At 41.1% G+C, this 144,179-nt stretch overlaps 1 protein-coding gene across 2 annotated transcripts; it reads right to left on the minus strand.

Annotated features, from left to right (window-relative positions):
* Positions 1-867: 867 nt before the first annotated feature.
* On the minus strand, positions 868-91,418 carry LOC126259946 (uncharacterized). 2 transcript variants are annotated; one of them, XM_049957049.1, is made up of 5 exons: positions 91,387-91,418; positions 41,801-41,860; positions 37,425-37,729; positions 26,371-26,456; positions 868-1,155 (listed from the first exon to the last, which is right to left on the minus strand). In XM_049957049.1, the coding sequence occupies exons 1-4, from the start codon at positions 91,401-91,403 to the stop codon at positions 26,389-26,391; spliced, it is 450 nt and encodes a 149-aa protein (XP_049813006.1). In that variant the 5' UTR covers positions 91,404-91,418; the 3' UTR covers positions 868-1,155; positions 26,371-26,388. The 2 variants fall into 2 exon arrangements, with proteins under 2 accessions (XP_049813006.1, XP_049813005.1); XM_049957048.1 differs by lacking the exon at positions 91,387-91,418 and adding an exon at positions 42,170-42,309.
* Positions 91,419-144,179: the final 52,761 nt, after the last annotated feature.

Consider the following 144,179-nt stretch of genomic DNA (forward strand, 5'->3'; position numbering starts at 1 on the left):
GCACACCTCTCGCAGTGTTGTCTTGTGCCTTTGTGAAGATCACAGCTGTTGTGGTTTGAAAGCTGCTCCAGAAGGCACTGCTTCCTCAGCTCATCACCACTACTGACAATCATGGACTTCATCATATAGCCACCATTACACATTGTTACTGAAGGACATTGTACTCATGTGATGACCTGTTCCTCTACAGCTGTACCTAGTTAGTTCATTGTCAACAAATGAACTGTTGTTAATACAGTACATGCATGACACCCTTGGCACACCACTCGGCCAAGGCTTACTATGAGTAGGGAGCATAGCCTATGCCTCATTTGATACTGGTTTGTAAGTAGACTTTTGCAGGATACTTGTCATCTATCTTCAGTTATCTGTCAGTTTAGGTTTTTTAACATTTTTGTGACACACTCGCATGTATCTAATTGAGCAGTATTTTAGGACTTTTATCTGAGTAGTTTGTATCCAATCTCTATTGTAGACTGACAGCATTTTCACAGTATCCTAGCAATTAACCAATGCCTACCACCTGCTCTACCTACAACTGAGCATATGTTATCATTCCATTTCATAGTCCCACAAATTGTTACATTTTCGTGTTTGTATGGGAAGACTGTTTCTAGTCGTGACACACTGATATTTTAGTCATTTCATCATTTTGTGAAGTGTGCAGTTGCATATTTCTGTACATTTAAAGCAAGCTGCAGAAAAAAATGTGATGTCAGTATTAACGTTATTTCTGTCTGCCAGTGCCAGACCATTAATATACAAAATGAGGGTTGCCTGTTAACCACAGCTCTTTATTATATGAAATTAATCTATTTGAAATTGTTGTAATACTGATATAATTTTGACATTTTCTCTGATGTTCCCACATGCAACAGAAAAGTTACAAATTATGAACACTTCAGGGTCACATGAAACAGCAGCACGTTCTCTTTATCTAGTACACAATGCAATAAGATTACAGAGGAAAGATGAAGTGCTATTTTAGACATGTAATTGATATACTGAAAGTAATAATGACAGCACACAAAATAACTTGTGAAGGCACTGAAAAATAAAGTGTTCTTGAGATGAAATCTGCATGCTCAAATGAAGCATTTTCTTGTACGGAGTGACTCCAGCACTTGTGTCAGCTAGCTCCTGCCATCCAGACACCTATAAGAGAAATCGCTGTTATAATATTCATCAATACCTTGAAATTCATCTAGCTAAAGGGAAAAAAATAAGTGACAAATGAAAAGACTTTGGAAAGCAGTCACGAAGTGATTCTTCAACTTCTCATGTTCATGGCTGAACAGACAGATGTTAGTGTCCAAATGAGCACAATATTTTGGCAGGCAGCCATGTTTCCATCATCAGATGCACTGACTAAGTGAGTGCCTATGAGATGGTGTGGCACTTTTACCTCCCCCTGTGTCTGCCCCCAGTAGCTGAGTGGTCAGTGCAACAGACTGTCCATCCTAAGGGCCCGGGTTCGATTCCCGGCTGGGTCGGAGATTTTCTCTGCTCAGGGACTTGGTGCTGTGTTGTCCTAATCATCACCATTTCATCCCCATCGACACACGAGTTGCTGAAGTGGCGTCAAATTGAAAGACTTGCACCAGGCGAGTGGTCTACCTGACGGGAGACCCTCGTCACACAACATTAAATTAAACCATCCCCTCTCCCACCTCCCTCCGACTGCCACTCTGTGTGAGGTCCGCACCCATCTACTACCATTACTCCCCATCCAACAGACTCCTCACTCCGTTGTGGTTTGAGGACAGGGATGCATGCTGACAGCATTTCCACTTTGGCTCTGCTTGCCTCCACTGTCAGTTTGTTGTGTTATATCTCCTTCCTCTTCTTAGGAAAACTAAAAAGGGAACTGTCCAATACAACATAACAAAACTTGCCCTGAAACTTTCACTGAAAGAAACACAATGTCAACATGTTAACTACTAAGACAGACTGCAAGTATTTTTTTTAAATGTTGAAAATTGCCAAATTCGCAGCTTGCCGGGCAGCTGGAGTAATGAACACCCCTACTGTAGCTGTAGCAGGCAGCACATGCATAACATGGCTGGCAGACATCCCTGAATGACGGCACATCAGTAAACATATAACATGGTGCAACATGCTCATAATCTATAAAGTGAATATCAGTTTCCATTGATAGTTTCAGTGACACAGTTGTGTTGCTTGAGGCTTTCCTGATGGACATGTTGTATATGTGGTTCTCGGGCGAGACGTCGGATGTCATAGTGAAAACTCCACAATATTTCATCAGCGCAACTGGCCGACATCTTCAGGTGCGTCGAACACACTGCTAAGGCAGGACCAGAGCCCATTACTTATGCCAGTCTTAGGCAGGAAGTGCGCATGCGCTATTGGCCATCGAATTTGGCACCTCCACGCATGCGCACTTCCTGCCTAAGACAGCAGAATTCAGGGAACATAATTCCAATAAAGAAAACTTAGAATAAGGATAAACTGGTAAACCAGGTAAAAGTATAAAACACGTTAAATGTGTAGCTCATGAAATCTTGCATTAACCTCTTAGGCAGGAAGTGCGCATGCGCTATTGGCCATCGAATTTGGCGCCTCCACGCATGCGCACTTCCTGCCTAAGACTGGCATAAATAGGGGGCTCTGGTCCTGCCTTAGCAGTGTGTTCTTCGCACCTGAAGATGTCGGCCAGTTACGCTGATGAAATATTGTGGAGTTTTCACTATGACATCTGACGTCTTGCTCGAGAACCATATATACAATGACACTGTTGTTCACAGTTACTATTTGCTTTAATTTGCAGCTCATTTAATATCCATAATAATTAGCAGTTGCTTTTGCAGTATTGGTAAGTGTTAACAATGAAGGCAAAACTGAATTAATTTTCTTTGTATATGCTTGCCAGTAGTATCTGTCTTTGTGTAGGTTCCAGAGTTTCACGGTAATGAGGTATCTTATTAATATTTTCAATCTCACAAAGATAAAATAAGAAGAATGTGGTATGCAGTTGAAATCACCGACTTCACCTGAAGACCTACAAACTTATTATTTAGTAGTTAATTCGTGGACATTTGTTAGAGTGATTTCAACAGTCCATTAGGAATTGTGAAAACAACAGAAGAAAGATGAAGTAACTCTGATGATTCTGTGAATTGTGATTCGAATGATGATTGTTGTGCTAATTAAAGTGCAGAGCAAAAATACAGTACCTTCCGATCCCAGGAAAATATGAAGAGTGATAGCTTCCAGTGACAAAGAAAAGGTTGTGAACGTTTCAGTTAAACAAAGGAAGGACAAAATGCTTCATGTTAAGCTGCCTGTAAAGCCAGTTTTGTTTCATCAAATCTGAAGTAAATTGCATAAACGGAAGAAAGATTCACACACAATACAAAATATGCACCAAAATGAAATTCACTAAAGTGTGGAAGAAAAACTGTTCGAAAGATTTAGAACTGCTCAGGAGAGTCAATGCACCATTACCGAGGGAGGTGTATGACACTGGGCACAATGAATTGCAAGTGAGTAGAACATTAGTGGTTTCCAGGCTTCTTTGACCTGCTTAAACAGATTCAGGAAATTATATGGAAAAGGAACTTGCAAAATTATGAAGTTTACCTCAAGTAAACATGTGGAGGAAAGTTCATTAATAGGTAATAATATAGAGAAATTCATAACTGATCTGAAGAAAAAAATTATCGTTATCCCATAAGAGCTGTGTATAAAGCTAGACAATCATGTTACATGCAAACAGCAATTATCATTTCAAGTGAAAAAAAGAGAGAGAGAGAGAGAGAAAGATGGATTCTCTTGTGCAGTTGATGAATGCTATGAGACATTTATATACAAAAATATCAGAGATAAGCACCGGTTTATTATTGTTTCCACAGCTTTACACTGTGTCTATTTGCAGCAACCTCAATGTAAATCAGGGCCAAAACTTTTAAAAAAGAACTGTCTAATTGCAAAAATCTTGAAAAAATGGGAGAACATAATGTTAAATACTAAATCCAAAATGTCTTCTTGCCAGTTGCAGATAGTAATTCTTTGTTTTTGTTAAACTCTTGGTGTGGGAATAACAACATCTCTGCCTTTAGGAGGAGGATGAAAAGACGAACTGTAATTCGGATTCCACCCAGAATTAATAGTGTGATTCAGCCCATCAATAAAGATATTTTTTGACCGTGTAAAGGTTTCTTCATAAAATTGTCAGACAATATAATTTATGATATAATCTATGTCATTTCAGGTTTATCAGTGCAAAAGTATGTTAAACTTCAGTCACTTGTACATTGTCAGTTTGTATCAACTATGCTTTGTATGCTACACAATATGCAGAACAATGGGCATGACCATTTCTCACTCCATCCCAATTCTGTCTAAATAAAACTAGCAGTTACTGTGAAGTTCCTGAATGCACTAAATTTTCTTTTGTGAAGCATGCCTTGAATAAGGAAAATATTTGTTTTTGTCATCAAATACACACTTCGCAGTTTTGTAATGATTACAGGGAATAAACAAGCAACTGTTTCATTAAAATATACATTATTAAAAAATTATCATAAGAACTATGCTACAGAATTTTTTATAAAATATTTAATATCAGCAATTAATGGAAGTAAGTTATCTGCAATGTTCCTTAATACACTGCCACGGTTTTGTTTCCTCTGTCAGTTACTTGTGTAACAATTACATCTGCAACAGTTTAGCTGTTGATATGAACTGCAAGTTGTTCAAAAAAATTAATGATTTGAGATATTTCTGACATGTGTTAAGTGTTTAAAATTCCTATGTGTGCACTTCAGACTTTGCGCTACATGGTGTTACATTCTCATGTCACTGCTGTCTCTGCTTATTTTCCGTCTCATGCACTAGGCAGGAAGGGCTTTACAAACCTCTGCTATAAGCAGTTCTTCATGTAAAAAATACTTACAGTGCACCCTAGCAACTAAAATTCTGACAGTGCATTTCTTTCAGTGTATTATTCCTGTGTGAAAAATTTCAGGGTAAGTTTTGACATGTTAGATTCCACCATTCCTTTGTAAGTGCACATTCCCAGGCCTTATCAGGTGTACTGGTATGAAATGAGTGTTAAGATACAAATGTGTCGATGGGGAACATTTGTTGTGAATGAGCCTTAATTTTTTTTTGATTGGTTGGTATGACATCTGTCAAAGATATTTAGTATACATCCAGTCATGGAACAAAAAACATCATATGTTTTCATCGTGTTAACAATGTCGAATTTTGTACCAGAAAGTGATGATTTGCGGTAAGCACTAATTTTTTGTTTTCATTTGAAAAAAAAGTGCTGCAGAGTCGCATCGAAAGCTTGTCGAGGCATATGGTGATCATGCTCTATCAGAAGCAACATGCAAAATATGGTTTCAATGGTTCAGAAATAATGATTTTATGTAAGAAATGAAGAACGTGGAAGATCACCAAAAAAGTTCAAAGACGCTGAATTGCAAGCATATTGGATGGAGATGATACTTTGAGTCAGAAGCAAATGGCAGCAATGCTAAATGTTACACAACAAACAATTTCTGACAAAGCTATGGGAAAGATCCAAAAGTGTGGAAAATCGGTGCCACATGAGTTGAATGAAAGACAGATGGAAAACCGAAAAACCATTTGTCAAATTTTGCTTCAAAGACATGAAAGAAATCAATTGTGCATCGAATTGTTACTAGCGATGAAAAATGGATTTATTTTAAGAATCCTAAATGGGAAAAATCATGGGTTAATCCGGGACAACCATCAACATCGACTGCAAAACCATATCGATTCGGCAAGTAGACAATGCTCTGTGTTTGGTGGAATCAGAAAGGTGTGGTGTATCATGAGCTTCTAAAACCCGGTGAAACTGTGAATACTAATTGCTACAGACAACAAATGATCAATTTGAACTATGCATTGATAAAAAAAGACCAGAATGGGCCAGAAGACATGGCAAAGTAATTTTTTTACACGACAATGCACCTGCACACAAAGCAAAACTTGTTCAGGATACAATCAAAACACTTGGCTGGGAGCTGATACCCCACCCGCCGTATTCACCAGACTGGCCCCTTCCAACTACCATTTGTTTTCATCAATGGGACACTCACTGGCTGAGGAACACTTCGATTCCTACGAAGAAGTTGAAAATTGGGTTTCTGATTGGTTTGCTTCAAAAGACGAACATTTCTATTGGCGTGGTGTCCACAAATTGCCAGAAAGGTGGTCAAAATGTATAGAAAGCAATGGTCAGTACTTTGAATAAAATGTGTTTACTTTTCAATTCAAAATTAGTGTCAGACATCAGTGTCAGCATGTGATTATGGCCTTAATCTATTCCAAGTAGCACTGATAGGCAGTGTTCTGAGGCGCTGACTTGCGAGGATGCTGCAGTCTGTTGGGGTATTGTTGTTCACGACAACAATTTTTGACAGTATACAAGGGGGGGGGGGGGGGGGAGGACCAAAAGTAACCAGAATCGTAATGCTGCACATTGTGTACTTGTAGTAGCAGGTTGCGCCGCCAGAGGGTTGTAGTAGGAGCTCTGCTGAGTCATTCTGCCACGTGGCGTCACCCAACAGTGAGAAGTATGGTTTCTTTGGCAGTTCTTTGAGTGTACGTACAGTGCAGACGTGATACGAGGAAATGGCTAGTTCTTACGAACAACGTGCGGCAGTGAAGTTTTGTTTCTTGCTCGGCAAGAATGCAGCAGAAACTGTTGCGATGATTCAAACAGCCTACAAAGACCATGGTCTTAGTAAAACGCAAGTGTATGAATGGTTTTCTTGGTTTAAAAAGGGAGAAATTGTGGTTGAGGATCAGCCCTGTTCCAGTCGACCTTCAACTGCTCGAAGTGAAGACAACATCAACAAAATCCACGGTCTCATCAGTGAAGATCGACACAGGACAATCAACCAACTCGAGAACTTGTCCGGGTTGTCCTGGAGCTCAATTCAGCACATCTTGACCTTTGATTTGAGGATGCGTAGAGTGGCGGCAAAATTCGTGCCAAAGCTTCTGGAGATCAAAGGGATCATCGCGTTCAAGCCTGTCTTGAAATGAAGGACGCGTTCAAAGATGATCCACATTGTTTCAACAAAATCATTACAGGTGATGAGTCATGGTGCTATGGGTACGATCCAGAAAGTAAACAACAGTCATCACAATGGAAGTCACCTGGCTCACCTTGACCAAAAAAACCTCGACAAGTGAAATTGAATGTGAAAATGATGTTGACCTGTTTTTTTGACATCAAAGGTATCGTACACTCTGAATTTGTCCCTGAAAACCAGACAGTAAATCAACAATTCTATTTGGAGGTTATGAAATGGCTTCGCAGAAGTTTGTCGCAAAAACGTCTGGCTTTGTGGGATTCTGGCATGTGGTTCCTGCATCACAACAATGCTCCCGCACACATGGCTCTCAGCTTTCACCAGTTTTTGGCCTCAATGAAGACGACTACCTTGACCCATGTGCCCTATTCACCGGATTTAGCACCCTCGGACTTCTTCCTATTCCCGAGGATGAAAAAAGACTTGAGAGGGAAGCGTTTTACGGATGTGGAAGATGTAAAACGCAATGTCATGAAAGTGCTAGCAGGTATCAAAGAGGACGAATTTAAAAGGTGTTTTGAACACTGGACTGAACATTTGGACAAGTGTATTAATGCTAATGGAGAGTACTTCGAAGGAGATTAAGGTTGTATTTGAAAACAATAAAGTATATGCTTTCTAGAAATAAATTCTGGTTATTTTTGGGTCCCCCCTCGTACACTGTGTGTCCTATGTATGTAGTGCCACATTATCAGGGAATCTGATAGACTCTACACTTTGATAATCTGAGGCTGTCCATGATTCTACCATGCATTACCACTGTTTTAGCAGGTGGGCAGAGGACAGTCTTCATTTGGTGTTTGCAGAAAATTAGCCCTATCTTTCTGGATAATGCATCACAAAATGGAAAAAATGTAATGGTTACATCCTCCTGAGGTTCCTCTTCTGTTCCGCCAGTTGTACAATCATGAGGATGTAGGACTCTCCAAATTTGCTACTCAGTGTTGACATTCTTACAGAACACTGTCCTCAGGTGCTCAAGTTCTTAGTTGAGACTTTCATTTTCAGAGACGTTGCAAGCCCTATGCATCAATGTTTCGAGCACTCCATTCCTGTATGCCATGTGGTGGCATCTTTCTGTGTGTGGGTGTATGTTGGCGTGCGTCTTATTATGGTACACACTCTGACCCAAATTCTTTCTGGTATCCCAGCCCAACAAGTTCAAAAGCCCACTTGAATGCACGGGCCTAGACAACAGCTGCTAGGCAGCATTCCTGTCACCTCCTCAGTGCTAGGTGCAGGCTATGCTCCACGTGCGGCCATGCTATAAAGCTAGCAGTGCAGGGGTCCTGACCTCAGTTGTGTTCCAACTGTGCTCTCATACTGTTCATTGAACTAAGTGTTGCTTGGTTCTTGATGTTGCTACGTCTAGGCTCTCAATTCGATTCACTCTCCAAATTTGTCATTCTGCCGTGCTGTCTTCGTTCTTCATCCATTACTGTCCATGGTTTTCAGTGACTCACGGTCAATGCACTCAGCCAGTATTTTCTGATCATGTCCATTTCCAGTTACTGTAATATACTTCTTTTTACCTGGGGATCCAGGAAGGGGAGCATTGTATCCACTTCAACTTCCATGGCATGCTTTATGTTGTGATATATGGAATTGAGATGTATGAGGAAATCATTCAGCTTGTGTCTTCCACGTGACCATATGACAAAGGTGTCATTGACATACCAGAAAAAACAGGCTGGTTTCCACTGGGCAGGTACCAGGACTTCCTCCCTGAAATATTCCAAACACATCTTGGAAACAACTGGTGAAAGTGGACTCCTTATGGATATTCCTTCCATCTGCTCATAGTAAACACCATTGAAAAAAAAAAGTATGTTGACATCAATACATACCTAAAAAGGTTGGTCTCTTTATGTCAAATTTCTGGCTCATGAGTTCCAAGGATTCTTGTAAAGGCACACTGGTGAAAAGAAGTACAATGTCAAAGCTGGCAATGATGTTGGAACCCTTAAGCTTAAAGTTATCACGGTACCCAACAAAATCCAGAGAGTCATGAATATGATGTGAACATTTCTCATAGAAAGGGCTACGCATATCCTTCAAGTCTTTAGTGACCGAGTACAACAGGACACCAACGTTGCTAACAACAGGGCATAAAACACCCTGTCCTTGTTAACCTTTGGAAGTCCTTGAAGTCTTGGTGAAACTGGTGCTTTCAGTTGCTTCTTAACAACTCTGTCTGGTAAACTGGATTTTTTTAATAAGTGCCACGATCTTCATCTCCATTCTCTTGGTAGGATCAGTATCAATTTTCCAGTATGTACTGTCTTCTGGCAGGCTGCACATCTTTTCAATGTAATCCTGGTGAGACAGGATCACAGTTATAGCGCCTATATCAGCTGGCAAAACCGCAGTATCTGGATCTCCTTTTAGTTCCTGTATGGCCACCAACTCCCTGCTAGAGGTATTTGGTTTCATAGGCTTTGTTTGCTTGAGAGTGTGACAGGTTTTTTGACATACTTCTTCAGGTAGGAGCTGTGCAGCTACCTGTTACACTGCACTGATGATGTCCCTAGTAGTGCGGGTTTAGGAGCTGGTGCAAAATTGAGTCTTTTCTTAAGAAGTGAAACCTCTTCTTCATCCAGTTGCTTCGCTGTGGGATTGAAGATAGCTTGCAGGGGGCATTATAGCTACTCTCTGATATGCTCTTCAATTGTGATGGTTGACATCTGATGGCCTTTCTTCGTGTAGAACCTGCTGTGGCCTGGGTGAAACTGCCAATCCATTCCCACATTCAGGAACTGAACTAGTAAACCAACTGTAGATTTACTTTGAATAAGTTTGGTTAAAGCATTCTCCCTCCCTTACCATGGCTAGGCAACCATTCTTCAGACTGCTGCTGAGTTGATGTAATGTATTACCTTTGCAAAATTCAGCACCACACATTCTTCACAGCACCTCACAAGGAATGAAAGGCACTAAGCAAATGGCTCCTTTGATGCTGCAGCTGGTCAAGTCATTTCATGCTGTGATACATCCCCTCCTCTTACAGATATGTGATGTGATTCTTTAACTTCTCCCAGCATAATTCATGATGAAATAGTTCACAAGTGAAAAGCCAGATGTCAGTGTCCAGCCATCACAATATTTCAGCAAATGGCCATGTTGCCCTGCCCGGACAGCAGACAAAACACTCTCAGCATGTCGCCCTAGGCACGAAACACAAACAGAATGACAAATCAGCAGGAGGGGGAGAAGATGTTGGGAGTGGACCTCACATGGAGTAGCAGTTCAGAGGGAGGGGGCAAAGAGATAAAAGCACCACGGAATCTCATTGGAACTCAGTTCACTAATGCATCTATGATGACAATGTGGTCATTTGTTGAAATTTTGTGCCTGGTGGACACTGACATCTTTTGTTCACCTATGAACTATTACATTGTTAAAGCACTCATGCTTTACACTGTTTTGAAGGCAATTGTTTTGCAGATGTAATTTTATATTCTCATGGTGACTGTAATTTTATAGTTATATTGCTTTCAAGTAAATCTGGATACATGGAGTTGCATACAGGAGAGAATACAGATTTGCAGGTTTTGATTGGTTGTATTAAGGCAGGTGAAGATGATGTTATCTAGCTTTAAAATCAATACCATGTAAAACTGCTACCAATGAATACAGCTGAAGAAAAAATCTTTCATCCAGATATCAGTCTTGTAATGATTTGATTTCTCCTGTTTGACATTTTACTAGTCTGCAGTGAATATTTCTTTGTGTGTCAGAGCCCTGAAATGATAATATGTGGCACATTCAGGCTGACAATTATTGAACCATATGTAAAAAACATAAATTAATTGTGAACTTGGAGATTTAAACATTTTATTTAACATGTAAACATCACTACAGATATTCAGACTTAAGTTATGACATATTTGATATGCCTGCCATCATTGGTGATGATGTGGCACAGGCAAATAGTGAAATTCTGCATGACGCACTGAAGTGCCAGAACATCAGTGCGGTCAATGACATCCTGAATCACTACTTTCAGCACATGAATGGTTTTAGGGTTATTGCTGCACACCTTGTCTTTAATATAGCCCCACAAAAAGGAGTCACATGTGGTCAGATCACACGTCGACGTGGCATAGTGCTTCAATAGTGCTGGGATACGTAAGGTGCTGATAAGGGACTTAGACTCTGCAGGCTCAGGATGCAACAGTTTGATAAAATTCCAAAGCATAGTGCCGCAATGTCCGCTGAGCGCCTAGCGACTCGGTGACGCAACCCGTCCAACCTGGCTCGGTGCCACGCGATAAGACCGTCACACCAGCGGGCGCGCACAGGGTCTCTTTGGGTAATGGGGATCGTCTTCCAAAACCTTCACATACTATTTGGTAGTCATGGTGCCATTAAGGAATATTACACCGATTATTCTGTGATTGGACATTGCACACTACACAGTCACCCGTTGAGGGTGAAAAGACTTCTCAATTGCAAACTGTGGATTTTCAGTCCCCCAAATGTGCCAATTTTTCTTTTTGATGAACCCAACCAAATGAAAGTGAGCTTTGTTCTAAACCAAACAATAATGTGCATACTAATTCCCTTAATGGCCAACCATGCAGTTTGAACATCCTCACACAAACCTTTCGAACGTTATGATGATTTTATTTCATATAGTACAGTAATTGTCACCCTGTCTAATGCTGCTGGGGCTGCTTCAAAATATGTGAAAATTTTACTTTGAAATCTTTTTTCCCCCCCTCTGTGTATAATTTTATGAAGACTAGAAAAGTTAAATCAGAACAGTATTTATTAAACACTCTGAATTAAACAAATCTGTGTGTTAACTCAGTGAGTACAGAACTGCATTAACATGAACATGTCAGTGCAGTAACAGCAAACATGAGTGCATTTAAACCATTATATCAATACAAATGAACTGAAAATGTAATATATTTGGAACTTCCTCAGTAATTTAATAATAATGAAGGACAGCATATGAGAAAATGTAAATAGACTATTAAAAATATGTGGAAAGCGATTTGATACAGACTGTGATAGGCACCAACAAAGTGTACAGAACTATCACAGTGGTAGTACCTATGATAATGATACATCAAGAGGTGTGGAATAAGGCACATGTACCAGTGTGCAAATAAAATGATAGTAATGATATTAATTAGGATTATCGGATTGTGAGACTAAAGTTACAACCAACATGAAGAAAAATTATGATATTGCAGCAGCGGAGATAATGCAGTGCCTAGCATCCTTAAAGCAGAAAGGAAAGACAGCATGTTAAGTAGAATACAGACGCAATTTGATTGGAAGTGAACATTGCTGCTGTAAGAAGTGCTGATCCAAATATCCATATGATTCGTTTGCGATAATCTGGTAGAGGTTAGAGTGATTGGACCTACAGCTATGGTTGTGGTTACATTTAGTTATAGCAACAACAATGAAATTGCAATCTGAAGTGCATGACCAAAGAATATCAGGAGCTTCTATAAAACTTTTAAACAAAGCTTTCAAACTTACCAACCACCTAATTTGTGGTTCAAAAATGAAGATGAAGGATTAGTCCTAAACAACCAAGAAAATCATAAAATATTAGCAAGCTACTTTAAGAAACTGTCAAACTGTGAGGAACCCAGTGTTATAACTTCAAGTTGAACAAATATATTTCAAGGAAGATGCAATACATGAAAGTCACAGATCAAGTAAACAGAGTAAGACGTGTATACACTTTAACAGTCAAATCATAACTGAGTCCGAGTCTAGCGGCCACTGGCTGGCTGGCCGCTTAGGTGGCGCTGCTGCTGCATGGCTGGCAGACAGCGCCGCATGTAGAGGACGCGCGTAACTGCACAGCGGCACTTTGAAAGATTGGCGAGTCACAACACTTTTCTCCCCTTTGAAGTTTTTGCACAGGTCTTGATGGAGGTGGCCTGTAGATTGATAACGTCCATAGGTGTTGTTTGACTGGCCGTAAAGTCTCGAAGAGGAGGCTTCCCGTACAGACGGAAGTGTCCCCGATGATAATGGGTCGAGATGACAGGAGACGTGGGGGTCAAATCTGCTGGGGCCCCATGCACCAATCTGCCAGTTGTGGCAAGTCCTGTTGTTATAACAGGAGACATGTGCAATGTGTCCGTGTCCATAGGAGAAGGAGGCGAATAGAGTTACTCCGACAGATGATAGTCATCTGGTTCCTGCATGGGTATGTCTCCTGGTGGCATCAGTTCTTGTGCTGGCACGGATATGATGGTGAGAGGACTGTGTTGTGAGTAATGAGAGATTCCAGTATCCCGAGCATCAGGTAGAGCCGAAGGTGGTGTAGCGGCATCCAGAACAGGCGTTGCCGGCACACGAGGCCGAAGCTGGCCCGAATGATGCACTGCAACACCCGTGTCCATCTGGATTTCATACAGGCGTTGGCCATGGTGTTGTAAGATGCGGCCAGGACTCCATTTTTGCCGCCTGCCATATCCCCGTACCCATACAAGGTCATCGGCGGTGAAGCGGCCAAGTGAAGGCACCCGCGGCCATGAGGTGGAAGCCGTAGAAGATGAAGTAACGTGCGGGGCTGTCGGCCATGTAAAAGCTCAGCCGGGCTGTGGTCGCCCATGGGGGTGAAACGGTAAGAAGCCAGAAATTGGAGAAGCGCATCATCAGCAGCAGAAGAAGTCAGGAGTTTCCTAATCTGAGCCTTAAATGTGTGGACCAGTCATTCAGCCTCACCGTTTGTCTGTGGGTGGAATGGAGGGGCCGTGACATGCATGACGCCATGATGGGCACAAAAATCTGCAAAATCGGAAGAGGCAAATTGCGGACCATTATCAGTAACAAGAGTAGAGGGAAGGCCTTCCAAAGACAAAATGCGAGCTAGAGCATTGGTGGTCGATGCCGGGCCAGTACACATGACGGCGCGCCAGAGATTTTGTGCGAGAGACAACCCAGTGCCCTCAGTGAAGGAGGCGCAAGACCAAAGCACGCAAAGACGCAGGTACCACAACACGCGGTGAAGCATTTTCGGTGGAAAGGAGGATAACATCATCCCTAGCCGTGAGGCGGTAACGCAATGCGTAGTAGTTCCACAACGGATCAGAAGTCTTAGTGGATGGACGATCTGGCCAACCCTTCTGAATACAGCGTAAAACCCGGGAGAGGGTAGGGTCAGAACCTGTAGCAGCCACCAGCCAGTTCCTGGTGATGGGGAACCCGTCCACAACCCGCTGCTCGGCAACATCCAGGTGGAAACACAAAAGCTCATCCCTATCAAATGCCAGATCAGGACCCATGGGAAGGCAAGACAGTGCATCAGCATTCGCATGTTGAGCCGTCGGCCGGAAATGAATCTCATAATTGAAACGAGACAAGTAAAGAGCCTAACGCTGGAGGTGGTGTGCAGCCTTGTCGGGAAGGGACGATGATGGATGAAACAAGGAAACAAGTGGTTTGTGATCTGTAACAAGATGAAATTTGGATCCATAGAGAAAAACACCAAACTTATGAAGAGCATAAATAATGGCCAAAGCTTCTTTTTCAATTTGAGAATACTTTTGTTGGGCATCCGTGAGTGTTTTGGAGGCGTAAGCAATGGGTTGTTCAGAACCATCAGAAAAACGGTGTGCAAGGACTGCACAGACCCTGTATTGAGAGGCGTCTGTGGCAAGAACAAGGTGTTGGCCAGGTCAATAAGTAGCCAGGCATGGGGCCTGTTTCAGCATAGTCTCCAATTTCTGGAAAGCCGCATCGCATGATGCAGACCAGTGAAAAGGCACGTTTTTATGCAACAGGCAATGCAACGGCTGAGCCACTGAAACAGCAGACGGTAAAAACTTGTGATAGTATGCTATTTTCCCCAAGAAGGCCTGCAGTTCCTGCAAGGTGAGGAAGGGCATTGATCGCAGTGACAGTTTGCTGAAGCAGACGAATACCATTCCGAGAGAGTTGAAACCCCAAGTATGTGATAGATGCCTCAAAAAATTTTGATTTCTGAAGATTACACTTAAGACCATCAGTCTGTAAGACATGAAAAAGTGTGCAGAGATTTTGAAGATGTTCATCAGTGGTGGAGCCAGTGACAACAATGTCGTCCTGGAAATTTATACACCCAGGGACAGTGAGCAATAATTGTTCCTAGAATCGCTGAAAGAGAGCAGGGACGCTGGCAACCCCGAATGGCAATCGTTGGTATTGATAGAGGCCGAAAGGCGTGTTAAGGACCAGAAGCTGCATGTGAACATCTCGACCAAGTATTTGGACAGTGAGGAATAACTTCCCTGAAAGGGAAGAAGTACAATTGACAGACAATCGTTGGTATTGATAGAGGCTGAAAGGCGCATTAAGGACCAGAAACTGCCGGGAAGCAGTGTCGAGAGGAAGTTGATGATAAGCTTCTGACAGGTCAAATTTAGAAAAATACTGGCATCCAGCAAGTTTAGTGAACAATTCTTCGGGTCGAGGCATAGGGTAAGTGTCGATAAGGCACTGAGCATTTACAGTGGCTCTGAAATGAGATGAATATCACCATTTGGCTTAGCAACGACAATGACAGGAGAGGACCACTCACTGGAAGTGATAGGAAGCAAGACCCCTGAAGCAGTGAGACGATCCAGCTCCCGTTTGACCTGATCACAAAGGGCCACAGGAATGGGCTGAGCCCGAAAAAAACTTAGGCTGAGCAGTGGGTTTGAGCATGGTATGAGCCTCAAAGTCATTTGCACAGCCTAACCCAGGAGAAAGAAGGGACGAAAATGTGGTCGACAAGGAATCCAATTGAGCATAAAGAATAGCACCAGAGAAGATATTGACAGAGTCATCTATGGAGAACCCAAAAACGCGAAAGGCATGGAAACCAAAAAGATTCTCCGCGTTACTATGGTCGACCACAAATATGGGAACAGTGCGAACGACAGATTTGTAAGATACCTCAGCATCAAATTGTCCCAAGAGAGAAATCTTCTGTTTATTGTAAGTCCATAATTGCTTAGTGACAGGTGACAGGATTGGAGAACCCAACTGAAGATACGTCTGAGAATTGATGATAGTGGCAGCAGAACCAGTATCCACCTGCATGAGAACATCTCGACCAAGTATTTCGACAGTGAGGAATGTCTTCCCTGAAAGGGAAGAAATACAATTGACAGACAACACAGAATCAGAATCAGTGTCATGTTTATGAACATCATGTATGCAGTTGGATATGCAAATGGATGACACATGATCCTTTTTTTTTGCATTTGTTACACACGGCCCAATGTTGTGGACAATCTTCTCGTGAATGTTTCATAAAACACTGTGGACATAAAGGAAGTTGTCGTGGGTTTTGCTGCAGTTTCTTAGAGGTTTGTTTACAGTTAGACCGAGGCTGCACTTGGGAGCATACTGCAGCCACATCGGCTGGCGGGGACACGCCACACGCTTCGTCAACATCACACAGAGGTTGTATTTCCCCGACGTCGCCCCATGCCTCTATTTGCACTCCAGCAGCGTGAGAAATTTCAAAAGACTGAGCAATGGATAGGTTTTCATCTAGAGTCGGATTTGCCAACTGGAGAGCACGTTGCCCAACTCCTTTGTCGGATGCTGATCGGATAATAGCATCCCTTACCATGGAATCAGTGTAGGATTCTTTGTGAACTTCAGTAACAAATTGACACTTTCTACTGAGGGGTGAAGTTCAGCAGCCCAAGTGTGACAGGATTGATTCGGTTGTTTTTGACAATGATAAAAGGCAACATGATAGGCTACCACATGCATTTGCTATTGAAAATAGATGGACAGAAATGAGCACATTTCAGCAACGAACAAAGACGCAGGATCTTTCAAAGGAGCCAATTGCGACAACAACTGATACATTTGACGTGAAATCCATGAAAGGAACAGAGATTTACATGTTTGTTCATCCGCGACATGAAATGCCAAAAAGTGCTGTCGAAGACGTTTTTCGTAATCAGACCAGCCTTCCGCCGTCTCGTTGTAAGGAGGAAAAGGAGGTAGAGACGATGACGAGAGACGCCCCGCATTTGATGCCGCAACGAAATCACAAATCGCATTTGTGAGAAGCGTTTGCTGTTCTTTGAGACCTTGCAATAGTTGCTCTAAAGTAGCCATGGAAACATGTGGGTAAGCGATGGAAAAGAAAAATCACTACCTCGTCACCAATTGTTGTAACTTCAAGTTGAACAAATATATTTCAAGGAAGACACAATACATGAAAGTCACAGATCAAGTAAACAGAGTAAGATGTGCGTACACTTTAACAGTCAAATCATAACTGAATCCGAGTCTAGCGCCCGCTGGCCGTTTAGGTGGCGCTGCTGCTGCATGGCTGGCAGACAGCGCTGCATGTAGGGGACGCACGTAACTGCACGGCAGCAGTTTGAAAGATCGGCGAGTCACAACACACATAGCAAAATTTCTAGGATTAAATCCAGGATGCACTTATACAAACTCAGAACTCCCCATACCCCAGCATGGAAGCAATCCAAAATACCAGTAAAGATTTGAGAAATGATAAGGCTTCCAGGTAGAATTTTAGAATATGTTTTTTGCTCGAGTATCATGTTGTTTTTGGAAACCCAGAATCTACTATGTAGGAATCAACATGGATTTCAGAAACAGCGATCGTGTGAGACCCAACTCGCTTTATTTGTTCATGAGACCCAGAAAATATTAGATACAGGCTCCCAGGTAGATGCTATTTTTCTTGACTTCCGGAAGGCGTTCGATACAGTTCCGCACTGTTGCCTGATAAACAAAGTAAGAGCCTAAGGAATATCAGACCAGCTGTGTGGCTGGATTGAAGAGTTTTTAGCAAACAGAACACAGCATGTTGTTATCAATGGAGAGACGTCTACAGACGTTAAGGTAACCTCTGGCGTGCCACAGGGGAGTGTTATGGGACCTTTGCTTTTCACAATATATATAAATGACCTAGTAGATAGTGTTGGAAGTTCCATGCGGCTTTTCGCGGATGATGCTGTAGTATACAGAGAAGTTGCAGCATTAGAAAATTGTAGCGAAATGCAGGAAGATCTGCAGCAGATAGGCACTTGGTGCAGGGAGTGGCAACTGTCCCTTAACATAGACAAATGTAATGTATTGTGAATACATAGAAAGAAGGATCCTTTATTGTATGATTATATGATAGCGGAACAAACACTGGTAGCAGTTACTTCTGTAAAATATCTGGGAGTATGCGTGCGGAACGATTTGAAGTGGAATGATCATATAAAATTAATTGTTGGTAAGGCGGGTACCACGTTGAGATTCATTGGGAGAGTGCTTAGAAAATGTAGTCCATCAACAAAGGAGGTGGCTTACAAAACACTCGTTCGACCTATACTTGAGTATTGCTCATCAGTGTGGGATCCATACCAGATCGGGTTGACGGAGGAGATAGAGAAGATCCAAAGAAGAGCGGCGCGTTTCGTCACAGGGTTATTTGGTAACCGTGATAGCATTACAGAGATGTTTAATAAACTCAAGTGGCAGACTCTGCAAGAGAGGCGCTCTGCATCGCGGTGTAGCTTGCTCGCCAGGTTTCGAGAGGGTGCGTTTCTGCATGAGGTATCGAATATATTGCTTCCCCCTACTTACACCTCCCGAGGAGATCACGAATGTAAAATTAGAGAGATTAGAGCGCGCACGGAGGCTTTCAGACAGTGGTTCTTCCCGCGAACCATACGCGACTGTAACAGGAAAGGGAGGTAATGATAGTGGCACGTAAAGTGCCCTTCGCCACACACCGTTGGGTGGCTTGCGGAGTATAAATGTAGATGTAGATGTAGATGAGACTCAGTAACCGCTGAAATGTGGAACTTTGCATGTGCTGCAACAGTCAAGACACTACACGGAATTTTCCACAATATCTGGAAAACAGAAGCTACACAAGAAGATTGGAAAAAATCATTGTTCACCCAATCCAAAAAAGGAGATAAAACTGATTGCAACAAGTGTAGGGGAATTTTTGTCCTTCCACTGATTTACAAAATTCTTTCAAAATCATTACAAAACAGAGAGGAAGCCAACTGGATCACCAGTTGGGAGAGTACCATGAAGGAATTAGGAAAGGACAATCCTGTGCGGAATAAATTTGAAATCTGAAATGTATAAGCAGATGGAGAAGAATGAGAACTGAAAGCATTTATATTACATTTGTAGAATTCAAAACAAGCGTATGATATGATTGATAGGAGAACATTATTCAACACCTTAAAAGAGTTTGGAGCTGACAACAGATCAGTGGGAATCATACAATGAAGAGCCAAAGAAACTGTTACACCAGCCTAATATCAAGTAGGACCCCTGCAAGCATGCAGAAGCGCCACAACACAACTTGGCATAGACTCGACTAATGTCTGAAGTACTCCTGGTCGAACTGACACCATGAGTCCTGCATGGTTGTCCATAAATCCATAAGAGTACGAGGGGATGGAGATATATTCTGAACAGCATGTTGCAAAGCATCCCAGAAATGCTCAATAATGTTCATGTCTGAGGAATTTGGTGGTCAGAAGAAGTGTTTAAATTGAGAAGAGTGTTCCTGGGGCCACTCTGTGGCAATCCTGGATGTGTGGGGTGTCACATTGTCCTGCTGTAATTGCCCCAGTCCATCAGCATGTATAACGGATGTGAATGGATGAAGGTTATCAGGCAGGATTCTTACGTAAGTATCACCTGTCAGAGTCATATCTAGATGTGTATGGGGTTCCATATCACTCTTAACTCCACACACCACACACTGTTACAGAGACCCCACCTGCTTGAACAGTCTCCTACTGACATTCAGGGTCCAACGGTTCATGAGGTTGTCTCCGTATCTGTGCACATCCATCTGCTCAATAAATTTGAAACGAGACCTATCTGACCAGGCAACATGCTTCCAGTTAATGTTGGTGTTGACAGGCCCAGGAGAGGTGTAAAGCTTTGTGCCGTGCCATCATCAAGGGTACATGAGCGGGCTTTCGGCTCCAAAAGCCCATATTGTTGAATGGTTCGCACATTGACACTTGTTGATGGCCCAGCACTGAATTCTGCAGCAGTCTGCAGAAGGGTTGCACTTTGTCACGTTGAACGATTCTCTTTAGTCATTGTTGGTCCATGTCGGAGATTTGATGTTTTACTGGGTTCCTGATATTCACGGTACACTCATGAAATGGCCGTATGGGAAAATCCCCACTTCATCACTAACTCGGAGATGCTCCCATCACTCGTGTGCCAACTATAACACCATGTTCAGAATCACTTAACTCTTGATAACCTGCCATTTCAACAGCTGTAACCAATCTAACAACTGCACCATGCACTTGTTGTCTTATATAGGCATTGCCAATCTCAGTGCCATATTCTGGCTGTTTACATATCTCTGTATTTGAATAAACATGCATATACCAGTTTCTTTGGTGCGTCAATGTGAAAGGCACATTATCAAATACAAAATGCAAAATTAAATTTTTAGCTGAAACCTCCAATGCTTTTGAAATCAAAACTGTTGTAAGACAAGGAACTGGAGTGTCCCCACTGATGTTTATTTGTGCACTAGAAAAGATATCAAAGAATGGAGGGAATGAACAGAAGAAGCAGAAATTTAAAAAATCATAATTAGAAGAAACGAGGATAATATAAGTTTTGATTTTTTGGTTTTTGCAGGTGATCTTGCCACCTTAGCTGAATCTATAGAAGATGCAACAATGCAGACACATCTCCTACAAGAGACAGCTTCTTTTTTAGTTATTTATTTATTTTGATCCAACATCAACTGATTGCAAAAAAAAATTTCTTTGTCCCAGTCTCCTGGATAAGTCAGAGCCTTACTTACTAGAGTTACATATTATTGCCTGGCATTATTATCTACACAACTATTTCTAAATTTAGCTGAGAAAACGATGTTGAATACGTAAAACCAATTTGCTATTGGAATACATAGATTAAGGAATTTACAGTTTGTGACACAGATTTAGGTCTGAGATTCAAATATTTACAGTTTGTGACTCAGTCTAGGATCTGAGATTCATATATTTTTAGATAGATGGTCTTCCATCATGTTAGTGTGCTAAATTTAGAAACTCATCTATTGAATATACAGGACTGTTTAGGAGCCATAATTTTAATTTCTTTTTTAGTTCTGTAATAGGCAGTTTGCAGATATTAGAATGGAAGCAATTGAGTAGTTTTATGCCTGCATAGTGAGGGCTTTTCTCATAAAGTGTTGTTCTATTGAGAGATGTTGTGGGGTCTCTCTCTATCTCTAGTGTTGTGATAATATACAAGAGTGAGTCAAATGAAAACCTTAAATTTGTAATAACAAATCGAAATTTCACACCGTTATCCTGTAAGTTGGTAAGCATGCTACAAACAGCATGCAGAATGGCCTGTAGGTGGTAGCATAGTGCAGATGCACACATACCGTCGCAGTATCAGTATAAAGATGGCCGCACCACTTGGGGCTTGCACCAGGGAAGAACAGTGTTCTGTTATTCGGTTTTTGCGTAGTGAAGGTGTGAAACCTATTGAAATTCATTGACGAATGAAGGTTCAGTACAGTGATGCATGTCTGTCATAGCAGCAAGTCTACAAATGGAGTACAAAGTTCGCAAATGGTGTCTTCAGTGGAAGATGCTCCTCGTCCCGGTCAGGCACAACAAGTTGTGACTCCACAGAACATTGCAACAGTTGAAGCCATAGTGAAGGAAAGCCGCCAAGTGACACTGAATGACATTGCAGCATGTTTACAGAATAGTCATGGGTCAACACACCACATTGTGCATGATGTGCTCCAGTTTCACAAAGTGTCTGCAAGATGCGTGCCATGGCAGCTGACTTCTGAAATGAGAGAATGACCTGTTGATGCTTGTGAAGAACTTCTTCAGCACTTTGAACGAGAAGGTCATGGCTTTCTTGCAAGATTCGTTACTGGGGATGAAACCTGGGTTCACTTCCACCAACCGGAAACGAAGAGAGCGAGCAAGGAATGGCGCCATTCCTCATCACCAAAACCAAAGAAGTTTCGAACAGAACCATCAGCAGGGAAGGTTATGCAGACTCTCTTTTGGGATGAAAAAGGTGTCATTTTGGAGCATACATGCCTATAAGGACCACTGTCACCAGTGCATCATATACAGATCTCCTAAAAAATCATCTGTGGCCTGCAATCAAATCAAAGCGACGTGGACTGCTGTCAGCAGGTGTCCTTTTGCAACATAACAATGCTTGGCCCCACACAGCCCGTACAACAGTTGCAACAATCACAGACCTGCATTTTGAGTGTCTTCCTCATCCACCATACTCACCAGACCTTGCACCAAGTGATTTCCATATGTTTGGACCACTCATAGACACAATGGGAGGAAAGAAGTTCCATTCTGATGAAGAGGTATGCCACACGATGCATGAGTGGTTGCACGGACTACCAAAAGAATTTTTTTCTAAAGGAATTTATGCACTTTGTAAGCACTGGAGGACTTGCATTGAGCATGGGGGAGATTATATTGAAAAGTGATACAGCTTTATACCACTTCTGCACAATAAACAATATTTTAAAAAATATTTAAGGTTTTCATTTGACTCGCTCTCGTATTTCTTTATTAAGTGTATTGTTACTGTTTGCTGCCATAATGATTATCTTAAGTACATATAGGTTATGAACAGTTAGTATTTTAAATTCTTTAAACAAATTTCTGCAGGACTCCTGGCACATTCCCTTCCCATAATTCTAAGTGCCTTCTTTTGTAGGATAAGTACACTTTTCACATTACCTTTGCTGATGGAGCCCCATACCTCTATCCTATAGCTTAGATGGGATTCAAATAGTGAAATAGTGCGAAATATATTTGCCTCAGAGTGGTAATGCTATTCGTATATACATAGTCCTGCTTCAAAAGCAGTGTGTATATTGTCTATTTCCAACAAAGGCCTACTTAGCCTAAAGCTCACTTTCTGACAGTCTTTTTGTTCTGCCTCTCTGCAACTCAGCATCTCTGCTATATGGTGAGTAGCACTATCATTTTCATAATACTGTTACATTCCATCGTGGATTTTTCCATTGCTTGACTTTGAAAGAAAAGAGTATATGACAGATGGAAGGAGGTTCTGAAATATATGGAGACTGATTATGGAAGAATAAAAAAGGCTACCAAATTTAAATATCCAGGTGAAATAATACAACCAAATGCTCTGGACAAAGAAGCTAACGTAGAAGGGGCAAGGAAAATCATATCAATTAACAAAAAACCTGTATAACAAAACTGGAAAATTCTGGCACTTCACCAATTTCATTAGACCAGAAAGCCTTTACATTCCGGAATCGCTTTCATCAAATACAGTGAAACAATTAAATGAAACAGAAAAGAAGGAAAGGAAAACTACTGCAGAAAACCTTGGGAGCAAAATATGTCACTGGAAAATGGACATTAAGAAGGAAGGAAGATGTTTATAAAATAACAGAACAATACTAGACTTTATGAAGAAGAAAAATTATTTTCTATGAATGCCTAAAACAACTAGACACAAACATCAATGGCATGGACCAAAGAATTTAAAGCAGACCTGAGAAAAGTGGAAATAATGGAGAAAGAAATAGGAGAAAGAGAAAAGTTCAAAGCAAAAGGTTTCAGGGGTTTCCAGGAGAAAACAAAGTAAAAAAGGAGGTGCAGTATGGACAGAAGAGAGATGAGAAAAACATAGGCCAAGAATGAAGAACTATTGGAAATAAATAAAGGAGGAAAGAAAGAAGACATTAGTCACTTTCTGGCAGATTAAAACTGTGTGCTGGACTGAAAATCAAGCTCGGGACCTTTGCCTTTTGCGGGCAAGTGCCTACCAGCTGAGCTATCCAAGCACGGCTCATGACTGATCCTCACAGCTTCAGTTCTGCCACTGCCTTATCTCCTACCGTTGCCCACGAGAGGCAAAGGTCCTGAGTTCAAGTCTCAATTTGGCACACAGTTTTAATCTGCCAGGAAGATTCATATCACCGCACACTCCGCTGCAGAGTGAAAATTTCATTCTGAAGACATTAGTTATTTTGTGTAATCATTAGTAGGCCAAATCAAAACTAATAAAAAAGAAGTAGAAGGCAACCAGTTAAACAGTATGGGCTATGTTACTTTAGAATAACAGGGGAGCATAGCATAATTGAGAATAACAGTACACTACATTTTTACTTGCAGAACAAGTAACAGACCAAAGAAGGATCAAAGCTAGGAGACACACAAAGGAAGATTTGTGTAGAATGACATCAGACGTAATTACTGTAATGAAAATGACAAAAAAATTTTCTATAAGATAATGATGTGGAGAAGGAAACAAACAAAACCAGGCAGGAGAGAGAGAGAGAGAGAGAGAGTAAACTTCAACAAAGACTCAGTTAACTGCTAAAAAAAATTAACACAATAGAAATCTAGCAGTGGGTAGAGAAATTCAAATGATGAGTGAATTAAAATGAAATAAGGATGTCATACAAACATAATTAATAGAAAAATAGGTTAATATGGTACAAAATCTTCAAAACATTTATGTATTCACGAACAAATGTGGACAGAGAAAACTGATTTTTAAAAAACTTTGCATCAGGAAGAAACTGAAATCATCATGATACGCAAGATGTTCAAAAGAAATCACACAAGTATGAAGTTAAAATTGCCAATGGACAAAATAGCTGCCAAGCCTAAATCAAATATCTCGTGCACAATTATCAATGTAAACAATGTAAAAATTAAGTATATAGTAGACAAGGTAATCAAAAATATTGCCCACCAAATCATTTCCCCCTTTTTGATATAAAATAGAGTCCAATAGCAGGTAAATAAGGTATTTTCTTACAAGATCATAATTAAAGGTATTCTTACATCTTCTGAATTAACTGAGTCTTTGTAATTAATCTCATGCCTGAATATATGTATGATGAAGATGTGTTAGAATATCTATTCCAGACCATCATAGATAATCACTTCATGTAATTATCACAAGGTTTTGTGGAGTAACTATGAAGAGACCCAAGAAACTAATTCTTTAGAACATTGTTGAATGAAAATAAGCACAATATTTCATTGTACAAATTTGTTTGTGGCTTGGCATGAGACGAAATGCAATAGTGACAGCTTAAGTATTTAATATGCTGCACTGTGTGTGAGTGTGGCGTAGTTCCAGTTCTCATCATTTATGTACAACTAACATTTTGAAGGTGCTACCTCGATTATTAAATCTTGTCTGAACATATTGTGTAGTTTTGTGCAAATAACTTAATTATTTCAATTTGCAGCCTTGATTTTTCTGTTGATGTTCTTCACTTTACTGTCTACTGCATTTAATAAATTTCCATTAAAAATACCAACTACTTGTGAATTATCAATCATGATCCTTGCATTTAATCACTGGTCATTATATTTTCCTCTGTGACATCATGTTGCATCCTAATTCTTGTTTTACAAACGATGATGTAAATTTAACTTTATTGTCCAAATGACTAATTCTGACTTAGTGTGTGTGCCTCTGAAAATTTTAGGAAGTTTTTGTATAAACTGATTGAGCTTTTTAGTATGTAGCTAAAGCAATATGATGTATCATGTTATAACAACAATGCAGTTTTACTGATGACATCTTTGGCATTGGCAGTAAACATAAGCAGTGACATGTCCTTTGGAAAGGAATTTGAAATTGTTGTTTCAACAAAAATTTAATCTAGTTTTCTGTGGGTGGACTCGGGTTTTAGCATGAGTAATTGCTTTTGTGTTATGGTTACATGTATCTCTGCTATTTCATTTTCTTCTTCTTTTTAAGGAGGGTAAGTCATTTTGAATAGCAAGCCACACCTAATGGTGGCCGCTGCATTGAGCACACAGTTTATGGTAACACAGAACTGGCAACATTGGTTATCTCTTAGCTTCAGAAACCTTGGTGTGCTAAATGTGTGCATGGCCAAAACTGGGGCTGTGTTTACTGAAGTTCTTGCTATTTACTATGCGGTATTATGGGAAGGGAGGTGCTATAAAGTACAATTAAACATTTTGTAAATTTGAAATTGAAATTGTAAATGTGTGGTGTATGCAGTGGGCCAGGCTGCTTCATCATACAATTTGCTACAGAGAAATTTTACACAATACAGTACAGTCCCTGAAGAGAAACTCAACTTTCACTATTGACTACTATATTGTTACTTCACTAAGGTTTTTAGTGATTAAAAATAAAACACTAGCTTCAGGAATCTCATGCTTAGTACTGATTCAGTGTTAGACAGCTGAGATGTCAAGGGTTGTGCATGTACTGTCCTGAAAAACTCTTCCAAAGACAACATTGAGTGACTTACCAGTGCCTGCCAAGAAAGCTAATGCAGCAAATTCGGCAACGGAGATGGCAGAACGGAGCGCGGAGAACAGCGCTCACCACCCGCATCTGCAACATGTGGCTGTATAAAGACAGGGTATGAACAGAATGGCGCTACAGCAGTCTTTAATGTTTTCAGGAGACTCGAGGAAAAGGCAAATGTAATTTTGTAAGAGGGAAACTCTTATACTTGTGTTCAGTAATATAATTGTTGCAACAAAAACTCTGAGCAACTGAAAGAGTGACGATCACGACATTCAGCCATGTGGTAGAAGAGACCAGACCAGAAGTGGCTGACTGCAGCTACTGCCCTGCTGCTTCACCCAGCACATTGTGAAAATGAATGAGAACAAAGTCCAACTTTCAACTGCCAGCAGACAGTGTGCTAAGGTCATATGTAAGATATTCATTTTGTACAAATATGAGTAGTTCAGGGTATAGTGTTTCAAAATATTAATTGAAACACCACCATCTTTTCCTGTCTTAGTGAAGTCAGGTGAGGAAGAATCAATTACTTGAATGTACACTGATAAGTATTTATCTATGTATTAAGGAAATATGTTTTGTTTGTTACAGTCAAGTGCACAAGTTTGTGACAGTGTGGTCCAGTGGTTATTTATGGATGTAGCCTGCAGCAGTGAATGTTATTACTAGGAGTCAGCCAATGGCCACTACTCAGGAAAAGGCCATGACTGCACTGTCAAGAACCTTGAAGCACATAATAATACTGAAATGAAACTATTTTGCAAATAAAATATTTTCATTTCTGTATCATTTCTTGAGGAGTTCACATGAAATATGTGCTAAGTCAATATGTTGTTATGGAGTTACTGCCCATCTCTATTAAGATATTTACTGAAATAAATCTTCAGCAGAAAAAAGTAATCAGTGAATGGAAATATTTTGAATCTGGAATTTTTATTAATCCACTAATTCCTCAGAAAGTATTTCAACATTAAAACAAGTAAACTGAATTCATGTGTCCATGAAAAAGAAAAGCAATGCTTAAATTACATTAATATCCCTGCAAGAAATATAAAAAAAATTAGTTGAACATGTAATATTTATGGCAAAGACTGTAATTGACTTTACAGATTTCTGGCATGATTTTGTTTAGCTAAAATGAGCATTTGAAATCATGAATTTTGAAATTACCCAAGTCAAACAGTTCATTTCTGAATGGTAACATGAATTGGCTACAAGATAAAAGTTAACAGAAATATAATATTCCTGTTTTACTAAACATCAAGGAAAAAAGAGTAAGATATAATTATGTTTATGGTGTTGCTACTGGGGACATGATCCTGCATATAAATTAAGCCATATCCATTCTGATATAGAGAAAATTTACAACAGAATTTAGCAGCAACACTACAAGGTGATAAACAACCCCTTGTCATACTAACATTGCCTAACAGTACAAAGAAACGACATTAATATGAAGAGGAAAAGATAAGTGACATACCAGTTGTGCAATGATCTGGAATTGCATCAAGATTAATATTTAATTATTTTTGGATGTCATATGAAAGTTTCAAGAAATTGCATCAACTAATCAAAGGGAGCATTGAGAAGTTCACCATGAATTGGGGGAAACCAATAAAGAAGAGGGAAAAACTTGGCATTTGTTTGGATTAAGTTTCAAACTTTATGGTCTTCTTGTGCCTCACTTAGGAGTAACATAAATTATTATATTTCATCGAAATTTCAAATGCATGGTGTTCTGCAGGTTCCATATATCTGCTAAATATTTTTAAAACAACACTTCTAAGTTGCATACAAATTATTTATTATTTGAGTGGTGTTCAGGACTAGCATTTAATGAGGAAACTGATTCCCAGGAGACCTTAGTGTTCTATTAATGTGCCAATGGTATGGCCAGGGTGGGTGTTATACCAGCTGGTCATGGGAGCAATATCAATGTATGCTGTGGAGTACCACATTGTGTCGATACAGGACAAATTTGTCTTGTACTGAAACTAGCATGAAGTGTTGATTTTAGCTTGTGATTTTCACAAATTTTAATGCTTTTATATGGTTATATTTTCCCACTTTTCTTCCTGACGAAAGTAACACTTACAGTTGGTAGGTGTTATACATGATACCAGACTGGATGTGGATAGTGCTAGTGTAAGTTTCTTCATGATGAGCTAGTCCACAAAAATTCTGATCAAATAATATATAATGTACATGCAGATTAAAGGTATTGTTTTAAAAATGTCATAGCTATTATTTTCTATTTTGCCTTGCTGCATTGGTAACACCAGTTCCCGTAAGATCACTGAAGTTAAACGCTGTCGGGCTTGGCTAGCACTTGGATGTGTGACCATTCTGATCTTCCAAGTGCTGTTGGCAAGCAGTGTGTGCTCATCCCTTGTGAGGCCACTTGATTGAGTAGCAGCAGCTCTGGTCACAAAAACTGATAACAGCTGGGAGAGCGCTGTGGTGATCACATGCCCTCCATACCCACATGCAGTGATGCCTATCAGCTGAAGATGACACGGTGGTTGGATGGCCCATTGGGCCTTCTGAGGCCCGTTCAGTAAGTTCAATTATACAACTGTCCTTAACAATGATGTAACAGTGGTAGCACATTAAAATTTCTTACCAGGCACACTAATGGCTATGGATTTTTCACCTTGTTTGTGATAAGTTAAATGTCAGTATTCACATATACTACATCACTGTGTTAGTTTTATGACCAATTGGTTGGCATTAAAAATAGTACATCAGAGTCTTGAAAAAACCTATAGATGCTTCAATATCAAGCAGCACAACTGGGATATGGTAGTCAGGTTTCAGGATCTGAGCACATTTTCTATGAGGGCCATTTACACTCAGGTGAAAAAAGCCCTGCGATATCTCCTAGTATCATGTCGGACCTCCTTTTGTCCAGCATAGTACAGCAACTCGATGTGGCATGGACTCAACAAGCCGTTGGAAGTCCTCAGCAAACATACTGAGCCGTGCTGTCTCTATAGCCATCCATAACTGTGAAAGTATTGCTGGTGCAGAATTTTTTGCATGAGCTGACTTCTCGATTATGTCCCATAAATGTCCTGAGTCCATGAACAAACTAATTTCCTGGTTGTACAATAATAGACTATTACTAAATAAAAGCAAAACTGCATGTATGCTATTCAGTACCTCCAAAAATCACCCTTCCTCTATCACATATTAATAAGTGATGCAGTATTAGAATAAGTCAAGGAAATATAAAATTTATTGAGAAATAGACAGATAATAAGTCAATAATTTACAATGGAATATTCACAGAGAAAAGCTGGTCAAAAGACTGAGCAGTGTCTGCCTCACTTTTCAAATTCCTTAGTCAGTCCTTTGATGTTGCAACACAAAAGACAGTTTATTTTTCATTACAACATTCAACTATCTATTATCACATCACAATCTGGAGGTCACTATGTAGGAAAAACAGTGTGATGCAAAAGAGGCTCACAAAGGTAATGAAACAAGTGTTTCCTCAAACACCCACTAAGCCAATGTTCAGGGAATTAAAAATATCATCTGCGCCCTGTATTTCTATATAAGAGACAGTGACATTTGTTAACAATATCCTCCATTTGTTTCGGACCAACATGTCTACTCACAATGATAATACACGTTCCACTCATCTTACAAGCCAAAGAGTGACCAGAAATATAGTTCGGGTAATAAATATAGGCAGTATATTCTGTAATAAATTACCTCTATCATTTCAAGAAAACAGTAACACACTTACAAATGAAGTTAAGAGCATTATACTACACACTTTTTTATTCAAGGCCAGTTTTGCTGCCAGTTTGTGACTGAAGAGTGTTCTTTGTTAATACCAAATGAAGGATTTATGTTCTTCTCTCATTAGACCCTTTTCTTCTTCTTTTTGGCTGAGGAATTAATCGACAAAAGTTAGTAAAACTATTTCTGTTGCATGTTGTATATCACTTTGTTTGCATACAAAAGCTCACATCTGGTCATATTGCTGATGGATTACATTGTTCGCATGTTTTCCACTTTTTAAGTTGGCATAATTAATGCTGAGCAAATATGTGCTGAAAGCTACTTGTACGGAATAGTTGGTGTAAAATATAACCCAAACCTAGCATTTGTCTAGGAGCATGTGATGAACTTCAAAACATATACCCTAAAATTGGACAATAGACTATTAAAGCTAATTGTATAAAGCAGATGATCCTAGATTAGCACAAATTAATGAACTGGTATCAATCTGAACTTGGAAAGCAGTGTTGTATGAACGTTAATCTCAGATTATTATGTTGCAAACTATGATCAAATTTGAGTAGCAATATTTTGTTGGTCAAGTCAAGTTCAGTTGCAGTAATCAGTACACAAGCTAGTAGCACTACAAATGAACGGAATTGTTTTGGCAAAAATATAAATTCAAAAGAAGGAAACAATAAATAAGTTGTTCTTAATACTCCCATTCAGTGTTCAGTTTATTCACCATTGACCACTTACAGCGGAATAGGTCTGAATATTAAATACACAATTAACAATAACTTTACAGTAAAGTTTTTACAATTTAATTCCTTTTCTTTTAGGAATATTCTTATATACTACTGTCAATGATTATTTCAAAATATTCTGTTATCTAATAAAATGGGTGTTTGAGTAACCAGTCACAAATCTTATGTTTGAAAATATTACTGGTCAGTGACCGAGCAGATGCTGAAAGTTTATTGAAGAGTTTGCAGTCTTTGTGAGTCGGTGTCTTGGTATGTCAAAGTCCAGTGTGCCTCTGGTGTTGTGGGGATGTATGTTCTCTCTGGTCTCGAACTCATTTAAGTTGCTTTTGACATAAAGCAGTGCTGTATAGATGTATGGATTCACAACAGCTGATATCATGTGCTTGGGCTTAACTTTGCTCATTATTCTGATTACTTTTTCTTGAATTTTCAAAATTTCAGTGACAAAGCATAACAATATGCCATAGGAAATGTGTGATTGAAATAGGCCAAAATATACCACCTTTAGATACTCATCAGTGACTACATCTGTCAGTCTCCAGATGAGATAACACAATCTTACTATTCTCTTGCAGATATGGCTAATGTGTTCCTCCCAGTTTAATTTTGAATCAATGTGGAATCCTAACAATTTTACTGATTTGCTTTCAACAGCTGTCGTTAAACCCAAAATTAGTTCTTGTGTTTTATCAGGATTACATAGGATTTCATTAGAAGAAAACCAATTCACTACTAGTTCTAGTTTTTCCTGTGTTCCTTAATGCAGTTCTGTTGTGTCATGGTGTGTATTGAGCAATGTTGTGTCATCTGCATAACACACAATTGAATTTGCTCCTACATGGTAAGGTAAGTCATTAATTGCAATGATGAACAAGAAAGGACCTAGGACCAAGCCCTGAGGCACTCCAGTCTGAACTTCCTTCAGTGAGGAGCAACTATTTTTAATTGATACAAACTGTCTCCTGTTACTTAAGTATGATTCAATTACATCTAAAGATGGTTTGTGTATGCCATAAAATTTCAGTTTTGCAAGTAGGGTGTTAGATGGTATGCAGACGAAGGCTTTGCTAAGATCACAAAGTACAACTGATACTAGATCCTTATTTTCGAATGCAGTTAACACCTGGTTAACAACTTCAGTGACAGCAGTAGTGGTATTTTTACCATGTTGATATGCAAACTGTCTGTTGGCGAGGAGACCATGCTTTTCAAAATAGTTATTTGGTTGACTGTACATTAGATATTCAAAAACTTTAGAGAAAATTGGGACAATAGAAACTGGTTGATAGTTTTGGGGCAGATGCTTATCTCCCTTTTTAAAGACTGGTATCACTTTAGCAGTTTTGAGCGCATCTGGGAAAACTCCAGATTCTAAACACATATTAAAAATGAAAGAAAGAGGTTGACAGATAAGGTGTATTATTTTTTTCCATTACATAGTTAGAAAACCAATAACAGTCCATACCTTTGGAGTTGGTGAACCTTGCCACAGCTTTTACATTATCCTCTGGGGTGACAACATTCCAGTGGAAAGTATACCTTCTATGGGGCACAGCACCAAGATGATCTAGTGCACAAGTGCCATTTTGCTTGATTTTGTTTTTCAGCTCACTCACTGAGGTTAGGAAGTAATTATTTACTTCTTCTGGGACCAGCATTGCATCTTGTGTATGGGTTTGTGAATTATATTGGTTGATGATATCCCATGCTGCTTTACATTTGTTTGGAGCACTTTCAATGTAATGTTCACGTCCCTGTTTTTTGGCCAAGGACAGTTTGTCTTTGTAGATTTTTTTACATTCTAGATAAGCTCTATAAGAAGTATTATCTAGCTCAGGTCCTTGTTTACAAGATTTTTTATATATTCTGTACAGTCTGAGCATCTCCTCCCTAGTGAGAGCTAGCTCATCTGTATACCATTTTAGCTGTTTGTTTTTCTGTTTATGCTTAGGGCTACTTTTGATTAATGGTGAGCAGGAGGACCATAACTCTGTGAGAAGTTGTTAAACACCATTTCACCAGCACCCTTCTCAGGTTGTGTGTTGTACACAAATTCCCAGTTAATATCAGATAATCTGTCAATAAATAAATTAATATATTCATCTTTCTGTCCTCTTACCCATGTGGCATCAGACTTGATTCTGACTGATTTGTCTAATTTAGACAACTGATCACAGCAGAATGTTAAAATCAATGGTTCATGATCAGCTAGGGCTCCACTGGCAAGTCTGACAGCATACATATCTCTAGAAAAATTTACTGAAATATTATCTAAGCACGCATTATCCCGTGTTGGTGTGTAATTTGTACATTGTAAATTTAGTGATCTTAAGATATTAAAAAAATGTTCTAGTAACAAGTTCACCACTGTTGGCCATTTCAGTGTTGAAATCACCACAGATAATTAGTTTTATTTTAGATTTTAGTATTCTCCTCATAAGCAGCACAAATCTTTCGAAAAATGTATTTACATCTCCTCCTGGTGATCTATATAAGCTAACAATTACAGTATTCTCTGCGTTTCGTCTTATACAGCTAAATTCTCCATCTAGTTCTGCACAGTAAGAGCCAACATCTATTTTGGTAAACATTATACTATCTTTAACAACATATTGCTAATGTTTGAATTTTTCTTTTTTTTCTCTTCTTTTTGCTCTATGAGTGAGGCTAAGAAGAATATCAACAATGGAGTAATGAATACAGATAAAAACTGCTCCCATAATATTTCATGGTGATGACTCATAATTACTGTGAAAAAGTTTAAAAGCATTTCATAGGCACTTAGTGACCAAGTGAAGTGTAGAAATTCAAACTATTTTTAGTTGAGTATATGGATTTTGACAGTAGCCAGTAATGTATATGCATTAATGTATAGAAATGATAACTCAATAAGCAATTTTATGTTTGTTAACAAAGTCAAAAATGAAGTTTCTGTCAGTGGCTCATTTATATGCTGGACTCTGGTTCCTGAAGGTCTGTGATTCAATTGCAGGCTGGCCATGATCTTTTTCCCCCCATGTGGCACTTATCACTTCTTTTGCATCTGGCAGTGTTTGTCAGTGTGCCAAATTCTGAGCTGCACCATGGTTCGGAGTCCACATTAAACTGTAAACCCCCTATATCTAGATGGGTAAGTCTGTTCAGTTATAAATGCATATCTTTGTCACTCTTTGTGCCAACAGCTTCCTTACTGTTGAAGACTAATGGCTTTAAAATCTTTGAACTATTGAACTTGTGTTCACACAGACAGTTGCCTAAATCCATAGTCAACAATATGTAATGTGTATGTTTTCACCATGTCCAGCAAATTTGTGGAAGACTTACGTGATTCCATGGTTGCCTACAGTTTGTGTTCACAGTCAAAATGGCTGCGCCACATAATGGCCAACAGCAGGTGGCAGTGAATTATCAGCAGCCAAATGAGTATTCTCTAAGATACTGGCTACAAAGATAAATGTGACAAAACTAAGTTTTGAAGCCACATTGCCTGAATATACCATTAGCATCCTGAGCATACCTGTATTTATTGCATAGCACTCTGTGTTCGTGAGCCTTAAGCACAGAGAATTATATTGTTTCTTTTAATTTACTTTACAGATATCTGACTATTTCAGTCTTTTTCTGGCATAGATAAGCTGTTTCTACTTCATTTCATCCCTCTTTACAACAAGGAACTTTTGTCAGAACATCCACTGTGATATACTTTGTTGATGTACGGTAAGTGGAATATCTGTGACTTGACCACAGACTTTAGTGTGTTCTTAGCTTCGATGTAAAACAGACATGTACCTTATATTGTGTATATATTTGTATAATAAAGCATTATTATCATTCCATAGTGTGTCACACCTCACACCTTCAATAATAAATACTGTGAACCTACAATACATGATAATGCCAGTTATCAAAGAGTGATAATCACATCACTGGCTAATTCAGTTATACTACCAACCATGTCTTACACTAATTTATTACATCAACATTGAACCTCATTCAGTTGATGCAATATAGTGAATTTTTGAACTGGGTTCATTTTCTGAATAACATCAAAAGTGATCCCCAGTTAATGACATTGAAGGAACAGGCCATTAATAGCCTGGGATTAAATGAAAACAGTCCCTCATGTCCCCAGAATCTGAACTGGCAGGTGCATCAAGATACACACAAACTATCCTGAGAAAGGATAATCAGAAAGTTTCCAAAACCAGCTTTAAATCATGACTCTTGGAATACACTACTACCTCTCACATATCACTCACACAGGAATCACGAGGGCAATACTGGACCAACTAAAGCATGCACCTGAATGGAACGAGAAGAAGCCTTAACAACTGGTACAATGGCAAGTACCCTCTGCCATGCATATCAAAGGAGTTTCCAGACTACAGATGTAGACATAGATAAAAACATATAAAGTAGATCTACTGTATAAAATGGCTGTCTTTCAGTATCTACTCCAGTCACTGCTATGTAAAATTACATGCAGGCTAACAAAGTTCTAGGCTGTGCACAGAAAAAGTGTATACTATTTTGATTATAAAGTAGTGCTGATTGGAGGTAGGGTGTTCAGGAAAATGGAGACAGATGTGGGCGAGGTAGCTAAGTATACTACCTCCAATTTGTGTTTTTTTGTTGTGTGATGGAGGAGGAAAAGTCGAGTGTGTCCATGCGCTTGACTGTTGGAGCTGGTCTATTCAGCAGCTCAGTAAGAGGATGTATGGAGACATAGGAGAGATGAGTTTGATGATTCTATTTAGGCACTGCTCAGTGAAGGTTCTTATTTGTCTTCATTGTAGGACAGTGACTAAACCCTTGCCAATATAAAAGAACCAGCATAATTGATCACAAACAATATGTAAGGCAAACAAACCTAAATTGTGTAGCAATAGCAAAGACCACAGTAATTTCAATCGTCTTTGTCAAACTAATACCAGCATAAACTGTACATTCAGTTTGGGAGTTTAGAACCAGTTCCAGAATGTGAATTCTACAATGAATAAAAAGTGTAAGTTCTAGATTCCAGGAGGGCAAGATCCCTCCTTTCCCTCCTCTCTCTGTCTCTCCCCTCCCTGTGGATGCCTGTGGACCGGACTGAGCTAAATACGTTTCGTAAGACCTACCTCTCCCTAGTAAGGAGACATTTGTTCCCTTTTTTCAGTTACTAGATGGAGCCACTCTTGTAACAAATGCTGAGTTAGGTACCAAGCGACACAAGTGGCCACTTGCAGAGGCAAGCTGAGAGGGATGCGAAGCTGAGTAGCGCACCAGGGGACCCAAGTAAAAGATCTGTATACAGTGTGTATCACAATTAGTAGTGAAAACTAGCAGAGGTGAAAAAGTATCAACAAAAAGGGGGGAAAGAGGGGATCAGATGAAAAGTCACTTGTGAGGAAAAATGTTCTCATGTCAGCCCTGCATATTGTAATTAGTAATGAAAATTAACAAAGGTGAACATATAAGAGGTGGAGGGGCAGCACTAAATCATATTTCATTAGTGTGGGAAAATGTTATTAAACTGGCCGTGCTTGACATGCCAAGTTAACCAATGCAATGAAATTGTAAAACGTACATTCCACAATTGATATTTGATCTGTTACGGCTTTGCACTGATTGACAATAAAATAGTGAAAAAGGAATTGAATTGTTATTGCTAGCAATGCAACTTTTGACTGCCTTATCCATGTTTTAATACTGCAGCCTGGTCCTATTTGAACTTGCTCAATGTCTTCAAGGCTTGGTATCAATCTATAATTTTTACCCTGTATACTTTTTTCCATTACCAAATTGACTATCCCTTGCTGCATCAAGATATGATCAGCACCTCTCAATTATGATTTGATCTACACATCTGGTCTCCAGCATTATGTTGTAGCACAACATTTCCAACACTTTTGTTCTCTTCTGTCTAATCTGTAAACTGTTTATTGTGCAGTTCCTTAGATACCCTCAGGATGCTTAACTGATAAAATCAGAAAATACAAATGTAGCAAACTATGTAGGCAGAAGGGATACATGTGTCTAAAAAATGAGACTGGCATCATACAAAAAGGGACTACTGAACTGTGTACTTTTTGCTATATTGTAAGCATGTGTTAATGCCAATAAAGGGGCTAAGTAAGCAACAGTGAAGATTAAGGAAGATGGGGAGAGGTCAGGTGGGGGAGTAGACAAAGTTGCATTTTTCCCTGGGAGACGAGGAACAGGGAGGGGGGAGGGGGAGGAGTTCTTATTATTTAGCACATACCAAAATACTCAACTGTTCAAGTGATATCAGTTGCCCAAAACCCTATTTCGATCCTTAAACTGTATCTGAAATATGATGGGTGTTCTGACTTCATTTTGATCCTTAAATCAAATCTGAAATATGATGGGTGTTCTGACTTCTCACTCTACTTCTATATTTCCACATAATTTAAGGATGTTTCAAGGCCAGAGAACACTGGTCTTCTGGTGTCAAAGTGTGGAAATGCTGGCTGTGCAAAATATAAGAAACTACCATCTGAATTAAACGCAAGCTGTGTGAACAGTGAAATGGTTTGAAACATGGGCTTACCGACAGGCAGTGGGGGCTCAGGCTGCAGGGAGCGGCGGCAGGGCTGTCGCACAAGGTCGGGCTGCTTTCCGCTATCATCGTCAGCACCTGCATCCTGCTCAGCCATGACGTGCAGTGCTGTGACGCAGATGGCAGCACCTGCCAACATGGTGGCCACCAGCAGCTCGGCCGTCGCCTCCACTGTGACACGCAGCATCGCCATGGCACCAGGGCTGTGCGTCATGCGCCGCAGTGCCAACAGTGGCAGTAGTGCCAACCATAGCACAGCATCACCCACAGCAACCGGGTCTCGAGCACTCTTGGCACTGTACTCACAACAATACACTCGTGTTGCAAGGAATTTTATAATAATAAGTCTAGCACTCTGCACTGGCATGATCCCAGCAAATCTCTACACTATGGTGACCAAATGTCCTTTATTTGATGGGATCATCCCTTATTTAGTTGAAGTGTCCTGTTGTCCTGACAAAATCTGTGAGGGACATATATCATCCTATTTTTCATTAACTGTTGTGTTTATTTTGAAATAACATGTTTTAACTAGTGTGTAGCACAACCAAATGGAGACTAAGGAAAAAGAATAAGGAAAATACACTTTCTGATGAAACCGAACTGAATGGGCATGGTTTTTGCAGTTCCTCAATTGATACTATGTAATGCTTTCACATGATGAGCACTTCATCATTTCTCCTTTCTTTGCGATTTGCCCATTGCTTCAGATCCCCACATGTAGGTTTACTCTGATAGTGTCACAGATTACATTACTTGATGTGATATATTGCAAAATTTTCACAGAAATGCCAAAAAGAAAGTTGTGTTTACTTGCAAAATTAAAAACCGAATTTCCATTCTTAAATTAGAACAGTGAAGTGAAAAATTTGCATGTTGTGTAAAAACACTTTTTCAACCAACCGTGAGGTTGGTCTGATGTTGTGCAATACATTTTTTGAAGAAACACAAGCTAGCTGTTTCAAGTAAAACCTTATCAGAAAGTTTTAGTTACTAAACGTGAGAATGGCTCGATTATGAATGATGAACAAAAGTGTCTTCGTGCTGAGGAATGTTTAGTAGCTTTCCACACAGTGAAACGTTACTGTTCCCTCAGTTCAAGGAACTGCACTGCTGCAGTCACCAGCAATCAATCATTTGAGATGAAATTCACCTACTCCAAAACAAAGTGAGCATTTATAATAGTATATGTGTTGGCTCCATATGCATTGCATCAAGTTTGTGAGGAGGTGAAAGATGAGAAGTACATTTCAGTGATTTTGATCACTTTTAACCACAAAAGTGTAAAACTGATACCAGTTCTTGTTAGATATTTTGTACCAAGTAAGGGGATTCAAGTAACAGTAACTGATTTCCAGAATACTTGACGGCTAATGTTGTAACAAACCTTACCATGGAAGTTCTTAATAAATTCCATCTGAATGATGAAATGGTTGTATTTTGTGGTAACAACTGCAATCACAAACTTTGGAGCTCCAGAAAGAAATGGACAAAACAATATTTTTACTGAACTTAAACCTTTGCTGAAAAGTAACATTCATGGTGTAGGTTATGCAGCACACACAGTGTGTAATGCAGTACAGTGATAAACCACTGTAAAGAAAATTTTCAGTATTTTCTCATTAACACTACATATGTATTGGCTGTTAACAGAATTATCAGTATTTACGAGGGAGTAAAATCTTACTTTTCCTGTCAAGAAGAATGTCCTACTATTTTAAACTCATTCTTTAGTGAACCTCAATCATTGTTTTTATTCAGAGCCAATTCAAAATGCTTTCCTCAACAATGAAAACTATTGAAACAGCAGATATATCAGTAAATGAAGTTCTGGAGATGTTAACTATGTTGATAAGGAATGTGAAGATCAGGAAGGAGGAAAATGTTAAAAATATGAAAATTCAGTCTCCAATAAGAACAGTGCAAGAAGGTGGCTTACTGAAAGATTCTGATTTGATTTCTTGGATGTTTCAGGTTAATTTTATGACATTAACTGACTATATTGAAATATAGGCTAACCAATCTCATGTGCTGAAACCATTTAGCTGGGTTTAGCTCAAATATCTTTTTCTATTCAAGTTCAGAAAAGTCTTAAAAATTCGGCAGATTTTGATGAAAAACTTCTGAAAGAAATACATGAAGACGAACTTTTTGAGGAATCAAATCATGTTAAAATGTATCTGAAATGAAAAACCAGATTTAAAAACAACAATGTAGGAAAAGATAGATTGTTACTTACCATAAAGAAGACACATTAAGATGCAGACAGGCACATTTAAAAGACACTTATATAAAGCATTCAGCCACAACCTTAATCAGCAAAAGAGAAACACACTGCATTCATATCCACAAACGAGAAAACCTCGTGCACATATGACTGCAAACTCTGCAGCTTGGGCCAGAATGCAACTATCACATGGGATGCAAGCAGAAGTTTGCAGGAGTCAGGGAACGAGAAGGGACAGTAGTGTATGGGTGGGGGTAGAGATTAACTCTGTCTGACAGTGTGTGCTGGGACTAGAATGCCAACAGGCTTTGAGGCAGGGAGGCAGGGAGGCAGGGAAGTGGGGAAAAATTTCATTTCCATTCCACAAGTATTTATAAAATTTCATATCACTTGGTCCAAGGCAAATGACTTTGTTAATTCACATGTTAGTGTGTAATTTACATGATCTGTAAACTGTATGTGTGTGACTAGGCCTGGAACTGTTAAGCGAGCATAGATATGAACAGATGGCACTCTCTTCAGTGTGGGAATGGTTTCAGCAGTGTTTCACAGCCCCTGAAATAAATCTTACCACTTCCTAAGTGTGAATGCATACCTCTACGCTACACTATGTACACTGAGTGCTTGGATCTGGAATTCTTTTCTAGGAAGCAAAAGCACATAATTTGAACACATTTTAAACTAAAGAGGGTCATAAGCAGGCTGAACAAAAATAGCAATTGTCCTCATTGTAAAGATCTGTTCAAAACACTTGGGATTTTAAATACACCATATGAATGCCTTTATCAGTCAACCAGTTAATGCACATATAAAATAACCTTGATACTTAAACAAACAGCTCTGTCTATAATCACAGAACAAGATCTAGACTGACATTACTTTTACCAAGAAGGTACAAATATAGAAAAAATAGCTTTTTCTGTAAAGGAATAAAATTACACAAGAATTGCCTATGAAGATTAAAATATTACTAAAAAATAGTTATTTAAAATGTGCTAATTACCTATTAAGTAATACAGGTTTGCAGAAAAATTTAGCAGAAATATTTAGTAATAAAACATCTGTTACATCACATCACACTTGTGCAATATAAACCTCACACCTAACCTCTGCTATGGATAATACTAAGATCTTATTCACTTTGTGGGAATTTCACCCACTATGGAAGGAAACTGCATCAGTTTTTTCAAGCAAGCAATTGGGAAGTGGTGGTACACGAAATAGAAACCAAACATAATCTTGGAGCTAATGTAAACTGATAGCATGTGTGTAGTGTCAGCAGTGGTTGGTACTGAGCAATGAGTAAACTGCGAACTGCTAGGTATTTGCATTATGGAACAATCTCTGTACAAGACTGTACAGACAAGAGAGTTTCGTACACTGCAGATAAACTGAACATGGTTGCACTGTTTTAAACAGAGTGAGCTTGTATTCAGGAGAATGGAAGCATTTACCCCCATCCAGACATTCTGGTCTAGGTTTTCTTTGGTTTCCCTAAATTTCTTCTGGCAAATATCAGGATATTTCCTGCTATATGGCCATGTCCGACTACAAGTCCTCTGTCTGTGAAGATAGACTTGTAAGTATGTAAATGTCTGTATACATGAATTATGGTTTTTTAGCTTTAGCATGTCAGTTGCCATGAGGGCACAGGCTGTCACGGCACAGTCTCAAGCCTCATGCCGCGGCATGAGCTGAAGTCAGACATCCACCACTCTGTGACCAGCATTAAATGAGCCATGCGAATGTCGAGTGTTTGTAAAAGTGATTCATGGATGAATATTACTACTACTACTACTACTGCTGCTGCTGTTGTTAGTACTGCTAGCCATTTGCCACTGCACATGAACATCTTCTATCCATGCACTGATATAATGACAATATTGTGTCCACTGATATTGAGGAGGTATAGTGGTATGAGAATAATGACTGATAATTGCATAGCACTGACCTTTCCAGTCGCATAAGAGAAGGAGCTGTTGGGCCTATGCTGATGCCATCTGTATGAAACATTAATTATTTACTGCTGGTTCATTACTCTAGAATAATTTGAGTTTGGATTCATTAAAACCATCATTTTTCAGTGCTGCAATTGTTAAAGTTTTTGTGTATTGCTAGGACATGTTGCCTGGATACTCACAATTTCTTTATGGACTGCACCACTGGGGCAACGGCGTTCTTCATCCTTGCCCAGCGCAAACTGTAACATCAATGTAATGGTCCATCAAGGTGGTCCTCAGGGTACACTACAATAACTGCACTAATTTTGTATCCTTACAACTATCACATTGAACCTACTGATAAATCACAAACTTTTTTCAGTGTTGACATTTCAATGATCAAAAAATCTGGGAATCATTGAGCAAACTAAATTACTGAATAAGTAATTCATTGCATGATAATTAAATAGCAGTTAATAGCAAAAAACATGGTAATAAATTTCAAATGTGTTCAGAATTAAGGATCTTAAATACTTTCACAATCAATCATCAGCATAAAACAGCAGTACCAGGTTATTCCCATAGAAGATACGTAGGTCTGAACAGCTCTCCCATAAATCATATCCACTAAGAAATTGGATGAGACATTCAAAACAGCATTTTGATGCTTGCTCTTTTTTTTTAACGATACAGACTTTTCAGTGATTTATACTCGCCTCTTTTAATATTATCAAAGTTCCCTGGTTGATACACATACATTTTCTCTTTAAAAAAAAAAAAAACTGAGTAATGTTGGCCTTACATCAAATTGCCTTACACACCAATAATTTTGAACGCCTTATACATCAATAGTGTTGAATACCTACATCGAACAGAGCTCTCATTGTGTCAAATCTTGCTACATGTCTCAACATAGTTATTTAACGTTGTACAGCCTTTTCCCATCAATCAAGCTTCATATCAAGCCTCTACACTATCTGTATTCAATTTTGTGGCAAAACCATAGATTTTCAATTATCTTTCTGTTTTAACTTTGTAAGCTAGCTGCCACGTTTTATTTTTCTTCAGAGAATTCACTTCTTCTTCCACAGCTTTCTTCTATCCTTCAGAATTTTCTGACTGCATTGCTTCGTTATAACTCCTTGATGTCTCACAAAGAAGACTTATTCTCGGTTTATGGGATGAACCTGCACAGTAACACGAAGGTTTCTTCAGATTTTGTCATTCAAGTAAATTGTGGCTTCCTTTGTCTTCATTTCTTTCTTCCAAGTTGCACTCAACTTGTATCTCAGCATCATGCCAATGGCTGCTAAAGTGAGCGTCATTTACGACGGCGGCCGAGTTTAGGTTTGTTCTGCGCATATGACGTCACAAAACACAGTCAGCCAATGAACAGAGAACGACGTTGCCAGAGCTCGACTGCAGTGCAGAGCACGCACGAGTGTCTTCAGTTTTAGAAACGTTCAGTCATAAATAAAGTAATTGAACAAAAGCAATGTCTCGATAGCAGACTTTCTATAAAAGAAAGTTTGGAAAAGGCATTCTTTATAACAACTGCTTCATATTCTATTAATTAATTAAACCAAACAAGCAATAAGCCTCCTAATTCAGGCGATAGCAAGGACATTCATTCTCACTAACCGCTTTTTCGCAATAAAGAACAGCAGTAATTGTTTATTTCCCATTGTACTTCGACGAAACGTAAGTGAATCATAGTCATACCAACAGTATTTGTAGGTATTTTGCGTGATTCTGTAAAGATCTCCAGGAACGCTGTTGAATGATGAGCAGCATTAGTGTAATAGTTATAGTCTTTGGCTGCTACACAAAAGGTTCAGAGTTCAAATCTTGTTCGATGGATGATGTTTTCTTTATTTAAAAACAATATCGAAGTGTCTTACTTCATGAATTTTATTCGTTTGAATGTAATTTTTTGAAATTTCTAGTGGCAACTAAAATTGACCATACGGAAAGTATACGCAGTTAACTTTTACCTCTGCAAGCTCTTCTAAATTTCGTGCAATGGTTTACTACATTTAATGCTGCACAATAACTGTGTTGAACATCGAAACAAAATTAAGTCATCTATGGGGGGAAGGTATCAGTCAAGAAGATGTCTAAAAATCAAATTTTTGGGCCAAATAGTTTTTGTGAAATCGAATGATAAGTGTGCCAAAGCAGTCTGAACACCATGTGTCTGCACAGGCGAGCAGTGCAGTGATGACAAAATCGCGCACAGCGTGGAATGCGGGGAGCACGTCTCTGAAGCAGCGAGAGGGTTAATGCGGCCGTGTTGGTTTTACTTCATAAATTGCGCGCTCCCCCCTAACGTAAGTTGATACTATGGCCCTGCTTCTCTTGGCGCGTGAAACTGGCAATGCAGCAGTCTCCCGCGTCTGGGCGAGCATGCGCGAACCGCCAAGATTAAAGAATTGATCTATAACCCTTTCATGACTCATCACTTATAATTATGTCTTGGTTCATCTTTGGCAAGATGGCGGCGAGTGTAAAAGAAATTCGTGTAAATTGGAAGGACGAGATCTCGAAGCTAAACGAACGAATATCCAGTTTACAAATTATAATCAGTGCTCTAAAGCTGGACATAAAGAAACTTCATGCGGAAAAATGTGAATCGCTGAAGAAGCAAGAAGACGCGACCTCTGCAAACAAGCGGCAAACAATGACGGGAGAAAACTGCACTCAGAAATTACAATCCCAAAATAGCAGGGAAACTTCAGTAAGTGAAACTTTGATGCATAAAAACTGCACTCAGAAAGTACAATCTCAAAGCAGCACTGAAACTTCAATGTGTATACACAGTGAAACTTTAATGCATAAAAACTGTCAAACTAGAACGTATAACGACCTTGTGGGAGTATTCACTACTGAAGATTCAATGAACACGACAGCCGAAGTCGAGAAGTTACGAAATGAACCACAAAAAGTAAACAAACCGTTGCTCGATGAACTTCTGACTACTAACATTGTAAAATACGGAAAAATGTGTGTGTTAGGCGCAGTGCTAACGGAAAAATACTATTACAGGGCAAACGGTTTCGTGACGCCTGGTGCTCCATTAAGTGAACTGAAAAATCTTCCAAAATTACGTGAAGTAATTAATTTGTGTAAGGATAACTTTGTTGTATTGCTGGGAGGATCAAATATATATAGAAATTAGTCATTCAAAGCTAGCACAGAATTGAAAAAATGCTTCAATAATTTATCTCACACGAATGTACTCGTTGTAAATATCCCGCATCATCACGATTTACCGAGGTGGTCGTGTGTAAATAGTTAAACAAGAGTTTCAGTGAAATATGTACTCACTTCGTAAATGCAGACGTTATTGACATAAACTGTTTGGAGCGAAGGCTCCATACAGTTCATGGTCTTCATTTGAATGCATTAGGAAAGGAGGTACTTTTTTACTCGTATTTCGCGGTGCAATGAAGTACCCTGGACAAGTGGAAATCGATCGCAAGTAACAAAGCGTTCTTTTCATGCAGCGAACAATATAGCCATCAATAAATGTCAAATCACGAAATGGTTTAGAACCAATAGGCCAGAAAGTAACATTCAAGGTGGGAAAAAAACTCAAATTACGAAATGATTCAAGCCATAAAGAAATGAAGCACAAATTTTGCAAGTTCCAAAAATACTGGAAGACAAACAAGCTGCTGTACGTGTGTCTTCCAGAACAAGGAAACCTCCAGAGAGGAACAGTGATTTTTTATGGCTGGCACCAGGGAAATCACTTCAGCACCATCCAGATCCAGTGACATCAAGAATGTAACTATGGATGTAAGTACACAATATCAAAGTGACGAAGAAATGTACAAGCTAAGTGAGCAAGCTGATGGGCTGCTACAGAAGTATCCAGGCCTACCCGTTTGTGAGGATGGCTCATTAATAAATATTAGGTCTTTAAAAAATAAAATTGATGATCTTAGTAGTAACTATATAATGCATTGTAATGTAAATGGTTTAAGTGCTGAATACTCATGTGACAGAAGCTCTAAGTTAGATGAGCTACAATTTTTTTATCTGAATTTCTAAATGTTAAAGTAATTTGTTTAAATGAACACTGGCTTAGTAGTGATACCATAAAAATCTTAAATAAAATTGAAAACTTCATGGTAGCTACCAGCTTTTGTATGATAAATAAGTCATGAGGAGGTTCATGCATACTCATTCATTCTGATTTAGATTACCATATAAGATGTGACTTCAATTATTTTAATGAAGAGTGTATTTTTGAGGGTTGCTGTGTTGAGTTAAAGGACTTAAATGTTGTTATAATATCAATTTATAGAATCCCAGGGAAGGTGGAACTGAGCATTTCCTATGTAAATTTCAGAGTTTGTTAGAATACCTCAGTAAAGAAAAGAGGGAAAAAATGTAGTTGCTGCTGATTTCAATATCAATGTGTTGAATGAAACATGTGAGGTATCAAAATTTACGGACTTAATAAAAAAATATGGCTTCAAATAAAATTTTTCTGAATCTACAAGAGAAAATGCTCATTCAGCTACATGCATTGACAATATTTTAACGAATTACATATTTGAAGATGAATATAAATTTTGTCTAGATCTAGGAATTTCTGATCATTCAGCATTATTCATTTAGCTAGCCAGAGCAGGTAGAGAATTCCCATGTAAAAAAGCTTATGTAAAAAGGATCTTCAACCAAGTAACTTTGACTCTGTTCCATGGTAAGCTGAAGGAGACAGAATGGCACTTTGATAAAAATATTTCATGCACAGCAAATTTTGAAGTATTTCTAAGGCATTTTCTAAATGTTTTCAATGACATATTTCCACAAAAAACTTATTTTAATAAAATGACAAAATTAAAATGGATCACTAAAGGTATAAAAATCTCCACTGTTAAAAAAAAGGCAGCTACATAAGGAACTAAGACATAATAAAAAAATTGAATTTATTGAATATGTTAAACGATACAAAAGTACATTTAAGAAAGTTGTCAAAGCAGCAAGGCAAATGACAAATAATAAATTAATCTTAAAACATGAGAATAAATCAAAGGGAGTGTGGTCAGTTGTAAAACACGAATTAGGTATGAAAGCCTCTAGACATGGAATTAGTACAATTAAGCTTGAAGATGAGATCATTGTAAATCCAGCTCGAATTTCAGAATGCTTCAATGGGTTCTTCATTAATGTGGTGAAACCAGAGGTTAATGTTGCAGATTATGAGAACAATGTATGTCCCTTTGGACTAAATCATAATTCTGAATGCCTCACAAAACTCAAAACAGTTTTAACAATAGATATAGAAAATTATATTAAAACTAAGAAACAAAAATTCTGCAGGTTGGGATGGAATACCAGCAAAAGTCGTTAAATTTGTGTGTAAAATAATAGGATACCCACTATCTAAAATAATAAACCAATCCTTTGAACAAGGAAGCTTCCCAGAGGTGCTGAAGTATGAAGGAGTAACACAGTTACTCAAAAAAGGGTAAAGAGAGGATAGGTGGCATTATCGTCCCATCTCCCTCCTTCCAGTCCTATCAAAAATCTTTGAAAATGATGCTACTATGCAGATTCGAAATTTTATGGAGAAATATGATATTATTACGGAAAACCGATTTGGTTTCCAGCATGGCAAAACTACTATTGATGCTGTGGTGTCACCGCTAGACACCACACTTGCTAGGTGGTAACTTAAATCGGCCGCGGTCCTGTAGTACATGTCGGACCCGCGTGTCGCCACTGTGTAATCGCAATCCTAGCGCCACCACATGGCAGGTCACAAGACACGGAATAGACCTCGCCCCAGTTGTACGGACGACATTGCTTGCGACCAGAAGTACGACGCCTTCCTCTCATTTGCCGAGAGACAGATAGAATAGCCTTCAGCTTAGTCCATAGCTACTACCTAGCAAGGCGCCAATTGTATCAGTGCTAATAGCGTACTAATACTCAAGAGAGATGTATTCCAACAAGAGAATAAAAGTTAAGTAACATCTACGTACTTTTCTTCTAATTCATTAATAAGTCTCATGTTCCAGAACTTCAAGCCCGTCTGCGTTAGTTTAGCGTGCACCTAGCTACCTCATTGTGTCTAGGCTGTATGGTCTAGACACAACATTATTTGGCGACGAGTAAAAGAGTTTGTATTAATTCGTTTGTGTCATGGCTTCGCCACATTCTCCAGATGTACTGTCCGAATTTTTTCGCTTGCAGAATCAGCAGACGCAGGCGTTATTGGAAGCCCTTGGACAGCTCGTCCAGGGTCAACGTGCGCTACAAACCGATGCGGCAGCAGCCGCTTCTTCGCTACCGCTGCCACAAAACGCTGTTGCACCTCCCTTTCGGCCATACGTGGCGGCCGATGAGACCTGGCAAGAGTGGTCTCGCCAGTTCAACTTTCACCTAGCAGCATACAGAATTCAAGGTAAAGAGCGGCAGCCGTTTTTGCTTTCTTGTGTCGGTGTGTCTACCTACCGTGTGATAGTGAAATTGTTTCCCCGACGCGACGTAGCAACTCTGTCCTACGACGAAATTTTGTCTGCTTTAGATGCCTATTTTAAAGAAACAGTAAATGTAGTTGCAAAACGGTATACGTTCTTTCGTACAAAACGTACGGCCGGTCAGACTAATAGGGAGTGGGTAGCAACTTTGCAAGGACTTACTAGGGAGTGTGCCTTTGAATGTGACTGTGGCCTCCCTTATTCAGATACTATGGTGCGTGATGCAATAGCACAGAACGTTTCTGATGTTCGCATACGGGAACAGATTTTGAAACTCGTCAATCCCTCCCTTCAACAAGTGATAGACATATTGGATAGGCAAGACACACTTGACTTTGCTCAGGCATCGTTTGAAACTTCGCCAGCCGTGTGTCACATTAACCGGCCCGCCGAGCCCGCTGCACGGGACGCTAGGCGGCCCTCGCGCCCGTCCGCACAGCAGCGGCAGCCTACCTTGCAAACACGTGCGCCGCGAAAGCAAGCAACTGCAGTGAAATCATGCCCGCGGTGTGCAACGAGACATTCGCGTGAAAATTGCCCGTCACGCCAAGCTCTTTGCTTTTACTGTCAAAAGAAAGGACATGTACAAAGTGTTTGCCAGAAAAAGCTTAGATCAGACAATCACAATCATTCCAGGCCTTTTGCTTCGCGCCGGAATCAAACACAGGACAATCAGGCTCGTGGACCTTCGCCCATGGACATTCATGTAGTTCATTCCCACCCGTCCAGTGACACTTTAGCTAACAGTGACTGTGTTCGTCCCACCAAACGTGTGCGTCGACGTCGCCGCAAATCCCGTAAAGTCGCAAGTGCTGCTGTACCAGTGTCTGTTCAAATTGCACGTGACAGTCGCTCTTGTCGTCAGCAGGACAATAAACTTTTTGTGGACTTGGACTTTGCAGGCAAAGTGATACCATTCCAGCTCGATACCGGAGCTGCAGTATCATTGATTAATCACGACACGTACAAACAACTGGGCAAACCGCCATTGCGTGCCGCAAATGTTAAGTTAACTAGTTACTCAGGACAGCAGATCCCTGTGTTAGGACAGTGCAGCCTTATTGCAACATACAAGGGACAAACAAAACTTGTATCATTTTACGTTCTTCGTTCTTCTGGTGCAGTGAACTTGTTTGGCTTAGATTTGTTTCAATTGTTTAATTTGTCTATAGTAAATCAGGTCCTATCAGTGAATCAGACTGTGCCTTCCGCCAGTGTTTCTAGTCTTTGTGAAGAATTTGCAGACATTTTTGCACCGGGCCTTGGTTGCGCTAAGGACTATGCTGCACATTTGGAATTGAAAGCCAACGCGCAACCGAAATTTTTCAGAGCGCGCAATGTTCCCCACGCATTGCGTGATGAGGTCGCAAGAACATTGCATGATTTAGAATCCCAAGGTGTACTTGAACGTGTGCAGGCTTCTCTCTGGGCCTCACCCTTAGTAATTTTGCCAAAACCGTCCGGGAAATTGAGACTTTGTGTGGACTTCAAGGCAACTGTGAATCCACAACTTGTGACTGCTACTTTTCCTTTGCCCCGCCCGGAAGATCTTTTCGACAAACTGTGCCCGGGAAAATTTTTTTCCAAATTGGACCTAGCAGATGCGTACTTGCAGATACCTGTGGACGAAGCATCCCAGCGCGTCTTGGTGGTAAACACGCATCTTGGCTTGTATCGCTTCAAAAGACTGCCATTCGGGTGTGCATCCACACCTGCTTTCTTTTAGCATTAATTCCAAACAGGTTTGTGCGCAATGCTTCTTCCATTTCAGCTCCGCTTCATCGCTTACGCCGTAAAGGTGTTCCGTTCGGCTGGACGACGGAATGCGAACGCGCCTTTCGCCAGTTGAAATCGGCGTTACTTTCACATACTTGCCTTACGCCATTCGATCCCCAGAAACCCCTTTTGTTGATGGTAGATGCATCGGATTTCGGGATCGGTGCTGTGCTTGCGCACAAGGATGGCTCGCATGATCGCCCTATTGCCTTTGCGTCAAAATTGCTCTCATCTGCACAAAGAAATTATTCACAAATAGAGAAAGAAGCTTTAGCTCTCGTGTTTGGTGTTACCAAGTTCCATGACTTCTTGTATGGTCGTCACTTTACACTCATCACGGACCACAAACCTTTGACATCGCTTTTTCATCCGAACAAGCCTGTACCTCCACGTACGGCGCAGAAATTCATTCGCTGGTCGCTTTTTCTCTCGCAGTACCGCTACGATATCTTGTATCGGTCCACTGCTCAGCACGGAAACGCTGATGCGTTGTCCCGTTTGCCTGTTGCTGAGGATAAAGCATTCGATTCTTCCGAACTTGCTTGCATGTTCATTGATTCGGAAGCCGATGACGTGGTCGCATCATTTCCGATTGATTTTCGTCGTGTTGCTACAGCCACAGCTGATGACCCTGTCCTTGCTACTGTTTTGCGTTTTGTTGCTACGCAATGGCCCTTGTCAAAGTCACGGATCGAGGATCCTTTGGTTCGCCGTTTTTTTGCTCACAAGGAGAGACTTTTTGTACGACGGGGTGTTTTGTTGTTGCGTTCCGATAATGATCAGTCCAGAGTCGTGGTCCCACGTTCGTTGCAGTCCTCTGTCTTAAAGCTTCTTCACCAAGGACATTGGGGTATAGTGCGTACGAAACAACTTGCTCGTCAGCACTGTACTTGGTTCGGAATCGATGCTGCGATTACGAATATGTGCTCCTCTTGCGTGGCGTGTGCCGCACAACAATCCGCACCGCCGCGTAAATTCTTTGCATGGCCGAAAGCCACTTCCCCTTGGCAACGCTTGCACATCGATTTTGCTGGTCCATTCTGGAATGCTCGATGGTTGGTTGTGGTCGATGCTTTCAGTAATTTTCCTTTTGTTGTCCGGATGTCTTCCACGACGTCTTCTGCCACAATCCAAGCCTTGTCTGCCATCTTTTGCATTGAAGGTCTTCCGCAGACTATTGTTTCCGACAATGGCCCACAATTCCTGTCCGCAGAATTTCAGTCATTCTGCAAAGCCAATGGTATTCAACATCTGACTTCCGCGCCGTTTTCGCCTCAGTCAAACGGTGCCGCTGAACGATTGGTCCGGACTTTCAAGTCACAGATGTTGAAGTTGACAGAGTCGCATTCTCGGGAGGACGCTTTGTTGCTCTTTTTGTCTTCGTATCGCTCTCAGCCCCGCGATGGTCGCTCGCCGGCTGAGTTGCTCCATGGTCGTCCTCATCGCACCCTGATGTCTTTGCTGCATCCGCCACATCAGGTTCCTGTGCAGCGGCAGACTCCTGCTTTTGCTCCTGGCGACGTTGTCTATTATCGCAACTATCGCGGTTCACAGCGTTGGCTCGCAGGGCGCATTCTTCGCTGCCTCGGCCGCGCGATGTATTTGGTTTTGGGGGCCTCTGGTGAGGTGCGTCGGCATCTCAATCAGCTGCGCCTCTGTCGTCGCCTGGGTTCTGCCGCTCCCCGTCTGCTTTCAGCGACGGAGCCGTCAGGTCAGCGCCCTGGGGCCCCATCTACTGGCTCGCCTCATCCCCAGGTGTTACCGACGCTGCCTTCCATTTTGCCTCATGGCGTCGTGCCGCCGCCGCAGCTGCCGCCGGCGCCGCCCGCAGTGGACGCTTCGCTGCAACCGCATGGCGCCTCCCTGGGTCACGCGCCGCCGCTCACTTCCCGTGACCAGCCGTCCTCCGCCATGGACCTCTTGCCCGCTCCGGACCAGATGTCGTCGTCGCGCGTCGGCTTCCCCGACGCAATGGAGGTCGACCCTTCGGACCCTCTTGTCTCATTACGTGCGCGTACACCTCATGTTGACGTGCACCCTGGACTAGGTTTGCAGGCGTTTCCTAGCTCCCCTCGGACCGAATGGCCGGGTGCGGGTGGCACAGCCTCGCCTGTTGTTAGGCTCCCCACCTCATCGCATACGTCAACATGGGGTCCTCCCCACGGCGGGCGGAAGCCTTATCTCACGACCGTTCGCCGATTTGCGGGGGAGGAATGTGGTGTCACCGCTAGACACCACACTTGCTAGGTGGTAACTTAAATCGGCCGCGGTCCTGTAGTACATGTCGGACCCGCGTGTCGCCACTGTGTAATCGCAATCCTAGCGCCACCACATGGCAGGTCACAAGACACGGAATAGACCTCGCCCCAGTTGTACGGACGACATTGCTTGCGACCAGAAGTACGACGCCTTCCTCTCATTTGCCGAGAGACAGATAGAATAGCCTTCAGCTTAGTCCATAGCTACTACCTAGCAAGGCGCCAATTGTATCAGTGCTAATAGCGTACTAATATTCAAGAGAGATGTATTCCAACAAGAGAATAAAAGTTAAGTAACATCTACGTACTTTTCTTCTAATTCATTAATAAGTCTCATGTTCCAGAACTTCAAGCCCGTCTGCGTTAGTTTAGCGTGCACCTAGCTACCTCATTGTGTCTAGGCTGTATGGTCTAGACACAACAGATGCAATTAACAAGTTTATCAACAAGATCAGCACATCATTAGACAACCATAATAAAGTTGCAGGAATCTTTTGTGATCTCACAAAAGCCTTTGACTCTGTGAATCATGCAGTACTCATCTATAAGCTTGACAAGTATGGGATCAAGGGTAGTGTTCTAAATTGGCTTACTTCATACTTATCAAATAGGAAACAAAGAGTGATTGTCTCATCAAATGCAGTAAATTACTATTCAAAATGGAAAACAGTAGCCCAAGGTGTCCCTCAAGGCCCGATTCTAGGACCTATTTTGTTTTTGTTCTATGTTAATGATTTACTGAACAATATAAATGCTCCATCGATTTTATTTGCAGATGACACATCTGTATTAATTGAAAACCAGGAGCCAGAAAACATGCCTCTGTACATAATAAACACAATGAACAAACTAGAAACATGGTTCCAACTGAATGGATTAAGATTGAACATCCCTAAACACACATGGTCCAATTGAGATGAAAACAGTCAAAGTCCCAAAAAATTAAAATAACTCATAAAAATCACGATATAGAAGAAGTGGATTCTGTGAAGTTTTTAGGGTAAACCTAGATGAAAATTTAAATTGGAATAAATATGTTGACTACCTGTTAAACAAATTATGTAGCTTTGCATTTGCTATGCAAATATTAGCTGGTGAAACAGACATTAATACAAGGAAAATTGCATACCACAGCTACTTTCAATCAGTTGTAAGGTATGGTATTATTTTTTTGGGGAAATTCAAGCAATATATTGCGCATACTAAAGTTACAGAAAAGAATAATAATGAACATATGTACTGCCCATCCATGGACATCATGTCGCCCACTATTTGAAAAACACAACAGTTATTAACAGTTCCCTCCTTATACATCTATGATATTATCATCTTTCTACACAGCAATTTAGAGTTATTCGAGAAAAACTGTTTAAATCATACGTATAACAAGAGAAACAAAGACAGTTTTATGCTTCCCACTCATCGCTTAAACCTATGTGCGCAGTCTCCTCAGTATATGGTAATGAAAATTCATAAGCTAAAAGGAAAGAATGTTCTGAGAGACACTGAAAACAAAGCTATATGATTTACTTGTCAAACGCTGCTACTACACTGTTGAGGAATTCATGAAGGATGAACTGAACATTTGAACAGGATAAATTTACATATAGTCTTGTGTGTAAATGTAGCTGTCCTTCACAACAGGGAGGAAAGAAAAACAAAACTTTATATTAATGTTAAAATTCTTTGTACCACTTAGGCCTAAGTTGTGTTATCAATTTTTTTGACGTGTCTCCTGTACACTAATCATATAATTAGAAATTGTATGTTATGAGACGAATAAAACACTGTTCACTATACAATTCTGCTGACTTTTCCTTTTCCTCTACATAAGGCATAGCAACTCTTTGAGTCCCTTGAGTAAGTGGTTTCTGTAGTTGTTTGCAGTTGGATTTTACACACACACACACACACATACACCTTTTTCAGGAAAATAAACATGGTTCCGACAATCAGCATAATCAATCACATATCGTTTTGAATTTTTGGCATCAAACTGCTTTCGTTTTTCTGTGGGAATGCACAGGCATGCTCGTTGCATTCCATTCCATATACCACCAAATAATCAAAAGGACCTTCCTTTTCCAAAAATGTCTTGGGACATTTAATTTTCGTGTGGCCAATTCGATTCAGACTATATGTCTTACGATCACCTCATGCATAATGCATTTGGTAAATATTTAGCAGAGCAGAACCATAAATTTTCAACCCCTATTTTCATGCTCAGCGAATCCGTTCTGCCGAGGAGTATGTTAACAGTTCAGTCCAATATACTGAGTCAGAAAACTTATATACATATATATTAAGGAACTTCTTGCCATCTTCTATACGTAATTCTTTAACAATAACTGCACCTTGAGCCTTTATCATTTTGATAACCAGAGGTAACTTTTCTTTAATTTCATCTTTGTGTCGCGAAAGGTATGTTACACTGGAACAGGCAAAAACGTTTCTTAAAAACGGCAAAGTGCCGATGACTATGCAGAGCTTTTCTTTCAATTGGTCCATAAACATCTGCATAAACTAATTCCCCAGGTTTAGTGTGTTTCTACAATCCTTCACTAAACGCTAACTTATGGTGCTTACAATAGATGCACGCCTCCCAAAAGCTGCTATAGCCGTTGTCTCCATACTAAGAGCTGACTGGACTCGCATTCGGGAGGACGACGGTTCAATCCCGGGTCCGGCCATCCTGATTTAGGTTTTCCGTGATTTCCCTAAATCACTCCAGGCAAATGCCGGGATGGTTCCTCTGAAAGGGCACGGCCGACTTCCTTCCCCATTCCTTCCCTAATTCGATGAGACCGATGACCACGCTGTCTGGTCTCCTTCCCCAAACCAACCAACCAACTAAGAGCTGACAAAAACTGGTCCACATGGTGTTTATTTCGACCCCCCCCCCCATTTTGTCATGCCATCTCCGTAAGGTGTTATCATTTTCTTTAACAATACAAGACTTTTATTCATGAACAAAAATGGTTCAAATGGCTCTGAGCACTATGGGACTTAACATCTGAGGTCATCAGTCCCCTAGAATTTAGAACTACTTAAACCTAACTAACCTAAGGACATGACACACATCCATGCCCGAGGCAGGATTCGAACCTGCGGCTGTAGCGGTCACACGGTTCCAGACTGAAGGGCCTAGAATTGCTCGGCCACTCCGGCCGGCTCTTCATGAACAACCACAGCAAAACGATAAAGCTCATTTTCACCACTGGACGCAACAACAGCAATTGCAGTATTGTTTTTGATAAACACCCACGACTTGTCATCTTTTCAGTAGGGTTGTCAGATTTTTTTGAAGGAAAAAATTGACCGTTTTCGAAGCTGCTCCGTTTTTGAAGGAAAAAGCCGGAGTATTTTCGATTTTTCTAATATCTTTGAGAGATAAAAATGAGAACATACTAAATGTTTCCCCATATTGAAATACTGCAATGAGATTTATTTGCGAATACGAAAAACATTTATACAAATTCATTAAAATTTTTGTGATATTTTGTAGATGTTTCTGCATCTTTCAATAATATAAGACCTTGTTTTACATATTCAAAAAATTCTTTACATAACTGATTGAAATACAACTTAATTTGGAGCTCTGCCTCGATCAGTTCTTGTTCTCCCATTCAATTTGTTACTCATAAATGAGAAGACACTTTCCACAAAACGATTAGGTCCTGGTGTTTTGATACGGCTGAAAAGAAACACAACCACTTCGATAGATCACTGCTGTCCTTGTTCACACTTTCAAGTAAGTTAGTCTTGAATTCAGAGAGTTCTTCATACAAGCTACCAATACAATTGTGATCTCTCAGGTTAAGAATCTCCATTGCAGTTTCAAAACCTTTAAATTCAATTTCATTATCCAAGGAAAACGAGCTAAGCGTGAATATCGATTATTGGTAGTAATATCATGTGTTTTTTTTTCAACTACTGAAGTAAAATGCAGTAAGAGCTATTGAAATCTACTGAAACTCTTTTATAAGTAAGGAGATAAGCCATCCAATAGCTCTATTGCCTTGCAGCCATAAAAACCATCCTTCTGCTCTGTTTAAGCTTATCAGTTCGAAGACTCATTTGTTTAAAGATCTCCAAGACAATCAAATCACACCATTCTAATGTTCTGTTAACTGTATCCAACCGATATCTAGCACTGCTCGCAAAATGGAGGTATATTTCTGGCACGATGTCTTACTCAAGGTTTTCATTTAGAAAAATTGACATCAAACATTTTGGACACTCACCAATACTTTGGAAATAGCTCTTGATGGCACCCCAGTTCAGAAGAATCCTATTTACAGCTGTAGTCAACGAAAGCCTTCTTGTAGGAACATGTCTCAGTATGCCTGTCCATTCTAGTTCTATTGTCTGGAAAAAGATTTCAGTCCCTTTGCTCTTTTTGCAGAAACCTTGAAATGATGATTTTAATACTATGCTTTCCATATTTATTATATACAGGGTGGTCCATTGATCGTGACTGGGCCAAATATCTCACGAAGTAAGCGTCATACGTAAAAACTACAAAGAACGAAACTTGTCTAGCTTGATGGGGGAAACCAGATAGCGCTATGGTTGGCCCGCTAGTGATGCTGCCATAGGTCAAATGGCTATCAACTGCGTTTTTTTAAAATACGAACCCCCACTTTTTATTACATATTCGTGTAGTACGTAAAGAAATGTGAATGTTTTACTTGGACCACTTTTTTCGCTTTGTGATAGATGGCGCTGTAATAGCCACAAACATATGGCTCACAATTTTAGAAGAACAGTTGGTAACAGGTAGGTTTTTTAAATTAAAATACAGCGTAGGTACGTTAGAACATTTTATTTCGGTTGTTCCAATGTGATACGTGTATCTATGTGAACTTATCACTTGTGAGAACGCATGCTGTTACAGCGTGATTACCCGCAAATGCCACATTAATGCAATAAATACTCAAAATGGTGTCCGGCAACCTCACTGAATTTGGCAATACGTGTAACGACATTCCTCTCAACAGCGAGTAGTTCGCCTTCAGTAATGTTCGCACATGCATTAACAATGCGCTCACGAATGTTGTCAGGCGTTGTCGGTGGATCACGATAGCAAATATCCTTCAACTTTCTCCACAGAAAGAAATCCGGGGACGTCAGATCCGGTGAACGTGCGGGCCACGGTATGGCGCTTCGACGACCAATCCACCTGTCATGAAATACGCTATTCAATACCGCTTCAACCGCACGCAGCTATGTGCCCGACATCCATCATGTTGGAAGTACTTCACCATTCTGTCATGCAGTGAAACATCTTGTAGTAACATCGGTAGAACATTACGTAGGAAATTAGCATACATTGCACCATTTAGATTGCCATCGATAAAATGGGGGCCAATTATCCTTCCTCCCATAATGCTGCACCATACATTAACCTGCCAAGGTATCTGATGTTCTACTTGTCGCAGCCATCGTGGATTTTCCGTTGTCCAATAGTGCGTATCATGCCGGTTTTCGTTACCGCTGTTGGTGAATGATGCTTCGTCGCTAAATAGAACGCATTCAAAAAATCTGTCATCGTCCCGTAATTTCTCTTGTGATCAATGGCAGAACTGTACATGACGTTCAAAGTCGTCACCATGCAATTCCTGGTGCATAGACATAGAAATATGGTACGGGTGCAATCGATGTTGATGTAGCATTCTCAACACCGACGTTTTTGTGATTTCCGACTCTCACGCAATTTGTCTGCTACTGATGTGCGGATTAGCCGCGACAGCAGCTAAAACACGTGCTTGGGCATCGTCATTTGTTGCAGGTCGTAGTTGACGTTCCACATGTGGCTGAACACTTGGATGATGTCGTCCAGGATACCTTGCAGCATGCATAGCACACGCCCGTTGGGCATTTCAATCACAATAACCATACATCAACACGATATCTACCTTTTCCGCAATTGGTAAACGGTCTATTTTAACACGAAGCAAATACCATCCTCACTGGCGAAATGTTGCGTGATACCACGTAGTAATACGTTTGCGACTATTACAGCGCCATCTATCACAAAGCGAAAAAAGTGGTCCAACTAAAACATTCATATTTCTTTATGTACTACACGAATATGTAATAAAAATGGAGGTTCCTGTTTAAAAAAACGCAGTTGATATCCGTTTGACCTATGGCAGCGCCATCTAGCGGGCGAACCATAGCGCCATCTGGTTTCCCCCTTCAAGCTAGACGAGTTTAGTTCTTTGTAGTTATTTCTTTTGATGCTTATTTCATGAGATATTTGGCCCGGTCACTATCAATGGACCACCCTGTATAATTTTTGTTACATTCTTAATTGCAAAATATGGTAATCGGCATTCAAACATGTCTAAGTGAAAGGGAGACGAATTTGAACAAATTAAAGAATGGGAAACTAAACCAAGAAATAAGTAATTCGATTAGAAATTTGAGGATGAGGCAATGGCTTTCTATTCCATAGCATTTTATCGCTTAGAGAAATGGGCTATTTCTTTTCATAAATATCAAGTATTTGACTGAATGATGCTGTCTGAAAACCTAGATTGGGTGATTAATGAAAACACTATTATATACCTGACTGAAAATGGAGTGAAGATTTCAGTTGGCAATTGTTTTCAGGAATATATTATCTGAAGAGCTTTTTAGAAACAAAGCTTGACTCCAAAGAATGGACGTCTTAAACATTCCATGGAAGAAAGGTGGTTTTGCTTTCTTAAAGAGGGATGTAATGGATTTTGGTCCAAAAAACAGATTTTTCAAAAATATTATTTTCTTTATCTACACAGTTTAACCTGTATTGTGTGTGAATTTTATCGTGATAGAAGGTTTAGAAATGCATTTAAATTATTAAACTGATTAACTCTGCACGGACGTCCACTCCCACCTTTCCTGAGATTTGGGAACTGCTTGCTTCAGCGGAATTTTTGTCAGTGTGAAGGCTATTTTCTGTCGATATCTGTTGCTGACATTTATATCTCTAGCTGACATCTATATCTTTGCCTGAAAACTGATGTTGAAGAAAGAAGAGTGGGAATAGCTTGTGATTTTAAATTAGTTTGTACTTCGTGTGGCTATGAATTTTTATTTCCTCCTCCAAAGAAACTGACGCTGGTATCAATGAAAGCAATTTTAGGATAGCATATGCTCTGAGATGCCTTGGAAAAGGCAGGGAGGGAGGTAATTTATTGTGTGGTTTTCTGAACCTTGTGCAAGGTTTGAAAAAATAAATAAAGAAATGTCTGATGCTGTATGCGATACTGCCAAAGAGTCTGTGAAGAAAGCAGCGGAGGAATTGGTGGGAATAAAGCAAAAAGAAATAGATCCTGGGCTAGATATTCATGACAGTGAATCTCCTACAAATGTTACTAACCTGTGTGTGTCTATAGATGGGACCTGGATAAAAAGGGGTCACACATTTCTGTATGAAGTTGCACCTGTTACTGGTATTGGTCAGGTGAAGTTTTAGATGTAGAAATTATGTCTAAATACTGTCACCAGTGTGCAGGAAGGAGAATGTCCAACAATGAAGACAGTGAGAAACTGTGCAAGAAAAGCATGCAGCCACATGCTCTAAAAATTATAATGACTCAAATGGGGGCACAGAGGTTGGGGCAGTTGTGAGGATGTTCTCCAGATCTGAGGATCAGTATGGTGTTAAATATACCAAATAACTTGGTGATGGGGGCTCTTCTTTGTTCAAAACTGTAAGAGATAAAAATCCATGCAGTACAACAACAGAAAAGTTGGAATGTGTTGACCCTATCCAAAAGAGGCTTGGTGGTAGGCTTCATCGCTTGCTGAAAGAGAAGAAAGGAAAGTACTTGAGGATGGAAAACCACTAGGAGGAAAAGGCAGGCTTACTCTGAAAGAAACTGATTCTCTTCAGTTATTTTATGCGAGAGCTATCAGGAAAAACACCCATAATTTAGAGGCAATGAGGCGTGCGGTGTGGGCAATTTTTTTCCACAAACTATCCCCTGACCAAACATCAATGCACAATCTGTGTCCAAAAGACGATTGATGTCAGTTCAGCAACAGAAATGAGATGCATTCACATAAACACTCATGGCCAGAACCCATTATGAATGCAATTAAGCCCACATTCCGGTTTCTTGCAAACCCTGATTTATTGAAGAAGTGTCTTCACAGATAGACATAAAATGCAAATGAAAGCCTCAGTAACTTAATTTAGATTAGATGCTCAAAAAAGGACATTCTATGGACTTGAAGTACTGCAAATGTCTATGATGCAGTTTTATGTCACAATAGTGGAAATAATGGCAGAATTGAAGTGCTGAAGAGAGTTGGTATAGATCCCGGTGTGTTTACAACAAAAGCATTTTACACCATCAACCAGAGTGGGGTCAAGAAAGCTAACATATCAGTGTCTTACATACAAATACAGGCCAGGAAGATTGAAAGAGGAGAGAAGGGGAATCTGGAGGATGAGGAGTATCAGTGTGGAGGATTTTAAAACTGAGGTAAGCTTATTACATGTAGAAGTTTGAGAAGAAAATCTTTGAACCTCATTTTCTCGGTTTTACATTTTTTTAAGTTATTAGAAGCCTTTTCTCAAAAAGGATATGCTCTAATTCTATGAAATTTTCGGGAACTGTTTGCAAGGTGTTGGTGTCTCACTGGAACTAAAAAAAATATGTGATCCTGCAATTATATTCTGATTTTTAGATGACTGTATGTAGAAAAAAGTTAATTTTGGATGTGCAAAACAAAAAACTCTGTTAATGACACAATTTGTGCCATAAATTAATAACTGTAGTTCAGTGGTCTTATAACCTTCTCAGGACACTACAATAAAATATTCAGATTAATTGTATGATTAGGATTTGAGTTACGGCATTTTATAAAGAAGACAATTAAAATATTCAAATTTCTTGCGAAGTATTTATCCTGCGTACTTTATTATGCCTTTCTGTTAAAACACAGCTGTTTTGCTTTTTACATGCAAAATTTTAGATTTATACATTAATAAATACGGCTGTAATGATTTTTTAAATAAATGTTTAGATTTTCTGTTACAGCCCTCCTTAAGGAGGCCAAAAATCATAAAAGTCAATATTGCCACCTGCTAAGACTATATGAATATTTGTTTTCTATTCCCAAACACAATTCCACTGTGGAAAGAATATTTTCACTGATGTCTGCTTAGCTGACTGTTGAAAGAAATCTGCCAGGGACTGTGGAATGGATCTTACAGTGCCAGTATAACTACAAGCTGACTTGCACGGAGTTTTAGAAATACATAAAAGGGATAAAGACTTGCTGAAAAAGGTGAAATCTTCCGAAAAATACGGTGTACCAATTACTTCTGCCGCAAAAAATTCATGTAATTGTGTTCTAAATAAAAAGTAACTGTATGAACTAAATTTTTTACTTAATTTCTACACACCCATCTCATAGTGTCCTGACGAGGTCACAGCTAGATATGGCAACCATAAAGGTTGTATCCTATGTGAGCGACAGAAGCAAGCGACAGCACATGGCAGCCTCAGGCGACAAAACAAAACCGCGGTGTAGTTACGGAAGTGTGCTACGTGAGCAACATCTGTGTCGCTGCCTCTCTCCCGCTGCGACTGGCGACGTTTGAATTCAAACGTGTTTGAATCTTGTCGTTGCAGCACACGCGACAGAGAGCAACAGCCACGTGTCTTCTCGGCAAAGCAGTGGAGCGGACGCGATGGCAGCTATGAATTACTTAACATCCGATTTTAAGAAAACTATTCAGTGAAAAAATTTGGTTCTTCCACAACTTATAGCTTGATATCTTTAAACGATATAGGTCTGAATTTATTTTCGTTATTCGTCATAGTTCCTGTGCTGCACGAAATTGAGTACATGGCTGCAAGAAATTTTTAAAAATTTGCAGAGGTAAAATACACTCCTGGAAATGGAAAAAAGAACACCTTGACACCGGTGTGTCAGACCCACCATACTTGCTCCGGACACTGCGAGAGGGCTGTACAAGCAATGATCACACGCACGGCACAGCGGACACACCAGGAACCGCGGTGTTGGCCATCGAATGGCGCTAGCTGCGCAGCATTTGTGCACCGCCGCCGTCAGTGTCAGCCAGTTTGCCGTGGCATACGGAGCTCCATCGCAGCCTTTAACACTGGTAGCATGCCGCGACAGCGTGGACGTGAACCGTATGTGCAGTTGACGGACTTTGAGCGAGGGCGTATAGTGGGCGTGCGGGAGGCCGGGTGGACGTACCACCGAATTGCTCAACACGTGGGGCGTGAGGTCTCCACAGTACATCGATGTTGTCGCCAGTGGTCGGCGGAAGGTGCACGTGCCCGTCGACCTGGGACCGGACCGCAGCGACGCACGGATGCACGCCAAGACCGTAGGATCCTACGCAGTGCCGTAGGGGACCGCACCGCCACTTCCCAGCAAATTAGGGACACTGTTGCTCCTGGGGTATCGGCGAGGACCATTCGCAACCGTCTCCATGAAGCTGGGCTACGGTCCCCCACACCGTTAGGCCGTCTTCCGCTCACGCCCCAACATCGTGCAGCCCGCCTCCAGTGGTGTCGCGACAGACGTGAATGGAGGGACGAATGGAGACGTGTCGTCTTCAGCGATGAGAGTCGCTTCTGCCTTGGTGCCAATGATGGTCGTATGCATGTTTGGCGCCGTGCAGGTGAGCGCCACAATCAGGACTGCATACGACCGAGGCACACAGGGCCAACACCCGGCATCATGGTGTGGGGAGCGATCTCCTACACTGGCCGTACACCACTGGTGATCGTCGAGGGGACACTGAATAGTGCACGGTACATCCAAACCGTCATCGAACCCATCGTTCTACCATTCCTAGACCGGCAAGGGAACTTGCTGTTCCAACAGGACAATGCACGTCCGCATGTATCCCGTGCCACCCAACGCGCTCTAGAAGGTGTAAGTCAACTACCCTGGCCAGCAAGATCTCCGGATCTGTCCCCCATTGAGCATGTTTGGTACTGGATGAAGCGTCGTCTCACGCGGTCTGCACGTCCAGCACGAACGCTGGTCCAACTGAGGCGCCAGGTGGAAATGGCATGGCAAGTCGTTCCACAGGACTACATCCAGCATCTCTACGATCGTCTCCATGGGAGAATAGCAGCCTGCATTGCTGCGAAAGGTGGATATACACTGTACTAGTGCCGACATTGTGCATGCTCTGTTGCCTGTGTCTATGTGCCTGTGGTTCTGTCAGTGTGATCATGTGATGTATCTGACCCCAGGAATGTGTCAATAAAGTTTCCTCTTCCTGGGACAATGAATTCACGGTGTTCTTATTTCAATTTCCAGGAGTGTAACATTGTATAGACATTCCATATAGTTCATTTAAGGCCATACATTATTTCGTATGAAATGTAACCAATATATCTAAATTGTATTTAAAGTTGAAACCTGAATGATATCTATTTTGATTATTGAGATATTGGTTGTTACATCCGTGGATGGGTCGCTCGCGACGCGTCCTAGCCGTTCCTGTGCTTTGGGAATCAAGTGGTCATAAAAATCGTCATATATCATAAAAGGTTCAAGATAACGAAATGATGAATTTTGGAAATGACAGCACACAGAAAGGACTATTTTATCTTATGATTAACACTCGATACCTTTTTTGTAAATGCTTGAGTAGAGCGGAAACAAGACTACCTGTAACTTACACACATGAGGTTTTGTTCAAATTTTCATAGCCAAACAAAGGGAGAGAAACAGGTAAACGGGGTATCAATCTGACCAGCATGAGGTCTAGTTTGGCGTGAAAATATTTAATTGCTTGAAAGTAATCAGGGTAATTAACGAAAACTTAATTAATAAGCTGAGGAAAAATTGAAATATTTCACGAAAAGCTGTTGTAAATGAAGTGTCAAAAATTTCATCTCTTCGAGACCTAGCTATTTTGCACATAAAAAGATACATTGGTGCAGTATTTAAATGTCCAAAAGGCTTCCTTCGAAACAAGTGCGAAAGGAAGGCAGATGAGAAGTCAGTAAGATCAAGCTTTCCGAATAAAACTTGAAATTAAAAAATGAAAAAAATCAGTCAAATATTTTATGAAATGATTTGTGTAAAAGAAATAAGTAGATCAGAGAAACGTTCCTCGTGCCTTTTAATGATGCTCGAAATCAAGAACAGAAAATGAGGTGCACCAAATGTTTCCCTAATATTTTATATTTCATACTTTTAGACAAATCATTAGACAAAACGTTTGACTTTCTTTTCAAAAATTTTTTAAGCTTTACTTTTACATACTATTTAGAGTAACTGAAACGCTTGTCCTTAACAATGACTGCTGATGAATTACGTTCACAACATCAAGTATCTGTAAAATTTCATGGTTCATTGTAACTTCTTAGGAATTAAATGTGTGTGATATACTGGGATAGGAGTGAAGATCAAGTTCTTTGGCAAGATTTTAAAAGTATACTTAGCGATGCAGTGTAAATAGTAGCTATACATAAAACGTAGCAGACAGAATTGTATCTGAGTCAGTAAAAATATAAGAACCGCCTAGAATCGAACCCAGGACTTTCACCTAATGTGCAACCTTAAGCAATATACACTACCCCTCCACCACAACTAGCTTTTCTTCAAAGCTATCAAGCTGTATACTTATGCTTGTATTTAGCGTAGTTATGTAGTAGTCATTTATTGGCTGTTAAATGTTCTTGATCATGTAAAAAGACATTCGTATTTAATTTATTGATGAGATAGTCGAATGCTCCTCTGCTCATTCACGTGTATTCGAAGAATTTGGTGATCTTTGTAGTTGGTGATATTTATGAAATTCACCATGGAGATTCGACCCTTTGTAAATTTCATGCACAGCATTCCTTTTCGCTTTATTTTCTTAAGTAAAGCTAATTCTGTAGCCTTACTCTCCAGCTACAGTATTCTACAGGTTAGGCACGCCGTTTTATAGAAACAGCTGGTTGGCTCCAAGCAGCCATCCTGTAGCGCGACATGGTCGCTCGCACACAGGACCCCCAAGCTTTTCGCCAGATGCTGCTGCTTGTCGTTGGAAAGTCACGTACCCAGAAGTCGTTCGCTGTCGCTCGCTTCTGTCGCTCACGTAGGACACTGTCTAACATCAAAGCCATTTCAGTTGAAGCGACTTGATGTTCTGTTGTATTCTTTTTGACTTACGGAATAATTCTGCTGCTTCTTTGATGCAACATTACATTTCTCTTTTAATGCGTGTCTCTTACGTTCTGCGTGTTGGCGCAAGTCGTTTTGTCCACCCTGAGAAATGCTAGAAACCTTTCCGCATAAAATACAAGGCGCCTGAAGGCATAAAGCTTCAGATACACTAGTGTGTGTGTGTGTGTGTGTGTGTGTGTGTGTGTGTGTTTTGTGTTTAGATATCAGTTTTTTCTTCTGGGGAGTTTTTTTATGAATGTTCAGTTCTGTGGTGTCACCGCCAGACACCACACTTGCTAGGTGGTAGCTTTAAATCGGCCGCGGTCCATTAGTACATGTCGGACCCGCGTGTCGCCACTGTCAGTGATCGCAGACCGAGCGCCACCACACGGCAGGTCTCGAGAGACTTACTAGCACTCGCCCCAGTTGTACGGACGACGTAGCTAGCGATGCACACGGACAAAGCCTCGCTCCTTTGCAGAGCAGATAGTAAGAATAGCCTTCAGCTAAGTCCATGGCTACGACCTAGCAAGGCGCCATTAGCCTTACATAGCTTGTATCTAAAGAGTCTCACTTGTATCGTCAAGAGCCATGTACCACAAGGATGGATTAAAGTTAAGTATTCCAGGAGCTACGTACTTTTCTTTATAGCATTCATTACGTATCCTGTTTCAGACCTCTCTAGCCTGCGTCAGTAACGCGTGCCTTTCGGCTACTTCAGAGTGGCGTGGTTGTCTCACTACGCCACAACAAGTTCCTCTTTCACTCATTCTAAAACTAATGAAAACAGCCAGTTTACTACACTGGTACGTAAATTGCATTGTTCAATATGGATGATGAAAATACGAGATCTACACTTACCACGCGGTCTCGCAAGACAATCAAGAAATTGTAAATGCGTCTCGCTCTGTCTACAAGTGAATAGAAAGTGGTAATACTGACAGTAACACTTAATAATCATAATACGTTATGCAACAATGGTTTGCGGCTGCTGCAGTCTGTGCGTATGCCCCGCCCATGACGAGCGAAAAGAGAGGGATGGTGATTCTTGCTGCGAGGCGACGAGAATGAAAAGGAAGAAATTATTTCTCTCTGTCTCTCTCTCTCTCTCTTTTGTACACTGCTCCCAACGTATATTCCACATAACCAATCACTTTCTACAGCAGAAATGACACACGGACTAACGTTTTCCGAAAGTGCATTATCGGGACGTTTATGATCATGTGTGGTACTTACGTGTAGTAAGGCATATGGCTAAATAAAACCTTTAGTAATACGATAACTGTTAGATCGCTTCGGAGGTCAGCAGTTAAAAACAATACGTTGTAGTCACGAAGCCTACCAAATTGTACCTATACACTTCAAGCAGAATAAGGGCAAAACGCCTGCTTTAAGTGCATAGACTGTAGTCTAACGATTGCCATTTTACGTTTATTCTCAAGAAGTGACAGGTTGTGTTATGAATTCATAACTGTAACCACTATGAACATTTATTACACACATATCCATTTAAACAACTACGTTACGGTTTTTGGATGTGAGGTCCGCCAATTATGCAAAACACCGTTTTTTCTCAGTACCCAGTAATACTGAGGAAAAACGATGTTTTGCATAACTGGCGGATCTCACGGTTCCGTAACGATTAAAGTTCTGAAATTCAGGAAAGTATTTGCGTGAACATGAACTTAAAAAAAGGGTTATAATGGACTCCAGGGAAAGAAAAATCGTAGTACCAAAATTAGACGAAAAAACTAATAAATCCGGGAAAAAACGGAGAATCTGGATCTGGCAACCCTATTTTTAAGTTATTTGATTTCTTATTTTTGTGCAGCTTTCTTTACAGGAAATAAGTTACAGGATCCATCTGGGTAAAACTAAACATCTTCTATCTCAGTCCATGCCTGTCCTCTGAATATATGTATACATCATTTCTAACTGTACTAAATGCTTCAATTTGTACACCAGTTTTGACACTATCCATCTTCCTTCAAGTTACAAGTAGTTCATGCACAATGTATCAATCACATTAATTTATGAGAAGGAAAGTTGCTACTCACCATATAGCGGAGATGCTGAGTCGCAGGTGTTGTTGTGGCCTCCAGTCCAGAGAATGGTTTGATGCAGCGTTGCATGCTAGTCTATCCTGTAGAAGCTTCTTCATCTCTAAGTAAATACTGCAACCTACATTCTACTGAATATGCTTAGTGTTTTCATCTCTTGGTCTCCATCTACGATTGTTACCCTCCACGCTGTCCTCCAATACTAAATTGGTGATCCCTTGATGCTGCAGAACATGTCCTATCAACCGATCAATCCTTCTAGTCAAGTTGTGCCACAATTTCTCTTCTCCCCAGTTCTATTCAGTACCTCCTCATTAGTTACATGATCTACCCATCTAACCTTCAGCATTCTTCTGTAGCACCACATTTCGAAAGCTTTTATCCTCTTCTCGTCCAAACTATTTATCGTCCATGTTTAACTTCCGTACAGAGCTACACTCCACAGAAATACTTTCAGAAAAAAACTTCCTGACACTTAAATCTGGACTCGATGTTAACAAATTTCTCTTCTTCAGAAACACTTTCCTTGCCATTAGCAGTCTGCATTTTATATCCTCTCTACTTCGACCATCATCAGTTATTTTGCTCCCCGAATAGCAAAACTCATCTAATACTTTAAGTGTCTCATTTCCTTATCTAATTTCCTCAGCGTCACCTGATTTAATTCCACTACATTCCATTATCCTCGTTTTGCTTTTGTTTGAAGTTCATCTTATATCCTCCTTTCAAGATACTGTCTATTCCGTTCAACTGCTCATCCAGGTCCTTTGCTGTCTCTGACAGAATTACAATGTCATCAGAAAACCTCAAAGTTTTTATTTCTTCTCCACGGATTTTAATTCCTACGCCAAATTTTTCTTTTGTTTCCTTTACTGCTTGCTCAATACACAGATTGAATAACATTGGGGATAGGCTACAACCCTGTCTCACTCCGTTCCCAACCACTGCTTCTCTTTCATGGCCCTTGACTCTTATAACTGCCATCCTGTTTCTGTACAAATTGTAAATAGCCTTTCGCTCCCTGTATTTGACCCCTGCCACCTTCAGAATTCGAAAGAGAGTATTCCAGTCAACATTGTCAAAAGCTTTCTGTAAGTCTACAAATGCCCGCCCTCAGTAGCTGAGTGGTCAGTGCGACAGAATGTCAGTCCTAAGGGCCCCGGTTCGATTCCCGGCTGGAGATTTTCTCCACTCAGCGACTGGGTGTTGTGTTGTCCTAATGATCATCATTTCATCCCCATCGACGGGCAAGTCGCTGAAGTGGAGTCAAATCGAAAGACTTGCACCTAGCGAACGGTCTACCTGACGGGGGGCAATATTTACACGATGTTTGCATTTTTAGTCTACAAATGCTAGAAACGTAGGTTTGTCTTTCTTTAATCTACCTTCTAAGATATGTCAGTATTGCCACCTGCTAAAATTATACCTGAAAAGTATTGGTAAGAGAGAATATAAACACATGCACTCCTAAGGCTACAACGTTCTGCACTTAAAACGGGCTATAATGGCAGATCGCTAGCTTTTCCAACCTATCAGTCATATGGAATGTAGCGCTGTTAATATTCCAATATAAGAAATATAATTCAAGCACAGGACATACATCCTCTTCCCGGTTTCTCTTCGATAAACTACGTTATTGAACCGTAAAACGAAAAATTACTTCCTTAAAAGATTAGCTCTGTGTGATACGAGTGCAATATAGCTATCCGGAGACGTATAGTGCCCACTGTTCACATCCGATCACGGTTCGTTCGGAAATTATACTATGCCTGCATCAGATATATATAAAATGATCATTAGTAATGGCGAATACCTCTTACAAGGAAACAGATAAACGCATAGCAGCAGCGTCCGACATGTGAAAATTACAAGTAATTCCATCACTAACTCTGTAAACAGCACACCTGTCAGGCAAATGTGTACACGGGAAATGCAGTATCTCACATGCACCTATCACTAACTTAGCTATGACGCTGAGTCTCGATTTTACACTCAAGACTCGACAGGAGGATGGAGTACATCGCATAAATCAATGTTCGTTTAGAGGAATGTGTCACGTTTCATCACACATGAGATGGAAGTCCTCTTGACCGACAGTTTTACCGTTAACGATCGCAAGTCGACAGTGCTTTAAACCACATACAGAACATGTGGCTGTCTACGATTAGAACGCAGGCTATATCACGCGACTGATGCATCCTGACAGAACTGTGGAAAAATTGACCTGCAGCAACTTCACCTTCTCTAGAATGCATCATCAGTCAACCATTAAATCGTACCATCGTACCTCGTTACAGCTCCATTTCAATCGATCTGTTATCCTGTTATCTGTAATCCTGTTATCTGTAATCCTGTTATCCTGTAATGCAGATGCAAGTAAGTTTAGAGGTGGATGGTTCTCGGTCTACCTGAAAAGCATCAAATTCAGTAGTCAAGCCGGCCGGAGTGGCCGAGCGGTTCTAGGCGCTACAGTCTGGAACCGCGCGACCGCTACAGTCGCAGGTTCGAATCCTGCCTCGGGCGTGGATGTGTGTGACGTCCTTAGATTAGTTCGGTTTAAGTAGTTCTAAGTTCTAGGGGACTGATGACGTCAGCAGTTAAGTCCCATAGTGCTCAGAGCCATTTTTCAGTAGTCAACATGCATGTATCACCGGCACCTCAATAGGCATACACTATAATGCTGCCTCGATGGAGAAAAATTGACTGCCTCCCTGATTCCCTTCATTCCGATGTCGACGTTTTTTCAGATTCCTCTTGTTGCCGCATACTAGTTCCCATGCACAAATTGTTCGGCACGGACCAGAAGATACACAAGTACTTACTCAATTTCCCCACATTTCGGTGTATATTCGATCAATTTATAACAATTCCCTCGTCATTCACCGCAATTCTATCGATTTTATGTCAGGTCTGTCCCTACGATCATGACATAACCTCTCGTTCTGTGCTCTAAAATTGCTTCTAAATGTAGCACAACTGCCAACACCTAGACCAAATGCACTGATTGGGAGGCGTAATACAGCACTGTACTCAACTGTGTGCAGTCACCTACACATTTGGAAAGTGTCTGATCTGTTTTTCATATGTCTGTGTATATGCATGCCTCACAGACGGCTCCTAGGACCCAGTCCCCACCGCTGGTGGACCAAACTTCGAACATAGAATACATATCCGGACATAACTAGTGGTTGGTCCACCAGCGAACCCTATCGTAGATATGATGTGTGGTGGATCTGCCTCCGAACATTGGTCCGGATGTATAGTCCGCGGCAGATCCAAACTCGAACGTTAATTCGGATGTGATATATCGTGGATCTGCAGCCCAACACCACTTCATACATTGTGCGTGGGGGATCCACCTTCAAACCCTATCCCAAGCACAGCATATTGTGGATCTGCATCTCAAGATTGCTCTGGATATAATGTGCAGCGGATCCACATTTGAACGCTAACTCGGGTCTACTGTAAGTCGATTGTGGTATGTGCATCTAGAATGTGGAAGACACATTTGCTGGTTCTCTAGACATGAGAAGCACCTTAGTTGACTTTGTAAATTATAGGGATGATTTGGAATCTGCTACATCACTAACATCAGTATTCACGAGTGGAAATATCAGTTTTCTCTATTTTTTTTCGAATTTCCGAGTAAATGTCTTCGCAGACATGACAGATTTCTAGTTAGTCGTTGGTTTACAGCACACCCCTAATAGCTAAAGTTTTGGGTTTCTAGAGAACTAATTTCCAGTCTATATCTTCAGAATTATATCGCGTGAGCGGTACTGCTATGCAACTGATATTAATATGTGCTTGATATTGGGAAGTACTGTGAAAATGGTATGATATTCTAGCAAACCATACGAAATTAGATATGTTCTTGTAATCCCCGAGTCTGGAGATGGGTGTGGAAAAGCAAGCAAGCAAACAGGTCCGGACCAGAAACAGTAACGTGTTTGTGCCGAGGGGATGCAAGCGCGAATTTGTAGAACAGTTCTGAGAGACTTTGGTCCGCTGAGGATGTTGTGGCCACCCATCGGGTGTGGAAGCCCTAGTTTCACAAGTGTACATACTGTGCTGTCTGTCTTTGTGGTACATGTATAAATGATGTAAAAGGGGCGATTTTGTATGTTTACAACATCCATATGGTATGCGGTGATATATTGCTGGGTTGGAGATTGGTTTCACGCTCTAATATGCAAGCTCCTGCCCTCAGTGGGAGAGCAGTGTAATTGCGTAAGAGTCTTCCCATGTTTGACGATATATATTTCACATTGCAAGGTTTAGCTGTTGGTGCAATATGGCGATCACTGTAAAATAGTTTTTTGCTGCTGAAAGTCTCATCTTCAGAAAGAAAAAGAAAAGGCGGATGGTGCTTCCACACTGACAGCATCAGTAATTCGGTGGGTAAATTCGATAAGAGCCAATAGAATCCCACATTCATTCACAATACATCTATTGTGCTGGGATATAGGAGTCTCTATATAGTGGAGGGAACATTTATGTATGTTGAAGCAGGAAGAGTAACACATGATGGAGGGGATGCCACGTTAGCACCACTAGGAAGATTGCATTCAATGTTATTCTGCGCTATATTCCTAAACAGGTTCTGTGAGGGCAAGAATTTCCATGCATACAAGCTGAGGCATCAAGAAATCGTGAGTTAAGTATTTCTGGGACACTATACAATTTCTGAGAGGTCGACTCGGTTCTGATTTTGCATAGCCATGTGACATCAGTATAAGATTGAGAACCTTGTTAGATGCACTTGTCGGCGTTGCGTCAGTCACGCTGGACAGTTAAGCTTGGTTAGACACAGTTCGCATGTCCAGCTATGAACAACGCACACTGTGGTAATCAGTGATGTCAGTATCCCCAGGTATCACATCAGCAATGGTAAAACACACTTGCTGCCCAGAGACGTTTCACATTTGGGATAGGTGTGAGCACGCCTTGGAGTACTGTGGCGCCGGCCTGAGTGGCCGAGAGGTTCTAGGCACTACAGTCTGGAGCCGCGTGACCGCTACGGTCACAAGTTCGAATCCTGCCTCGGGCATGGTTGTGTGTGATGTCCTTAGGTTAGTTAGGTTTAAGTAGTTCTAAGTTCTAGGGGCTGATGACCTAAGCAGTTAAGTCCCATTGTGCTCGGAGCCATTTGAACCATTTTTGAGTACTGTGGCGAGGTGGTCAGGGGTGTGTGCTGTACCTCACGTGATCGGTGAGGATGTGAGAGCAGAGGAGGAGACGTTGCAGAGGGCACTGCGAGCAGCCTGGTTACTGCAGCCCTAACCCACTAGCCTGAGGGAGGGCAGTCCATAGACGAAATAGCGATGCTGTGGCAGCCGCGGCCGGGGTAGGTTCAGAGCCGAGGGCAGCAGCGGGGGCATCTGCGACAGTGTCGGGTGTCGAGTGGCGGGATTGTTTTTTATCAGCAATCTTTTGTTTAAACTGTATTCCATCGATTTCACCAACCAATAGGATGCTGCAAATTAAAGAAAAGCTTCCCCATACATGTCAAAAATATCGATTTAATTAATTTGCATAATTTTTTTTATATCAACGTTGTGTTAGCGGTACAATAGTTAAGGGGAGGGTGTGTGTGAATGGGGGACATGGAGCAGAGCAGCAGGTTAAGTGCAGAACACTAGGTTAATTTGCGTAATTTTTATGTAAAAAACGCAGGACAATAGTTTAAGGGGGTGGGTGACAAAGAAGAATGCGCCAGAAATGGCGTCCAAAAACATGTGAAATTCGAAAAGTATACCAGAAAATGGTGGGAGGACATAACTAAATAATTTGGTATCAAAGGCAGTAGAATAGTTTAAGGAAATGGGGGTGACATGGAAGACCACTTAAGGGAACAATAGGTTAAGTGCCGACAAAGGGCCAAACATTAGGTTAAGACACCCAGAGTACAGTGCTGAACGTTAGGTTATGCAACATGTTTGTTCCATGTAATTACTTCTTACAAGTCCTACATGTTTCCAAACAGCAGAGAATGATGAGCAAGAGATATCCAACCCCCACAAACTGATTTTTTTTGTAAATAAACAATATACCCCATGAATTTCCTGTTATGAGGCCCTTCCTCTCCACCATCAGACCGCCATCTTGGATTACATCACGGAACAGATGATAGTGCTATCTGGTGATGGTACTGTGTACTAGACCCAGACCGGAAATAAACCAAAAAGAAATAGATCCGGGGTAGATATTCATGACAGTGAATCTCCTAGAAATGTTACTAACCTGTGTGTGTCTGTAGATGGGACCTGGATAAAAAGGGGTCACACATTTCTGTATGAAATTGCATCTGTTATTGGTATTGGTCAGGTAAAGTTTTAGATGTAGAAATTATGTTGTCATCAGTGTGCAGCAAGGAGAATGTCCAACAATGAAGACAGTGAGAAACTGTGCAAGAAAAGCATGCAGCCAAATGCTCTAAAAATTATAATGAATCAAGTGCGGGCACAGAGGTTGCTGCAGTTGTGAGGATGTTCTCCAGATCTGAGGATCAGTATGGTGTTAAATATACTAAATAACTTGGTGATGGGGGCTCTTCTTTATTCAAAACTGTAAGAGATAAAAATCCATGCAATAAAACAACAGAAAAGTTGGAATGTGTTGACCACATCGCTTGCTGCTTGCTGAAAGAGAAGAATGGAAAGTACTTGAGGATGGAAAACCACTAGGAGGAAAAGGCAGGATTACTCTGAAAGAAACTGATTCTCTTCAGTTATTTTATGGGAGAGCTATCAGGAAAAACACCCATAATTTAGAGGTAATGAGGCGTGTGGTGTGGGCTTTTTTTTTTTTTCACAAACTATCCGCTGACCAAACACCAATGCACAATCTGTGTCCAAAAGACGATTGATGTAAGTTCAGCAACAGAAATGAGACATATTCACATAAACACTCATGGCCAGAACCCATTATGAATGCAATTAAGCCCACATTCCAGTTTCTTGCAAACCCTGATTCATTGAGGAAGTGTCTTCATGGAATGACATAAAATGCAAATGTAAGCCTCAGTAACTTAATTTAGATTAGATGCTCAAAAAGGACATTCTATGGACTTGAAGTGCTCCAAATAGGTGTCTATGATGCAGTTTTATGTCACAAAAGTGGAAATAATGGCAGAATTGAAGTGCTGAAGAAAGTTGGAATAGATGCCGGTGTGTTTACAACAAAAGCATTTTACAACATCGACGAGAGCAGGGTCAAGAAAGCTAACAGATCAGTGTCTTCCCTACAAATACAGGCCAGGAAGATTCAAAGAGGAGAGAAGAGGAACCTGGAGGATGAGAAGTATCAGTATGGAGGCGAGCACACTGTTTCCCGCCATCTTGGATAACGTTACTTGCGTCAGCAGCTGGCGTCATGGACCCCCATCTTGGATTACTGGTACTAGGTCAGTTGGAGTACATACCTCGTGGTGAACACACTGGATGGGTGTACTGCATCAAATTGTTTGAATAAATAGTGCATGGACAATAATAAAGACTTACATACAGCACAGGCCAAGTCCTTTCCCCACCATTTCCTAGGATGAAGTGGCTGATGGGTGACTTAGGTTAGTGGAACTACCCTTAAATTTCCTGCCATTTTCTTAGGTTAGTAGAGATACCCCAAGTGACCTATCTTCCAGCCAAAACTCAAACTTTGCGCCAAGAGGTGGCGGTCGGACGACTTGCGTTAGTTTAGGTAGCCCAATTGACCTATCTTCCCGCCATTTTCGTAGGTTAGTAGAGATAATCATGGTGTGATGCATTGTCCTGATGGAATTTGAACTTGCCACTATTTTCTGGGGGATGGGAGGGGCGGGGATTTACCAGTGGAGGATAGGTTAATTAATTGATTAATTTAATTAATTGATAAGAGTGAGAGGAGCTATTCCAATAACTCAGACCTGAAAGTGTACTTGTAGGAGCGAGGTGGGGGAGGGGAGGGCGGTGGGGACAACAGCCTAAGTGCCTTTCAAGCAAAAGGTAATGGGGGTGACAGGGAAAAGAACTTAACAGAACAATAGGTTAAGTACCTCTCAAGCAAAGGAGAACAATAGGTTAGCCCCTGAGTGCATATCTGTCCATGATATAGGCAACCCACACTAACAAATTGTGCTCGCACCTGCCTAGCCCCCTACTAGGTCTTTCAGTGCTCTGTCAAACTCTTCACACAATATCGTATCTCCCATTTCATCTTCATCTACGTCCTCTTCCATTTCCATAATATTGCCCTCAAGTACTTCCCTTTATATACTCCTTCCACATTTCTGCTTTCCCATCTTTGTCTAGAACTGGGTTTCCATCTGAGCTCTTGATATTCGTGCAAGTGGTTCTCTTTTCTCCAAAGATCTCTTTAATTTTCCTGTAGGCGGTATCTGTTCCCCTAGTGATATATGCATCTACATCCTAACGTTTGTCTTCTAGCCATCCCTGTTTAGCCATTTTGGAAGTCCTGTAGATCGCATGTTTGAGACATTTGTACTCCTTTTGGCTTGTTTCATTTACTGCATTTTTATATTTTCTCCTTTCATCAATTAAATTCAATATCTCTTCTGTTACCCAAGAATTTCTACTAGCCCTCGTCTTTTTACCTATTTGATCCTCTGCTGCCTTCACTATTTCATCACTGAAAGCTACCCATTCTTCTTCTACTGTATTTCTTCCCTCCATATAGGTCAATTGTTTCCTAATGCTCTCTCTTAAGCTCTCTACAACCTCTGGTTCTTTCAGTTTATCCAGGTCCCATCTTCTTAAATTACCACCTTTTTGCAGTTTCTTCAGATTTAACGTACAGCTCATAACCAACAGATTGTGATGTCAATTATAATTATCCGGACTGTTATGCCATGGTCGGTTGATGAATTCTGTGTCAATTCCCAACGTTTTGTCCCCGTCTGCGGGAGAAATCTTCAAGGGGGTCTGTAGCTCGATGGAAGGTCCAACACACCCACTGGCTCGCAGTATATTAACCTTCATTTTCGACATCTTTAATAGAGGAACACTCTCATCATCTCCGTTCATAATATGACACCTTTTTGTAACTTGTTCCATGTTTTCTCTTCAGCAGATAAATCGTGCCATGTCATATAATTATAGGAAAGCTCTTTCGGCAAAGTTTGCAAAAACTAATTATAATTTTACTGTCATTAGCCCGTTATAGCAATATATGTACACAAAAATTGTTGCGCCTCACCATTAAAACTTTCTTCTCAATATTTTAGGTACCTGTGAGGCACAGGTACAATACAATTGATAACATAAAAGGAACAACAGGCTAGTTATTAAAATTACAACATTATATAACAGTTCATAAATTCCTTTGGATCATAACAAGGGTAAGCAATTAACCAGTCATGTAGTGTTCGTTTGAATGCATGTCCTGGTCAATCTCGTACAGGTTCTGGAAGCTTATTAAATAATTTGTCCACTGTGAATTCATAGCTGTCAAATGATTTTGACCAGAAAAATAATTTTGACCGTCTGTGATACACAATATGAAGGCGTCTCTTTAATTTTCCTGTAGGCGGTATCTGTTCCCCTAGTGATATATGCATCTACATCCTAACGTTTGTCTTCTAGCCATCCCTGTTTAGCCATTTTGGAAGTCCTGTAGATCGCATGTTTGAGACATTTGTACTCCTTTTGGCTTGTTTCATTTACTGCATTTTTATATTTTCTCCTTTCATCAATTAAATTCAATATCTCTTCTGTTACCCAAGAATTTCTACTAGCCCTCGTCTTTTTACCTATTTGATCCTCTGCTGCCTTCACTATTTCATCACTGAAAGCTACCCATTCTTCTTCTACTGTATTTCTTCCCTCCATATAGGTCAATTGTTTCCTAATGCTCTCTCTTAAGCTCTCTACAACCTCTGGTTCTTTCAGTTTATCCAGGTCCCATCTTCTTAAATTACCACCTTTTTGCAGTTTCTTCAGATTTAACGTACAGCTCATAACCAACAGATTGTGATGTCAATTATAATTATCCGGACTGTTATGCCATGGTCGGTTGATGAATTCTGTGTCAATTCCCAACGTTTTGTCCCCGTCTGCGGGAGAAATCTTCAAGGGGGTCTGTAGCTCGATGGAAGGTCCAACACACCCACTGGCTCGCAGTATATTAACCTTCATTTTCGACATCTTTAATAGAGGAACACTCTCATCATCTCCGTTCATAATATGACACCTTTTTGTAACTTGTTCCATGTTTTCTCTTCAGCAGATAAATCGTGCCATGTCATATAATTATAGGAAAGCTCTTTCGGCAAAGTTTGCAAAAACTAATTATAATTTTACTGTCATTAGCCCGTTATAGCAATATATGTACACAAAAATTGTTGCGCCTCACCATTAAAACTTTCTTCTCAATATTTTAGGTACCTGTGAGGCACAGGTACAATACAATTGATAACATAAAAGGAACAACAGGCTAGTTATTAAAATTACAACATTATATAACAGTTCATAAATTCCTTTGGATCATAACAAGGGTAAGCAATTAACCAGTCATGTAGTGTTCGTTTGAATGCATGTCCTGGTCAATCTCGTACAGGTTCTGGAAGCTTATTAAATAATTTGTCCACTGTGAATTCATAGCTGTCAAATGATTTTGACCAGAAAAATAATTTTGACCGTCTGTGATACACAATATGAAGGCGTCTCTTTAATTTTCCTGTAGGCGGTATCTGTTCCCCTAGTGATATATGCATCTAAATCCTAACTTTTGTCTTCTAGCCATCCCTGTTTAGCCATTTTGGAAGTCCTGTAGATCGCATGTTTCAGACATTTGTACTCCTTTTGGCTTGTTTCATTTACTGCATTTTTATATTTTCTCCTTTCATCAATTAAATTCAATATCTCTTCTGTTACCCAAGAATTTCTACAGGCCGCGTGCAACTACGCTTAGCTCGGTCGTTTTCGGAAGTATGTAGTACGATGCGACATTCCATTTAGGACTGCGGTGTAGCATTTCGGTCGGCACAGTTCTCTTCATTTCGGCAGAATGGTGGAAACAGCGCAATTTACCCTTCGCTGTTCTTTCATGGTCTGAAGGACATTCACAGGTGCAGTGGCCGTTTGCACAAAGAGAGGCAGTCTAGCGATCTGTCGTCACAAGTCTTTAAAAATGAATGGGAATGACAGAAGAGGGATGAGATTTCTCAATATGAATTACGCACAAGCCTAATCGACAGGTACCGCAAATTTAGTATGGAAAGACATGCAGAAATAATTTAAAGATTTACCAGAGAAATGAAAAAGCAAAAAATTACAACGATCTACATACAGGATTGACTGTTCTGTACAGCAAGAAGCAGCCTGTGCTAAATTTCCAGGCATGGAGCACGTGGAGAAGTTGGTAGTAGGAATAGCAAAATTTCTGAAGTCGCACTCATTTTTCCATTGTCAGTTGTAAGTTTTCAGCGGGACTGTACGAAACGTGTGGACGCTTTGTATGCAGAGAGGTCCAGAAAAATGTAGACATTCTTTGATAATTAATATCTGTGGAAGAAAACGACATATCGCTGCAATTTCGCGCAGTAGCGTAGTCCACTGTTTTCAGAACAGATCTTGACGCGCGTTTTTCGGCAGATGACAGTCCAGCATTGAATGAAGATTGTCATTTGGGCAACGCAAGGCCGTATTGAAGTGGTAATGAAAGTATGAAAATATGATGGACGTACAACGGCGCTGGCGTAATGTTTACAGAACTCAGCCACCAACACGTCCAACAATTTATCGTATTCGGAATGTATTTGAAGCCGACGGTACTGGTCAGGATCTGCATAAGGAAAGACCTGGCTTACCAAAACATCAATAGCTTCCACTGCTGCTGTGTTATCATTTTACTAGGCCACCACAACACTCTGTGAAGCAGCGTGCATGTGAAAGTCGGGTAAACCGAATTCTGAAGGCTGCCAAGTGGAATGTGTACATTCCAAGTTCGCTGCACGCTATGAACGAGGACGACCGGGATCGTGGGATGGAGTACTGCGAGTGGTTTGAAGGAATGCTTCGCGAGGATGAACGGTTTGCGACTGTGGTTATCTGGTCTGACAAGCCGCAGTTCAAACTGAACGGTACTATAAATCGCAACAAGTTGCATGTACTGGGCTCCTCAAAATCCTCACGTTCATGTGAACAAACATGTTAATCTACTGGATGTTAATGTATGGTGTGTTCTGTCATTGTGCAGTTTCAAAAAATGGCTCTGAGCACTATGGGACTCAACTGCTGAGGTCATAAGTCCCCTAGAACTTAGAACTACTTAAACCTAACTAACCTAAGGACAACACACACATCCATGCCCGAGGCAGGATTCGAACCTGCGACCGTAGCGGTCGCGCGGTTCCAGACTGTAGCGCCAGAACCGCTCGGCCACCAGCGGCCGGCCATTGTGCAGTTTGATTGGCTCATTTTTCTTTGAACGCATCGTAATTGGTGAGGCCTATTTTATTATGCTGCAAACACTGATTTTATCCTGTCATCCGAGAAGTGTCTGGAAATGAAAGATTTTGCCACCAACAGTATGGCTCTCCGCCGCACTACCACAGAGATGCCAGAGCCTAGTTGGATGAAAATCTACCTGGACAAATGTATAGGCCGAGAGGAGCTGCTAAGTATCCACCACGATCTCCAGATCTTAAACCCCTTGATTTCTACCTGTGGAGGACCTTGAAAAATCTTGAAAAATGAAGTTTATCAACAGAAGCCAGGTACACTGAACGAACTACTAGAAACCGTCGAGGCGTCCTTCGGCGCTATCACACCGACAACACTGACAGCCGTGGTTGGGTCAGCGACATCGACATTGTTTGGCTGCTAATGGGCGTCACTTTGTACACATAAAATAAGCTTCCCCCCTTGCAAGAATTGTAACGGTATGTCGTTCTGTTCCATTAATATTGACTATCAAAGAGTGTCTACATTTTTCTAGACTCTTGTGTATTAGCAAAAAGTACTTCAGTTAAGCTTAGGAGCACGCCTGGAACGACTTTTTGGTTTTAAAACCACAATTGTTGAATTTATGAAGGAGAAACGAGTGCAGAAACTAAAATTAGAACATCCGGAATGGACTGAAATCTCGTATTTTAAGTGGACTTTATTACACACTGCTCGCAGTAAGACCATGCAAGTTGGAAACTTACGTCCGATTTAATGGGGATCCATTTAAAAAAAATTTGCATTGTAGAAGGGACAAATTCTGAAATATAGTTTTCTAAGCTCACTGGCGTTAAAGAAACGACAAAGTTTGAAGAATTCATTGTAGCCTTAAAGAATTACAAGGACCGTATTATAAATGTTTTGAGGACACTGCCACTGTTACGTTTGTTTTAGAGACAGTTTGCCATTTCAGATGAAAGCCCTCCTTTGCATATGCACACGTAACGGATTGATTTACAATGTAATTCTCATTTTAAAGTCAAGTCCTTTTACGTTAAAGCTCTCCAGGACGTCTACATTGTTTTCCGCATCTAGATAAAGAGGTTGCAAAGGTGCTACAGTATTTCAATCAACATATGTGTGTGAAAGATCTTTTTTCGATTCTGGAGCTAAATACGTCATTATTACATGGCAACATGAGACTGAAAATCTGTGAAATTGTCAGCATCTGTCCATAGGTCGACAGTTTGTACCAGATAAAAATTATATTGTATCTTCTGCGCGAAAAATAAATAATACTGAAATTTGGTTCGTTTGCTATGTACACTACTGGCCATTAAAATTGCTACACCACGAAGATGACGTGCTACAGACGCGAAATTTAACCACAGGAAGAAGATGCTGTGATATGCAAATGATTAGCTTTTCAGAGCATTCACACAAGGTTGGCGGCGGGGCGACACCTACAACGTGCTGACATGAGGAAAGTTTCCAACCGAATTCTCATACACAAACAGCAGTTGACCGGCGTTGCCTGGTGAAACGTTGTTGTAATGCATCGTGTAAGGAGGAGAAATGCGTACCATCACGTTTCCGACTTTGATAAAGGTCAGATTGTAGCCTATCGCGATTGCGGTTTATCGTAGACGGGCATCTTATCCGCATGGCTGTAACGGACCGTGCAGCCACGTCTCGATCCCTGAGTCAACAGACTGAGACGTTTGCAAGACGACAACCATCTGCACGAACAGTTCGACGACGTTTGCAGCAGCATGGACTATCAGCTCGGAGACCATGGTTGCGGTTACCCTTGACGTTGCATCACAGACAGGAGCGCCTGCGATGGTGTACTCAACGACGAACCTGGGAGCACGAATGGCAAAACGTCATTTTTTCGGATGAAACCAGGTTCTGTTTACAGCATCATGATGGTCGCATCCGTGTTTGGCGACATCGCGGTGAACGCACATTGGAAGCGTGTATTCGTCATCGCCATACTCGCGTACCACCCGGCGTGATGGTATGAGGTGCCATTGGTTACACGTCTCGGTCACCTCTTGTTCGCATTGACGGCGCTTTGAACAGTAGACGTTACATTTCAGATGTGTTACGACCCGTGGCTCTACCCTTCATTCGATCCCTGCGAAACCCTACATTTCAGCAGGATAATGCACGACCGCGTGTTGCAGGTCCTGTACGGGCCTTTCTGGATACATAAAATGTTCGACTGCTGCCCTGGCCAGCACATTCTCCAGATCTCTTACCAATTGAAAACGTCTGGTAAATGGTGGCCGAGCAACTGGCTCGTCACAATACGCCAGTCACTACTCTTGATGAACTGTGGTATCGTGCTGAATTTGCATGGGCAGCTGTACTTGTACACGCCATCCAAGCTCTGTTTGACTCAATGCCCAGGCGTATCAAGGCCGTTATTACGGCCAGAGGTGGCTGTTCTGGGTACTGATTTCTCAGGGTCTATGCACCCAAATTGTGTGAAAATGTAATCACATGTCAGTTCTAGTATAATATATTTGTCCAATGAATACCCGTTTATCATCTGCATTTCTTCTTGGTGTAGCAATTTTAATGGCCAGTAGTGTATGTTGTTGAGAAATGTCAAACAAAACCAAGTCATATGCAATGGGACTGCAGCGTCATTTAAATGGTGCGGATTCGCATTTTCGCCCTCTTGCCGCTCCTCACGCTAAATAACGCTTGCTCTGCATGCCCTGGTGGTGGGGGAAATGCTACCAGGCTGAGCGCTATAGTACTCCAGCCAGGCCACAGCTCACGAACCGAAATCTCGGTCGCCCCTTGTGTACAGCAGGCTTGTGTACTGAATAACTCGTTTGGACTGGCTTGCGCAGTGAGTAACCGGCAGCTCACAGCGAGGAATTGTGGCGGAAGACGTGGGAAGCGAAAGTGAGGGGAAAGAGGAATCGGAACACGATATCTTCACAGGAGAAACTATTGTCAACGAATCTAGTCTGCGGCCGTTACTGTTATTTCTACAGAGATGTATCGCTTCGCTGTGGCTAATTAATGCCTTCCGAGATCAACAGATCTCCAAAGACTGTTGCACTGATAAAAAGTGACAATAGAATTAAACTTACGTTTCTTTTAAGCGGTGAGAAGTACATGGGACAGCTACGTAAGAAACATGAAACCTTTTATGACTGATGCAGCCTTACGATGAATGTCAGTTTCGGACAAAGTTTAAACAGACATTAACTTGTATTTCGTGACTATTAACGCAGAAACATCCGAGAAAGACGAGAGTCAGGTACCGTACAAACTTTGACGAAAGTTGGTTGAACAATCGTTATTTAGTGCTTGGATTAAAAAATGAGATGATTTCATCGCAGAGTGTAAGGTATGCAGAACTGACATTAGAGTGAAATATGAAGGTACAAGAACTCTGATTATGCATTCGAAGGGTAGAAAACATAAATCTCAAAAACAGGACTGCAATGTCATCAGTTTCTAGCTTTTTTTAGCGAAAAAATGTTCACGAGAAGATGATTTAGTTGCTGCTGCAGAAGTTACGTCTGTATATCACGGAGTGAAACATCGCCACAGCTACTTTAGTCAAGGCTGTAACAGTAAACTGTTTCCTACGTTATTTTCTCATTCAGAAGTTGCAAACAAAATAGCGTGCGATCAAACTCAAGTTACAACCACCTGTGAAAATGTCATAGCCATACTGTTGCAAGAAATACTTCTATCCGAATTTCATGGTCCGACATGCACACAGAGCTTTCTAACAAAGGAAATTTAAAAATGTTTCCAGTTACAGTGCAATATTTTTCACTTAGAGATGGTGTGAAATAAGATTTACAGATCTTTTCTCAAGACTGCTGAAATTAGAGAAGCCATCAAAACACATCTCTGTACAGTATTATAGGAAAACGGGACCCTGGGCATCAGTAACTTCACTGTCTGTACATTCAAGTATCTACAGGTTCAATCTGCTGTGGGATTCACAGTTCAGTTTTTTAAAAGCTCTAAACAGAATATCAAAGTATTTTGAAGTCGAATTGTAAGTGACACATTTTACATAACTGTAACGAAAATGCATTAAAAACATTACAGTCTGAGGGGGAATCGTTGATGTTGAAAGTTTATACCGCAATTTCAACATTTGTATTTTTCAATTTCGCTCATCTAGAGCACAAATCTGTTTTCCGCCATGTGCCTACACGATGACTCTCTTTGCTTCCAGCTTTAGACAGAGTGCTTTCAAATTGACAGGTTTGAGAGAATATTTTCTTAGTGAAGGCGAAGATGAATGCGCAGCAATAATTTGGAAGGCTCTTGAACATGAGAACTGTCTTCCATTATCCTACGTCTATTTTGCCCACAACATAATGCAAATTTTTGAAACTCTATTAAAAAACTGTTAAGTGACTATATTACATGCATTGAGCTTCATGCAGTTTTGACAGAATTGCGAAACCAAATTACTAGCAGGAAAAATGAAAGTCTTACAAACAGTCAGGAATGCAATGTCTGGAGAAGTTGATAGTTAGTGATCAAAATACTTTTAAAGAAGACACATACCAATATCTGGAGCATTGTTCGCTTTTTTGAATAAGGGGATGAATAAGACGACTCTATTTAAAATAAAATAAACATTTTGACATTGGATGAAGAAACTGACTGGAGAGATTTACAGGATCTGAGTGCTTCTCTGAACATGCCAAAAAATGAAGATAAATTGTCACTTTCGCTTTATCGACCCCCATCTCAAACGCCACTGCAGAACGTGTTTTCACATTGTTAACGAACTGTGGTCAAATAGTCCCCATAGCCTAAATGAAGCCCGCGTCAAATCCGAAATATCGGTGTGCACTAATTTCAAATTTACCTGCAAAGAATTTTGTGATTTTATTGTTACTAATCTAAAGGCATTACAAGCTGCATGCAGTGTAAAAAATATAATTTTAAATTAAAAATGTTTGGTTTACATTGGTTTCTTATTTCAATTCCCGGAATTTTGAAAGACAGAGATCCCAACTATAAATGGAAACCGTTGAGAAGTTTCCAATGAAAAACATGATTCCTCTAACAGACAGAGTTTGCTCTATCCCGGGGATTCTAGGTGAGAACCCGATTCACAGATTATTTCAGTAAGAGAACTTAGGATTGCTGTTGCTGTTTACATAATTAACGTATCAACATCTTACTACGTTTCGGTTCTTCCCGACACATATCTACTACTTACGCACTTGTCTTGGTTGTTTTTAGGTTCAAAAAATGGTTCAAATGGCTCTGAGCACTATGGGACTCAACTGCTGTGGTCATAAGTCCCCGAGAACTTAGAACTACTTAAACCTAACTAACCTAAGGACAGCACACAACACCCAGCCATCACGAGGCAGAGAAAATCCCTGACCCCGCCGGGAATCGAACCCGGGAACCCGGGCGTGGGAAGCGAGAACGCTACCGCACGACCACGAGATGCGGGCGTTGTTTTTAGGGTTCCGTAACTAGGAATGCCATATCTGTCTGGAATGGGAGTGTAGAAATGAAGTAAAAATTTATTTAATATAATTACTTTTTATTTAGAATACAATTACATGGAGCTTTTTGCGGCAGAGGTAGTTGGTACACCAGTTTTTTTTGCAAGATTTCTAGCTTTCCAGCAAGTCTGGCTCTTCAGATAACATATATTCCGGAAAACAAGTGTCGCCTGAAATCTTCACACGAGGATACATTGCGGCGTTCAGTTTTACGGTACAGGCAAGAGAACTGAAGGACTGATGATGCTTGACAACTTTATAACCCGTTTGCAGCAGCAGCAAGCAATTCTTCCTGAATTTCTTCTTTAGTTATGAATGCAGAAAGAGGCTTTGACGTCGATGCTACCGCGAATCTATTTGTATGACTCTTCGTAGAAATGTGATGCTCCACATCTGCCTTACTTCCGTGAGTTACTGAGACGAAACAGCTACAAATCTCACACAATGCTTCCTGATGCGTACGTCCTTTCTTGATAAAAGACCACTGCTATGTGCAATCATCCGAAATGCGTCGCTTTCCCTTTGCGTCCTTAGGCATTTTCATAAGTTATGATAAGGTAAGTTTATTAGATGGTAGACAGTCGACAATAACACTTTAGTTATCGAAGTACACGTCACTATACACTTCGCGCCCTATATACCTGCAGTAAACACGTCAAAAATTACTAACTTGCACTCGTTGTTCGTATTATGTTTACAAAGAATCGTCTTATCAGATCTTTATTCAAATGGAAAATGTCCGATGGTGATAGTTAAATAGTTCCAATCCTGTATAAATGGAGAATGCTAGTATTCTCTCGAATGCTGCCGCCAGATCTAGAAGGTGCTTGCATAGTCGATATAGGATGCGCAACGTGCAACGCTATCTGTTAAATGGTTCAGATGGCTCTAAGCACTATGGGACTTAGCATCTGAGGTCATCAGTTCCCTAGAACTTAGAACTACTTAAACCTAACTAACCTAAGGAAATCACACACATCCATGCCCGAGGCAGGATTCGAACCTGCGACCGTAGCAGTCGCGCGGTTCCAGAATGAAGCGCATAGAACCGCTCGGTCACCAACATTGAGAAACAAGTTGCAGATAGAAGAGTAGTGAAGGAGAGTTTCTACGGACGTATTTTCAGCTGGAGATTGAACTTCTCGTTCCATGGCCTAGAGAAAGTTTCCTATGCTATCTGTGACTCCCTAAAGTTGAGAATTTTGACTGCAGAAGAACCACTTGAATCGGCATTAGAGCAAAAACAAAATGAACATTGGAAAACAGCAGTGTTTGGCTGAGGAAACCAGGTTCACTAAAGGGAGTGTGAATACTGTAACCATAACTTTTGATCTTCAGAAAGGATTCAACATCAAAAGCTTATTATTTGAGGGATTTGTATGTATACAACTGCGGCAGTAATGATCTAGAAACTGACAATGGCTTTATGTACGTTTGGGATGAGGCTTTGGCATCGAAAGGCTCGCAAGACGTAGGTTCCTTCCTTGTAAAGCTTGCTCATGATGCTCATCACGTAATATCATACAGTGACTCAGTAACTGGTCACAATCGGAATTCGAAACTTGCGCTAATTTGGACAGAGATTGTAAAGAACCCAAGAAATGAGATCCATTTGATTGACCATAAGTTTATGTTATCGCGACACTCCTTTCTTCCAAACGATCGGGATGTCGGAGTTATTGAGACAAAATCAAGAATCCCTCAGATTTTCACTCCGGATGATTGGTGTAATGTCATTTAAAAGAGAATACAACACTACACTGTTTGTAGAATGGCCCTTAATGATTTTGTCTCAACAACGGATATAGAGAAAAGTGTGACATTTAGAAAGAATAATACGCAAAATGGAAAGTTCACTTGGCTACACGTTTGATGGGTTCGTTTACAGAAAGACTGACCACATCTCGGTTTACACAAAAAAAAAGTTCAAATGCGTGTGAATCTTATGGGACTTAACTGCTAAGGTCATCAGTCCCTAAGCTTACACACTACTAAACCTAAATTATCCTATGGACAAAGACACACACCCATGCCCGAGAGAGGGCTCGAACCTCCGCTGGGACTTTCCGCACAGTCCATGACTGCAGCGCCTTAGACCGCTCGGCTACTCCCGCGCGGCCTCGGTTTACAAAAAGAATCTCTTGACTCAGGAACCTCTTCCAAACTTTGGATATTACAGCTTCTCATCATGCTCGTGGGCGTCCTCGCATGTCTATTCAATTCATCCCTCCCAACAGTTCAGTGCGACCTGTCACCAAGGCAAAAAGAAGAGACACGATGACACTTCTCCCGTGCATGCCTCTGGTGTACCATGCCTCTTCAGCCAACTGACAACTACGAGTTCAGCTTAGGAATCTGGACCTAGACACGTTGACCCTTTAGCAGAGAAAGATGACGTGGACGGTGAAACTGAGTAAACAGACATGCACCATTATAAATCCTCTCGAAACATCAGCATGACAAGAATTACACTTTAAGAAATTTCGACATTTAGAAAGAACAATTTATTTACAATCCGTAGATGAATGCACTGCAGAACTATTAGACAGGCTCAATTGGCAGCACTCTAGTAATTAACAACAATAACTCTGCTGGCGTAAGCTGGCGCCAGCACACCAGGCAGCAAGGAGGTTGTGAGAAGATCGATAGAGGCCAATAACAGACACACAAGAAATGCACCGCCAACGCCCTCTCGGCCGCCAGTATTTAGATCACCGCCGTGGACCGGATGGCCAGTCTGTCGCATGGAGTGAGTTCCACTCTGTCATGAGTTGCAGCCCAGTGGGAGTGGCAGTAGCAGTTAGCTCCGCCGCTAGCTCAGAGACAGGCAGCACACAGCGACCAGAATAGGGTACATAGCGAACTTTGTACTTCACCAACAGTGAGGCTAACATTGACTATTACAGAGAGCTTGTACCACAACGACTATCTTAAGTAACTTTCTGTTCTTATGAATAAATAACCCAGTTAATGTATGCATCCAGTTTGTGATATAGGAAGAGAATGCCAGACACTGAACAACAGCCCCTTCTCGCTCCCCCGGTACAAGCCTAAAGAGACAACGAGATGACATAAAAATAACGCAGTTTTATTAACTCAGTTTGTGAGAGAAAAGTGCATAGTGGGAGCAGTAAGTGAAGACTCAATTTACTTTACCACATTATGTTTATGTTTTACAAATAAATTCTAATGCGCTGAAATTCTAATCAGTTGCATATCTCATCGCTGCAAACTCATGGTGTAAATTTCACTTGATTCGGATGCTTCCTTCAGGGTGTTGCATTTACGGTGGCCAGCAGTGTAGTAGGTGAATATGGATTGGGGCTAAGAAATGAAAGAGGAAGCCGCCTGGTAGAGTTTTGCACAGAGCATAACTTAATCATAGCTAACACTTGGTTCAAGAATCATGAAAGAAGGTTGTATACATGGAAGAATCCTGGAGATACTAAAAGGTATCAGATAGATTATATAATGGTAAGAAAGAGATTTAGGAACCAGGTTTTAAATTGTAAGACATTTCCAGGGGCAGATGTGGATTCTGACCACAATCTATTGGTTATGAACTGCAGATTGAAACTGAAGAAACTGCAAAAAGGTGGGAATTTAAGGAGATGGGACCTGGATAAACTGAAAGAACCAGAGGTTGTACAGAGTTTCAGGGAGAGCATAAGGGAACAATTGACAGGAATGGGGGAAAGAAGTACAGTAGAAGAAGAATGGGTAGCTCTGAGGGATGAAGTAGTGAAGACAGCAGAGGATCATGTAGGTAAAGAGATGAGGGCTAGTAGAAATCCTTGGGTAACAGAAGAAATATTGAACTTAATTGATGAAAGGAGAAAATATAAAAATGCAGTAAATGAAGCAGGCAAAAAGGAATAGAGACGTCTCAAAAATGAGATCGACAGGAAGTGCAAAATGGCTAAGCAGGGATGGCTAGAGGACAAATGTAAGGATGTAAAGGCTTATCTCACTAGGGGTAAGATAGATAATGCCTACAGGAAAATTAAAGAGACCGTTGGAGAAAAGAGAACCTCTTATATGAATATCAAGAGCTCAGATGGAAACCCAGTTCTATGCAAAGAAGGGAAAGCAGAAAGGTGGAAGGAGTATATAGAGGGTCTACACAAGGGCGATGTACTTGAGGACAATATTATGGAAATGGAAGAGGATGTAGATGAAGACGAAATGGGAGATACGATACTGTGTGAAGAGTTTGACAGAACACTGAAAGACCTGAGTCAAAACAAGGCCCCGGGAGTAGACAACATTCCATTAGAACTACTGATGGCCTTGGGAGAGCCAGTCATGACAAAACTCTACCATCTGGTGAGCAAGATGTATGAGACAGGCGAAATACCCTCAGACTTCAAGAAGAATATAATAATTCCAATCCCAAAGAAAGCAGGTGTTGACAGATGTGAAAATTACCGAGCTGTCAGTTTAATAAGTCACAGCTGCAAAATACTAACGCGAATTCTTTACAGACTAATGGAAAAACTGGTAGAAGCCGATCTCGGGGAAGAGCAGTTTGGATTCCGTAGGAATATTGGAACACGTGAGGCAATACTGACCTTACGACTTATCTTAGAAAATAGATTAAGCAGCCGGCCGCTGGTGGCCGAGCGGTTCTGGCGCTACAGTCTGGAACCGCGCGACCGCTACGGTCGTAGGTTCGAATCCTGCCTCGGGCATGGATGTGTGTGATGTCCTTAGGTTAGTTAGGTTTAAGTAGTTCTAAGTTCTAGGGGACTTATGACCTCAGCAGTTGAGTCCCATAGTGCTCAGAGCCAATAGATTAAGGAAAGGCAAACCTACGTTTCTAGCATTTCTAGACTTAGAGAAAGCTTTTGACAATATTGATTGGAATACTCTCTTTCAAATTCTAAAGGTGGCAGCGAAAGGCTATTTACAATTTGTACAGAAACCAGATGGCAGTTATAAGACTCGAGGGGTATGAAAGCGAAGCAGTGGTTGGGAAGCGAGTGAGACAGGGTTGTAGCCTCTCCCCGATGTTATTCAATCTGTATATTGAGCAAGCAGTGAAGGAAAGAAAAGAAAAATTCGGAGTAGGTATTAATATCCATGGAGAAGAAATAAAAACTTTGAGGTTCGCCGATGACATTGTAATTCTATCAGAGACAGGAAAGGACTTGGAAGAGCAGTTGAACGGAATGGACAGTGTCTTGAAAGGAGGATATAAGATGAACATCAACAAAAGCAAAACGAGGATAATGGAATGTAGTCAAATTAAGTCGGGTGATGCTGAGGGAATTAGATTCGGAAATGAGACACTTAAAGTAGTAATGGAGTTTTGCTATTTGGGGAGCAAAATAACTGATGATGGTCGAAGTAGAGAGGATATAAAATGTACTGGCAATGGCAAGGAAAGCGTTTCTGAAGAAGAGAAATTTGTTAATATCAAGTATAGATTTAAGTGTCAGGAAGTCGTTTCTGAAAGTATTTGTATGGAGTGTAGCCATGTATGGAAGTGAAACATGGACGATAAGTAGTTTGGACAAGAAGAGAATAGAAGCTTTCGAAATGTGGTGCTACAGAAGAATGCTGAAGATTAGATGGGTAGATCACATAACTAATGATGAAGTATTGAAGAGAATTGGGGAGAAGAGGAGTATGTGGCACAACTTGACAAAAAGAAGGGACCGGTTAGTAGGACATGTTCTGAGGCATCAAGGGATCACAAATTTAGCATTGGAGGGCAGCGTGGAGGGTAAAGAGATGAATACACTAAGCAGATTCAGAAAGATGTGGGTTGCAGTAAGTACTGGGAGATGAAGAAGCTCGCACAGGATAGGGTAGCATGGAGAGCTCCATCAAACCAGTCTCAGGACTGAAGACCACAACAAAAAATGTCAGTTCTAGTATAATATATTTGTTCAATGAATACCCGTTTATCATATGCATTTCTTCTTGGTGTAGCAATTTTAATGGCCAGTAGTATAATTCATTTGCACATTTGATCTAATGAATCACGAATTACTGTAAAGCACGAATATACATTAAACGCAACGCAAAACCTTTCATTTCTCAAACTGAGAAAAATTGAGTTCCACCGCATTGTGTGTCAGCAGCTGGTATGTCTGTGGTTCACGTATAGTGGGTAAATGAAACTGTTTTAGCCACCTGGCGCGCTCTCGCATCGTCCGCGGGGTGGCGACGGCGTCGGGCGGCGGCAGCGGCGGCGACGGCGGCGGCGGCCGGTCGGCGGCGTTGTCGGAGGCCGCGAAGGAGACGGCGGCGGCGGCGGAGGCGGTGGCGCGCGCGCTCAGCCGGTCGGCGACGGCGGCGGCGTCGACGGCGGGCAGCGACAACGCCGCGGCGTGCTGGCTGTGCTGGCTGGACGACGCCAGCGGCGACGCGCGCCCCGACGTGCGGCCCGCGGCCGCGCCCGCCCGCCCCGCCTGGCGCCGCGCCGCCGCGCGCCCCGCTGCGCTCTCCGGATCCATTCTGGTGCCCGACGTACGGGGGCTGCCTGTAATTCATTCAGTCGCGTCACAAGCGTCACGGCTACGGTACTTAACGGGCGTCCTGGGAAGCCTCGTTCTCACCGGAGCAAGTGGAAGCGAACGAGCATTCGTACACAGTTTGCCAGCGTTCACTAGCATTCGCTTATATCTGCGAACAATTGTTTACACTGGTTGGAACGAAAGAGAACGGGAGAGAACGATCACAGCCTTTGCGAGATCCCCTCGCTTCTAAACTGATACTGTTATTACTCAGCTTGGCCGCGAGTCCGTAGAGGGTGGTATACAGGGTGTTACAAAAACGTACGGCCAAACTTTCAGGAAACATTCCTCACACACAAATAAAGAAAAGATGTTATGTGGACATGTGTCCGAAAAAGCTTAATTTCCATGTTAGAGCTCATTTTATTTTCGTCAGTATATACTGTACTTCCTCGATTCACCGCCAGTTGGCCCAATTGAAGGAAGATAATGTTGACTTCGGTGCTTGTGTTGACATGTGACTCATTGCTCTACAGTACTAGCATCAAGCACATCAGTACGTAGCATCAACAGGTTAGTGTTCATCACGAACGTGGTTTTGCAGTCGGTGCAATGTTTACAAATGCGGAGTTGGCAGATGCCCATTTGATGTATGGTTTAGCACGGGCGAGGTACGTTTGTATCGAGACACATTTCCAGAACGAAGACGTTCGAAGCAATTGATCGGCGTCTTAGGGAGCACGGAACATTCCAGCCTATGACTCGCGACTGGGGAAGACCTAGAACGACGAGGACACCTGCAATGGACGAGGCAATTCTTCGTGCAGTTGACGATAACCCTAATGTCAGCGTCAGAGAAGTTGCTGCTGTACAAGGTAACATTGACCACGTCACTGTATGGAGTGTGCTACGGGAGAACCAGTTGTTTCCGTACCATGTACAGCGTGTGCAGGCACTATCAGCAGCTGATTGGCCTCCACGGGTACACTTCTAAGAATGGTTCATCCAACAATGTGTCAATCCTCATTTCAGTGCAAATGTTCTCTTTACGGATGAGGCTTCATTCCAACGTGATCAAATTGTAAATTTTCACAATCAACATGTGTGAGCTGACGAGAATCCGCACGCAATTGTGCAATCACGTCATCAACACAGATTTTCTGTGAACGTTTGGACAGGCATTGTTGGTGATGTCTTGATTGGGCCCCATGTTATTCCACCTACACTCAATGGAGCACGTTATCATGATTTCATACGGGATACTCTACCTGTGCTGCTAGAACATGTGCCTTTACATGTACGACACAACATGTGGTTCACGCACGATGGAGCTCCTGCACATTTCAGTCGTAGTGTTCGTACGCTTCTCAACAACAGATTCGGTGACCGATGGATTGGTAGAGGCGGACCTATTCCATGGCCTTCACGCTCTCCTGACCTCAACCCTCTTGACTTTCATTTATGGGGGCATTTGAAAGCTCTTGTCTACGCAACCCCGGTACCAAATGTAGAGACTCTTCGTGCTCGTATTGTGGACGGCTGTGATTCTCCAGGGCTGCATCAGCTCGTCAGGGATTCCATGCGACGGATGGTGGATGCATGCATCCTCGCTAACGGGGGACATTTTGAACATTTCCTGTAACAAAGTGTTTGAAGTCACTCTGGTACGTTCTGTTGCTGTGTGTTTCCATACCATGATTAATGTGATTTGAAGAGAAGTAATAAAATGAGCTCTAACATGGAAAGTAAGCGTTTCCGGACACATGTCCACATAACATATTTTCTTTATTTGTGTGTGAGGAATGTTTCGTGAAAGTTTGGCCGTACCTTTATGTAACACCCTGTATATGACGTACAGTATGACTGGTCAGCATTTCCACCAGGAATTTGCGAGTGTAAGTCGGACCTCCCTTGATCCGCCTCGGTGGGTGGTGTCGTCGGATTTCCTCCTACCTGTGCGCGGTGCAGCTCTCGTAAGTGTCGTCCCGTGGAGATTGTTCATTGGCGCATTCGATGCCTCTGTCGGTGGAAGCTAATTATCTGAAATTTCTGTCGATCGACTTTGGGGTATCTATTTACTCGAAATTAACATCCAGAATGCCGTAATATCACTTTTATTCCTATTAGATCAATAATGACACATTCATGTCACAAACTACTCGAAACCGAGAGCATGGCTACCATCGAACAAGACAGGAAGAGCTCTTAACGCCGACTGCCGACTTTCGCGCGCAGCCCGTATCTCTGACTAGTTTCGTCATAGTTCGTGGATTTCCGATCAAGTTCGTACTTACTAAGATATGCATTTGTTAATGAACGGGCATGAATTTTAACGAGGCAAAATTATGATAAATAGTTTTAAACATCCAGAGGCTCCTCCTAGTATTCATGTTGTCATAAATGACTTTAATTATTAAATATAAATAAACAAAATCGATGACTTTGGCGCCAAGATGGCGGTACTTCCCGTCATGTATATTTCGCAGGCTGACGCTTGTTGCTACGGTCCAGCGCCGAGCCCCACCCCACTACGCGCGACGCCAGCCAGCGTGGGAAATGCTCTCCGACTCACGGCCGGCTGCAGACTACAGCACTTCCTAACTATCGTGAATATATCAATAAGAGACAATAATTTATTAAAACTGGTAAAAATGTCTTCCCCACGTAAGAGGCACCTTACACCTTTCAACCCTACAAAATGACGAACGCTGTGGTAACGTATTTTTCGCGATAATAATAGTCGTATGAGCTTCAGCAAACCGCTATTTCCCCATCCTGTTCCTAATTTGTGATACGATCATACACACTCCCAACAGATGTCCGTACGATCGTGTTCTGCACGTCTTGTCAATGGACAACCACGCAAACGATGACATCAGGGCACCTATCAAACGGGTTAGTGTTTCCGGGTAGCTCCGCATCCACAGTGGCTATGTACACAGTCACAGATGGTGCAATATGGCACAGAGAAGACGCCTACCAGGCTCTCTTTAGTGGAGGGCCAAGGGAAGAATGGGAAGCAGGACAGTCTCAAACTGATGTGGCGCGATGGCTTAATGTGAATCGTTCTGTTGCTTCTCGGAAGTGGCGTCAGCCTATAGAGACCGAAACTGTATCCCAAAGACCAGGGTAGGACTGACCACGTGTAGCGTGATGAGGACCGTTATTTGGCTGCGAGGGCACGACAGGTACCTAACATTCACTAATCGTGTTGTATTGTGGCAAAAGGTGTACAGAAGGCTTCGACAGAGTGACCTTTATTGTCAAAGACCTGTGTACCTCTGACAGGTCTTCACAAAAGGGAATGTCTAAAGTGGAGTCGTCAACTTGCTACCTTGACAGTCGAATAGGGGACCAATGTTCTTTTCACAGATGAGCCCCAATTTCCTCTCAAGAATGATTCTCGACGGATTCGCATCTGGAGGGAACGTGCAACACGATTTTGGGACCCAAACACTGTGGAAAGAGAACGACATCGACGAGGATCCCTAATGGCGAGAGCAGGGATTATGTTGACTACCCAAACACCTCTTTGTGAAATTCTACAGGTGAATCGAAAAGGTTTAACTGCTGTTATGCATTGTGAAAAGTTCTTGGGAGCTCTTGTGCGGTTGTTATGAGGTGTTGTGGGCCCAGTCTTTGTGCTGATGGACGATAATGGTTGGTTGGTTTGGGATATAAAGGGTCCTTAGTACAGGGTCGTCAGTCCCTTTTTCCTAATGCAAACAAGGCTCAAGTTAAAACAATTCCTAAAAGGAGTCAGGGAAAGGAAAAGGGTAGAACACTAATTGGGAACCACATAGAAAGAAAGAAAAAACGTAAGATGCTAACCAAAAAGCGAAAACGTACACTAAAAGGAAAAGAAATGGAAGGTATTAAAATAATATAGCAGGTGGTCTAGGCTGGCTGATCACAAAAACGAAAAGGGATGAGCCAGCCACTCCGCAACATACTAAAATCTCCAGCCTAAATGAGAAGGCGAGATGAACACTCGTAGGGTCAAGGACACCAAGGCAAACAAACAACAAAGAAAGAGTGAGGAAGTGTTGAAATGGAGGGAGGATGGAGGCCTGGAGAGAGGCTAGACTCCCGCCGTTAGATTGTGTGATAAAAACCCTCCTTACGAACAAAACATAAAACAACACCAGCCATTAAGGCATTGTCGCCCAACACCGCAGGGAGTTTAAAAGTACACAAAGAGGAGCTAAAATAGAGCAGTCCAACAAGATGTGGACAACAGTCATGTGGGAGCCACAGCAACACCAAAGTGGGTCCTCATGATGGAGGAAGTGGCCACGTGTTCGCCAAGTATGGCCAATGCGGAGCTGGCAAAGGACAATAGTGTCCCAGCGAGTGGTCTGCATGAATGACCCCGCAGATTCGCTGTCTCCTTGATATCATGTAGTTTATTTGGTGTATTGAGGGTGTGCATTCAGTATCCCAGATATTGAAAACTTCGCGGCACAAGTCCAATCGAAGATCAGTCTCTAGCAGGCCAGAATTGGTTTACCGGTAGTCGGTTTGGCCAGGCAGTCAGCAACTTCATTGCCCAGGATACCAATATGTACTGGATACCAAATGAAGGTCTCTGAACATCCACTATTGCTGAGGTCATAAAGAGACTCCTTGATAGTCAGTACCAAAGGATGATGAGGGAATCACTGGTCGAGAGCTTGTAGGCTGCTTAAGTAGTCACTACAGATGAGGGACTCTGCAGCACAGGAGCGGATATGCTCAAGAGTGCGATAGATGGCTACCAATTCTGCAGTGAAAATATTGCAGCCAGCCGGTAAGGAGTATGTCCAACGTGAGCGTAAGCGAAGCCAACAATACCATCGACCATTGATCCATTGGTGTAGACTATCTCTGAGCCCTGGAACTCGCCGAGAATAGAGAAAAATTGCTGGCAGAGGGCCCCAGTTGGAACTGAGACTTTTGGGTCTTGCAGTAGGTCCAGACGAAGTTGTGGCTGAGGCATGGGCCATGGAGGAGAATGTAAGTGAACCCGCAGGAAAGGTGGTAGAGGGAAAGTGTCGAGTTCAGTAAGAAGTGACCAGAAATAGACTGCAAGGGCATGCCCCGTTCTGGGCCGCCATTGTGGGAGATGGATCGCCATGTTAGGAAAAAGGAGACGGTAATTGGGATGTTGACATGAACTATGAATGTGGATGGTATAAATTGCAAGCAGTAGTTTCTGCCGGAGCCATAATGGAGGAACACCAGCTTCCATGAGGAGGCAAGTCACTGGGCTCATTCAGAAAGTTCCCACCACAAGCCAAACCCCACAGCGGTGGATAGGGTCTAGCAGCTGAAGCACAGTGGCGATGCTGAAACATACACCAGGCTCTCATAGTCGATATGGAACTGTATGAGGGCCTTCTAGAGCTGCAGCAGTGTAAGGCTATCAGCACCCCCAGTCGGTGTGGCTCAGGCGTCGAATAATATTAGGATGCTGCCAGTACTTTTCCTTAAACTGACGAAGATGTGGAAGCCAAAGTAAGTGGGCGTCGAAGACTGGTCCCAAAAAGCAGTAAGTCTCCACTACATCAAGTAATTGATCACTGAGGTAAAGTTCTGGATGGGGTGGACAGCACAACGACGATAGAAGAGCATGACACAAGTCTTGGCGGTCGAAAACTGAAAGCCGTGAGTCAGGGCCCACGACTGCGCCTTTCATATGGCTCCCTGCCACCAGCGTTCAGCCAAACCAATAGAACAGGAGCAGAAGGAAATACAAAAATCGTCAGCATATAGGAGATACTGAGCACCCTACTGCTAGTGCGAGACTGTTAACAGCAATTAGAAAGAGTGGGGCACTTGACAGAGCCGTGCGAGATCCCTTTCTCTTGGATATGGGGCAAACTTTGGGAAGCACCGATGTGAACTTGGAAAGTGTGAAGTGACAAGAAGTTCCACATAAAAATCAGAAGCGGGCCCCGGAGACCCCACTCATGCAGAGAAGTGAGGATGTGGTGTCACCAAGTGGTATCCTAGGCCTTTGTCAGGTCATAAAGATCGACAAGAAGGTGTTGTCGCCAAGAAAAGGCTGAACGAATGGCAGACTCCATGTGGAACAAGTTGTCAGTGGTGGAGCGCCCTTGTCGAAAACTGTCCTGGGATGGAGCCAGAAGACCCAGAGACTCAAGGAGCCAACACAACCACCAGCTCACAAGACATTCAAGCAGCTTGCACAGAACATTGGTGAGGCTGATAGGACGATACCTACCCACATCTAGCGGGTTCTGACCAGGTTTTAGCACTGGAACGATGATGCTTTCCCGCCATTGCGAAGGTAATTAGCCATCACTCCAGATGCAGTTGAAGACAGCAAGGAGGTGGCGCTGGTGGACCACTGACAGATGCTTAATCATTTGGGAATGGATATGGTCTGGGCCAGGGAATGTGTCAGGTCTGTCAGCAAGAGCACTGAGGAATTCCCACTCACTGAAGGGAGCATTATATGGCTCAGGGTGGTGTGGAGCAAAAGATAGGTGTTGTCATTCTAGCTGCTGTTTGAGGAGACGAAATGTGGGGTGATAATTCTCAGATGCAAAGGTGCGAACATAATTCTTGGCAAGATGCTCTGCGATTACGTCGGGATCAGCAGACATAGCTCCATGTGTGGAAATTGCAGGTGCACCTGCAGGGGTCTGACAGCCATAAAGCCGTTGGAGCTTGGCCCAGACCTGGGAGGAATGGTTCGTGTTCCAGTGGTAGAGATGTATCGTTCCCAACACTCCTGCTTCCGTCGTTTGATGAGTAAGTGGACCTGGGCATGGAGCTGTTTGAAGGTAATGAGGTTCTCCAGGGATGAGTGGCACTTATTACATTGGAGGGTCCGCCTATGGTATCAAATAGCCACAGCGAGTTTGGGCGACCACCAAGGCACTGACTTCCGCCGCAGGCAACCTGAAAACGGGGGTTTGCAGATTCAGCTGCGGCAACAATGGTAGTAATGACGCTGTGGATCACTTCATCGATGCTGCCATGCAACGGAGATTCCGAGGTGGTGGCGGCAGTGAAAGCAGCCTTTCATAAGAGCCCATACAGGCAAATGTCCAGATGAGTGGCGCTGGGGGTGGGACAGGAAGAGCGAAAAGTGATCACTAACACACAAGTCGTCGTGAGCTCTCCAGTGGATACGTGGGAGAAGGCCAGGACTGCTGATCGAGAGATCAATGACAGAATATTGCCATGTGCCACACTGAAAAGTGTGGGGGCACCTGTATTGAGGAGGCAAAGGTCAAGTTGAGATAGTAGGTCCTCGACATCTTTTCCATGTCCAGTAATCTTGGTTCCACCCCTCAATGTATTATGCACATTAATATCACCTAGAAGTAGAAAAGGTGGGGGGAGTGCGAAATTAGTGCAGCCAATACATGGCACAGCACTTCATCATCTGGAAGGAGGTAGATGTTACTGATGGTAATTTCCTGCATAGTCCTCACCCTGACAGCCACAGCTTCTGAAGGTGTTTGAAGGGGTACAGGTTGGCTATAGACATAGGTAAATACATAGATACAAATGCCTCCTGACAGTCTGTCACAGTGAGTAGAGTTTTTATAGTACCCCTGATAGCCACAAAGGGCGATGGTCTGCATTGCGGGAAACCATGTTTCCTGAAGGACCACACAAAAATCAGATGTAATGCTTAAGAGTTGTCGTAAGTCAGCTAGGTGGGAGAAAAATCGTCGCAATTCCTGTCGTCAGGGAAGGAAAGAAGTGACCAAGGAGTAAGATTACGCCTAGGGGTCACCTGCCGCCAACACTTAAGCTTTCACAGCCGGTACCATTTCATCCGAAGCCTCTGACGCAGAACTGTTAGGGAGTGGTGGTGTGGGGGCCACGAGAGTCTCCTGTTTCCTAATGGACTTCTTCTTTGTCCTCTCGCCATTCCTTAGGGGCTTGCTGGGAAGGCTTCTTGGAAGTAGCTTCAGGGGCAAAGAAAGACTGTGAAGCCCTTCAACCAGCAGCTGATGGCTCTTTCAGCCACTGGCTGAAAGTAGAGTCCCAAGGGTCCCCTTCTGAGCGAGAGGAACCAGAGGAAGCTGTTGCTTCTCTGGCTGGGAGGAGGGGACCGATGTCCCCAGTATTTTAAGGGAGGGGGACGATACTCCCAAAGTAGGAGTAGATGAAGAGCATAATGGTATCACGGCGGGTGAAGCCGTCATATCGGCAGCGTAAGACGGGAGCTTTCGAACACGGTTCAACCTTTCATATTTTAGTTTAGCCTTGTGGTAAGACACCCTGTCCAGGGTCTGGTACTCCATAGTTTTCCACTCCTTTTGGTGTACTGTGCAGTCCAGCGAGCAGGGGGAGTGGTGCTTTCCATAGTTGACACAGATGGGAGAAGGTGCACATGGAGTATTTGGATGCAGCACTGGCTTCAGCAGAGCGATCCCTGTGTTTTCAGGGGGCTACCACCAATTGGGTACATGACGGCCCCACTACAACTGACTGGCTACCATGCTGGATATTGGGTGCTGAGAAATCCAATAGTGTCATGGGGGCGAAGAAAGACAGTAGATAACAGAAGAAGATGACGTACTCCGGAAGGTGTCCACGCCCAAATAGTTGAATTGCAGGTGGAGATGCAGAGTCATGACAATAAGAGTGCAGGAGATCTAATCTAACTGTACTGTGGATAATTGGTGCACCACGTAAGGCATCCTTCCCCAAATGGCCCACACTTCTGTATAATTTGGAAAGTTGGAGGTCAAACCATAAAATGGGATCTGAACTTACCGGGACGAAAAGTGGGAGACTCCTTTAGTTGCGTCTTACGACAGGCACGAAAACCTCGGGCATATTCTAAGCAACGAACCAGCAGGGGGTGGACGATATTGCTCGACCTCATAGACCAATGGCAGTTGATGTTTCCTTGCAAACGGAAGATATTGCATGCATGGCATAGCCTGCACGCTCTCCCAATAGAGCATGTCTGGGATGTTCTAGGGAGACCGATTACATTATGTCCGCATCCGCCAACCACTCTCCAAGACTTATTAGGAGCTCATTAGGAAGAACGGACGTTATTCCCTCAACATTAGATTGATGACATAATTCACAACATTTTCCGTCGTTGTCAGGCCTGTATTGACGCTACAGGCGGTCACACCCCATACTGAGGACTGTAACCAGTTATCGGAAAGTGGCCGCGCGGTGTAGCCAAGCGGTCTATGGCGCCTTGCCGCTGTTAGCACGGCTTCCCCCGTCGGAGTTTCGAGTCCTCCCTTGGGCATGGCTGTGTGTGTTGTCGTGCGGTAGCGTTCTCGCTTCCCACGCCCGGGTTCCCGGGTTCGATTCCCGGCGGGGTCAGGGATTTTCTCTGCCTCGTGATGGCTGGGTGTTGTGTGATGTCCTTAGGTTAGTTAGGTTTAAGTAGTTCTAAGTTCTAGGGGACTGATGACCATAGATGTTAAGTCCCATAGTGCTCAGAGCCATTTGAACCTTTTTTTTTGTGGCAAATTAAACGCAACTTTGCAAAGTTTCCGTCTGTTGCTTTGAGTTGGGACGCGAGAGTAGTTATAGCTACGATGCAAAACTAAAATGCGTATGGACCAAAGAAACTGCACATAAGCTTGGAAAGAGTGGCGGTTGTGCACTTAACACTGAATTACAGCTCAAATATTTCTTAGTGCTATTCCAGAATTATATGCATCGACTGACGCTTTTTACTTGCTTTGCATTACAACTCAGGAGGAAATTTAAAATCGGAACATTAATTTCCGACGAGCAACATTACGTGAAAAAAGACTAGCATTTACTTCATAGGTATTAGCAACTGGCGACACCTATGTTAGAAACAGTTACGCGTTTCGGAACTGCTATTATCTCATATAGTTCCTGACGTCTGCTGTGACGTATCGGAAGCACTTCAAGGCTTTTAGTAAAGTGTGTATAAGGAAGATAATGTCTAAAAATATGATTAATTAAGTGTGAAATATATATGGGGCAGTCAGACTAAAACTGAACACCAGCCACAACGGGACCGTGGGATCATTCCATTCTAACGTAATCATCACACGCGTTAAGATGTTTATCCCACTGGGAGATGAGATGATCAATTCCTGTTTCATAGAAAGCGGCTGAGTACTGACGGATCCACAACGGTACTCACTATTGCTTACACTTGCTCGTCCAACTGAAACAAACATCTACGCATGTCTCCACACAGATTGCCGAAGATGTGAAAATTACACGGTATGGAGGGTGTCGCAGTGTTTCTCAATCAAATCGCTGAGGTGCAGCCTTTGTCCGATTGGCGCAAACACCCTGTTGCTCAACAACGCCCGCCCCCACCCCCGCCAATCGCATAAAGGCTACGTTTCAGCGATTTGATTGGGAAACACTACAGCCCGGATCTTTCACATCTTTGGAGACCTGAAGAAAGACATGCATGGACGTCAATTGAAGTCGGCTCAGGAAGTGCAAGAGTGGGCGCAATTGTCGATACGCCAGCGCAAGAGCGCATTGTACGAAACAGTAATTGTTCATATCGTCTCCCAGAGGAATAAATGTCTTAATGCGTGTGGTGATTACTTCTGAATGCAACCATTGCATGATACCATTGTGGTGGATGTTCGGCTTTCATTTGACTGCCCCTTATGCATACTGTCAGTTCCACAAGAAAGTATACGCCGCTATCTGTATGAAATTATAAATATATGTTTACGTGAAAACACATGTTATTTCTAGTTGCACAATTACCTAATACTTAATCCAATCGCCGCCATTATCGATTATAACTTGGCACATTTTTGGCATGCTTTTCACGAGATATTCTGCATATTCTCTCGGTAACGATCGCCATGTTGTCCTGATATTATAGCGCAGCTGCTTCCAAGTAGGCTCTATATTCGCTTTCCTTTAAGCTTCATCTTAATATACGACCAAACATTTTCCGCAGGCCAATCCACCGTGGACACCCCCTGTCTCGTTTCCACATCGTACACAGACGGCTGAGATGTTTCGGATCATTATCCTCTTGAAGCACCTAGTTTGCCTCGTTCGATCCAAACACTTTCTTAACGGACCTCAGAAGGCATTTTTGATAAATGTTGCACATATTTGCACTGCCTCGTGACGCTTCAGATATTTTGCACTCATTTTAAACTGCAACCGACAAAACAAAATATTCAACTCTCACATTGTTAATCTATGCACTGAGCAAAAGAACATTGAGTAATAATTCGAGACCACTACAAGAGATGTCGCTGCGAACGTTACATTTGAGATTCTGACGTACACTTTCTTGTGGAACTGACTGTACAACGTGCCACATAGGCTACATCATAAAATCTGCTATAGAGTTTGTTAGAACGCAGATAGCATAATACTTTTTCTTTACTCTCTTATTACACTAAAAGCTCTAAAATTAAAATAACAGTGATACATCGGTCATTAATTACACCAACCGTGAATGTAAGCAACGAGAATGATCAGATCTTTCATAGCTTGCAATAGAGTCATAATTGTAATTGTTAAATTTAAAGGAAGCTTATTACGCTGTTCCTTTTCAATAAAAACTAATCCAGAGCTTGTGATTCTTCACTCCATTACCACCTGATGGAAGCGTTTGATGAATTTATCGTCCTCCTAGGTCCCCAGCTGGACCTTTGAGTACTTCGGCAATTTTCTACCAATCGTATTTACTTTTGTTCGGCTTTCATGATGTGGTTCTCTTGGATCCCACAAGCACCTATGCTACCTACATTCTTCTGTCACCAACATTTCATTCTCTCTAGACCAATCCACCGCTATCGCAATTCGTGTCAATAACAAAAATAGCTCCTCCACAAAACAGCAGACAAATGCTGTCTCTGCTGCTATAGCGATTCATGAATGCTGGTGGTTCGCGCAGGTGAAGACACGGACGGGGATTGCAGTGTCGCCAGTTCCAGGTGACAGTTGCAGTACACGCATACACGTACTTTGAGCTCGAAGAATGCTTGTAGTCTGCAAATCGTGTCTCTCGCTTACTTATCGCCGCATATGTCGCTTACCATAATCATCAGCGATCACAAGTCGCAAGGAATGAAACAAAAATTCACTAAATAGCTCGGTACGACCTCGTTTAACGCTCGCATTGGCTACGACATTCACAGGAAAGAGCTCATGACACTACTGAACGCTCATTGGCTCTTGGAGAAAGTGTGCCATAGCTGTGCAGAACAAGCATAAACTAGGCTGCCATCCTTCGTGACTCCAACAATAGTTCCAAAGTGGAGAAGATGGGAACTTCAATGGATGGTTCGCTGAATGGCCAGTTATCACCGGAACATGAGAGAGCACCAACGAATGCAAACTGAAAACGACCGAATACTGTTGGCTCGCGCTCGCCTACCGTTTACGCGGGAGAGAATTCTCGTTTACTGATGCTCGTTTGCTTTTGTTCACTCTGGTGTAAACCAGACTTTATGATACATCATGGCTCGTTATGGACAGGTCGACCTACTTGGCAAGTCATGACTTACTCCATGTTGGCCATGCAAATTATGCTGCTGAGAAGCATAAAAAGCAAGGTCTGTAGTTCTTGTAACTGAGGGCTATACACGGCGCATACACACCCGTCACTTCCTGCTGATTCACAGTTGGTACTGTTTGTCTGTGTAGCTTTCTGTTTGATGTTTGTACAGTACTCTCTGACAGTGTGCAGCTTTTAGGGTTTGATCTAGTGCTCTGAAGAAGTGCTCTCCATGGTCAGCTGCAGGGGTCTTGCAGCCTTCTGCTCTTCAGATGGAAAACACATTTGAGTTTTGGCAGGATCGAATGTGACCTGACTGTCCTTGTAAAAGGTAGCAAGTTGTTCGAGGGTTAATGATGGATTATCTCTCATCCCACAACATCTACATAACACCCGCGCTGAAACATGCAGCACACTGAGCATAGTTTTGAAAACCGGCAAATCCCATACTCTATGCGAGAATAGGACAGGCAGGGACCCCAATAACTGGTAGAATGTGAAGTGCCTTTTTTAACATCTACATTATCTGACAAAATATAGCATGATGTGATACTGAAGTGGAAACTCGATTACACAACCATAGCTAAACCGAGATCAGACAGACCTCATTAACTAACGGACAGGGACCCACGAACATTGCAGAGGGTGGTCGATTGGATCAAACCAGCAGTAGAAACCCTCACGAGTTCCAAACTGCTACTGGCAGTGCAGCTAGTTTAGTGACTGTACATAAGGAGTATAAAAGAATTGGGTACAATTGTCGAGCAGCTCCTTATAAACCACAAATTTCTGTAGCCAACGCTAAGTGGTACTTGAGGTGATGTAAAGAGTGAAGCCCCTGGACAGTGAGAGATTGGAAAAAGAGTGGTTTTGAGTAATGCATCATGCTATACGCTGTGGCAATCCGCTGAAAGGGTTTGGGTTCGGTAATTGCCTGGAGGACGTTAGTTGTAATTATGTGTCGTGTCGACAGGAAAGTGTGGATGATGCGGTGTTACAGTGTCGGGATGGTTTTCTCGGTCAGGATGCGGTCCCCTTACTGTGACTAAGAAGACACTAAATGCAGAAGGAATGGACACAATTCACAGCAGGGTGTACTACATACAGCAGAGGAACAGTTCGGAGATGATGGCTGTCTCTATTAACTTGATAATGCACCCTGTCATAGAGGAATGATCTGTTGACAGTAAAATTCCTGAAGTGGACTGCACTGTCCAGACTCTCTACCTGAACACAGTGGAACACCTTTGGGATGAGTTAGCACGTTGATTTCGTCCAAGACCATAGTGCCCAACATCACTACCTTCTCTGGTTTGTCTCTTGAGGGAGAATGAGCTGCCACTTCCTACCACTCCACAACAGACATTCACACCCCTTATTGAAATGTCTCCAGTAGAGTTCAAGCCATCACAAAAGCAAAGAGTGGGCTCAGCCCATGCTAATACCCACTTACAAAAATCTTTAGGAAGGTCTCCTTTTGTAACATTGTGAAGTACTTTATATCGTTAAGAAAGTCAAGAAGGCGTAGCCATTCCAAAACATTTCGCGCTAAATTTGACTTGTTTTGGAGGTCAGATATCTAAAAAGTGACGTCTCCACTTTTTAGCTTAAATGCCATTTGGAAAGACCAATTTTTTCCACAACAATGTGTGATTTGTTTCAGGGGGACGCTTTGGAAATAGTCTCCAAATGACAGTGAATAAGACATACTTAAATGCTTTGAGCGTTTCACGATTTAACTGTTTCTATGGATGGGTAACAAATTTGCGTTGGTCTATGGTGCCTTTGGCCACTACTAGGTTTTGAAATTTGGTATCTGCATCGCCAAGGGCCCATGCCTGATGACCAGGTTACTCCAGCCTTGGGTGGGCACTAGGCTCACTTTCTCAACCCTGCAGTGGCTATCTTAGCTGAGGGTCCCAAGCCTTTGTTTTTTTTCTGGTTTTCCAGCTGACCCGACTACGACATGAAAAGGAACTGATTATTGCAACAACTTTAACTTGCTGACCACATTTTAGGCATCAGCATCTGAAAAACTATATTAACGGCCTGTCGAGGGTGAAGCAAGTGCAGGGAGTGTTGCTTGAAAACACTGATGGGAACCTAGTATAAATATTTTTCTCACTGGCCAGTGAAAAAAGCGTGATGGTCCCCAAGTATCCATAATATATCTAGGTGCATCATGCCATTCGGTTGACGTCTCGTACACATTTCTGTGTCACAGAGTGCAAGCAAAACATACACACTATCTATAGATTGACAGCTGTATCTTGTGCTGGCTGAGCACTGGCATTAAAAATAGGAAGGAACTCAAGCCACTTGGAATTCTGCTGACTTCTGTGTAAATCAACAGGAATGAACTGCATATTTTCTCATGGGCAGAAATTTATTCAAGAGAGACAACATTCTAAAAATGCCATTTCTGATATAACTGATTCAATGAGTCTGAAAAAGTATAATGTTCCGAGAACTAAATTTCACAAGAAGTGCACGAAACGTATTGCGCCTGAAATTACTGACTGATATCTACTGAATGATTTTAAGGGACATTACTTTGATACCTATATGATAAGTATATACACTACTAGCCATTAAAATTGCTACACCAAGAAGAAACGCAGGTGATAAACGGGTATTCATTGGACAGATATTTTATACTAGAACTGAAATATGATTACATTTTCACGCAATTTGGGTGCATAGATCCTGAGAAATCAGTTCCCAGAACAACCACCTCTGGCCGTAATAACGGCCTTGATACGCCTGGGCATTGAGTCAAACAGAGCTTGGATGGCGTGTACAGGTACAGCTGCCCATGCAGCTTCAACACGATACCACAGTTCATCAAGAGTAGTGACGGGCGTATTGTGACGAGCCAGTTGCTCGGCCACCATTGACCAGACGTTTTCAGTTGGTGGGAGATCTGGAGAATGTGCTGGCCAGGGCAGCAGTTGAACATTTTCTGTATCCAGAAAGGCCCGTACAGGACCTGCAACATGCGGTCGTGCATTATCCTGCTGAAATGTAGGGTTTCGCAGTGATCGAATGAAAGGTAGAGCCACCGGTCGTAACACATCTGAAATGTAACGTCCACTGTTCAAAGTGCCGTCAATGCGAACAAGAGGTGACAGAGACGTATAACCAATGGCACCCCATACCATCACGCCGGCTGATACGCCAGTACGGCGATGACGAATACACACTTCCAATGTGCGTTCACCGCGATGTCGCCAAACACGGATGCGACCATCATGATGTTGTAAACAGAACCTGGATTCATCCGAAAAAATGTCGTTTTGCCATTCGTGAACCCAGGTTCGTCGTTGAGTACACCATCGCAGGCGCTCCTGTCTGTGATGCAGCGTCAAGCGTAATCGCAGCCATGGTTTCCGAGCTGATAGCCCATGCTGCTGCAAACGTCGTCGAATTGTTCGTGCAGATGGTTGTTGTCTTGCAAACGTTCCCATCTGTTGCCTCAGGGATCGAGACGTGGCTGCACGATCCGTTACAGCCATGCGGATAAGATGCCTGTCATCTCGACTGCTAGTGATACGAGGCCGTTGGGATCCAGCACGGCGTTCCGTATTACCCTCCTGCAGCCACCGATTCCATATTCTGCTAACAGTCATTGGATCTCGACCAATGCGAGCAGCAGTGTCGCTATACGATAAACCGCAATCGCGAAGGGCTACAATCCGACCTTTATCAGAGTCGGAAAGGTGATGGTACGCATTTCTCCTCCTTACACGAGGCATCACAACAACGTTTCACCAGGCAACGCCGATCAACTGCTGTTTGTGTATAAGAAATCGGTTGGAAACTTTCCTCATGTCAGCACGTTGTAGGTGTCGCCACCGGCGCCAACCTTGTGTGAATGCTCTGAAAAGCTAATCATTTGCATATCACAGCATCTTCTTCCTGTCGGTTAAATTTCGCGTCTGTAGTACGTCATCTTCGTGGTGTAGCAATTTTAATATGTGCGAAGTATACCTTTAACACTATCAACTGGCTGTTGCCCGCTTCAGTGCTAACATACCAGTAGTTTTGTTATGATGGGTGGTGATGAGTAAGTAAAGTACTATACATGCAATAACATCAGCTGCCCTCACGTGTCCGCCTGTTTGGGTAAGCATAACTCGTGATGTGCATCCCTCTCTCCCCCCCTATCAATCTGCTGCGATGCACAATGCACTGGTAAGCAAAGCGTCGCTGACGAGCTGTGTCTACAGAGCAGTACGTGCAGGAGCACGTCTATGCACTGTGCTAATGAAATAGCTTTTCATTACACAAGGTGTACATTATGCAACAAATAGTGTGGAAGTGTGGATTAAACATACTGAAGATTGATAAACATTACTTTCAATCGTATCCTAATAGCACATATCAGCCAATAGAAGCATTCTCACAAAGACGATAAAGATTCAAAGCGAAAGTGTAAATAGCTTTTTCAAGAAGTAAATATTTTTTCCTAATTCGCGGAATTTTCATCAAATCAGTAAGCATATTGTATTACACACTTTCTAAAACAGCCATTGTTCTTCCTCAGGGACTATCGAAATCGGTTCAGCTGGTTCGTCGTGAAAACGTGAGTTACTTTCGCATTTACAGTATTGATATAGATGAAACTTTCAATTGCAATATCTTTCTATGTTTTCGTGACAAGATCTGGTCCAAATGAAGCCTATATGTTGCCCCAAGTTATGATCAAGTTACGTGTGAAAATCCCACGAAAATTCGTCAAGTAGCTTCGGAGATCACGTGTACACAGTCAAACAGACAAGACGGTTTCAGTAAAACTTTAAATTTTCTTTTCCGTGATTCGATTTTGATGAGCTAAAGCATATACGCTGCCCGAAACTATGCTTAGGTTATGTGTGAAAACCCCATGAAAATTCGTCTAGTAGTTTTGGAGAAGTGTGTTCAAACAGACAGACACGACAGTTTTATAGATGTATTACTAGTGTATGAAAGCATATTTTTCATTCTAAGATGTGAAATGGTTCCGTTTTTATGATTAAATTCAGCATATACAACGGCTTATCTACAATGAAAAAATAATTAATACATCTACGATATTAGATCGCCAGTGAAAATTAAAACTCTTTAAACTGAAAATAAACCAGAATGACTGAGAAAATTCCGTCGGATATCAATAAAAATAATCAGCAAAGAGTGTCACATTAATGTGTAATAGCAAAAAATAAATTTTAAGAAGCCTGTACTCAGCTTCAACGCCACGTGTGTTTGCTTCACATCTGGCCATTTTAATGAAAATATTACATTAGTTTCATACGTTCATGTCTTTAATGTTGACTGGAATAATTAAAGCTACCTTTCTGTTTGTTTGGTTAAAGCGTAAACCAGGGCCAGATCGAGTGAGGCGAGTGTGAGGGAACCCATATAACCTCCCTGATATTGTCTGACAGAATAGACAGTAAAGAGCTTTACACTGAACCAAGACAGCCCTCATATCTCCTGTCTTTTTTTTTTAAATCTCATTATGTTCTATATTGTTCGTTGAATTTGTTCGAGGCGGACGTCCGATGACACCCGTCGAGGTTCTTCGTTAATCCATTCACTCAGTTTCTTTTTTTTTTCTTTTTTTTTTATTACAGAGGGCAGCTAACCCTCTGGCCGAACACGCTGAGTTACCGTGCCAGCTAGTCTGACGCAGTACTGTTCACCCATGACAAAGCTGCAGGATTCTTGAGTCTATACGCTGTGCTGAATTTCACCGCCTAAAATAAGAAGTCCCACTTTCTGGAAGCTCCATTTGTCGAGCTTGAGAGTCCAAAATTGTTTCCTTTTATTGTCGACTGACGTTTTTGGGTGCATAGGTCAAGCAAAGATGTACACATGTATATCTCCATGGCTACTCTGCAAATCATACGTAAGTGCCCCGCAGAGGGTTCAACGAACCACCCTTCACGGTAATTCTGTTATTCCACTCTCTAAAAGCGCGCGAAAAAATTGAACACTTTAAGTCTTTCCGTGCGAACACTGATTTCCCTTTTTTTTATTACTATGATCTTTCCTCCCTACGTAGGTCGTCGTCAACAAAACACTTTTGCATTGGGAGAATAAAGTTGGCGACTGAAATTTCGTGAGAAATGCCCACCGAGAAGAAAAATGCCTTTGTTTTAATGATGTCCACACCAAATCCTGGATCATGTCCGTGACACTCTCTCCCCTGTTTCTCGATAATACAAAACGTGCAGTCCTTCTTTGAACTTTCTTGATGTACTCCGTTAACGCTAAATGGTAAGGATCCCACACCGCGCACAAGCTCTCCAAAGAGGATGGAAAAGCGTCGTGTGGGCAGTCTCGATAGTAGATCGGCTGCATCTTCTAAGTGTTCTGTCAATAAAACGCAATCTTTGCTTCGCCTTCCCCACAATATTTTCTATTTGTTCTTTCCAATTTAAGTTATTCGTAGTTGTAATTCCTAGGTATGTAATTGAATTTACGGCGTTTAGATTTCACTCATTTATCGTGTAACCGAAATTTAACAGATTCCGTTTAGCACTCATGTCGGTACATCACAATTTTCATTATTAAGTGTCAATAGGCAATTTCCGCACCACATTGATATCTCATCTCAATCGTTTTGCAATGTTTTTGGTCTTCTGATTACTTTACTAGACGATAAAAGACAGCATTATCTGCAAACAACCTAAGACGGCTGCTCAGTTTGTCTCCTAAATCGTTTGTATAGATAAAGGCCTGTAGAGGGCCTATAAAACCAACTTGGAGAACCCCAGAAATCACTTCAGCTTTACTCGACAACTTTCCGTCAGCTACTACCAACTGTGTCCTCTCTGAAAGGAAATCACGAACCCAGTCGCATAATTGAGATGATGCCCTATAAGCATGCAGTTTGATAACAAGCCGCATGTGAGGTACGGCGTTAAAAGTCTTCTGGAAATCTAGAAATACAGAATCAATTTGAAATCCTTTGTCGATAGCACTCAACACCTTGTGTGAGTAAAGAGCTAGTTGTGTTTCACAAGAATGATGTTTTGTAAATCCGTGTCGACTATGTGTCAATGGACCGTCCTCTTCGAGGTAACTCATAATGTTCGACCACAATATATGTTCCAGCATAGCTTGGTCGTGAGCTACAGAAGCCCTGTCGGGTCGAGTGTTGACTCGGGTCAAATGGTAAAGAACTGTAGTAATTACAGTGTGCAGTAGAGATGGGCAAACTCGTTCATCCTTGGGAACTAGTTCACTGCTGATCGTTCTTTTTTGGGAACCGTTCATTTTTACTCGTTCACCGTTCATTTGTGCTTGGTATATGGTTCTTATGAAAAACTGAAAACTAGTAGTGTAGGTGACTGAAGGATGGAGGGCACTTGCCTCCCCCCTGGTGTATAGAGTTTTGATTCATTACAGAATTCTTCCACACTTTTAGAAGTAATTTCTGTGATTCTGCAGAACCTCTCGTTTAGCCAACTGTAGCGTTGTGTGGCTGATCGCAGGGAAATAATATAGGGTGGCGCACGGAAAACCGGCCCGAGTACAGACTGCTCGCCAATTACGGACGATGTGTTGCCCGTTACGAGCAGATACAACAAACAAACATGTAATAATTAGGCAGTGAAGAAATAACAAGCTAATGCAAGCAACAATTGCGAAACAATCGATGACGATGTGTAGAGAGCTGGAGAAGAGAACATGAAAATCTCACGTGACGCTCATGTAGTTTTGTAAACCTGTTCGTGGCTATTTCCCAACTTAATAGACCACAAGTGACTTGTATAAAATTCTTCGTTTCGACTTCCACTACATAGCTATGTTACGTTGTAAACAATAATCCTTTACACCCTGTATATACTTCACGTTGTCTCTGAGTTCGCAGGCGAAGTAGAGACTTCATGGAAGCATAAAATAAAATGTGGTTTTCTCATCATACTTGCGTCACACGCTTAATAAAAATTAGGTTTCTATATTGTATTTTAAAAGTTAATGCAGCAATAATAATAATAATTAAGTTCGCAGTAATAAAGTTTTTTGTTTCAAAGCTCCTTCTGAACAAATGTTTATGAGATAATAAGTAAATGCGATTTTATGGCAATCTATGTCTTTTCAAATGGAGAGGCACCGCTTTTCCCACTGAGCCAAAATGACCCACAACCCACTTTTTTTTTTCAAAGAAATCAAACTAGCGGGTAATGCAAATTGGAAACAACCAAACTTAAAAACAATTAGAGCCTTCCTAAATGTAATGTTTTGTATATGAAAGATACACGAAAATCGCTTTATATAAATTTTCTTACACTAAAAATTAAGCAAATTATTGGAAGTTAGTTGCTAAATCAAGTCGATGAAACCAAAATATATATGAATAACAAAAAAAACTTGCCTTGTTATAAGTATGTCTTCTGCTGTTCATCGATATAATGAAGTGAGCTGATATGCCCTTTTGTTACCTGAAAACACGTACCTATTACATACGACGTAATTTTTATGTAATTTACGTAACTATAAAATACTTTTTGATTACCGGTCGTGGACGCTGAATAGCCAGAACCAAGTGCAAGAACAGTTTGGAACACATGTAAAATGGGCGAGCGCAGTGAACGAAACGATCAACTGGATACTGAACTAACTAGGAGCAGTCGGCAGTCGAACTGAAACAGATGGTCATGCGAAGAACGACGAGTGCGGCCGAGGCAGACCGAGACTGAGACGAGCACGCGACCGAGGCTGAAACTATAAGTAGACCGCCGCGACCGAAGTGGACTATGAACCGATCGTTCCTCGTTCTCGGGAACTATAAGTAGACGGCCGCGACCGAAGTGAACTATGAACCGATCGTTCCTTGGAATTCGTTCCTCGGTCCTTTCGTTCATCTTCGTGAACCGTTTCTTTGCACCCGTTCGTTCGCGAACTACCCATCTCTAGTGTGCAGTAGGGGAGCGGGGACCCGGAAGGCGCTATCAGGCAGGTATTCTGCAGCCAGTTTTTGCTGGGCTGGGAAATGTCGCTGAAATTCGCGAGCCAGGATTACGTACTGGTGCTTTTATGAACAAGGAGACGACAAAGGAAAGACTGGAGACTATTTCGGCTCCATTCCGTAAAAGCTGGTATCCACCTCGGGTGTAGGACAACGTCAAAGCCGATGCCGCGCCAAGGAAACAGCTTAAATTTCCGTGTATAGAATGACAGTCAAGTAAATACTGACTGCTAAAGTGAGAATATGTCCCATCGTGCTCGTCAGTTTTAAAACTGGGGTGTAGTATTACGAAAAGTTCGTTACTAGAAATGCGTGACAGTTCTGCAATTAACGGTTTTCCCCTCGTTCCAGGTACGGTGTAATCGGAAGTAAACCGTTATTCTTGAGTATGTCGAGCATGTTCAATTTCTGCTTTTTCAACGAACACAGATTTGATTTCTCAAATTACCATCACAATACCTGTACGGGTTAAACGGTGTGAGAATTTGCTTTCCTTTCAGACGCTCAAACCTGTTCCAGCTGCCTCTCGCTTTGCTGTGCTACCACGGGATTTTCCATGGCTGGTTCCAAAACAATTCCACCCGATTTCCAAAAGCTTCAAAATGATGATATAAATTTGAAAATTTCTTAAGATTCTTGTACTGGGCAGCAGAGTCATCACTAAATAAAACTTGTTCCACTTTGGGTGAGTTTTATTTTTAAAAGGCCACATTTCTGAACAAAAGTGAATGTACTGCAACGGTGTCATGTTTTGAACTATTGCTTATAATGTACACATTTCTGCTCCATACGTGTTCATTGCTGAAAAAGCGTGCCACTATAGGACGAACAGTTGCCTGGTTGTTCAACAAACCTATACAGTGTTCTGAACGACAAACGAATAGTATTTTGCAAAATCTATCAGTTCTGCTACATCATCAGGGTTTCTTTTATCACCTTCAGATATTGAGTTTAGCGCTTTCACACGAAGCTCTGCATTGAAAAATCTGCAATTCTGTCTGCAAAAGCCTCAGAATAGCTTCAGTTAATGGCTGCTGTACAGTTAGTGTAGCTCGATCGCTTGTCAAACTCCGTGATTTCGTCAGAAGAAAGGTATGACTCATGTCTAATCCAGCTTTCCTGGGCATTTGTCACTGCGGTGAAGAAAGCAGTCTTTTTGAGTCTGTGCTACAGATTGCCAAACTCATGAAAAATCTGTAGTCTACAACTTTTCTAGTCCTCTCTTCCTCAGTTGCGTGTAATATTACGGTATATTGATAATTTTTACTTTATGGACCGTTTGACAGCAAATGAATAAAACACAATTTTAGTGCCATATGCGTTTCGCTTTTATTTTCTGCAAGGCATCTTCAGTGGCAGGTTGCATGGACGATTTCCTACATATTACGCTACTGTTGCATTTCTGGTGTTGTTGTTCTTCTTCTAAATGCCAATCTGCGGTTTTTTCCCCACATTTCACAGCACTATGAACTTGACACTTGTTTCGATGCAATGGCATTTCTTTTACATTGGCCAAGAGGAACATCATCTCACTTTGGTCTTATAAGGTAGCCACAAAATTGTGAAAAACAGATTACTGCACCGAGCTTGTTACAGAATGCAACGAACATTTCTTTTACATTGGCCAAGAGGAACATCATACGGATTTTCTCACCAGTCATTCTGACATACACAATCCTTCATGCCAGGACATAGGTGACTGTAGTTGTCATCCTCAAAAAAACCGATGACTCTGTTTTTTATTTCCTTTCTTATTCTCTGGCACTGATAGCATTCCCTTTTCATTTTTTAACTTTTTACAGTTTTGACTGTTCTTTCTGAAACACTGAACTCAGATGCTCTCTTTTCCATAGACCATCTAGATGAAGCCAAGATAAGAATCTGTAGTTTTTGAGCATAATATGAAATACACTAGTTTTGTTTTACTTCGTTAAAAAAATCAGCGAAATCTTCGGAGTTTTGGCAACCGTGCTATTAGGACGGATTTAAGCTACCAACTGATGCGATCTGTCAGGTAATGCCTGAGCTATTAAGAGCAAATTTTTAAAAGTTCTTTGATAAACCGTTTTTTTTTTAAATTCATAATATTCAACTGAAAACGCCACATTACGTTTCTTTCTTTGGTGACTGTGAAATTAAATACCAGTCTAAGAAAGGAAAAACTTTTGAAACTTAAATGAAAGTGTAGTTTCCATAATGACTAAAATTTTCCACTCTCGAAGGCATTTAGAGGGCTTTACTCTTTGCCATTTAAAGACTATTTTCATAACATCTCTACGCAATAAATTTCATATTCTGTTATAAGGAAATTAGCTTTTTCAGATGATAGTTAAAGCTAAAGAAGTGGAGATGTTCTTTTTAGATGTAAGCCTATGACTTCAGCATGGACTAAAAGTTGGTGTGAAAACTTCTGGAATCCTACTTCGCTTAACCATTTCAGACCTGAATATTTTCAGGCGGATGGAAAATGTTTCTCTATGTGGCAATGGTCTTAAGGTGACATTTTAATGATTTTAGATGCAAGATTTATACAAATATATGTAACAGTTTTCAAAACACACTTTGCACATCAGGCTTCATTTTATGGACTAAAATGACTAACTACGAACTGCTCTCTATTGTAATAAATAGTACAATGATCATTCAATAATTACAATGCAAAATGTCAAAAACAATATTTAATTATACTGTGGAATATAGTGAAGCAACCACGTCGGATTATGCTGGTAGTCACGAGCTACTGCGCACTGCTACATTGACTTGCTGACATCTCCATTGCAATACCCAACAGTTGGCAGCACTTCCGCATTATGAAGAGGTTGACCTCTCACAAATCTGTACTTTAGGTTTGGAATGGAAAAAAATACTTCTGTTGCAATAAGACACAGAAAAAGCTAATGCACACAGTTGTTGTCAGAAGGTCTGAATGGGTTAAAGTAACTCTGAAACTAAGTAACTGTAAACCCTACGACTTGGTGACTTTCTTAATAATAAAATACTTTACGTTCTTACAAAAGTAGGCCTTCATAAAACTTTTTGTTTAGAAAAAATTAATGGCCAAACTTCGCAATATATCACTTTTCACAGGGTGAACACTTGACTACTATAAAATCTCTTGTCATAAATGACGAATAATTCGGCGTATCACTATTTTTTGACCATCCTCACTTGAATAGCACAACGCTTCAAGTATTGTAGATGAAGAGTTAAACTTCTGTGGAGTTAACGTCTGGTAAATGTTGGACTCTGCATGTCACATTTCAACAAAATCTGCGACGCTAAGGTGGGGAGGCTAAATTAAATGGCATGGATTGGTCCATATAATCGTTTAAGGAAAATTAACAATACCGTTGGATATTCTGTTTTGTATGTAGTATGAGGTAATGAAACTACTTTAAGTGACTGAAACCTACAAATAAAAAATTGTGCTATAGAGTGAAATAAACAGTCAAATACCAGAAAGCGTGTGTGAATGCGGGTCATTCTCTGTACGTATGTTGGTGTGAGAGTGTGTTATTAAAAATATTGCAGCTGTGAAAAATCTGAAGTGCTATATGGACTTCCTTTTCAATACCCAATAAATTTTAAAAAATCATACAGACGCACACACAAACAATCAAAAGTCCTTATACATCGATAATGCTTATATATTTTTAGCCCCAGTTTCTACAATTCGCATTCCATGGATCCCTGTAAGCGAGGACTTCTACTTCCCAAACGTGTTTGTTACTATCTGACACGCGTATTTTAATGGCGATACAGTGATAAAACATACCTGATGTAGAGTTGCTGCTGGAAGCAGAAAGACGTCGTCCAAACGAAGCCCCGTGCTCATGCATTAATTTCTCAACACGAGCATGTTATTTTAATTCCAACAGTTACTCGCAAAGATTTTGGTTGTCAGTTACGAAAAACACCATTGTAGTGTGAATATCGCATTCAACTATTGCGAAGATTTTTATACAAGTCGGCTAATCAGAGGTGACGATTATAGTAATAAAAATACAATCGTATCATTGCCTTTGCCAGGAAACAACGAATGTTTGACGCAGGGAAGCAATATATGTGAGATGAACAGCGACTGTGAACATCCTATGGGTTTCACTCACATAGTGAAACATTTATTTCAAAGAGAACACCTTCGCGGGAAGCTGGAGATTCTTATAGGACATGCTGCGCAGAAATTAGGATAAAAAAATACTTGAAAATAAACGGAAAATCTATGTAACCTTCTACTCTTGTCCTATATAGCTCAAGTAAGGATTGCAGTACAGCAGCTGTGGGTAAACAACAAAATGTAATATTCCAACACAAAACAAGTAAGGATTGCAGTACAGCAGCTGTGGGTAAACAACAAAATGTAATATTCCAACACAAAACAATTTCTGGCATTCTGCAGTTCATTTATGTACACCTTGAATTAAGAATGCAATATAACCCGAATTCGTAAGAAAAGAATGCATTACAGTAATGACAATTTGTGTACCCCTTAACTACCATGGATCGTCTTTCAGACCACTACGATTTTTTGTCTCGTGATACAAATTTCACACACCCCAGAAAAGCGAAATGGGCTCTTCTATGCACCTTACTATTGGATCGCAAGCTACACCTGCAGGCAAGATTATTAGATGTCTCCTAGGGACTTATTTTAGCGCTGTATGTCCATTACAGTCCGGTGTAATACTGACATATCGAACAACAGTGGATTTTGGCTAGGTGCTTCCTGTAGAACATTTCTCATTACACGTGGTTATACCGGCAGTTGTGCTGTGAGCTGTTTAACAATCATGCTCAGCTCTTGGTGTGCAGTTCGGCATTTAGCACGCCATGTCAGACAATATATAATATTAACATTTTTTTGTTAATTGTGTAATTTATTAAGCGAGCGTAATGTCAGGTAGTGATGAAGGGATGTGAGGCGTTTCTACGCCAAAGAAAAAGAAGCGGCAAAGAGGTTACTTGCTAAGAAGTGAGAAATCTAAGCTCAGGCTTCAAGTATATCGTACTGTATGGGAGGACCCAACATTTCGTTCGTGGATAGCAATGGACCCTAATAATTCCTGTAAGTCAAAATGCAAACGCTGTAATGTTTCTACAATAGCTACTCCAAATGTATTACAGAAATACGTGCAATGAAAACAATATATTAATGAAATGAGTGGTATTACTGAAAAATCATGCGCAACTTTTGCGAAGTTTATCTAGAGGCACTAAAACGCTCTTTCCTAGCAGCTCTTGATATTACTTTGAATACAACTGACCATTAGACAGCTATATTAAAAAGTGCAGCTACTATAAGAAATGTTATTGCACCTACTCATAAAAATGATCTTATTTCCAAGCTGTAGACAGTAAAATTCTCCATTTTGACAGATGAAAGTACAGATGTTGCCCAAATCTTGAGCAAATTCTTCAGTTTGACTGAAATAATGGCAGTGCCTGTAATTGGGGCAACTGGGACTTACTTGTTTGAGAACCTCACTCAGGTCTTACTGCAACATGATATTCGATTACAAAACGCTATTGGTTCTGGCTCAGATGGTGCAAATGTTACGGTGGGGAAGCACAGTTCTGTATCCAGTCGACAAAAAAGTTTATTCCTGGAATCTTATTAACAAAATGCATTTGTCATTCACTCACTTGTATGCTATTGGTGGTTGCAAGGCACTTCCTACTCATTGCGAGGAACTTGCAAGAGATGTTTCGTAATTACTTAAAACGAAGTTGCAAACGGCAGTGTCGGCTAAATTTCAAAAATTTTAGCAGCTTAAAGCACATAAGATTCTACATTCAGCGCAAACTCGTTGGCTTTCACTTCTTCTGTTGTTGAACGAATGCCGCTGCAGTGGAATGCATTAATTTTATTTTTTTATTAATCAGTGGGCAACAGAAAAGGTTAGTAAGTCCAAAGAGATTCCAGACTTGCTCCCTTATCCATTTATTAAAGTTTCCAATTTCTGAAGTGGATTTTGTACAGATTTAATACGTTGCTTGCTTCAAAAGCTGTAGTGCTAAACTTAAAGAAACAAATGGCAAAATCTGTTAAAGGCATTCTGCTAACCAACATGATAGGATTATCGTCACAAATAATCTATGGATACAATTATTGTGGATCCTGGAAAGACACCAGATGAGATCCATTTTTTGGATATTTAACATAATGTGTCTAGGTGTAGAACTTCTGGAAGCAATTAAGTCAAAGGATGTTTTGGCCATGTCTCATCTTATGAAGTCGTAGGATGTTTTGGCCATGTCTCATCTTATAAGGAAATTTAGGGAGAGGTGCCACAACTTCTTAATTCGTGGATGTAAAGGTTTTCAGAGGTGATTTAAATTTAATGAACCTCTGCTAGAACATTTATCTGTATTATCTCCTAAAATTTTTTCTCGTATACAGAGGGAAGTTACAACTACTTTAACACTGGCAGATCTTGTTCCACGAGTTAATCCATCTGAAATGCAAAAAGTGGATGATGAATGGCGCTCTTTACTCTTGGATGTGCTTTCAGCAGACGTCTCTTCGGAATCTGATCATGATAGATTTTGGGGCAAGGTACGTTTAAGTTTTCAGAATATATGCTGTGTATGATTTTTTTTTTAAATTTTAGTCTGAATCTGTATATGAAGGGAAACGAGTTAGTGCATGCTGTAAATGTATATAAATACAGGGCTAATTAAAGGACAATGTATATATTTCTCAGGTTGGACAAATCTCATCCGATGACGGCTTGTATTTGTATGGTGCTTTAGCGGAAATCGTCCTGGCAGGTCTATCGCTTCCGCATTCCACAGCAGAATGCGAGCGAGTATTCAGGTCAGAAAAAAATTGTTATTGCCAGTAGATTGCTAGCTGTTTGGTTGTTGCTGTTCCCGTCCCTATCGACAATTAGTGTGATTATGTAATGAACGAGGAAGAGTGAGAGGAGACACATCCCAATCTCAACATTTTCAATTTTTTTTTAAAATGTTGTCACATCTTACAGTAGAAAACAAGTTAATAGTAGTTGCTGGTGATTTTAATGTGGATTTATTGAAAAGCTCTGTCAGTGAACAGTTATTGCAATCAGTAATATTGTAATTCATTTTAGTTCCTACTGTGAACTTTGCAACTAGTATATGTAAATGCCCTGAGACTGCTATTGATAATATCCTTGTAGACAAATGTAGGGAAAAAAGTCATATCACAAAACCAATAGTAAATGGGCAATTTTATCGTATCATGCATCATCTTGTTAGTATAAAAAAATCTATTAAATGTGAGTACAGGAGGGTGATAAATCAGTCAAAAATTGAGAAATTCAGGAAATTGCTCAAAGACATGAAGTGGATAGATGTTTACAATACTTCTGACTCAAATGGAAAATACAAAGCATCCATTAATAAAGTTCCACATTTGAAAACTGTCTTCCCCTAAAGATAACTCAAATCACACACAATATATAGAGAAAGCTATTTACATTTACAGTGAGAATGTACTTAATTCATTAGATAACAAATTAGAGGCTACTGGCATTTTCTGTGACCTGTCAGAAGCCTTTAACTGTGTAGACCACAGCATTCCCAAATGTAAATTAGAATATTGTGGTGTCACCGGCAATGCTACGAAATAGTTTGAGTCTTACTTAATTAACAGGAAACAAAGGGTGTCATTGCGAAATACCTGTGCAATAAGCGGTCAGTCCTCATCTGATTGGGAATTAATTACATGTGGTGTTTCTCAAAGTTCCATCTTGGGTCTGTTGCTTTTTCTTGTGTACCGTAATGACTTCTCGTCTGTTACATTGTCAGATGTTAAGTTTGTTTTGGTTACAGATGATACAAACATTGCAATAAATAGCAAGTCAAGTACAGATTTAGAAATAGCTACGAATCATATTTTCACTGACATTAATAAATAGCTTAAAGCTAATTCATTGTCACTGAACTTTGAAAAGATCCATTGCATGTAGTTGCAAAAGTTTTCCTTCCAGCAAGTGTATAACATATGAAGACATGCAGATCCATGAGGTTGACAGTGTTAAATTTCTGGGATTATAACTTGTTAATAAATTCAGTTGGGAAGAGAATATCACCGAATTGCTGACGCGCCTAAACAAGTCTGTATTTTTAGTGAGAATGATGTCAGGTGTAGGAGATATAAATACAAAAAAACTTACATACTTTGCTTACTTTCATTCTATGATGTCATGTGGGATCATATTCTGGGATAACTCATCAAACTGAACAAAAGATTTAGCGTGCAAAAGCGTAGAATAAGAATCATTTTTAAAAGAACATAATGCACAAAGCTGTTCAAGGAACTTTGTATTCTAACCACTGCTTCTCAGTATTATTATTTTCGATTATTCCCATTTAAGAGAGCGTTTGAACTTGAATTCCTTTATGATGATTGTTTATGCTTTTTCTGAGCCCAAATTTTCTTCATATGTTCACTGTGTTGTTTCTTTCGCTCCGCTGTCCATTTGCATCCTGGTCTCTTCTGTGTTGTGGTGTCAAATTTATGTTTTTTGATGATGTTTCTGAATTCAGTTCTATTTTCTGCATCGTTTACTGTTATGTGTGCTTGTCTAAGATCCTCTTCAACTTCTTTTGTCCATTTTGTTTTTCCCCTGCCTGAGTTGATGACTTTAAGAATTCGCTTTGAAATTCTGTTCTCATTCATCCTGTGGACATGTCCGTAGAACTGCATTCTTCGTTTCCTTATTATATCCGTAATCTTGTCTGTGTATTTATATAATTCTGATGTTGGTCTCTTCTTGCAGATTCCTTGCTCTTGTATCGGGCCAAATATTTTCCTGAGAATTTTCCTTTCTTCTTTCTCTATTTCTTTGATTTTAGTTTGCCCACCTATTTGTGTTGTTTCAGATGCATACAGTGCCTCCGGAAGTACGACAATTTTGCGTTAATGGATATGGACTTTTTGTTATAATAGTTCCACGTGAGTCTATATGCTTTCTGTAGTTTTTTTTATTCTTTCCTCATTGGCCTTTAGGTTGATCCCTGATGGCTGGATGATTTCTCCCAGGTACTTAAAATGTGATACTTGTACGATTTTCCCATGGGTTGTCACAATAGGCAATTTGTCTTGCGGCACTCTTTCTATGTACTGGGTTTTCTCATATGAGATTTGCAGGCCAGTTCTTTATGCAATTTCGTGTAACTTCTCTATGGCGTTAGTGGCTTCTTTTCTATTATTTGTGAGGACTGCAAGGTCATCCGCAAAAGCTAAACATGCTAAATATGCTCCTCAGTATATTTATTCCTTAATGAAATTTGTTGCAAGTAATATATTTCTGTTTCCAACCAATAGCTCAATACGTAATATCAATACTAGGAATAAGAACAATGTACATAAAGTTCTAAAATCACTTACCTTGGTCCAAAAAGGGGTCTCTCATTCAGGAAAACTTATTTTCAATAAATTGCCAGCAACCATTAAAAAACACGGTTTAAAAAGAGTTTGAAAGACTTTAATTGACAACTCCTTCTACTCTATAGGTGAATACCTTAACAGGGACTGTTTGACCAGCTTAAGTAAAAATGTTTGTTAGATTTCAGTTTTGACAGCACTTGGTCCCAACAGTAAAGATTAGGTATTTTGTGTATGATAAATTTATTAAGAGTGCATAACAATGTTTAGTTCTGACAGTGTATAGTTCTGTAAATTTTAGCAGTTCCAGTTTACTGTAAAGTGTTCACCTGTTTTGACATTCTCCTGACAAATGATCATGGTAGAAAGTATTATATTCAAATGTTTTATGTTTTTTATGTTATATTTTCTGACATGTTCCACAGCCACGAGAATCATCTCATTTTTTGGGTCTACAGAACGAAAACTGAATCTAATCTAACCTAAAAAAATTAATTTCGTTTTAAAATTTTTGTTTTCAGCAAGATATACACAATAAAAACAAAGTTGAGAAACTGGCTATATGTGTCTACAATGAATGGAACTCTCCTGGCATCACAGTGTGTCAAATGATGCTAGGGCTGCTTTTAGATTTCAGGTGACCAAGTCTATGATTGAAAGAATGACCACAGTTCATGTTTACTCGTCCAAATATGTGGATGAAGTTAACAAGTTTCCAGCTATATTAAAGACGATTATATTGAAGTCAGTGACAATGAAAAGATTCATCCAGACAAGTGCTGACAGTTCTAGCAGAGACACTGTTTATTTTTATTTTATTTTGTCAAATAGTTTTAATGTGTTTTTTGAACTACGGAATATAGTCAGATTAATACTATCAGCATAGGTTGAGATGGTAGTAGGTGGGCAGAGATTGAAAAATAAAAATGTATGATATTTCCATTGGTAGTATGATATTTTCGCAGTTGGTTGTATGATCCATTTGCAACGACTCCCTGACAATGCTGCATGCCGGAACTCTTGGACTGTTGCTGCTCTTTATTTCTTATTTATGGGTCATAGTGTTTGCGTGTCGTTGGTCTCTTGAATGCTACGATTTCCCCACAGCGGGGAGAGCTGGATGCTCTGTGCAACGTATTTTACGTAACACAGTTGTGGATGTTCGAGAACGTCTCAGTGAGCCCTCAGATGAAACTTTGATAACAGCGATAATGATCCTGATTTCGAGATATTTCACAGGTATAATATGAAACAACATACTGTTCAGATGCTTGCACTTACCTTCTGCAAACCATCATCGACAGATGAGGGAGCAAAGAAACTGAAACGGACAACCCGTTTAAATATTGGTGGATAAAATTAATACGTATGAACTGTGATTTAATTACAAGGCGTTGTTGATACTCGATGGTTTGGTTCGATACTATCACTGAAGCCGTATACACTCAGTTCGTTTTCGCTTTTTTTTCCATTGGAGTTTTATTGAGGGGATAGCTAGCATTTGCGAACACTGTTTCTTTACTTGAAGTCAGGTAAGTTTGGCTCTGTTGCGCACATGTCGATAGTGAAGAAAGCTATCAAATATTTCTTTAATAATTTATGTGTATTGTAGTTGGCGTGGTAGAAGACAACGAAACCATTTTAAAAAGCGGAAACGTTTTCTGTGTTATCTCGATGTGTACTCCATGGCATGCTAGAGTAATAATTATTTTGCCTTATAATTTTATCTAATTTTCAGATACAATATCGTTTTTTTTTTCGTAATTCTTCTAAGGGTCGAGGCCTTAAATCTCAGAAGGTTGAAAGGGGCAGGGAAGCTAGAAAATCTGAAAATAGAAATGCTAAGGATATAGTCGAGGTCAGGGAAGTGAAATGGAAAGGAGACGAGGATTTCTGGTGAGATGAGTATAAGGTAATATTAACAGCGGTGAAAAATGGTATAACGGACGTAGGATTCATTATGAAAAGGAGGGTAGGGCAGAGAGTGAGTTACTGAAAACAATTTAGTGATAGGATTATCCTCATAAGAATCGACAGCAAACCAACACCGACAGCAATAGTTCAAGTATACAAACCAACGTTGATAGAAGAATAGGCAGATAAAGTATATGGGGATACTGATCGGGTAATTCAGTATGTAAAGGGAGAGGAAAATCTGATAATCATAGGGGATTGGAATGCGATTGCAGGGGAAGGATAGTAGCATGGGCATGATAGTAGCAATGAGAAAGGAGAAAGGCTAATTGAATTCTGCAATAAACTTCAGCTAGTAATAGAGAATACTTTGTTCAAGTATCACAAGAGGGGAAGTTATACTTGGAAAAAGTCGGGAGATCATGGTTAGGCAGTGACTCCGAAATCAGATATTGAATTGTAAGGCGTACACAAGGGCAGATATAGACTCAGATCACAATTTAGTAATCATTGGCTGCATAAAAAATGCGAAGAAATCGAAAAAGAAATGATTGTTGGAAGAACTGACTCAGCATATAGAAAATTCAAAACAACCTTCGGTGAAGTTAAAAGGAAGAGGGCAATTACGAGTGCGATGAGAATTCCACTGTTAAATGCAGAGGAGAGAGCGGATGTATGGAAAGAGCACATTGCGGGGCTCTATGAGGGGAAGAACTTGTCTGAGATGTGATAAAAGAAGAAACAGACGTTAATAGGGAAGAGATAAGAAGCGGAGTGAGAATTTAAGAGAGCTTTAGAAGGCATAAGATCAAATAAGGCAGAAGAGATCGACAATATTCCATCAGGTTTTCTAAAATCATTGGCGAAATTGACAACAAAACTACTTTTAAGTTGGTGTGTCGAATGTATGAGACTGGCGATATACCATTAGACTTTCTGTAAAACATCATCCATACAATTCCGAAGATTGCAAGAGTCAACCAATGCGAAAACTATCACATAATCAGCTTGACAGCTCATGCATATACACTGAAGCGCTAAGAAACTGGTGTAGGCATGCGTATTTGAATACAGAGATATGTAAATAGGCAGAAGACGGCACTGCGGTAAGCAACGCTCTGGCGCAGTTGTTAGAACGGTTATCGCTGTTACAATAGCTGGTTATCAAGATTTAAGTGAGTTTGAACGTTGTGTTACAGTCGGCACACGAGCGATAGGACACAGCATCTCCGAGGTAGCGATGAAGTGGAGATTTTCCCGTACGACCAATTCACGAGTGTACCGTGAATATCAGGAATCCGGTAAAATATCACATCTCCGACATCGCTGTAGCCGGAAAAAGATCCTGCAAGAACGGGACCAACGACGACTGAAGAGAATCGACCAACGTTACAGAAGTGCAGCCCTTCCGCAAATTGCTGCAGATTTCAATGCTGGGCCAAGTGTCAGCGTGCGAACCATTCAACGAAACATCATAGTTGTGGACTTTCGGAGCCGAAGGCCCACTCGTGTACCCTTGATCACTGCACGACACAAGGCTTTACACTTCGCCTGGGCCCTTGATCACAGGAAACATGTTGCCTGGCCGGACAAGTCTTGTTTCAAATTGTATCGAGGGAATGGACGTGTACCGGTTATGGAGACAACCTCACGAATCCATGGACCCTGCATGTCAGCGGGGGACTGTTCAGTCTGGTAAAGGCTCTGGAATGGTGTGGGGTGTGTGCAGTTGGAGTGATATGGAGTCCCTGATACGTCTAGATACGACTCTGACAGGTGACACGTACGTAAGCATCTTGCTTGATCACCTGCATCCATTCATGTCCATTGTGCATTTCGACGGACTTGGGCTATTCCAAGCAGGACAATGCGACATCCCACACGTCCAGAATTGCTACAGGGTGGCTCTACGAACACTCTTCTTAGTTTAGAGCTTCCACTGGTCACCAAACTCCCCAGACATGAACATTACTGAGCATATCTGGGATACCTAGCAACGTTCTGTCCAGAAGAGATCTCCACCCCTCTCACTTTTACTGATTTATAGACAGGCCTGCAGCATTACTTCAGACATTAGTAAAGTCCATGCCACGTCGTGTTGCGGCACTTGTGCCTACTCGCTATGGCCCTGCACGATATTAGGCAGGTATACCACATTCTTTGGCTCTTCAGTGTAAGTTGCTGGTAAGAATAATGTACAGAAGAATGGAGAAGAAAACTGAGGATCTGGTAGATGGCGATCAGTTTGGCTTCAGAAATGATAAAGGCACCAGAAAGGCAGTTCCGGCGTTGCGGCTGATAATGGAAGCAAGACTGAAGAAAAATCAAGACACGGTGATAGGGTTTGTCGACCTGGGATAAGCGTTCGACAATGTAAAATGCTGCAACATGTTCGAAATTCTGATAAAAATAGGGATTACCTATAGGGAAAGGAGGGTAATATATAATATGTAGAGAACCCAAGAGCACACAATAAGTGTGGAAGGCCAAGAACGAAGTGTTCGGATTTAAAAGGGTGTGAGACAGGCACGTAGTCTTTCGCCGCTACTGTTCAGTCTATACACAGAAGAAGCAATGACGGAAATAAAAGAACAGTTCAAGAGTTGCATTAAAATTCATTGTGTAGGGATATCAATGATAAGATTTGCTGATGACATTGCTATTCTCAGTGACAGTGAAGAAGAAATACAGGGTCTGCTGAATGGAATGAACAGCAATCTAATGAGTACAGTATAAGGACTGAGAGTAAATCGACGAAAGTAATGAGACATAGCAAAAATGATAACAGCGAGAAACTTAACATCAGAACTGGTGATCCTGAAATAGATGAAGTTAAGTAATTCTGCTACCTAGGCAGCAAAATAACCCATAACGAACAGAGTAAGGAGGGCATAAAAAGGGATTTCTTGGCCTGTAGAAGTCTACTAGTATCAAAACAGGCCTTAATTTGAGGAAGAAATTTCTGTGAATGTACGGTTGGAGCATAGCATTATGTGGGAAAAACAGAACAAAAGAGAATCGGAGCAACAGTACAATAGAATATAGAAAATTAGGTGGACTGATAAGGTAAGGAATGACGAGGAAAGGTATATATGGAAAACACTGACAAGAAGAAGGGATAGGACGATAGACCATCTGTTAAGGTATCAGGGAATAACTCCCATGGTACTAGAGGGAGCTGCAGAGGGTAAAATGTACATGGGAAGACCTAGGCTGGAATACACACAGCAAATAATTGAGGGCGTGGGTTGCAAGTGCTACTCTGAGATGAAAAGGTTGTCACAGGAGAGGAATTCATGGCGGGCCACATCAAACCAGTCGGAAGACTGATGACTCAGGAAAAAGAGTTTGGGAGTCCCAGTGGCACATTTGTTTCGGTCCAACTGTCTTTGCGCCTTTCTGCTTTTCGACGGTGACATTCTCGTACCGGTAAACATCACACAAACCTTCCGAAAGTCTGAGACAAACTTCCTAAAGTTGTAAGTTCGACAAGTACACTACTGGCCATTAAAACTGCTACACCACGAAGATGACGTGCAACAGACGCGAAATTTAACCGACAGGAAGAAGATGCTGTGATATGCACCTACAACGTGCTGACATGAGGAACGTTTCCAGCCGATTACTCATACACAAACAGCAGTTGACCGGTGTTGCCTGGTGAAACGCTGTCGTGATGCCTCGTGTGAGGAGGAGAAATGCATACCATCACGTTTCCGACTTTGATAAAGGTCGGATTGTAGCCCTTTGCGATTGCGGTTTATCGTATAGCGACATTGCTGCTCGCATTGGTCGAGATCCAATGACTGTTAGCAGAATATGGAATCGGTGGGTTGAGGAGGGTAATACGGAACGCCGTGCTGGATCCCAACGGCCTCGTATCACTAGCAGTCGAGATGACAGGCATCTTATCCGCATGGCTGTAACGGATCGTGCAGCCACGTCTCGATCCCTGAGTCACCAGATGGGGACGTTTGCAAGACGACAGCCATCTGCACGAATACTTCGACGACGTTTGCAGCAGCATGGACTATCAGCTCGGAGACCATGGCTGCGGTTACCCTTGACGCTGCATCACAGACAGGAGCGGCTGCGATGGTGTACTCAAGGACGAACCTGGGTTCACGAATGGCAAAACGTCATTTTTTCGGATGAATCCAGGTTTTGTTTACAGCATCATGATGGTCGCATCCGTGTTTGGCGACATCGCGGTGAACGCACATTGGAAGCGTGTATTCGTCATCGCTATACTGGCGTATCACCCGGCGTGATGGTATGGGGTGCCATTAGTTATACGTCTCGGTCACCTCTTGTTTGCATTGACGGCACTTTGAATAATGGACGTTACATTTCAGATGTGTTACGACCCGTGGCTGTACCCTTCATTCGTTCCCTGCGAAACCCTACGTTTCAGCATTGCAGGTCCTGTACGGGCCTTTCTGGATACAGAAAATGTTCGACTGCTGCCCTGGCCAGCACATTCTCCAGATCTCACACCAACTGAAAACGTCTGCTTAATGGTGGCCGATCAACTGGCTCGTCACAATACGCCAGTCACTACTCTTGATGAACTGTGGTATCGTGTTGAAGCTGTATGGGCAGCTGTACTTGTACACGCCATCCATGCTCTGTTTGTCTCAATGCCCAGGCGCATCAAGGCCGTTATTGCGGCCAGAGGTGGTTATTCTGGGTACTGATTTCTCAGGAGCTATGCACCCAAATTGCGTAAAAATGTAATCACATGTCAGTTCTAGTATAATATATTTGTCCAGTGAATACCTGGTTATCATCTGCATTTCTTCTTGGTGTAGCAATTTTAATGACCAGTAGTGTACTTACAGGAAGATGCGGGGCACTATTTCCACTAACTTCCGCAAGCTATTTCTGGACGTTAATGGAGCCCGCGGAGTCGTCTTGCTGGGGCTGTTTCTACGTCAAAGAATTAGCAGGAATACCTCCTGCAAGCGTCCTTCTAAAGTTTGCTTGCTAATGGACACACACCTTAATGCATTGGTTTAGCCTGTCTGATGATTTTCTTCAGCACACTGCAATATTGTCTCTAGTGACATTTTATAACGGACCTCTGGCTGTCCGTATTATGACACAACACCCATTACGTCGTAGTGCGATTAATTATTCAAACTGCTTGCTTATTAGCATCACATATCTGCCTGCAAATTTTTAACGGGAAAGAGTTGTCAAGATTTGCAGAAATGTACTATACTTGGCGTTCACGTCGCCCGCCTTGCACATCTGTGCGTCGTGATCCGAAACGTGTAATGGAACTGACCGATAGGGCTTGTTTGGTTACACATAGAAACTCGAAGAAGTGGGCCTCGCGATTTTCTAAATATGGGACGTCACGTTACAGAAGACTAATTCTTTGTTTCTTCGTCACAGTTAGACCCTAACAAACTATTTTGTCAATATACAAACATTAGAACATATTTAAGTAAAACGTTAATTAAAACTTTTCTTCATTTAAGCCTGTTAAATGTCGACTGTATCAATGATCACTACCAAGAATGATGTTTATTTCACATTTAAATCTGAAGAAGTGAGATAAAAAATAGAATATAAAATATACCATGACAAGTTTTGTAAACGCATAACCGTTTTGGGAACTGCGTGTATCTCAGCTCTTTTTCTGTCTGGGAGGGGTGTGTTGTGTGTTTGGACGAAAGGTGAATGTATCAAGTTCTTTGTCCATTTTTAGTGTTATTAACGGATGTGCATATAACAACTAATGATAGTAACAGAAGAATAGAATGAAGTTTAAAAACGCAACTTAATCTGAAACTATTCCTTGTGCGATTAGCATTGTACAAGAACGTAAACACATCACGTTTTTGCTGCCAAGAAAGAATTAACATGCTCTTGAAGCCAATATACAACAAGCAGATCATCTTCAAGATTCGACCAGAAACGAGCTAAGTGAACTGATTCTTAACTGTACAAATACAATTACCTTGGTCAACGTTCTTGTAGTGCTAGGTTTTTGCATGAACGTGTTTAATCAACAACTCGTTGTAATGGTGAATGTTGAAATATCGCGAATCAGACTAGATTTCACCCATTAGTAGCAAACTACGAGGGTCGTTCAGTAAGTTATGCCCCACATTTTTTTCTCAGAACATATTTATTGTTAAGAGTCAGAATTTGGTGACAATATACATCAGCACTTCTTGACCATGTCCTATTTTTCTATGTAGTCTCCACCACGTTCTACGACTGTACACCAACGTTGTGGAAGTGCATGTATTCCATACTGGTAAAAGCTCTTGTCCTGTAGGCGTAGCCATGTTTTCACTGCATGATTGACACTCTCGTCATCTTCAATGTGTGTTCCCTGTAGAAAATCTTTAAGCAGCCCAAAGAGATGGAAGTCTGAGGGTGCCAAGTCTGGACTGAGGCACTGATGTCCATTCCAATTTGGCGATGTGTTCTCGGTTTCTCAAACTTGTGTGTGGGCGTGCATTATTGTGTTGGAGCAATATTTTTGCTGGATTCTTGACCGATCGAAATTGTCGGAAACGGTTCTTGAGTTTATTCAGAGTCTTCACGTGTGCCTCTGAATTGGTGACTGACCCTTTTGACGTCACATCCACGAGAATAACGCCATCACAATCCCAGAAGACTGTCACCGTGACTTTCCTGGCACAGGAAGTTTTCTTGAATTTCTTCTTTTGTGGTGAATAAGAACGATGCCATTCCATGGACTGCCTTTTTTGTTTCCGGCGCAAAGCGGTGCACCCAGCTTTCGTTCCCCCCGTAACGCTCCATGCCAGAAAGGCCTTCCGTTTGTCTCAAGACGCTCCCACAATACAGATGAAATGACCTTTCTTTGAATCTTGTGGTCCGCAGCGAACATTCGTGGAACCCATCGTGGGCACCTCTTTGAATATCCGAGAGTCTCGATCATTGCAGACGCACTTCCAATACTGACCTACAGCTGTAGAGCCAATTGTTGTGATGCGCCGGTCGGCACGAATAATGACATCCACACGATTCAGCATGTCTGGAGCAGTGGCTGTGTGAGGACGCCCCGAGCGTGACTGATCATTGAGTTCTGTTTCTGCATTTCCTGAGGCTGTAACTTTCTTTACCCACCGCCCAACTGTACTATCAACTGCAGCATCGCCATACAGTGCACACAAACATTTAGGGATATTTAAAACGTTTTTTTTTCGGCACACAAGAATTCAATAACAGCACGCTACTTCTAACGTGACTCGTATGTAGACGCCATTTTGACGCTGTACTACGGCTCTGCCATCTCCCACAAGGGTTCGAAACTTCACCGGCGCACAGAACAAACATCAAATGTGAAGCACCAACAAGGAAGTTCGTCTATGTATATTAATGGCTTTTTTTAAAAAAAATATGTGGGGCATTAGTTGGTGAACAACCCTTGTAAATAACCACAAGAAGAGAAACACCCGGTAAGAAAGGCCATTACTAATTTGTCTCACAATGTGCCCATCAGCTGGGGACCGATCTATAAAGATATGGTCTACGATTTTTCTGTTGTTTCATTGAACTCTATGAGGAAAGTAGTCTGTGTGTACGAGGTTGTAAGTTTCAATTACGTAAATTCATTAATATTCTTTTATCTGGAAAAGAAAAATTATATTGAAATTCCTATACAAAATTAATTTCATGACTTTGAAAGGTAATGAGCCAAGCACAGTGTCAGGTCTTCAGGGCCTATAATGAAACGTTTTTTCCTTCAAATATTTAGCCTTTACAATGTTTCGACGTGTCAACTTTTCTAACGTACTTTACTTGTCGCATACACGGTCACACCTTGCATCTGCAACGAACTTGCAAAAATATCGTAGGAATCTGTTCGTAAATGATTCTCTGAGATACAAATAATTTAAGAGTCAAGCAATAGTTCCGTTTCCTAATCTAGCTCCTTCAGTTTCGCCTGAATTAATTCGACTCGCTTGCTTTTCCTTCGTTGATTTTAATCTTATAACTACTTTCCAAGTCACCTTCACTACATTCAACCGCTGCTCGTAGTCTTCTGCTGTCTCTGGCATAATTAAAATCTTGCTGGCAAACCTTAAAGTTTTTATTTCTTCTCCCTGAACTTTAATTACGTTTCTCAACATCTCTTTGGTTTCCTTTACTAGAAGCTCAACGTATGGATTGCACTGTGTTGTTCTATTCTTGCTGGGGATTACGCGGCACATATCTATTTAATGAAAGACATTTGGGGTTAGAAACGAATTATCAATTGGTGTTTCATTATGTACTTCTATTCTTGATAGGAATGTTACTGTGAGTATCAATCTGAGACGAAATCAGTATTGAAATCTCCAAATGAATTTACTTCGCAGTTATTTTACTAAGTTTCATTATCACCCTCTATAATTGGGCAATGAAATTTAAAGCATTTGCTGTATAGTGGTTGTTCACTGCCAGAACCGGTATCTTGTATGCTTCCAAGTCTATTACAGGATCTAGGTATTTAAAGATTGTTCATTTTAGTAGGTACTGATTTGGATGCAAGGCCTGGGCTTTTGTTCCACTTTTGTGAATGTTATCTTCATTTACTTAAATGTTCAACTGTTGCTCTGTTTATTCTGATTTACCTCTCTATAATTATATAAATTGTCTTCCTATGTATTTCTCATTTTCTGTTTGATAAGCCACTTCCTGTATCTATTTTTGCTCTAAATCTTACTAGTCTTGCAGTCCGAAAGTCCTTGAAAATAGTCATATACTGCAAAAGTTTATTATTTGATAAAATGAAGTCAATCTAAATGCATATGACATTTGCCAAGTCTAATTTCTATTCATTTTCTTCTCTAAGAATGTATTAGGAAGAAACATGTACATTACAGCAAACCTATTGAACTCTGTTATTTCTGCTGCTATACCTCAAGCCCCTAATAAATATACATTCTTTAGCGTGTTGTAATGGGATTTATTGTAATAAGATCGCTTATGTTTGTATGTGTCTACAAGCTTTCTTGGCAGTTGTCACTGATCACAAAATGTTATGAGCCGTTAGGCCGCACCACATTTCTCTTCAAACTACTTCACTGCTTGACATTTCGATCTCTCTGCCAGAGATTTTACTCAGGATTCCACTGGTCTCCCTGCATGCCTGAACGCTCAACTGACCAGGGACACGATGGAATCCTGAAGAAGACTCCGTCAGAGAGAAAGAAACGTCGAGCAGTGGAGAAGTTTGACTAGGAATGTGACGCGGTCTAACGACTAACAAGATTTTGTCATCTATTACTCATTTTCCTTACCTCGCAGTAACAGATGAATATACGAGTTGTACACTTAGATCAGTTCACTTCTTCATCTGGAATGGTCACTTCCAGTCGTCTGCGACATAGACAGCTATCATTAGTTATGATGACAGCTATAAATGACAGTGGCAATGCTGCTACTGTTACACTCATTTACATAATTCCTACATTTCTGAATATGTATCCTTCATTGCTCACATTTCATCTTATAGTGACTTCGTAATTGTAGTGATTTTCAGAGTTGTATGAGAATCTTTCATTTCTGATGATCCTTTCTGTCTTTGGCTATTTTCTCACAGTTCTCCGCAACACTATCCTTGTTGTTACGATAAAGACTGTCCATTATTTTCGTACCGTATTAGCTTGAAGATACTGACGCTTCCACTTCATATGTAATTTTATCCTGTACTCCATGCGAAAATGTATACGATCATCTATCATTCAACTTATGCAAAATGTGATCTCCATAATGCTCTACATAAATATTGTTCAGTTCCCGTACTGATACATTTCTCTAAAATATTAGAAAAGCTGATATTATCAGAAGTACTGCCACACTTCAGAGTAATCAGTTTAGTTGCTACAACAGAGCTCGGCAAGCATACCTTAAGAGAGAATCCCAAAAATGGTTCAAATGGTTCTGAGCACTATGGGACTTAACATCTGATGTCATCAGTCCCCTAGAACTTAGAACTACTTAAACCTAACTAACCTAAGGACATCACACACATCCATGCCCGAGGCAGGATTCGAACCTGCGACCATAGCGGTCGCGCGGCACCAGACTGTAGCGCCTAGAACCGCTCGGCCACTAGAGCCGCTGAAGCACGAGTGCGTCTCAGTGGTATAGCTGCCTATTTGCTTCACACGTTTGCATCACATTGAGACTTCTGAGTGTGAGTATTCCTTATTAAAGATTAGACACAGATGGCGCTCTGGTAAGTGTGTCACTATGCTATCTGTTGGCGAACGACACTGAAACCATTATCAGTATGTCTACTATATGTCAGGTGGCATACGCCGTCCTCGAATCAAAATCGACGTCGTCTTCCTAGGTGCACTAATTTTTTTCCCAACAATGTATTTACGTACCAAACATTGCAAACCTTAAAATACAAAAGTCACATTTCGTATTTTTTGTGATCTGTCGAAGATGTTTGATTATATAGATAACAATACTCTTTAAAAGTTTAACCTCTATGAAATCAATAGTGTTACATACAACTGTAGACATAAAAGACAGCCTCTGTGAAAAATTTAAATCTTTCAGAATATGAAAACTTTGTAAATCGTTGTGTATTGTCTTATTCTGAACTATATTTTTCATTGTTTCCTAGACATATTCAGAACATACCTATGACATGTTTTAATATATCTTTGAGCCTATTTACAACGAAATTTTTTTAAGTACAGTCCTCACTGATGCAGGTTGATCCTTTTAGAACGTATAGCTGAGGGTAAGAAGGAATGACAGAGTAGCAGCAGTAACTATACTTCATTAGTCCCGTGGTATACTAATATATCACACTATCACAGAACAAAATACTGTGTTACATTAAAGATGCACAGAACTGAACAAATCAAACTTTCCCTGGTCCTCTCTGCTGCTCTTATCAGATTAAATCATATCCTAGTTCGGTCCATCTTCTTCCTCTGCATATGCAATCAATGTATTGAAAAAGTTTTTGCTTTCATCCGTTAAGAAAGACAAAATCACTTTGGGATCTTGCGCTTTTGACTTTTTAATCTTGATTATGTCGTCGTCAAGCTGACAAACTCAACTCGTGTGGAGACTTCACTTCGCTTCGAAGTCCATCCATACGCCAATGTACTGTGCTGCACAAAAATGTAGCCTTTCGATACCTCCGTTTTATAGACGTACTTTCTTAGTCCTTTCAGTTTAACTGTTTTCTTTGCAGGTTGTTTGAAATATAATCATACGGAATATCAGTGCCTGATCTACCTTCCACATACTGAATGGAGGAAGATGTCGAAAAGAGGTAATGTCAGTGTGACAGTCATCAGGGACTCTAATGACTTGATTCTGCTTCTTACGTGAAATTAAGGATAAATCTTGATCGTTGGGCAAAAATGAAGAACCTATCATTCGGAAGCGGTAGCTTAACCTGTTGAATATTTGCAGTCTGAGCACAGCATATACAAGGAACAGGTCATGACAAAACTTATTCTCTTCAGTTCTTAGGCCACTGGGCACTCTTTGAAATTCGTTACAGAATCCAGCTATTGAACCGTGAAACAGGTACAAAGACAATATGACAACAAACATTCAGGTAGCACTCTCTCCTACTTTCACTTAGAAATAGCCCGTGTCGAATTACAAGGCCCTTTTTCTTCAGGAACTTTCATAACAAGGGTTGTTTTCGTAGAACCACCTTTTCTTTGAAGTACAGTAACTCAGGATAGAGGCAGTTTGTGCTAAATTTGATTAAAGCAAATGGGGAGTCCCAGATGCGGCTGTCACACTGTGCTGTAACCACGAAAACGAAAAAAAACTGTGTTTGTTTTTGTTATGGACTCTTCAATTCGTTCGAATCATATACAATAAAAATAATTCTAAAAGCAGTGCTGAATAGTTATAAAGGAGGACGCACTGGGGAGCAATCACGACTGGCGTCCGGCATGGCACAGCGTTAGGTCCACTCTTATTCTATATATATGTGAGTGGCTTTTTATTTAACCTAAGCATATTCAGTACTTTTCGCAGTTGGCACAAATCTTATAATTAATCTAATTAGTGTGAGATCAACAGGGAAATATTAATGATATTCTAGAAGGAATTAATAAGTAGTTCTTTTCAAATGAGCACTTCCTTAATTTCATGCACGGTAGAAAGCGTACTCAGTTCTCTGGCATTTATCGTTTCAGTTACTTACGTAGACTTTGTGGGCATTCATCTCTTCAAAATGATGTTGCTGGATTGGAACTGGACGTGAATAAATGAATGAAGTACAACTATTGCTGTTTAGTCTTTAATAATGAATAAGACATTGTTCGTCATTGCTGAAATGTCGCTATTAGTGGCACGAGTTTGCAAACATAGCTATTATGTTGCTACTCAAGGTTCACAATAGGGATGACTTACAGAAAATACGGAGGTCATAACATTCTGTTTTACTTTACATACACTTTCAGAAACCTCATTTCCTCATGGAAGTGGAAAAACTTCAGCAAACCCCCATGTGGTTGAAGTCGCACTCTGCAACAGAAAAGCGAGGTCTAGTTAAGCATGCATGCTTGTTGCTGTTGTTGTTTAGGTGTAAGCTAAATTAATACACGGCTGTGGTAAAATAAAATAAATGGAAATGAACGATAAAATACTGTAATAACTTAATTGGAAGAGCAAAAAAGCTGAACTGCACAAAACGCGTATCAACAATTAAGATTTCCATAAAAGGAACTCATGGTTGTACGGGTTATTAGTAGTAGTAATAGTAGCAATTTTATTCATCCATAGATCACTTTTAGAAGGACACTGGATATGTTGTGGTGTTACAATTTAAGAACAATAAAACTAACATAATTCACATCTAAAGGCATTTACATACTTATCCCGACAGGTCTACTTTGACAAAGATGAAACAATTGGTCACTTGCAGTCTTACAGTAGGAAATGTCCCAGTATTTACCTGAAGTAGTTTAGGGAAACGACAGAGAACCTTAATCAGGATAGCTGGATAAAAATTGGAGCCTCTTCTCTTCTAAATACAATGCTAGCCTGTTAAAATAGTGCTAACTCAATCGATTAATGTCCAGTATAGAACAGTTTTGCAAAAAAGTTGTTTAATAATGTAACAGGTTATTGCTGCGCTCTTAATTCATTTTTGACTTCCAGTCATTGCACGCATTACACACTATATACACATTATTTCATAATCTCACACTACACACATTTCCAGCTAACATCAAGACCATTGTTACAATGACGTTTGGTTTCCATTTTGTGTACAGCAACTTCCCATTTGCTTACCTGAAATTCAAAGTTAGAGTCTGTCTATAATGAGCGAGATGTTGGACTCACAAATTACACATAGAATATACTACCTAGCTTTTTGATTAACATTTTCCGGAAAAGAAAAAAAAGAAAAAAGAAAACTAAGATAAAACATAATTTGAAAATGTTATGTGAAATGACAGATGCTTTACCATCTTTATTGTTATTTCTTTGTGTTACATTTTTTACGAAGTCTCTACTCTTTATTGACTTAGTCTCAGTAATCTTTTTAATCTAGTTGGGCAACTCTTGTACAGTTTTAATCCTTGGAAGAAGATGGTGTTTCTGTTTTATTTTTATTCTTTCTTGGCAAATGTGAGTTCTGCCATGATCTTGTTCCATGGTCATGGACAGAGCTGTTTGTGCAGTAACTACCAATGTTATTTTTTATGTGCGCAATTGATAGGTAAATCCATTCACATGATCTAGTTTAAGTCCCCAGTGTTTTGGATAGCTCTTTACAATGAGCTCGGCTACTACTTTTGGTTATTATTCTTGCGGCTCTTTGCTGTAGTTTGAAAACCGTGTTCACATTTTGTGCATTTCTTCCTCAGAAAAGAATTACATAGCTAAGAATCGACTGTAATTTTGAACAGCATGTAACTAAGAGACACTGTATGTTACACACTCATGACAGGACTCTAACAGCATAACTTGTTGATGACATTTTGTTTGCAAGTATCTTTGTGCCTACAAACCACTTCAACTGAGAATCACTATTCGTTCCACCCTCACTTGACTTCACAGTGTCATTTTCCCTATCTAGACTGAAATTCATGGTATTTATTTTCTTTATGTTCAACGTCAGTTTATTATACTACTGAACCACGCAGTGCTCTGCAACTGCTAATTATGTATGGAAATTGAATGTATGTCCTAGTCTTCTTCTGCCCATTCTCTTTGTCCATCTACTCCTCCCTTCTTTGTCCATCTCCTAATCCTGCCCCCCCCCTCCTCCGCCAACTCTTTTCATCACTTCCTTCCCTCTCTCTCAGTCCATCTTCTTCTCCCCCATTTCTCTCCATCTCTTCCTGCTCGCTCTCTTTCTGTCCATCTCTTCCTTCCACCTCTATCCGACTATTTACTCCTCCCCTCTGTCCATCTCCTTCATTCTCTTTGAGCTTAGTCCTTGTTTATTGTTAAGATTCCGTAATAGTATTCTAACCATATACCGGTAGGCTATAAATAATAGTTTCCTATATTCTGTGAAAACCAACTACGAGGAAGAAAACAAAACAGCACATTGTTGCATATGCGATTCTTGTTTAAAAATTTATATGTAACAATAAAGAATATAATGGGAGAAACAATTTATGTAATGTTTAAGTGGCCTGCTAAAACTGACTGTGAGAATGAGACCAAAACTGCACATTATCACTGCAGACTACATCACAGTTTTTCTTCCTCTCAGCTGGTAATAACAGAAAACCTGTGCATTTTCGTTTAAAAAGATATATAGCCTATGCGCCTCCGCAAGTAAGTCAGTGAAGTACTTTTCGAGTTTTTTTGGTATTATCATTTCCTCTTGGTTTATTAAACATGTATTTATACATTATATTATCAAAAAATGTGTAGTGAATGTCCATCCGAATGTTCATTAGAGTATTGTGTATAAATTTGAAGTAAATCAGTCAACAACTTTTCGAGACTTGTGGTAACAACATTTCCCCTTCGTATATTACGTATATATTCGTACATTATATTTATTTAAAAAATATAGCCTACGTCTGTCTGAATGTTTTTTAGAGTGTTATGTAAAAATTTGAAGTAAAAAATATGGCTTATGTCTGTCTAAATGTTTTTTAGAGTGTTGTGTAAAACCTTGAAGTAAAAAAATATGGCTTATGCGTGTCTGAACGTTATTTTAGAGTGTTCTGTAAAAATTTGAAATAAATGAGTCAAGAACTTTTTGAGATTTTCACTATATTTTTAAAAAATGAAACAATTCCTGTTGACATTAAACGACTAAAAGTAGGGTAAATTAGTATGCCAGTGGTGTTTGTTGCAGGATTGTAGTGCGAGTTCTTCACGAGATATCGTGATTTGTTTTTGCCATTCAGTCAGCATAGCTGCCAGGCACAATATTGTTATGTTTACTTGCACTACGCCTGTGTGTTGCTTGAGTGCATTGTGACTTGCTATTCAGTGTGAGATAGTTCAAGCAGTAAGTCATGAGTGAACGATGGGATTTACCAATGCCGAAAAAACCGATATGTTCATGTTATATAGGGAGTGTAGGTAGAATGCTGTTCGTTCTTGTTTGGTGTATGCGGCAAGGTATCCCAACAGACGCCAACAAGTTCGGCAATACTTCCAGTAATTTTAGAGTTTACACCCGGATCCCATCAACATTCTGCCACTATATTTAGACCTAGAGACGTCCAGCCATCCTCAGGCGAGTAGACGAAGTACTGGCAAGACCTGTTTTTTTTTCTTTATTGTGATTTTATTCCCCTGCCCCATATGGGCACAATCCGCCGCTCTTCAGCCGAGAGACACGACAGCTAAAACAAGAATAAAATGATACATACATAAGGAGATAAAAAAGGGGAACATAAAAACAGAGGAAGGGGAGAAAATGGAGATAAAAAGACATGGACATGTGTTTGACATTCATGGGGGACAGTTAAAAAAAGGTCACCAGAAAGTTAAAAAACACAGTTGACGATTCTTGAAACACAGAGAAGACACTGAATGCGAATGCACAGGTTAAAAGTTGGGCACAGTATTAAAAACACTCCGAAACAACACACATAAAACCCACTTGGAGCACACACGACGAAGAGTAAAACTACCAGGTGGGACCTGCCGAGGGAAAGGTCAGACAGGATGGAAAAGGAGGGGAGAGCATGGGGCAGCTGAGGAAGCGGCGGGATGAAGAGAGGAGGGGCAACCGTGGGTTCACGAAGAGGCGGGAGACACATGGGGCGGGAGAGGAAAAGGGAAGACAGGGCAGGAGGGAGTGCAGAGACACTGAAAGGAGGCACAAGAGATGGAGGGGGAGTAAGATCTGATGCAGTCATGGTATTTATAGCGAATTCCGTGCATGCGAGTCGTACTGGCGGTTTACGGCGCATGCGTAAGGAGGTGACATGCGCGAGGCAGCCAAGTTGTGTGTGCTGCCCTCAGTGGTGAAGTAAGAACAAACTAATCGCTGAGTATCGACTGAGCATGTCGATTCCGTTGTGATCACATTATTTTAATAATTGGTTTCCAATTTTTATGCAGAGCCACACTCACAGGGAATATTTTAAACACCCACCTTCCTCAATTGTAAATCGTCTTTAACGGATCCGAATAACGCCCTGATCTTTGCTGGTGGACTGGAGATGACATTAATACACACATCAAAAAAAGCTTTGCTTCACATCGGCTCCGAGAGTTCCGGAACATGTACAGAAAATTGGAATAGAGATCAACATAAACATCATTTCTGCCCTTTTCATTGCTCATAGAAACCACTCGTTGCATGTTGTACCACCATACAGCGATATCTTCAGACGTGGTAGTCCAGATTGCTGCACACACCGGGTACCTCTAGCACCCAGTAGCACGTCCTCTTGCATTGATGCATGCCTGTATTCGTCGTGGCATACTATCCACAAGTTCATCAAGGCACTGTTGGTCCAGATTGTTCCACTCCTCAACGGCGATTCGGCGTAGATCCTTCAGAGTTGAGATAGGGTTCATGTCTGGAGAACATGCTGGGCACTCTAGTCGAGCGATGTCGTTATCCTGAAGGAAGTCGTTCACAAGATGTGTACGATGGGGGCGCGAATTGTCGTCCATGGAGACGAATGCCTCACCAATATGCTGCCGATATGATTGCACTATTGGTCGGAGCATGCCATTCGCCTTCCATGACCATCAACGTTGCTTCTTGTTATTAAAATTGTGCACGGCCTTTCGTATTTGACGCGAAGTATAGCCATTCTCTTTAAAAACCTTCTCCAAATACACTAATTCTCCGTGAATACTGTCATCATCCGATATTACATGCGCCCGATGAATTAAAGTACTAAGGACGCCGTCGGTTTGTGCGGGGTGAAGGCAGCTGAATGCCTGAAGATACAGATCTATCTGTATGTGTGGGTTTTCTGTACAGCGACTGCCCCAAAGACCCATCATTCTTACGGCGTACTGACAGGTCTAGAAAGGGTAAAGTCCCATCTTTCTCAATCTCCATGGTAAACTTGATGTTCTCGTGCAAAGAATTTAAATGACAAAGGAATTTTTCCAGTTATTGTCTGCCATGGGGCCATACAACGAAAGTATCATCTACGTAACGCCAAAAAACCGTAGGCTTTAAGACGACAGACTCAAGAGATTTCTCCTCAAAGTCTTTTTATGGAAGACTGGCCACCACAGAGGACAAGGGACTCCCCATGGCGACACCGTCAGTTTGTTCGAAAAACTCGTTATTAAAGAAAATAAGTTGAGGAGAGAAAAGGCATCAAATCATCACTGAACAAGTTACCAATAAGATGTAGCAAGTGAAATAAAGGCAGTTTGGTAAAAAGTGAGACCACATCGAAGCTAAGTAGTAAATCCGAGCTGCTCAGCTTAAAAGTCTTCAAACTATTGATGAAATCCTTGGAATTACGTATATGGTGGCAGGACTTACCCACATACCGCTTTAGTAAGGAGGCCAAATATTTTGCAGTCGAATAAATAGAAGCACCAATATTACTCACTATCAATCGTTGCGGAAGCCATCCTTGTGAATCTTGGGTAGCCCATACAGTCTTGGTGGAGCAGCATTGTGTGGTCTCAGCCTCTAGATAACTTGTTTTTCTGCATATACGGCTCGTTGGATCCTTACCGATTTTGCGGCACAGATAATCACTTAGTTGACTATATATCTTCTCGTTGTAGGTTTCCCTTGTCAAAAGGACCGTAGCATTGCCCTTATCAGCAGGGAGTACGACCATACCAATATCTTCACGGAGGTTGCGAATAGCAGCTCTTTCCGCTGGAGAGAGATTACTCCGTCACGGAGCACATTTCAGAAAGGTACGACACGATTACCGACGAATTTCGTCTGCACAGTCCACGGGAAGAGGTCTAATAGCCTCCTCAACAGAATTGATGAAATCCATTAAAGAAGGTGTAGGAGCAAAGTTTAAACTTTTCTCAAGCACTGACATCGTCGCATCGTCAAACGATATCTCCTTGAGATTCACAACAGATCGTCCAGAAGGGGGGTTCTCGCGGTTTAAGTGTTGCGAGACGATTCAACTTAGTACTCTGTGTATTTGTACTATCCCTGCGGGCCCAGTTCGCCTTGGCCCAAGTTACACCACCAATCCAATCCCAATAAAGGAATGAGCATCTTGCCGCAATCTTCAGATGTAAATAAAGTAAATCCTTGGAAATCGCCTCTAACTCTCGACGTGTAAAACGGATTCGTTCTCTAGCGAAGGCCATATTTGCCCTGCGCTTGATCTTATTTGCAGCAACACTATTAATAAAGTGAAAAACTCAATAAATATTGGAATCAAATTATTGTCTCTACATTTCAATAAGAAATTAAGTGAGCACAGTAACCTGGCTCTTTTCTCACGTAATTTATTCAGTCTGTGGATATCCTGACAATCTCCTCCCCGTAGAGATATTTAATGTGACTTCTGAGATTTTCCCGGCGTCTTTTATGGAAGACTTTGAAGAGAAAGCTCTTGAGTCTGTCGTCTTAAAAACTACAGTTTTTTGGCGTTACGTAGATGATACTTTTGTTGTACTGTAACGCCGGAAATGCATATCCTCCTATTTCCATCTATTGTACCATAATTTTTTCCTTATTTTGTTACCTGAAGATATAACATTTCTGTGTCTTTATATATTGTAATTGTTTTAATATATATATATATATATATATATATATATATATATATATATATATATTTATGCTTTTATGTCGATGTATAATTGGTTTGTTTTGTAAATATTATTTGTATTTTACGCTGGTCTTGCCTAGGGAAAACTATGCTATCGAACGAATACATCGATAGGTCGTGTGAAGAACGAAAGTGTGTAGGATCTTTGGTAGTGTTAACTCTGTCGCGTGGAGCGCGGGCAGAGGAGAGTCTGATTGGAGTAGTGCGATTGAGCAGGTGTGTTGTGTGACGCTCCCGCAAGTTGTCGGGCTCTCGGGGTTTGGCAGCATGTAATTGCAATCGACTGGCTATGGTAGTTTCTAGCACGGTGTCGCGGACGGGAAGCATTAGCTGGCACACATCAAGAGCCCGTTTCGCCTGGTGACCGTGTCGAGAAGAAGGCGCGCCAGCATCCAGCTTCTGCAACAGCGACAGCCGACAATGAGTGACTGTCGCCACCTCCTCGATTGGCGACTTCAAACCTTCAATCAACCAACAAGGAAGACTAAAAGCACGTAAAGTTTCAGAACTGTATGGCAGACCTCAGCTTTTCAAACTGTTCAAATCACAAAATTACAGCAACGTAGCATGAACCTTTGTT

Source organism: Schistocerca nitens, chromosome 5 (assembly GCF_023898315.1).
Source record: "Schistocerca nitens isolate TAMUIC-IGC-003100 chromosome 5, iqSchNite1.1, whole genome shotgun sequence".
Lineage (NCBI taxonomy): Eukaryota > Metazoa > Arthropoda > Insecta > Orthoptera > Acrididae > Schistocerca > Schistocerca nitens.

Coding starts and splice junctions, on each gene's coding strand:
- LOC126259946 (XM_049957048.1), bottom strand. CDS start 42,222: ATGATTTATGGGAGAGCTGTTCAGACCTACGTATCTTCTATGGGAATA. Junction 41,861..42,169: donor TCTTCTATGGGAATAACCTG/GTACTGCTGTTT, acceptor TTGATGTTACAG/TTTGCGCTGGGCAAGGATGA. Junction 37,730..41,800: donor GTGCAGTCCATAAAGAAATT/GTGAGTATCCAG, acceptor TTGTGAGTACAG/TGCCAAGAGTGCTCGAGACC.